Below are 137,792 nucleotides of genomic sequence, written 5' to 3' on the forward strand. Positions count from 1 at the left end.
AAAATAAACATATATTTAGCATAAAACCTCAAAGATTCTGGGGTGGGTGCCTGGGTGGCTCAGTCGATTGAGCATCAGACTTGGGCTCAGGTCATGATCTCATGGTTAGTGAGTTCAAGCCCCATATGGGGGGGGGGGGGGGAGCTCTGTGCTGACAGCTCAGAACCTGGAGCCTGCCTCCCATTCTGTGTGTATGTCTCTCTCTCTCTCTCTGCCTCTACCCCACTCATACTGTGTGTGTGTGTGTGTGTGTGTGTGTGTGTGTGTGTGTGTGTGAAAAATATATTCTATTAACTCATTTACAAAGATTCTATTAACTCATTTAACACTCCAGGCAAAATCCTTACTTTCCTTATATTTCCTCCAAGGAAGGTAACTAAGGAATGCTGAATGTTTATACCAAAGTTTACCCAACAAAGTCCCAGTGCAGGCAACTCAGTGTAAGGACGGCTTTTTCTACCCAGCCACACACAGGTGCTGACTGCCTTCAATCCCTAATAATTTCTGCTGCTCATGACCAAATTCCATGAACTGGTTTGGGTTTTTTGTTCTTGGTTGTTTTTTTTTTTTTTCCACTATTGTGGAGGAATTACTATCCCCCAACGGCATGGTCGAATGATAATAACATAGGATTTGTAGTTTTAGGTTGAGTGCCCTTCTGTGTTTCCACTTTCTCATCAGTAACATGGATCATTTTTAGGGTCAAACAGGATTATGAGCCTAAAACTACTTTTTTAACAACAAAGCTCTGTGCAGAGATCAGATGGCAAGTTGGTGCAAGTGCAAAAGCTCTCCATTGTTTTCTTGCCTAAAACACACAAGAGCCAAGATAGGCTCGCCTTTGCAAGTGATGAGGAGAAGGAGAGAAGGGAAGAATGGGTGAATGGTTCCAACGTTCACTTTCACTCCCTTCCTTGCACTCACCTCACCTCTCCCCTCTCCTGCAGCCCCTGAGTCGCTTTCAATCAAACCTAAGTAGGACCCTCCTCCCTTTCATGCATTTAGGACTCCTTCACTTACTCCATTCGTTTCCTGAGCCTGCCTTAACAAATGATCACAGACTTAGTGACTTAAAACAATAAAAATTTATTTTCTCAGTCTTGGAGGCCAGAAGTCTGAAGCGAAGGTGTCTGAAGGGCCAAGCTCCTTCCACTGGCTCTAAGGGATGATCTTTCCTCATTTCCTCTAGCTTCTGGTGACTCCCAGCGTTTGCTGGTTTGTGGCAGCACGACTACACTCATAGCCTCTGTCTACACACAGCCTTCTTCCTAAATCTCTTCTTGCCTTCTCCTCTGTGATAAAGACACTTGTCATCCTGGATTTAGGACCCCACCCTAATCCAGGGTGATCTCATCTCGAGATACTTCATGTAATTCTACTCAATCGGCAAAGACCTTCTTTCTAAATAAGGTCACATTCACAGGTTAGGACTTGGGTATGTCTTTGGGGAGGCTACACTTCAATTCATGACACTTATCTCTGTAAACTGGGGATAATGACACCCATTTGGAGAGGGTGGTATTGGGATTTGAGATTGTATTTTTAAAATTTAGCTGATAGTAAAATGCTCAATAATGAGGTTTTTCAGGACAATCCTATTTTTCACCTTTTGTCCTGGCACATATTTTAATAATGCTTCCTCTTACTCTCAAAAATATCCTGGCTTGAATGGTAAATCACATGGTTTCCTTTACATAATTTCTAAGAGCCTTCCCAGTTCTAAAATATTAGATTCTTTGACAAAAATCACTGTCGTGTCCATGCTTGACCCCTTGTCAACAATGGAGGCCAAATGAAATTGTGCTGGTGGATGAAGAAAAGGGATTACCATCTCATTCAGATTTTCTCACCTGTTAATGTGGGTAGAAATTCCTGGGGCTCTTGTTAAAATGCAGGTTCTTAGTCAGTAGGGTTGAGATGGGGCCTGAGATGCTACATTTCAGTGTGTTCCTAGGTGATGCTAATGTTGTTGGCCTCGGACCACACTTGAGTGGCAAGCCCTTAGAGTATGGGCAAAGGATGAGTTTCACATTTGACAGATAATAAAAGATTGCAAAGGTTCAGGTAGGTCTTTGGGATCCAACACAAAAAAGAATTGATTCTGGGGGCACCTGTGTGGCTCAGTTAGTTGAGCATCCAACTCTTGACTTCAGCTCTGGTCATGATCCCAGGGTCAGCTCGCTCTCGCTCTCTCTCTCTCTCTCTCTCTCTCTCTCTCAAATAAAATTTAAAAATACATATACATTAAAGAAAAAAAAGAATTGATTCTGAAGAGCTGGCCCTTATCTAAGAACTCCTTTTGTGATTTTGCATCTTCTTTATACCCTTGCTTTGACAGCAAATGGATAATGTGAACAGAGGAGTTTATGCTAAAAAACTTTGACCAATTGTCAATACTCTCATGAATAGATGCCTACAGCAAATAAGATGCCATAGTTGAAGCCAAATGATGAATATTGATTTAATATAAGAGGTAGGGTAGAACAGAGAAATCTGGGGATGAAGCAGATTGCTGAAGCATTTTATTAAACAAACAAGTTTCGTGTTTCTCATCTCCAGTCTTAGTATGAGACTTCTCTTTTCTCAGATTTCACACCTTTCTTGGGCCTTCATCATCTCCTGCCTTGATTCATGTATTTGCTTTATTGTCCCACTGTAAACTGTTTCCTGTCAGGGGTTTTTTCCTTCTTCTGTATTACTCCCTGCCCTCTGTTATCCACTCCTCCACCTGCACAGAATTTGACTTCATGCCACACTGTTAGTCAATGCCAGCAGTGTGACCCTAATGGTCACAAAGTTCAAATATCTTTGGCTAGTTCTTGAAGCACTCTAACTCTAACTCCCATTATGTTCTAACAAAACTTTCTCATCTTCCTCTGGTTTCTGCAGGGTTGCTTCTTCTCTGGGTCTTTGATCACATCACAGTTCCCCCTCCCTGTGCCCCCCACCAATATCCCTGTCCAACTCCCACCCCACACCCCTCTTCTGATCTCTCATCCAAATCCCTCACTTCATAGGTTAGGGATCCAACATGGGGATCCCACCAGTTGCTGAGTATTCTATTGCAATTATGCATTTCAAAACTGGGGAAATAGCCACAGGATGGATTTGAGGACTTATTGGGCTCACTGTTTGATGGACCTGCCCTAAAACTCCATCATTCACCTGACCTCCATAAACTCCTACTTTCACTGATAAACCAAAGTGATGTTCTAGGTCTCCAGGAGTTAGTGTCAATTCAGAAACAGCCTCCAGTATTCCCTGGGAGTCTGATTACTTCCCTTTTTTCAATGGACAATCACCCTGATAAATGGCCATAGGTCTTTTGGGGGAAGACAGATGAACAGTTTAACACTTGTCAGTCTTTAAGGGGACTCAGTCTCCCCTTCTTTGAAGTGATTTAGGGTCTGTAATCTGGCTCAAGTTGAGGAATTCATTGAGGGACTAAGATTATCTCTCTGTGATTCAAAGTAGACTTCTATTGACTAAACCTAGAACATCTTCCACTTCTACAGAATACAAGTGAGAATCCAGTAGAAAGCCCATCTGGTTTTTGGGGGGGGGGTTTGTTTTTTTGTTTTTGTTTTTGTTTTGTTTTGTTTTTGGTCAACTGGTCAACACCAGAGGTTTACTAGATTCAAACTATTCTGATAACTACTCTGATTTTGCTCCCACTATAGTCATCATACTCACCAACTGTGGCAATTAAGTGCAGCCACTTGGCCCCTGTGTTCCTAGTGTCCCATGATCCCCATTACACTTACGGACCCCAGTTCCCACTGTAAATTCTAACCTACAGAGAAAAGCAACCACCAACCTCTTTGAGAATGCTGGGGACCCCTTTCACAAATTTATTTCTCCCAGTTGAAGTGAGGGGTACATCTTTGGATCTTCCTAAGATGAGTGACCTTACATGACAAATCCGCTCTAACATTCCAATCTCCCTAAACCTTTGGATACTTTCCTCATACTACACCAAGGTAGTTCTGCCTTTTCAACTTCTTTCATGGAGACCATCTTTGGATTCATGTTTCAAGCCACCAATCATACTGTTAGAGTCCTTTCTGACCCCTTGAGCTGAAACACCAAATCTGTAATTTCTGCTTAGCGGGCTCATTCCAATAGATTTCACCTGATCCATACTCTTATATTCCTTCCTTATATTCCTTATATAAATATAAATTCCTTATATTTATATTCCTTCCGCCATACTCTTACACCCTTAATAGCCATTCCCACACATCGTCCACAGATTTCTGCCCATCTAAGTTTTAAAACTCATGAAGTTCTTTTGGAGTATAGCACATTTCCTCATGGCGTATACTTTGTACTTTACCTTTCAGGGCTGCTAAGACTTGAGTGTAGTTACAGGTCTAGAAGCCAAGAGTGATGGAAGTCATCATTGTCTTTCAAGGCAAGTACCTCAGGGGAGGCCATTACAGGTCCTTCAGGCAAAGGAGGGCTGAGTTCTTTGGGCAGAGGTAGAAAACTGCTTCCTCTGGCAAAGATGACTCAGCAGAATTTAAGGGCTCAATGTCTCCTAGCTTTGTCAAATATGCCCATATATCCACTTGTCAGTTTTCAGGATCCTCTTTGTTCCCAATCAATGCCATAGCTTTCATGTTGCAATTCAGTCACTCACAGAATGAGGCTCTAGGTTTGCTTTTCAGACATATTGGCCCATGGGTCAGAAGGTTAGGGTTCCTTTCAGGGCACATACAGAAGAAGCTGTCAGGTCATCTATTTGGAGTGCCACCCAAGAATTTGAAACCCTAAGCTCACCCTTTTCTTTCCCTACTACTCAAGTATAGTTAGGAACAAATACCAACTTCATAATATTCCTTAGTTTAACTAAAATGATCGAAAATAGTAAATATAGGGTCACCCAAAATCTTGCCTTCTATTAATATTGATTAGGAATATCCCATGGCCATATTTTGCATGTCTCCTACCATATCTTGGGGTGGACCACCAGTGTCCTCTTTATCCCTGAAAATAGAGGCATTGGTGCATTTAAATCTAATCAGATTAGAAAAACTACTCCAGAAACTCATCCTTAAGATTCTGAATGAGTAAGTCGTGGGAATAAAAGGCATGGCATAGGAATATAGTCAATGATATTGTAATAGCCTTGTGTGGTGACAGATGATAGTTACACTTGTGGTGAGCCACAGCATAATGTATAGACTTGTCAAATCACTATGTTATACACCTGAAATTAATGTAACATTGTGAGTCAACTCTACTCAAATTAAAAAAAAAAAATTTAAATACCATCAATCACACTTATGTGAAAATAAGGGGAAAAAGGAAAACTAATGCCTTACTATTACCATAAAAATAGTTGTGACTTCATGTACCCCTGACAGCCTCTCAAGGACCTCCAGGAGTCCCTGGGCTATGCTTTGCAAACTACTGAAGTATACACAAGTATTTGTCCAACAAAAAAAATAATAGTGCCTGGAGGTACATTATTTATGGCAGAGTTGCCTAATACCTCATGCCTCATTTTTACTTATGTGAATTAAATTATATGACTAAAAAATGAAAAGAGAAAAAAATGAAATAATGGCCATTCCACTCAGGTAGCATTTTGAGATAGGGAGCATAAATCTTTTCCTTCTCAAGGTGTCAGTTCCTGGATGGGGGATGAGGGTCTCTCAAAGTGTGAACATTTCCCTTGCTGGGTATGATTCTAGTGTTAAAAACTAGAATGCACATTTTTCAAACTGCTTAGCCCTAAAAGCCAAGCAATTACTTCATCTGTGCTCAGTCCAAGGAACAATGAATCTATTCCAATATTGGAAGGAAAACTGACATGGTAAGAGGTAGTCTCTCAGTTTCCATGATGGAGAATTTCTAGTGAACTCTTCAAGGATGATTTTGACATACTCAGCTTCTTTTCATTTTCTTTTTTAAATGTTTATTTATTTATTTTGAGAGAGAGGGAGAGCACATATGAGAGAGAGGGGCAGAGGGAGAGAGGGAGAGAGAGAATCCCAAGCAGCATCTGCCCTGTTAGCCCAGAGCCTGACGTGGGGCTTCATCTCATGAACTGTGAGATCATGATCTGAGCCAAAATCAAGAGCTGGACACTTAGCTGACTGAACCACCCAGGTGCCCCTCAACTTTTTCTTTTGTGGGTGGGCTAAGAACTAACTCTTGGATCTAGAATGTGGCCCCACAGATTATAATCTACAATCTGATTGGGAACCACTATCATAGGACCTGATAGCTGAACCTACTATGTTTAGTCTCCAAATGTAGGAGCAACAACTAGTAGTTAAAATTTTTCATGCCATGGAAAACTGTTATGATATAGTGATACACTCAATGAAAGTTTGCTAAATTGAACAGAATGTCCCAAAAGGGCAAGAATGTAGCTTCAAGGAGTATGTACATAGGGAGAAGGGAAGTCTCTGCCTAAAAAGTCCAAGCTCCCCTTTTCCCAAGCCATTTATTCATTGATTTTATGTAAATTAGCCATCAGAAATTACAGCGCCTTTATAAGACCCATTCAATGCTTTTTTAGAAAATTTGAATTGATAATCCATGTATTAAAATATTCACACTAAAATTAAAATTTCTAGACTCCTATAATCAGGCAACACTGAGCATGCTTCCTATAGGGCAGAACCTCTCCATCTTCATCCCTCTCATGGTCTTTTGTCATAGAATGCCATTGATGTGTTTCTTATAGTAGAACAATGACTTGTACTTTGTACCTAGGGACTTAGCAAAATTTTTCTTAACCTCAGCCTATTTCTTCATTTTCATTACCTACCCAGCCTCTTCCAGTAGGTATTTGAATTTGAAAGTAGATAAACCTCAGTTAGCCCAGTTAGTCAGAATTTCTTCCACAGGGAATTTTATTACCCCATTGCTAGCAAAGCTTTAGAGTTTCAGTACTCCTAAGAGCTGGATATCATGAAGAAATAACTTTCTTTTTATTTTCTTTTTCTTTCCTTCTTTTGTTATTTCCTTCCCTCTTTTAAATTTTTGTTGTTATTGTTGTTGTTGTTGTTCAAAGATTAGAGATCTTTGTTCAAGATTAGAGAAGGAGAGGGTCACCTGGGTGGCTCAGCTGGTTAAGTGTTGACTTCGGCTCAGGTCATGATCTTGCTGTTTGTGGGTTCAAGCCCCGCATCGGGCTCAGCACTGACAGTTCAGAGCCTGGAGCCTGCTTTGGATTCTGTGTCTCCCTCTCTCTCTGCCCCTCCCCAACTTGGGCTCTGTGTCTCTCTCTCTCAAAAATAAATAAACATTAAAAATACATCTTTTTAATTAAAAAAGAAAAAGATTAGAGAAGGACTTTGATGGTCAAGTGCCCTGTGTCCCCAAGAGACAGAAGACCCCACTCTAGAATCTGGCCAACATTTTTATTATCTTCCAATTTTATTCTCTTTTGTCATCATCTCTCTTCCTTTCCCCAGAAATTTAGGGAGAGATGATGACAAAGGAGTATAAAATTGGGGGATAGTAAACATTTTGGCAAAAGTTTCCATTAAGGAACTGGTCACTTAGGGAAGATCTTCTTCCTCAGGCAGCTGTAATCACTTTATACCCAGTAATATTCACATTTACATAATTTACCAATATTCCAGGGGCACCTGGGTGCTTCATTCAGCTAAGTATCTGACTCTTGATTTCAGCTCAGGTCATGATCTCACGGTTTCATGAGTTTGAGCTGTGCACTGGGCTCTGCACACTGACCTTGAGGAGCCTGTTTGGGATTCTCTGTCTTTTTCCCTCTCTGCCCCTCTCCTTCTCACACTCTCTCTGTCTCTCTCTCAAAAACATTTTTTTTAACCAATATTCCCAAAATATTTCCCCAATTTTGGAAGAATCATGACATTATTATAATAACCAGTAAAACCTTTAAAAGATTTTGTTTATTTTTCTTTAACAGATTTTAAAAATTGACTTTATATTCAAAATTTCTGGATAATAGCAACAATTTGATGAGATGCTAACACTACATCTAGCCATCTGAACTTACCTGAGAGTAAGTAAAATCCTCATCTCTAGGTCTTGGTGGTTTGGTGAGTATAGGCATGATTTCATGATTTACCATTCTCTGATGACGTAGTCAGGGACTGAAATTCATTCATGACTGGAACACTTGTCATGGAGATTGATTTTCTGTCTTTTGTCCTTAAAATATTCACATTTCAGGGAAAATTAAGAACTTACAGATAAAAATTTTCAAAGACCAAATGCAGTTCTAAATTATATATTTGGACAAGTGGTAATAAATAGAAACTGGTATTTTAAATATTATTTAGATGCATATCTTCCCTTTTCTAGAGCAGAATAAAAATAAGTAGATTAGCAGTTAAGAAGAACAGTCAAATTTATCCCAGGATTAGTCCTAGAGTCTTTCATTCTTCAAGTTCATAAGTTAAAAACGTTTTCAAATCATGAGAGTTGTCTTTAATTAATGGCTTGCTGTGGCCGCCCTATAATATATAGTGCTAAAGTTCACTTCTGCATTTTGAGCAGAAAGCAACTAGCTGACAACAATTAAAAAGAAAATAATTTGCTGACTAATTAGTAGCTTCAAATGCACTCTGACCTCTTAAAAATAAAATCTCTTCAACTATTGTAATGAATGTTATAACACACTCCTGTTATTTATAATGCTTCACCCATTTCTCTTTATTTGTCTCCTCCTGGTGTCTCCTCCTGAAGTTGGAGGAAAACCACTCTTGTCATCAAAACAGAGTTTAGTTGAGCAAAGCTTAAAATGAGGTAATGATGCCAAACACATTCCAGTGTGATTTCTATGCTTCAATTATTTCCACCATTCTTTTTTATTATTTTAACAAATGAAACCTTTTTTTGTTTTACTTACTTTAAAGCTACCAGGTATTACTTTCACTAGAAAATAACTAACAGTGTTTTGGGCAGGACCTCAACATCAATGCAAAGAAAACTGGTTAACCAAACATTGTCCGTGAGTAAGTCAGGTGAAGACAATCATCCCTCCGGTTCCTCTCAAAATGGGGTTCCTGGAACGACAGGGACACAGACATAGTCTGGGGGATCCATAAGTCTTCTGTGAGTAAGTAGTGACCATCTACTCTTTCAATTCAGTATTTCTTAACTTAGAGCATACAAACACATTAGAGATCTGAGAATACTCTGGTTTGCGCATCCCAGGAAGATGGTGATATGGTTCTGAATCTGATGAACTTAAATCTGTAGGAAATGTTCTTTCTTTGGAACCATGAAAATCCCAGCCTATGGCTCTGTTTCTAAAGACCTTAAAAAACAGATGGCTCATCTACACGTTTGTGTTGAATGAAGTAAGGAAAACATCAGCTTCTTCACTGTTGACTAAAGTCTCAGCCTCAAACTCTCCTATTGACCTGCCTTTACAAAAGTATGTTGGGGGCATTTTCTTGGCGACTCCTACCTGGAAAATACCATGACCCAATCTCCCCAGCACTCCTAAAGCCAAATGCAAATGACTCCACAGCAGAGATTTTGCAAGATTGCCTAGGAATGAACTACCCTGAGGAGGCAGGTTCTTCCCGTAAAATTCCTCTGGGATTAGAGAGGGTGAAACAGAATATCAAAAATGGGGACTCACAACTACCTTAGTGTAATCATCTCCACTTGAGATAGCTAAAATAGCCCTTGGGTTTAAGATCTAAAACTTGGTTTAGTCAAGCTTTTGTGGCCGATTCATAATAATCAAATTCAGAGGAGACTGAGTTATGAATCATGGTGCTTAATACCATATATATGGTGCTGTATATATTTTCCTAGTAGCCAGAACATCTTCAAAATATAGTACCTCCTCCTTCACTCTGTCAAAGGGATGAAAGGCAAAATTCACAAGCAAAAGAAATGAGAGCAGGAGAGTTGTAGTTAGTGTCGAGGGTTCTTTCATCCATGCCCCAATTCTACCCGGACTCTCATCTTCTTTAAATGGGTTTCTTGATCGTCAGTGAAGTCATGGTTCCTTTTGGGTTAGTCATATTCTGGTGGTTCTTCTGGGAAATGTACTCTAGTCACTTTCATGGGTGTTTCCCACATCTCTTCCACAACACATTTGCCAGTTTTTTCTGATTTTTTTTTTTTTTGCTACAAATGACTCATTATGCATAGTTGCATTCATCCTCTTAAATAAGTAATCCTTAAGAAATAAAGAAATTAAAAGTGATGAGCAATAAATGTATAAATAATAAATGTATACCTTATTTTAATTCTCAATGGATGTTCTTATTTCCAAATTCTGGTGATCCGGGGATATCTTACTCCATTCTCTATATAATGACTTTTTTTAGTAACTCCTAATGAAAAAGTCCATTCATTCAATAAGTAAATATGGAGGACATACTATTTGTAAGCCAGATATTGTGATAATCTCAGAGGTTTAAAGAAAAATAAAATTGTCCAGTGCATGTGAAGAAATTAACTAAGAGGGTTCATAAATACAGAATAATCTAGAATGAATCCACTTTTACCCCTTCTAATCCATTTTCCACCATGCTATTTGAGCAGTCATTTTGAAAGTAAGCATCAGCGTGTTTTAGCTTATTTGGTCTTACAGCCATGTATAAGATATCAACAATCCAGCATAGATTGGGTTTTCCAAGCCCAGTCCTATTCCTCATTATTCTCTTCTAGTAGAGGTAAGGACCCTGGGTTCTTTGCACTAATGCAAGAGCTCTGGAGCTCTGCAAGCAATTCTTAAATAATCCCACATCTGCCTCCCCAAGGATAAGCCTCCTTTGCTGTATGTAGCAGGAACCGTAGGCATAAATAAAGCCAAGAAACATTTCCCACCACAGAAGCAACTGAGTCCCAGTGTAGTAATAATTCAAGCTGTGAAAATTAACAAAAGGAAACCTCACTAAAATAGAGTCAGGAGGCCAGAAGGGGGAGCTCTTATGCTGTGACACTCAACATCAATTAACTCAAGAATTGCCAATTAATTAGCTATAGACCCCCAACAGAGGAACCGTCAACAGGAGAGAATCATCAGTTATAGGCCCCAACAGGAAAAGATGTACTTTGCATCTCCGACACTGAAATCAACTTACCCCAGCCACTCATCCAGATGAGAAACCATCATCATCCTGAACTCTTGCTTTTCTCCAATGGACTTTCATTCAGAACCACCCCTCCCAACATCCTCCTTCTTCTCCACAAAATAACATTTCTCTCTTTTGTTTGTTGGACTTGCCTATGGTTTTTGCTGTAGCTTGTTTGCCCCAAATTTCAATCCTCTGCTATTCCCAAATAAACCCATTTTTGCTGGTAAAATAAAGGTTCTAACTTTAAGGTCAACAAAGCATGTACAACTATTTACAATCCAAACATGGCATTGATTATGACTTAGTGTCCAAAACATCTCCATTCCTATTTTCCTTTCAGGTTTCTCCTAAAAACAAAGCGTAAGCACTTGCTTTACGTTTGTGTAATTAAAGAGTCTATTTACAAAATAGATTGTAAATAGACTCAAAATAAGATTTTGAGTCAAAATAAGATTTTGACTCAAAATAAGATTGCAAAATGTATTCTAATTTTCTCTCTCAGCTGAGGTCTCTTCCTCAGGTTTCAGTCTTGTCTTCCACACCTGGTGTTCCTTTCCACCCCTTCCTCCCTGGCGGTGTTTAGGTCCTTAAACAGACATTTCCTGATCCCAACACTAGGGGGGGTTAGGTACCTTAATTATCCTTGCTTCTAGCTTTCTATCTTTCCTACAAAGTGTTTATCAGCATTATGTAATTATGTCATCACATAAGAGATTATGTCTTTAATGTTTTTGTCTCACAGTAGATTATAAATTCCATTAAGGCAGGCACTGACTAGCCTGATGTAAAGTACATATTCATGAGTTGTGAATTCATGAATATGAGGAAGGTATAAGGCCAGGATTCCTGTCTTCTAAGAATTTAGAATAATGAGGGGAAAAAAAATCCAAGAAACACCTACTATATCCAGAAGTTAAAAAAATTAAAAAGCAGGGGCTCCTGGGTGGCTCAGTCGGTGAAGCAGCCATCTCTTGATTTTGGCTCAGGTCATGATCTCACCATTTGTGAGTTCAACTCTAAATCTCTATTCATATGAAGCTCACATTCTAACAAAATAATTGATGTTGGTTAGAAAAATTCCATAGGAGTAAAAATAACTTTGTACAATGGTGAAGGATTTAAGGAGAAAGAGGAACTCTAATAGGCGAGATGCAGATTTGTAGAAAAGAAAGAAGGAATGAAAGGGACTGTTATGGTCTGAATGCTTGTGTTCCCCCCCCCCTCCCCCATTCATATTTTAAAATCCTAAGCCCCAGGTGATGGTTGTAAGAGGTGGGGCCTTTGGATGCTAATTAAGTCATGAGAGCAAAGCCCTCAAGATTGGACTTAGCGCCCTTGTAAAAGAGACCCCAGAAAGTCAACTGCCATTGAGGCTACTATGAGAAGCCTTCATCAAACACCAAATATGCCAGCACCATGATCTTGGACTTTCTAGCCTCCAGAACTGTGAACAATAAGTGTTTGCTGTGAATAGACCACTTAGTTCATGATATTTTTGTTGGAGCAGCCCAAAGAGACAAAGACAGGCTATAAGAAAGTAAAATTCAGTAGAGAAAGCATGATTTTAGTGGGGAGTGGGGAAAAGGCTTAGGGCAGTGGAAGATTAGGTGGATCAGACAGTGATTTAGCAGCAAAGCAATCTGCTATTTTAGGAAATGCGTTAATTTGCGTCAGCTGCCTTAACAAAGTACCACAAACTGGGTGACTTAACAGAAAGTCATTGTCTCACAGTTCTGGAGGCTGAAGTCCATGCTCGGGAGGGCAGGAATGGATTTCTGAGGGCTGGGAGGAAGAATCTGCTTCTTTCCTCTCTCCTAGCTTCTTATGGATTGCCTGCAGTCTGGCATTCCTTGGCTTGTAGACACATCACAACATCTCTGCCCTCATGTTCACATGGTGTTCTCCCTGCATGCACGTCTGTCTCTTTACACGGCGGTCTCGTTACAAGAATAGCAGTCATACTGGAGTAGGGGGCCACCCTATGACGTAAGCAATGTCCTTACCTCTAAAAGTTGGTAATAAAAGCATTTACAATCTTCTGTAAAGTAGTGGTTTACAACCCTAACAGCTATCATAACTACATTTTTCAGAAATGACAATAGCTGGGCCCTACCAGCCTTCCTAGCATTTTCAGAGGATTTCCCAAAGTCTAATGGCCTTATATGTGAGGGTACCTCTTCTCTCTCAATCACCTCTTCATTTTTTTTTGTCTAGTAAGACGGGTATAGCACTGGGAATCAGGACCCCAAAGTTCCGGTTCCGACTCGGCTTCAGATTAGTATTTACAGTTCGTTACAGCATTATTAATTAATAGTTAAGATATGGAAATAACCTAATTATCCATCAAAGGGTGATTGGATAAAGAAAATGTGAAATGTATAGGAATATTATTCACCTTTTCAAAAAGGAGGAAATCCTGCCATTTGTGACAACATGAACGAAACTGAAAAACGCCATGGCAAGTGAGATAAGCCAGACATAGAAAGACAAATACTTCATGATCTAAATAATCATAATCATAGAGACACAGAGTACAATGGTGATTGACAGGGGTTAGGGAGTGGAGAAAATGGGGAGATGTTGATCAAAGAGTACAAACTTATAGTTATTCAAGCTGAGTAAGGTCTGTGGATCTAACATACAGCACAGTGACTATAGTTAATAATGCTGTATTGTATACTTCAAAATTTGCTAAGAAGGTAAATCCTAACTATTCTCACCACACACACAAAAAAGGTAACTATGCGGGGTGATGGACATGTTAACCAGCCTGATTGTGGTGATCATTTCACAAAGTGTACAGATATCAAAACATCAAGTTATATACCTTAAATATATACAATATCTTTCTGTCAATTATACTCCAATAAAGCTAAAAAGAGAATGAATCTAAATAAATATTACCCATAAAAAATAGTTTGTAGAAAATAACTATTTATGAATTTGGATGATTTGATTAATTGCTCTGGGCTTTTAGTTTCTGCATCAATAAAATGAGAAGGGACTAAATAATCTCTGAAGTTCCCTTTAATACTTGTATTATTTGATGCCTGCAACCAAGGAGAATGTTTAGTAAATCTGCATAAAATAAATAAGGTGAAGTGCTTTAGAACATGCCAGCCCAAAATATACTGCTTTAACATATTGATTATTTTGAGCTGAAGACATCTGAAAAACAGCAGAGGCAGAAAGAGCTCTCGAACCTACTCTTTCTACCAAAAAATAGGTCATAAAATTTCTCATGAGAGGGGCGCCTGGGTGGCTCGGTTGAGCGTCAAACTTTTTTTTTTTTTTTTACTTTTTTTTATTTGAGCGTTCAACTCTTTTTTTTTTTTTTTAAGTTTTATTTATTTATTAGAGATGGAGAGAGCACAAGTGCAGCAGGGTCAGAGAGAGAGAGAGAGACAGAATCGGAAGCAGGCTCCAAGCTGTCAGCACGGAGCCCAACACAGGGCTCGAACTCACAAACCGTGATCATGACCTGAGCTGAAGTCAGACGCTTAACCTACTAAGCCACTCAGGCACCCCTGAGCGTTCAACTCTTAATTGGAGTATCCAACTCTCACCCTGGGGTTATGATCCCAGGGTAGTGGATTGAGCCCATCCATGTCAGGCTCCACACTGCTTAGGATTTGCTCTCTCTCTTCCTCTCTCCCTCTCCCCATTCATGCTCTTGCTATCTCTCACTCTAAAATTTAAAAAAAAAAAAAAAAAAATTTTTTTTTAATTTCTCATGGGAAAAAGGGCCTCCTTGACCAGGAAGAGAACGAACTTTTTTCATTGATTTTTCTCCATTGTTTTTCTATTTTCTATTTCATTTATTGTTCTAGTTTTTATTATTTCATTCTTTCTACTAGCTTTGGGTTTAATGTGTTCTTCTTTCTCTACTTCTTTAAGTTGTGAATTATGTTGTTGATTTCAGATCCTTCTTGTCTTTTAATGTAAGTATTTATAGCTATAAATTTCCCCCTTAGCACTATTTTCAATGTGACCCATAGTAATGTTATGTCATGTTTTCATTTTCTTTTTTTTAACACTGATTTATTTTTTGAGAGACAGAGACAGAGCACGAGCAGAGGAGAGGCAGAGAGAGAGAGAGACACAGAATCTGAAGCAGGATCCAGACTCTGAGCTGTCAGCACAGAGCCTGATGTGGGGTTCAAACCACGAGATTATGATCTGAGCTGAAGTCAGACTGAACCACCCAGTCGCCCCTCATTTTTTTTTAAATGTTTATTTGGGGGGGGAGGGGCAGAGAGAGAGGGAGAGAGAATCCCAAGCAGGATCCCCACAGCCAGCACACAGCCTGACACAGGGCTTCATCCCACGAACCTGTGAGACCATGACCTGAGCCAAAATCAAGAGTCAGACACTTAACTGACAGAGCCATCCAGGCAGCCCCATGTTTTCATTGTCATCTCTAAGTATTTTCTAATTTCCCTTGTGATATTTTTCTCTGATTCATTGATTATTTAAAAGCATGCTGTTTAATTTCCATAGTTTTGTGAATTTTCGAGTTTCCCTTCTGTTATGGATGTCTTTAACTGCATCCCACTGTGGTTGGAGAAGATACTTTGTCTGGTACTTACCTTTTTAAATCTCTTGATTTTTAAGTGTGGCCTAACACATGGTCTTTCCTGGAAAATGTCCCGTGTGCACTTGAGCAGAATGTGCACACTGTAGTTACTAGGTGAAGCGTTCTGTACATGTCTGTTAGATCTACTTGGTTTATTGTGTGGTTTAAATCCTCTATTACCTCACTTATCTTTCATCTGGCTGTTTCATCCATTATTGTGAGAGGGTGTTGAAGTCTCCAGCTATTATTGTAGAACTGTCGATTTTTCGGCAGTTAATTTCTTGAATTAAAAAATTCAACACTATCCGTTTTTGCTTCTTGTGTTTTGCTGGTCTGTCATTGGGTGTGTAAACATTTATAATTGTTATATCTTCCTGCTGTGTTGAATTTCAATTCATATATGGGATTCTTCCTTGACTGTTGTAAACTTTTTTGATTTAAAGTCTATTTTGTCTGGTATTTATACAGCCACCCCTACTCTCTTTTGGTAACTATTTGCATCGAATATCTTTTTTCCCTCCTAGCTCCTGCAAGCTGTGTGTAAGCTGCTCCAGGAACATATGTCTATCTGGCTACTATGGGGCTGGGAATGGGACAGGGTAGCTGCCACTGTGCTAACAGCCGAAATTGACCGATTACTCCAGGTAGATGCTATCAGAACTGAATTAAATTGTAGGACATCTGGCTGGTATCAGAGAATTGCCTGATATGTGGAAAATCCACACATCCGGTAACAAAAGCATTACATATCAATAGTGAGAGTAAATGAGAAACACACAGGATGCGTGTATTTTACCTATCCATTTGAGTGTTATGGGTTGAATTTTGTCCCCCAAATTCATGTGTTAAAGTCCTAAGCTCCAGTATCTCAAAATGTGACTATATTTTGAAATAGGGAATTTAAAGAGGTAATTAAGGTTAAATGGGGTCATCAGGATAGACCTTAATCTAATATGAAAAGGAAATTTAAATGCAGACACACAGAGAAGAAGGACCAGGTGAAGACACAGGGAGAAGGTGGCCATCTGCAAACCAAGGAGAGAGGCCTCAGATGAAACCAATCTTACCAACACCATGATCTTAGACTTCCAGCCTCCAGAATTGTGAGGAAATATATTTCTGTGTTTAAGCCACCAAGTCTAGTATTTTGTTCTGGCAGGCCCTAACAAACTAGCCCTGCAAGCACAGACCATTTTGAAAATTTGGGAAACAGTCATAGAAAATAGCATAATTATGACAAAATTCTTTGAGTCTATCAATAAAACTCAACAATATATTGTAAGCTAATAACAGTCTATACTTGCGTGTGATTAAAACTTTTTTCTGATATATTGTTTAGATATTTTATAATTCCATTTCCATATTGTACTGTATTCTATGTAGTGACTTTATCTAAAGAAAATTTAGTGTAGGGGGTGCCTGAGTGGCTCAGCCCGTTAAGCGTCTGACTTCAGCTCAGGTCATGATCTCACAGTTCATGGGTTTGAGCCCCGGGTCAAGCTCTGCGCTGACAGCTCGGAGCCTGGAGCCTGCTTCGGGTCTCTCTCTTCTGCCCCTCCCCACCTCTCAAAAATAAATAAACATTAAAAATTTTTAAACAAAGAAAAGAAAATTTAGTGTATATTCAGAATGGAATATTATTCAGCCATAAAAAAGCAAATGAAGTTCCACCATTTGCAGCAATATGGATTAATCTTGAGGGCATTATGCTAAGTGAAATAAGTCAGACAGAGAAAGATAAATGCCATCTGATCTCACTTTTTGGACCACCTAGAAACGTTGAGCTCATAGAAACAGAGAATAGAATGGTGGTTGCTGGGCCTGGGCAGTGGGGGAAATGGGGTGATGCCAGTCAAAGGGTACAAACTTTCACAGTTATAAGATGAATAAGTTCTGGGAATCTCATGTATGACATCATGACTATAGTTAACAATACTGTATTGAATACTTGAGATTTGCTAAGAAAGAAGATCTTAAATGTTCTCACCACACACACATACAAAAAGTCAAATATGTGAGGTTATGGATGTGTTAATTAACTTTATTGTGGTAATCATTTTACAATATACATGTACATGAAATCACATTATATACCTTAAATTTATACAATTATATTTTTGATTATACTTCAGTAAAGCTGGGGACAAAAAGAATGACTTTGTTTTGACCTGTAAATGGTCAACATGAATATTTACATTGGATCACTGATGGGAATTTTAAAATAAAAAAGATTGGGGTGCCTGGGGCACCCCAGTGACTCGACTGGATAAATGACCAACTCTTGATCTCAGCTCAGGTCATGATCTCACAGTTCGTGAGTTTGAGCCCTGCATCAGGCTCTGTGCTGACAGTGCAGAGCCTGCTTGGGATTCTATCTCTCCCTCTGCCCCTCCTCCACTCACGCTGTCTCTCTCTCAAAATAAATAAATTAAAAACTTAAAAAAAAAAGATTGGGGTGCTTGGGTGGCTCGGTTGGTTAAGTGTCCAACTCTTGATTTCGGCTCAGGTCATAATCTCGTGGTTCATGGATTGAGCCCCATGTTGGGCTCTGCATTGATAGCTTGGAGCCTGCTTGGGATTCTCTCTTTCCTCTCTCTTTCTGCCCCCTGTCCCTTGCACACATTTGTGTGTGCGTGCATGCTCTCTTTCTCTCTCTCTCAAAATAAATAAATAAACATTTTTTTTAATAAAATAAAAAACACTGGCACAAATTGAAAATGGGATCTTTATGGCTCAGGAAGACCTTCATGGGTGACATGAGAAGGCAAGCACTCTGTCCATTTGGATCCTGAGAAGCAGACACAAAGACAAGGTTAGATGTTCAAGAGCCATACTGGGGAAAATATCTATGAATGATAGGGGAAAGACAGGTAAGTAAGGAGGGAGAGGCTTCACAATGTCATGCATGTCTGACACTTGGAAAAGGATAAAGGGAAGGAAGGAGAGTTGTAGAGGAGTCTCAGACTACAAGGCAAGCTAAAAAAAATCTCCACCAGGCTGATGGAGACTCTTTGAGCAAGTCCCCTGATAAAGGAATGTGGTTTCTCATAAGGATGGGCCTTCATTAGTACCTCCATCATGTGCACTGACTGTCTGGGAGCAGCCAGGGGCGGGGGGGGGGGGGGGGGAGGTGGCCACAGCTCTCATAGAAGCTGCAGGTGAAGGTTTTCAGCCAACTGTGTCCCCCAGTAGGTTCCCTGGAAGACCTGAGTGGAGCATATCCATGGCCATACACACTCAATTTCCTTTGAAGAAACTATAATTGGTGATAGGCTGTTAAGATAATTTATATTATCTTAGGTACCTGGGTGGCTCAGTCAGTTAAGCATCTGACTCTTGGTTTTAGCTCAGGTCATGATCTTACAGCTCATGAGTTTGAGCCCCACATCGGGCTCCACGTTGACAGAGGGAGCCTGCTTGGGATTCTCTCTCTCTCCTTCTCTCTTGCCCTTCCCCTGATCATTCTCTCTCCCTCTCTCTCTGTCTGTCTGTCTCTCTCTCTCTCAAAATAAACTTTTTTAAAAAAGATAAACTTGTATCTTCCTTTATGATACTCATTTATTTTCAGGCATATTTATTCAAAATTTGGCCCTTGTCATAATTGCAATCATTGCTTTCTATATTCTTGTTATGATCCTTTTTTTTGTTATGATCCTTTTTATGGGAAAAATAGACATATAAAAATGCGAATAAAGAGGTAAAAAAAGAAGCATGGTTTTCCTTGAAATGATTTGAGTTTGCATTAACCAACCACTTTTAAATGCCCCAACTATTGCTTCTCGGCCTTTTGGCTTAGATCAAGTGTAGTATCTGTTCTTACAGGTTTAATAAAATGTTGCAACTATTTTTTCTCTACATTTTGTTTATTGAGACACACTAATTAAAAGGCACAGAGGGCATGTTTACATGGACATTATAACAAAACATACACATTAAAAGTGTAGGAATGTGTTGCCTTCCTGCTAAACAGAATGTTCCTAAGCTTTTATATGTACAGAAGTAGTACAACTTAATGTCCTAAAGTACAAAAGATAATTTATAAAGTTATTTTACACTAAGTACTATTTTATTTTTTACTATGTAGTTCAACCCCCTCAAACTGTTTTGTATAATGACACACAGATACCTGTCCATGATGTAAGAAGTCTGCCTCAGATGTAAGGTGTTTGATGCTTGAACTGACACAGTGGGGTATAAACTGAAGTCATCCAATTTGATAGTCAGTCCTGCCAACATTCTGCAAGATTAATACAACTAAATTTGATTTCCTTTAACTGCAAGATTAAAAAGGGGGGAACCCCAAAAACATATTGTAACTTAAAAAAAAATCACAGCATCTTGGTTTTAGGAATTTTTTTTTCAACCTTTTTTTATTTATTTTTGGGACAGAGAGAGACAGAGCATGAACGGGGGAGGGGCAGAGAGAGAGGGAGACACAGAATCGGAAACCGGCTCCAAGCTCCGAGCCTTCAGCCCAGAGCCTGACGCGGGGCTCGAACTCACGGACCGTGAGATCGTGACCTGGCTGAAGTCGGACGCTTAACCGACTGCGCCACCCAGGCGCCCCAGGAACTTTTTTTTTTTTAACACAATGCTTTAAAAACATTAATGTGTGGCATAATGGTGTAAAGAGTATCTGTTTCCCTAACTTTTGGTTTCTACTTTACATACAGAGATAAAACATCCTGCTAAGAAATAAAAAGCACCTGTCTTAACGTGCAGAATCATTCCTGGGTTCCTACAGGGAGTACAGATAAATGCCTCCCTGAAAACACCACCAAGCTGATACAAGTGTTTTTTCAAAGAAAAAAAAAAGTGATGTCCATGTTTACAAAGTTGAACAAATCTGCACAATACTTGATTAAGAAATGAAAGGAGAAATTAAAAAAAAAAAGATACATTCTGCTTGTTCTGAAGGGGCATACTACCTAGTCCTAGCTGGTGGTTAGAATACAAACTGTATACAATTTAATATAAGACATAAACTGCAGTGAGCAACTAACACATCTTTCCCTATCATAGCATCAACAGGTTCTGATTGGGAAAGAGAGGGGAGGGGCATATCACATCCCGGTGCCTCCAGCATCTTCCAATTTAAAGCAATATATTTTGGCTGTTCTAAAGTACTTCTTGGCCCCTGAACAAGAGTCCCATGGCCTCTGTTTGTTAGGGGTCTGCCTGTTCACACACTTGACTTATCCACTGTCAGTTGAGGCCTTTTCTTACCAAAACAAAATTTGTATATTTTGGTTGTTGTTTTTTTTTTTTAAGTCAACTACAATGCTATGTTCTATCAGGATTAATATACTGAGTGATATTTACATCTCCAAATATCAGGTCACGATCTCTATTATATGTTGAAAGTAGAATCATAAATTATTATACGCTTTGCATATCAGAGCTGGTATCACCTTTCCCATAAAGAATGCTGCCTGAAATTAACATATTCTCAAAGGTAAAATGCATATTCTCCAAAATGCATTTTATTATGACAATGCATGTATTTACTCATAAAAACAATAAACACAGACAATTCTACACTAGCTCTCACAAATTCTAAATTTGTGGATTTAGGACTTCAGGTTAAAATCAGCCATCCAGCCATCCACCTTGTATGGGGAGAATAGTTCTGCTAGTGTTTAGAATAAAATGATTTCTTGGGATTAGAAACAGTAATGCTTTTTTTTTAATTTTGAAATGGGTTTTGCTTTTTTATGATTGGTTTTAATTCTGGCATTTCATCTTGCCAGCTACTATCCTGTTTAAGCAATGCTGTCAGCTAAAAGGAATTTCTGATTAAACTAAAGTGGTCCAGTGATAAATTACATACACACCCTACTTTGAATAATCCCAGCCAAATTGGAGAAAAATGCTGCTACACTATTATTAACTAATGTAATGAAATATCCCCATTTCGTGGTTTACTTTTTTAAAATTTTTTAATGTTTATTTATTTTTGAGAGAGAGAGAGACAGAGCACAAGCAGGGGAGGGGCAGGGAGCGAGAGACACAGAATCCAAAGCAGGCTCCAGGCTCTGAGCTGTCAGCACAGAGCCCAACGCAGAGTTTGAACTCAGGAACCGTGAGATCATGACCTGAGCTGAAGTCAGACGCTTAACCGACTGAGCCACCCAGGTGTCCCCATAGTTTACTCTTTGCTTTAATAAATTAAAAGTAAGTTGCTGGTAAATATTTACTTTAACCCCTTTTTTTAAATTTTATAATGCTGTCTATCAAGGTGGTGATGTGGGTAAGGCTTGGGGTAAGAAAGGCATGCCCTCTACGGGCCTCACTGCTATATTGAGAGGGCCAGCTAACGTCACAGGTGTTGGCAGGTTCACTGGAGACATGATCGTGACAGGGTGGGCTATATTCACTGGAGCAGTGACAGAGGTGAGAAGGTTGACTAGGGTAGTGAATGTTAAAGGAGAGGTCATGGATAATGGGCTGGTTATAGTTACAGGGTGCGATCTGTTCGTTGGGCTGGTTATGGTAACTGCACTTGAAACATTTACTGGATGCTTCATGCTCGTTGCCGCTGCCACTGTGATTGGGTTTGACATCGCCCCAGGTGACACGCAGGACATTACATTGAATGGAGCAGTGAGAGTCACAGGTGTCATAGCAGCCACGGAGGTCAGGCACGGGTTGGCAGCTTCTTGCTTGCTTGCTTTGACAGCTTCTTCCCCCAGTTTCAGTGTCCCCACCTGCTTCCCTGGTCATCTATCACATGTTGTTGTTGCCGCTGCTGCTGCTTCTGGCTGCCGGTCTCCACTCATGCATGCATGTTCTACTGATGCCTTGTTCACATGTATTACAGCTGATACCTTGGCTCTGCCCGTGTGTCTTTAAGTGGCTGGTGATGTATGCTGCACTCAGAAGCTTCCCACAGACGTTACACCGTACCTTGCCTTCGTGGTGCCCCGTGTGTGTCCGCAGTCTGTCTTTGGTGGCCAAGGCAACAGGGCACGTCTCGAGAAGCCTTTCCCACAGACACTGCCAGTATGGGGTTTGGTGCTGCCTCCTTCATGAGACCTCACATGAGAAGTCATCGGCCCTTTCTCTTGAAGCGCTGATTGCAAACAGGACACTCGAAGGGCTTTTGGTCCGAATGGAAGAGCCTGTGCCGGTTGAGGTGGTACACATCCCGGAAGGCCTTCCCACACATCTGGCAGGCATGGTTCTTGGCAGGCTTACTGGGTTTCTTGACGGCCGGGGCCACAGCCATAGCTGTGCTCCTCGCACTGCCGCTGGGGTTGGTGCCCGAGGAAGACGCAGTGACTGTTGATAGAATGCCAGCAATGGTTGAGACCAACGAAGTTCTGCTGCTGTCCCCGGCGATGGTGGAGATGAGGGGAACCACATAGTGGGAGTTTTCTTTGACCGGGACACCAGCTTGATCCCTGTGTGGCAGGACTCGTGGTGCCTCGGATGATAGCTGTCCCTGAAAGCTTTACTGCAGTCAGTGCACACAAATGAAGTTTGGGATGTTTCTTTTTTAATCCTGATGGCATCCTTTCATGTTTCTGGTGCCACTTGAGGTTTCTGAGTTATGGAGATTGGAAGCAATGGTTTCTGATCAGGGGGCTCTGCAGCAGGGCTCTGGAGGGGCAGCAAGCCATTCTGTGCTGCCTGCTTGTGGCGATGGGAGGCTTCATGGGCTGTCATTTTACAATTTCAGATGTCTGTGGCAGCATAAAGTATTTTTACGGAATTGCTGAAGCTCACTCACACACACGGGTCACACCAGGTCTCTGCTTCTTGAGTGAAATGCTGTAGAATGCCTCGACCACCACGGGAATCACTTTCTCAGGATTCTTAGGATCCCCACATTTCTACATGAAGCCTTCTCTTTTTTTATAGAATTTTTTTAAATGTTCATTTTTGAGAGAGAGAGAGAGCAAGAGCAGAAGAGGGACAGAGGATCTGAAGCAGGCTCTGTGCCGAGAGGCACGAGCCGGATGTGGGGCTCAAACTCACGAACCGTGAGATCATGAGCTGAGCCCAAGTAGGACATTCAACCAACTGAGCCACCCAGGCGCCCCATTACATGAAGTCTTCTAACAGGGGAACTGGGTTTCCCCAACTTGTTCTCTGAGGAAGAGACAGAGTAAAATAATAACCATCGCCTGCCTTCAGTTAAGTGATTAAAAAAAAAAAAAAAAAAAAAGAACTTCTGGGTAGACTTTTGACTAGTATCACCAAACCAAAGCTTTAATTTTATCTCCCATCTCTTTCAACTTTTTTTTTTAAGTTTACTTATTCATTTTTTGAGAGGGACAGAGAGAGTGAGCAGGGGAGGGGCAGAGAGAGAGGAAGAGAGACGATCCCAAGCAGGCTCTGCACTGTCAGCGTGGAGCCCAACGTGGGGCTTGAACTCATGAAACATGAGATTGTGACTTGAGCCGAAACGTAGAATCAGATGCTTAACCAACTGAGCCACCCAGGCACCCCCCCCCCATACATCTTTTTCAACTTTAAGGCTTTTTTTTTTTAATTTTTTTAACGTTTATTTATTTTTGAGACAGAGAGAGACGGAGCATGAGCAGGGGAGGGGCAGAGAGAGAGGGAGACACAGAATCCGAAACAGGCTCCAGGCTCCGAGCTGTCAGCACCGAGCCCGAAGCGGGGCTCGAACTCATGGACCATGAGATCGTGACCTGAGCCGAAGTCGGAAGCCTAACGGACCGAGCCACCCAGGTGCCCCTTTAAGGCTTTTTTAATCCTGCGCAAGCTTTCCTTTTTCTGGGGTTGGCGAAAAACAAAACAGAAATGCTATTTCATCACCCAGGGTGGTAGGATGTAGCAACGTGAAATCTCCAGTGCCAGAGGGCACAAAAAATTGTACTGAAACAAATCAGCATCAGTGAGTCACACCTTGAATGTCTTGTTAGGAGAATCCATCAAACATCTTAACAGCTGTAGCTTTTGCTTTCCACCAGGTTATCTGGAAAGCAAGCAGGTATTAAATTGTTTTAAAATATAAATTCAATAGTATGCTCTAGGAAAAAAAAAAACAAGAGAATTTAACACTCCCATTTCTCCAGGAAAATCTACTTAAGACTGAAGCTGAGTGAGTCTATTCATACCTTTCCATAGAAAAGACTGAAATAGTCTCTTTACCCATTCAGCTATCATGGGTTCTAAATTATTTTTCCAACAATTTTCACTGCACACATCGCCAAGCCCAGGATCAAATATTAGCTTTCACACTTCTCCAGCAGGTGGAAAAAAAGATTTTAATTGCTGGAAAAAATTAAATAATAGAAAACCTAATTAATGAGTTGATCAATAAATGCTTGGCACGTGTTTTATCCAGGAAAAGAATTAACACAAGTATTCCAAAAGATTGTTCATCTAGCTTTCCAAAAATAAGTTATAGGTTTTTCTTTTACATAAAGATCTCAAAAATATGGAACGCTTCTCGAATTTGCGTGTTATCCTTGCGCAGAGGGCATGCTAATCTTCTCTGTATCATTCCAATTTTAGTATATGTGCTGCCGGAGTGAGCCCTACAACTATTTAATAGAGATGAATATTATTGGATCCCAATTTCAGTAAGCAAGTACATCCCTCTGAAGCATCAAGTCTCTAACTAACATGATTCTAATAGAGCAGCTGAACTGCTTTTCTTATACTGTTATCTTCTATATTCTGGTATTGAACTACTAGGTCAATATGGTATATTATTCACGAAATTGTTATAGTGCAGAGGGCATAAATCTTTTTCTCTTATTCAAGTAAGATACCTACTAGTTTTCACAGGAATTCCAAACATAGAATGAGACTATACCTCATTACGGGTTTATTTCCCTAGAAGAAAAACTGTAATGTTACTGTTGATTACTTCATAGACCAATGTGTAGATGAATTCCCCCATTTCAAAAATATACATCAATATAATATTATTATTAAAATATACATCGGGGCGCCTGGGTGGCTCAGTTGGATGAGTGTCTGACTTTGGCTCAGGTCATGATCTCGTGGTTGAGAGTTCGAGCCCCACGTCAGGCTCTGTGCTGACAGCTCGGAGCCTGGAGCCTGCTTCAGATTCTGTGTCTCCCTCTCTCTCTGCCCCTCCCCTGCTCATTGCTCTGTCTTGCTCTGTCTCAAAAATAAAGACAAACATTTTTTAATAAAATATACATTAATCCGTTAGTTTTGTCCTTTCTGTACTCTAGTATTTATTTACTTGTTTTCTCATTTCCCTGACATAATTATACATAGAGTTCAATAAAAGAAAAGTTTCAGTGTTTGCATTTCTTTTCTGGACTTTATCATTATTCATTTTATTTTGTTACCATTACTGAAAATAACTTTGTTGTAGAGAAGAAAGAAAGTAAAAAAAAAAACCAATATGCTTGTTCCAGGTGTCAAATACACTAGACTCACCACTGGAAGGCTATACTCTGGGGTAGGTTATTTCCTCAGCCTGGCAATCCCAGACTCAAATATTAGGTCTACCAGCCTCAAAATATTAATTTCAGAAAAATTAATTTACAAATTGGCTTTGCTTAGGTCACGTCACAGAATAATTCAGAGATCTTTCACATAAGTAGCATATTAGGAATTTACTTTTGTTTACAATCAAACAAAGGTAAAAAAAAAACAAGAAGAAAAATGATAGTCTAGGAAAATAGGGGTTCTGTTTTCTTTCACCGAAGTCTCTGATTGACTGGAAGTTACCCTTGAGAGCCCATCATGGAGTCTGCCCTAGAGCATGCTACTGGGTCCCAGGGAAAACAATTTCAGTTGCTTGCAGACTCTTTTGGACAGTGGTTCTCCAAAGTTAGCAGGTTCTAGGAAAGGTTGTTAAAATACTGAGTGCTGTACTGATTCCTTAGGTTTGAGGTGAGGCTGGAGAATTTGCATGTCTAACAGCTTCCCAGATACTCTTCCTCTGGGAACCACACTTTGAGACCATTGCCATGAGAGTCTTAGCTATAGTGTATCACGTCTGCCTTTGCTCTCCTGTTGACAGCTCTATCTAGTTAAACCAAAAGTGCATCATTTTCTTCATCAGAAATTCTAGTTACCCCCTTTTGGTTACTGTCAGCTCTCAAAGGAACAGAGGTGTACATAAGGACTGCTTTTTGACACAGTATTTTCAGTTGGATTTAACCTTGAGATAATGGCTGCATAGCAACACTTAAACACCTATATATCAGACAATGGGGAAAGACAAAAAGATCAATGCAATCATGAATATCATACGAAATATTTAGAACCCACTTTTACATTCAATTCTTTAGTCAGCCTAGAACTATCCAATTTGGGTCATAGTCATGGTTAAATTATGTATCACAGATTTTTGTTCAAGAACTTGCAGTTAGGTGAAACAAAAAATCCTTGTATAAACCAGTGACATGCAGTGTCTCAGACCATTCCTGGTAATTTATTAACCTAATAAAATAAAGAAACTGGTGGGTTTGTTTTTGAGTATTTGGAGTCTAACTGATCACTGATGTGTGTTGGGTTCACTGAAAGCCAACACTGGGATGGAATTTTGCCTATAGGGCATTTATTAGGGATGAACACTTGGGAGGTAGATAGGAGTAGGATTAAGCAGAAGGTGAAAACGAATGGTCATGCAGACCTTGCAAAACCTTGGCCAAACCACAGGGAGCTCTGGGGCATATGGGACTCATCAAACTTAACCTTCTTTGGGCCAAAATGGCCAGGTCTTTATACCCCTGCAAGATCGGTTAGATGTTGACCGTGAGGTGATTTCTGGAGCTAAGGCAAACCTTGGCAGCTGAGAGTAAATCCTGTTCACCAGAATCATGCCCAAATTACACCCTGCATTTTGATGAGGTAAACGCAGGGAGAAATGTCCCAGAGATTCTCATTAAGTAGACAAATGTGCAGTTTAAGGTAACTTGAAGGTATCAGTTGCTGCCTTGATTTAGTTGGTGTGATTGTTGAGGACACGTGCCCTAAATGGAGTTAAACAAATCACATAATGGGTTCTATATGACTTTGTGAGAAAATAATAAGATAATAGCTTCCATTATCAGCCCCACATCTCTTTTATATTCTTGATGTCTTCTGGGTTTCTTCAGGCCCCTGGAAGATAACAGTTATAGCAGTTAATTATTGGAGGCCTAGGGTATAATTAAGGCATGTAGATGTATTGGGACTGATAATATTCTAGAAGGTTCCAGTGTCAATTAATCCAATAGTTGGAAAGTCCAATGGTTAGAAAGTCCAGTGGTTGGAAAGAATTGCAGTCATTCAATTATTTGAGAATGATATTTAGGGATTTTAAAGCTCATTGCCAGATCATGGATCTTGATCCAAGTCCTTATACCAAGGACTATAAAAACTCTCAGCACAAATGATTCCAATCCAAAGTCATACACTAAGAGCCTTGACCAAACTTTAGCATGGTTCTGAGCAGACTAAGGCCATGTCCCTGGGATGACTGCCCCTCCCCCTACCTTGCATTTCTGAGGGGAAGAGCTCAAGACTGCCAAAAGAACTTGCTATTTGTTTCAGTCAATATCTGATGATAGGCCCCTGACCTTCCTTTCTTGGAGCACTTACTAAAAAGGGCTTACAATCATAAATCCTTCCTCTGCCCCTTTGAGATATATTTGTATTTCCTATGACCAAGAGTGTCTTTCCCAAGGACCAAAAAACCATACCTTTGAAATGTAATAATGAGAAAGGATAGGGTCTTTGCCTCCAGTCTTTTGGGGGAGGGTAGAAGCCTAATTTTGATAGATGCTAGTTAGCAGAACCAGATGGTCTAATCACATTTACATCGACCAACTCTGTTGCCCTTTTTATGTAATTTTTCACTTCTCTGACTCTGCTTAAGCCTATACTTGCTCCCCCTTCTCTCATCCCTCATACTCCCTTTAATATGCCCTATCATCTCTGCACAAATTGGAATGGACCTCACTTCTTTCCCCTATGGCAGTAGTTACTAAATAAAAGCTGCTTTTACCACTTTAACAAATGTCCAGCTTTGTTTATCTTTGACAATACCCAATGGTATCTTATTGATATATTGATCATTTGGAGATAGCTTTCTACTTATGGAAGCCTTCTACTTAGGGGAGACCACTTAATGAACCTCAGCATCAGATCTCCAGTGGAACTGGATATCTGGAATCCCAAACACATCACGCTGGTGATGTGGACTGAATTGTGTCCACCCAAAATGCTTATGTTGAAGCCCTTACCAACAGAACCTCAAACTGTGACTATATTTGCAGGTAGGGTCTTTAAAGAGGTAATTAAGTTAAAATGAGGTCATTAGGGTGGGCCCTAACCCAAGCAACTGATGTCTTCATAAGAAGAGGAAATTTTGATATACAAGAAGATATCAGGGATACTTATGCACAGAGGAAAGACCACGTGAAGACACAGTGGACTGAATTGTGTCCACCCAAAATGCTTATGTTGAAGCCCTTACCAACAGAACCTCAAACTGTGACTATATTTGCAGGTAGGGTCTTTAAAGAGGTAATTAAGTTAAAATGAGGTCATTAGGGTGGGCCCTAACCCAAGCAACTGATGTCTTCATAAGAAGAGGAAATTTTGATATACAAGAAGATATCAGGGATACTTATGCACAGAGGAAAGACCACGTGAAGACACAGAGACACAGCGAGAAGGAAGCCATCTGCAAGCCAAGGAGAGAGGTCTCAAAAAAAAAAAAAAAATCTTGCTGGTACCTTGATCTTGAACTTGTAGCTTCAGAACTGTGAGAAATAAATTTCTGTTATTTAAGCCACAAGGTCTGTGGTGTTTTGATATGGTAGTCCTAGAAAACTAATACAGCTGGAAAGCATATTTCCACAAGAGTATGCATTGGAACTTAGGAAACCTATTTAAGGTTGAAATTTCCTTTCTAGTATGTTCTAAGGCTGACTTCTATTGGTGTCTCTTCTTATATCTTATGATGGTACATGAGGGAGGAGTATGTCTAGAAATGCTCCTTTTGGAAATGTATCTCATACATGTTGGACATATACTGTGAAAATGGTATTTTGAAAATACTTGACAATATTAGAAATGTACCAGGAGGAATCTGTCATAGTAGGAGTCAAGCCAAGCTTCATGAGAACTTCCTATAAAATTTTCATATGGTGACAGTTTATGAGGATTTTGAGGTAAAGATTGTATTATTATTATTATGCTGGAGTAAAACTTTAAATGAAGGAAGATTATGATTTTTGAAAAATTCAGACTATTCTCTTATAATAGATCATCTCATTTTATTTTCTTAGAGTTTGGGGAATGATATGCACAATGACATTTCTGAAAGTCTCTTCCTCAGTTCCTTAAGTATTTCACCTGTAGAATAGGGTGTTTAAAAATTATTATTAATAGAATATATTAAAGGAATCCCTTATGTTGGAAAAACAAATGTGTGTGTGTATATATGTGTGTGTGTGTGTGTATATATATATATATGTATATATATATATATATACATATATATATATATATTTCACAAAATGTAGAACATGGCAGAAAAATTTCAATATGACCAGAAAATTTACAAACTATTATTTAAACATACTCAAAGATTTGCAATTTGGGTAACTGGAGGAGATCTATTTATAAATTTTTAAAATAGTTCTTAAAGTGGAGATTCCAGGGGCACCTGGGTGGCTCAGTCGGTTAAGCGTCCGACTTCATCTCAGGTCATGATCTCGCGGTCGGTGAGTTTAAGCCCCGCGTCGGGCTCTGTGCTGACTGCTCAGAGCCTGGAGCCTGTTTCAGATTCTGTGTCTCCCTCTCTCTCTGACCCTCCCCCGTTCATGCTCTGTCTCTCTCTGTCTAAAATAAATAAATGTTAAAAAAAAAATTTAAAAAAAAGTGGAGATTCCAAAGTTGCTCTATTTTTCAGGTTTTCCTGAGTTATCATATGCTAATGATGGAAAAAAGCAAAGCAAAATCAGGTAAAAGTATTTTTCAACAACAGTTCAATATTGTTTGAACCAATTTGTCCCTGTCATTGTGGGCTATTTCTTACAGCATTTAGTTGTCCTGTTTTTTAAGTTTTCTTTAATCTAGAACAGTTTCTCAAACTTTGTGTTCCATGCCTTTGACATTTATGAAGAGTACAGGTCAGTTATTTTATAAAATGTTCTTCAATTTGAGTTTGTCTGAAGTTTCCTCATGGTAAAATTCAGATTATGCACTTTTGGCAAGAATATCACAGACAGGATGTTCTCTTCTTGGAGCATCACGTCATGAGGCATCTGATCTTGATTTGTCTCTTTATTGGTGATGTTAACTTTCATTTTTTGGTTAAGGTGATGTTTGTGAAGGTATATTTCCTCCAGCCATCCATAAAAATCTTTGGGGAAGATACTTGGAGACTACATTAATAGCCTATTACTCAAACATTGCCCAGTGGTGGTATCAGTTGCCAGTAATTGCTTTTTTTTTTTTTTTTTTTGAGAGAGAGAAAGAGCATGTGAGCAGGGGAGGGGCAAAGGGAGAGGGAGAGAGAGAATCTTAAACAGGCTCCACACCCAGAGCAGAACCCAACAGGGGGCCTCATCTCACTACCCTGAGATCATGGCATGAGCAGAAATCAAGAGACCGAGGCTTAAGCAACTGAGCCAGTCAGGCCCCCCTGTTGCCTGTATTGAGGAGGAGGAGGAGGAGAAGGAGGAGGAGAGTTCCCAAAAGAGATTTTCTAATTTCATAATTTCTTCTACATTTATTAGTTGATATTTTACTGAAAGTAAGAGCTTCCTCTTACCCTAATTATTTATTCATTCATTCATTTATATCAGTATGAACTCAAATATTCTTGCTTTATTTAACGGGACATAATCCATTATTATTGCTATTTTAAAACTCAAATTGCCTCAGATTTGGTTAGTATCACCCTTTTCCACCTGACTCTTAGGCCAAGGTGACATGTTTACATCATTCTTTGAGCCCATCTTTACTATCTGGCACCCCCCAAAAAAAATTAGTGAAGAAAGGCAACAATTATCATTTTTTAAAGTCTTTTTAAAAACAATACTATTGTTTGTGTGAATCTAGTGTTTAAACTTTTGGTAAATGATCTCTATTATGGTTCCATGCAGCCAGTGGCATTAGTGATTAGTCATAACTAATAATTGCCTCTAATTCCAAATAATGTTTTTTTATCATAACATAGGGAGGTGTTCCTAAACATGATGCCTTAGAAAGATTAAAGACATGAATGGAAGTTTTAAATACAAAGCTTTCAATTTTCTGTATTAAAATTAAAAATTAAAAACCATCTGAGAAGAAAACACTTTCAATATTTGACAGACAAAACTTAATATCTTTAATGTATAAACACTCTTTAGAAAAATTTTTTTAATGTTTATTCATTTTTGAGAGACAGAGAGAGACAGAGAATGAGCGGGGAAGGAGCAGAGAGAAAGGGAGACACAAAATCTGAAGCAGAATCTCCAGGCTCTGAGCTGTCAGCACAGAGACCGATGCTGGGCTCAAAAACACAAACTGCGAGATCGTGACCTGAGCCAAAGTCGGACGTTCAACCGACTGAGCCACCCAGGAGCCCCTATAAATGCTCTTTTAAATCAATAAGATGTAAGCAACAATAGATAAAGAGCAAATATACATTGATGTAATTCATGAGAGAACAAATAAAAATGGCCAAATAATGTCTCAGCATCATGAGCAAGCAAACTACCTATCATAACAATTGAAACTACCTAAGAGAAAATTTTTGACATATAACCTTGGCAAAGATTCCAGTTAGTGACAATTTATTTTTTCAAGGTAGTCATTTCTCATGGAATTATAAATTACAACAGTTTTACTCTAGGACAATTTGATGGTGTAAAGTAAAAACCTTAGCAGATTTTTGGTTTTACAGTACTAAGTTTAGAGGCCTTTTTTAGGCAACAAACCTGAGCAATGAAAACCTGAGTAAAGTAAAAGTGCCCACAGTGACCCCCAGGCTGAATACAAACAAGCCGTTAGGCAACCCACCTCAAAATGTCCATAAACCCTAGCTGACCAAAAAAGGAAAATTCTATTCGTTCCCATACCTCCCATCCTTCCCCTGTCAACTATAGCCCCGCACCACTGCCTCCTGGCAGACAGTCTCTTTGCTGCCCTGCCCACTGCTTCCTTGCAGTGTGTTCAATAAACTTCTATCTCCTTTGTTCTGCCTTGGGTGAACTCTTTCATCTCCTGGATGACTGCCTCCACCCGACTGGATTGCCCCACACTAAGTAGGAAAAGTGTTCCCCGTAGGAAAAGTGTTCCCCAGTCAGTTCAACAGAGTAAATTTTATTTTATTTTTTTCAATTTTTTTTAACGTTTATTTATTTTTGAGACAGAGAGAGACAGAGCATGAATGGGGGGAGGGTCAGAGAGAGAGGGACCACAGAATCGGAAGCAGGCTCCAAGCTGTCAGCACAGAACCCGAAGCGGGGCTCGAACCCGTGAATCATGAGATCATGACCTGAGCCGAAGTCGGACACTCAACCGACTGAGCCACCCAGGCGCCCCTCAACAGAGTACATTTTAAAGATTTTATTGGCTTTATTCAAAGATGCATAAATCGGGCAGCATTCAATCTAGCAGACAGAAAGGAGCTCCAAGGAGCTGTACAGAATGAAAGACTTTAATAGGCAGAAGGGAGCAGAAACAAGGAAGTTATACTAGACAAAAAAATGTTGATTATTGCCAGATTGCTTTCCTTTAGGGGGATGGCAGAGCTCTATCAGGCAGCTTACCTAACTAGAGCTAATTAGGCATTAATGTAAGATTCCATCTCTGGGAGAGAAGAAACTCTAAGTTAAGTCTCAGTTTGGTGGCATGGGACTTTGCAGAAGTGACTCCACTTTAGGCCTGTTGTCCTGTTTTTACCAGTATCTATCCCTCTAAAGCATTCAGATAAAGGAGGCAAAACCTCTTCACATAAAGCCTGTTTGAACATTACAATTTTCACTCAAACTTTCACCTTAATCTTATCAACTCTTACATTTCTATATTCTCTCAATCTAATTGTAGCCCCTGGTAGGGCTTCACCAACAGTTGTTGATACCACCATGCATGCATCTCCTGTGTCCAGAAATCTTGGAAACTTCTTTTCTTCATCTTCTGACCATTTTACCTACTCCTGAGTGTTAGGCTTTGGGTCCCCAGCCAAGGGACCCTGCCCTTTTGTCAAACTTTATTTTGCTTAATCTGCCTATTGCCCCGGGTGATCATAGGCCAGGTTTCTCATTGTATTCTTTGCCTTCCAACTTTTTAAATTCCTCCAAGTTGGGGTAAATAGAGCAAACTCGTTTGGGGCATTTTAATGTTGGGGAACCAGCAGGGGGTTCATTTGGTCCACCCAAACTTCAATAGTGCTATAGTAAGTACACTTTTCAACCCCATCAATGTCCGTTTTATTTATCTTATTTGTTAATAACCATCTAAAGATTTCCACCTTACTGGGAGAGTTCTTTGACTCTTCTCTGTTCCCTTCCCCATTTCCTTGTCAGCTAATTTAATTTTTTTTTGTTTAATTAGTCTCTGGAAGACCCATGAGAGGAAGCCCAGGAAACAAATTTGGTAAGACTTCTCAGACATTTGCTTGCTTTTGCCCAGGGAAATCCCATTCTTAAGGAGTTTTAGTGGAGGTTTCATTACTTAGGCAAGATTGATCAAATCACTGGCCGTTCACAGTTAATCTCTAGTTAATCTCTAGTTCCTGTCACCTAAGAGGTCTGGAGTGGAGCTAAAAATTCCAATCTAATTAAGGCTTGGTCTTTCTGGCAACTAGTTCCCATCCTTGTGCTATCCAGCTCCCCCAACCCTAGATCACATTAGCAAAAAGATACTTTTATCACTTTGGAGACTCCAAGAGTTATAGGAGCATTGTTCCTGGATGCAGGGACAAAGACCAAACATATTTTTTATTATACCGTTGCCATCCTGATACATGTGAAGTAGTATCTCTTTGTGGTTTTGATTTTCATTTCTCTAACGATTAGTGGTGGTAAGCATCTTTTTGTATGCCTATTGGTCATCTGTATATCTTATTTGGAGAAATGTTTATTCAAGTTCTTTGCTCATTTTTTAATTGGGTTATTTTACTGTTGTTGAGTTCTTCCTTATATATATTCAGGATACTAATCTCTTATTACATATATGGTTTCCAAATATTTCTCCCATTCTGTGGGTTGCCTTTTCACTCTCTTAATAGTGCTTTTTTTTTTTTTTAACATTTATTCAGTTTTGAAAGACAGAGAGCGTGAGCAGGTGAGGGGCAGAGAGAGAGAGGGAGACACAGAATCAGAAGCAGGCTCCAGGCTCTGCACTATATCAGCACAGAGCCTGATGCAGGACTCAAATTCACAAACCATGAGATCATGACCCAAGCCAAAGTAGGATGCTTAAACGACTGAGCTCCCAGGCACCCCTTGATAGCGTTCTTTGATGGACAAATGTTTTTAATTTGTGAAATGCAATTTCTATATTTTTTCCTTTAGTGTCTGTGCCTTTGGTATCATCCACAGCATCATTGCTGAATCTGACATCATGAAGCTTTCCCCCTATGTTTTCTTCTAAGAGTTTCATAGTTTCAGGTGTTACTGTGACATCTTTGATCCGTTTTGAGCTAATTATTGTCTGTGGTATAGGGAAAGGGCCTAACTTAATTCTTTTGCATTTGTTGAAAAGACTGTCCTTTCCCTAATGAACAGTCTTGGCAAACCTACTGAAAATTACTCGACTTTATATTGAGGGTTTATTTCTGATCTCTTGGAATAGTGTTGCATTTTATTTTTTAATCCTTTAGATTACCATTCACAAAACAGAAATTATGTGACAAATCTTTTCGTATTAACTGATTTTGCTAAACTGAAGGCAAGAAACTTAATTTCAGGTAATAAACATATAATTCTACACATCTGTCTTCAACGTGTTACTCAGCCAAACACAGCCGCCACACAACAAAACCCAGAAATATGCAACAGTAACTCAATTCAGTAGTCTGATATTTTGCTGACTTAATAATTTAAGAAACATAGCTTTACATATTGTGTGTGGAATATTGTCAAGCCCTGGTCTTCCCACTCCCCTTACCATTTATATCAAATGACTCAACACAACACGGTTATACATATCATTAAACAATATTTATAATCAGCATATTCTTTAACCTGATTCTTTAGTTTTCTAAAAGATAGCAAATCTTCAAAGAAACCGAAGCCGCCACCCCACCACACAGACACACACACACACACACACACACACACACACACACGCACGCACGCACGATGTAACATCACCGGAGAGTTCTAGAAGAGACTATGAAAAGGGTGCCAGTATGCTAGAGGTCTCAATGGGTAAATGGCAGTATCACGCACTTTGAAATCCATACCCAGGGTATTTCCATTGTGCTATTACAGCGACATAAGCACTGTTTCTATTCTGTCAGCATTGTTCGTTTTTTATAGTTTGCATATACGCCACAGGGCCCTTGGCAGCAGCTGGCCACCCAAACGCACTTCGTGGTGGCCAACAAGCAGCCGCCTTTACTGCGAAGTCGTCAGCGGAAGCCACGATGCGACCGGGACCGCGCCCCAGGTGAAAACCCACAGCGCCCCGGCCCCGCCCTCCACAGCCGCCTGGCCGCGCCCTCCTCCACCGGGAGCTCCCTCGCCTCCCCGGGCCCGCCCCCTCGGCGGAGCGCGCAGGGTCCAGTGCGCCGGCGCAGGCACCACCTCCTCGCTCGGTCCCGCCTCACCGCCGCGACGCTCAAGGAGCCGGGCCCGGGCCGCTTCTCCCGATCCCCCCTGCGCGTTGAGCCTGCGGAAGCATGGAGGGGGAGAGTACGTCGGCGGTGCTCTCCGGCTTTGTGCTCGGCGCGCTCGCTTTCCAGCACCTCAACACCGACTCGGACACGGTGAGCCCGAGGGGCGAGGCGGGCTCCAGCGTCGCCTCGGGAGAGGCCCCGAGCGCGGGCGCCCTTCGCCGCCGTTACCCCGGCCCCCGCCCATGAGCTTCCCGACGGCGCCGCGCTGGTTCTCTGCCCTGGGGCTTTGCCTTGTCCCTCTCCCGGGCGGTCGTAGGTGTGTCTCCCGTCCGGCAAGTCTTCTCCAGGAGTAGCCATTCCTTTTCTAACCAGTGTTTATTTCTTCGCCCGGACCGGAGTGTCCCACACACCCGCGTTTCTTTTCCAGCAGTCCCCCTTTTTTTCTGATTAAACTTAGTTATGAAAGGATGGAGAGTTCACAGAGCGTTCTCCCACTACGGTAGGAAGGTGTTGCGGGTTAACTTTTCCGTTCCTCCTAACTACCGATGGTGGTTTTCAGAGGCCGCTGAATTTTTCCGTGCAGAGCAGCTGCTGTGCGCGTTTGTTGAAATTGTAGGCTAGTGAAGGAATAGAAGATGCATCCAGTGGCTGTTCTGGGGCAAAGCTTAGTGGATGGGAAAGCCTAATTTGGAGTATGTGATACCTGATTTTTGTTTGCATTGGTGTCAAGTTTATGAAATTGTAAGGCCTCAGCTAGTTCCTTTTTGATGCTTTCAGTTACGAAACATTTACATTTATCCTCAAATTTAGATATTATTATTTCATACTTCTGCCAGGTTCAAAAATCTCTGGATGAAGTAGTGAGGTAGTTTTTTAAATACAGTACACGTTTTGAAAAACTTATGAAATCAGAAAAAGACTATAAAACTTTGAGCCCAAGAAATACTGGCTTAGATTTAAGAGCTTAGTATGCTAGTACAGTTTAGAGAATACCATACTGAACACAGCCTACTGATTTCTGCTAAATATTGTGTATTTCATTTCATGTTGTTTCCAAAATTGTTTTTTTGGCACAATCCTAATAAGGTTGGAGTTGATACCTTTCATGTATACAGTTTTAAAGGGGGGGGGGGTGTTCTTTCTTTATTTTGAGAGAGAGAGCACAAGCAGGGTAGGGGGAGAGAGAAAGACCAAATCCCAAGCAGGCTGGGTGCCATCAGCTCTGGAACTCAGGAACAGTGAGATTGAGTTGGACACTTAACTGACTGTGCCACCCAGGCACCCCTACAATTTTAAATAACTTTGTAGATTAATACCTAGCTAAGAGCAAATATATGGCAATTTATAATGTGTGTGGCTGTGGAAATTATTTTGGAAAGTCTTTGTGTGAATATAAACAAAATGGGTCCTTAAGTCTCTGTAGTTTAAAGGATTAGCCCTTGGGAAATAGCATTGTGTTAGAGAGGCCATTACTCTTACATCTTTTTCCTAACATCTTTAAAAGGTGATTTTCTGGATAGCTGTTCTTGCATTGACACTGCTTCCTTTCCCAGGGTTTGTCTAAAAAACTGGACTATAGAGTTCTGGATTGTTCCCCCTAGATTCCAGTAAAGATTCACATTATTGAAACTTTTTTTTTTGTCATTTTTTTTTTTAATGAAATGGGAGGGGGCATTCTTACCTAATTATAAAGAAGGTAAAATCTTTGTCCATCAAGCATATTGGGTCTTTAAATGTGCCAAATGAAAATACTGAATTCTCTGAAATTCAAAGACATCACTGCTGTTGTGGCAAAATGCCTGCATTTTAAAAACAATTAGGGCTCCTAGTTCCCTTTTAGAAATTAGACTTTGATACTGAATTCCAAATCTTTAATATTTTTGTATAACTTTTAGTCTAAAACCACTGATCATTGTGTCATTTCATAGCTCAGAAGCACCCACTGGCTCCCAGAAGCATGTGCCATTAATCCAAAGTCCTTGGCTAGTTATTTGGGATGTTTAATTATTGGCACTATTCCCATCTATCCATAATTTCATTACTCAGAAAGGGGAGCCTTCTGTTCCAAGACAAACTACCCTGCTCTTCCTTCTTCAGACATTATGTACTCATTTCTGGCTTTAAGCCTTTTATGTTCTAGGTGTGCTAAAATCACAGCAGTATTTACAGTCTCTTCTATTCATTTTTATTGAACTGTTCATATTTCCCAGCTAAACTGAAAGTGTACCTGGTCCCTCACCAGGGACCCTCACCTGATCTTGGGATATATTGGTTAAGTGATTGAGTAGTAATTCTATCATGGTATTCCATAGATTGCTTTTTACCTTTATAGGAAGGTTTTCTTCTTGGGGAAGTGAAAGGTGAAGCCAAGAATAGTATTACTGATTCCCAAATGGATGATGTTGAAGTTATTTATACAATTGGTGAGTCACTCAATTTCTTTTTTTTCCTAAAACTTTCTTTATACATTTTAAAAAATTTTTATTTTTACATTTATTTATTTTTGAGAGACAGAGACAGAGCACAAGTGGGGAAGGGGCAGAGAGAGAATAAGACACAGAATCCAAAGCAGTCTCCAGGCTCTGAGCTCTCAGCACAGAGCCCGATGTGTGGCTCAAACTCAACCCCTAAGATCATGACCTGAGCTGAAGTCGGACGCTTAACTGGCTGAGCCACCCAGGCGCCCCTTAACTTTCTTTATATATTTTGAGAGAGAGTGAGAGTGCAGGGGAGGGGCAGAAAGAGAGAATCCCAAGCAGACTCCACGCTGTCAGCATGGAGCCCAATGTGGGGCTCAGTCTCACAAACCGCAAGAGTATGCCCTGAGCAGAAACCAAGAATCAGATGCTCAACCGAGTGAGCCACCTAGGCGCCCCTGTGATCGCTTATTTCTGTGTCTACTATAGTTGATGGTTTATACTAAATGGGATCAGCATAAATTAGTTTGTAAATTGTTTTAAAAAAATAGATAAAACCTTTTAATGCAGATATTAAAAGATGCATTGTATTCATTTCTCAATTAAAATCATGGCTCTGGCCTAAAGCAAGAGTGTGGAACCTAAGATGCGGTAAGATTACTGTGGGGAAACGCGGCTGAACTAGCTCCTGCATGTATTTAAGTGGTAGGAAGGTGGCCTAACAAAAGGAGAAGGAACCAGTAAGCAAGACCAATAAAAAAGGTAAAACAGTTTGGACACAAACATTAAGTGCTACAGAAAAATTGGAAGATGAGAACTGAAAAACTCAGTTTTTTCGACTCCGTTTTAGATCATTGTAAGTAACTTCTGGAGTGTGATGTGGAAAAGGCAAGACTGTGAAGGGTTTGACGAGTGGATGGTGAAACACCTGCAGCAGACGGCAGCTGTTCTTTCAGGGAAGAAAGGGAAAAGGGAGCTTTAAAATATATGGGGGGTGGGAGGGAGGCTCTGATTACCTAACAGAGTTTTATCTAAGCATATTTCTAAAAACAAAATTGGTAGTATGCTGTATAAAAAATGTGGCATCATGACATATTGTGTCATGACCACTTCCGTATGTTAAACAATCCTCTAAATATCATTTTTTATAACTGCAGTGTATTCTGTTAGCTTTCTTACTCTTAATGGCTCTATGTGATTTCAGCAGTCCTTTAAATTATAATCAGTAGTTTCCAGTTTTTCATTATCATAAATTATATTCTGTGACCATCCTTGTACATAAATATTTTCCTACATTTATTATGGATAGATTCTTGGGGGTGGTATTATAGTGTCAAAGGGTATGAACATTTTTAAGGTTCTTGATCTGTATTAGCAAATTGCTTTCCAGAAATACTGTACCAGTTTATATTCCTACTGTATGTCATTTTTTGTTTGCCACTTTAAAAGGTTGAAAATGGAAGTATATATGTAGATTTATATATGTATATAAATGTAGTATATATGTGTAAAGTAAATATATTAAGTAAATTTAAATTCACTCTCAATAGAGTCTTCTCTGGTCACCACTGTTTTATGAGTATTTTTTTGCTCATTAATAATACACATGTATATAAATGTGTATTTTTATTTACACGAAAGGGATTATACTATAAATGGGTAAATATCTTCAAGATAAATATCTCCATTAATACTGTTCTGTTAGTGTAGAATAGTATCAATATGTATAGTTAGCCATTCTTTCTAATGGCTTTATATTCCCACTGTATCTACTTACCAGTTAAGAATTCCCACTGTATCTACTTAAACCAGTTACGAATGACTTTGCTTTTTTTGTTAATAAAAAACAATATAATAACACTTTGTAGTGCATATATCTCTATGACTTCGAGTCTGTTGGAAAGTCAAATTCCTAGAGGTAGACCATTGCCTTGGGAAAAGTCATGTTCTTAAGACTCTTTCATAATATGTAAAAGTGCCTGGGTCCCCATACTGGTGCCACCACTAGGTATTTTCCAATCTTTTCATCTTTGCCAATTCAATAAATCAAAAGAAATTATATTAATTTGTATTTCTTAGCTTTTGTTTGTTGGAAAGGACAGCACTGTTGCATACTTTGACTATATTTCTACTCTACTGTTTTGCTTTTTCTTAATTGATTTGTAATACCAAATTACAACTTAGGGAAATTGGCCGTTGGTTATGTGTTACAGGTGTTGATACAGTTTGTAGCTTTACTTTGTTAATGTGGTTTTTTTCCTTGTCAGAAGCTTTAAAAACAAGCCTTTGGGGCATTTCCCCCTCCCCCACATTGTAACTGGCATACCACCCAAAGTAAGCAAAAGTATTTTGAGGAGTTTAAGCAACCACTTACTGAGCAACTCCATCGTGCTGGAACAATGCTAAGCATTAAGGTATTAGGCAAATGCTATAGGAACACTTAAGTATTTGCTCAAATTATTTTAAAATGTTGGATTATTAGATGATAAGTAAAATCCAGGATCTACAAATTACTACATTGCTTTGGTTAGTGAGATTTTCATCATTTTTGTATTTTCCCATATCTACACCAGAGTATGTTTACCAATTATCAGTTACAAAGACTGTTTCTGTTCAGTTGTTGTTGTTTTTCAAACAGGGATTTGTCTGAGGGTAACATACATTTTCTAGAAGAAAAATGTCTCAAGAGGATGATCACTTTTCCTTTTTTAAATAGACCGAATGACTTTTATTAATATACACATAAAGTTATTGAAATGGTGATTTCATGTAGTTTTCTCTTTAAAGATGGCACTTGCAGGTGCAAAGATGCAGAGATGTCTACAGCCTTCAGATGTTTACTTGAAGAGATTCAACAGCAGTTTGATAGTGGGTTTCCTCACCTTGCTGAAGATTCACAAATTCTCTGTAATCAAACTGATGTCTTTGATTTAAGTAACTAAAAAAAATTCTAGTAATCTGGCTAGGATCTGCCCAACTAAGAGATATACAAAGAGGACATGTCACAGGAACTATCTGAAATAAGTGATTGCTATTACAGTAATCCAGTAAATGCTGTCTGGTAAAATTTGATTTTTGACACAAGTTACAATTAAAAGTGGGAAGGCCAGAAGGACTTGTATTCTCTTTTTCTGTAGTTGTTTTTAAAGTATTCTCTGCATCCAGTGTGGGGCTCGAATTCACAGTCCTGAGATCAAGAGTCGCGTGCTCTACCAGCTGAGCCAGCCAGGTGCCCCTGGACTTGTGTGCACTGGATAAGTTTCTTTGTTATCAGATGTGGATGTTTCACTCATACTGCTCCTTGAATAATTTTGAGAGATCTGGAAGTTTGGAATAATAGAGGGGACACCATATTCATCTGGATATTTCTTACAAGACTTATAATAATGTCTTATGCAATAGAATTTAATCTGTTTTGCACAGCATCTGTAGCTACCAGAATTCAGATGTATTTTGATGTATTTCTACTGGAAAGAGAATAAAAGTTACTTCCTAAAGGATACTAGCTTTTTTTTTTTTTTTTGTAGTTAACATTAACAAATCCTTTATGAAGCAGCTGCTTGGAATAACAAAAGATAATCCCTTTAACAGCTGTTGTTGTCAATTGGGTAGAATTAGAGCATGACCTTTTTAGAACCCAATGAAAATATAGCAACTTTAAATTTATCTCTTGTGTTGCCATTATTAAACCTATTGAGAGGGAGTGTAGTGTTTTAGTTAAGACCGAGGCACGGGCTTTGAATTTTGGCCCCCCACTCTCTCTACCTGTTACCACATCTTTAAAATGGAAGGAACGATTGGTCTCATAGCTTTGTGGTGAGGATTAAATGAGATCATGGTAATCAGTATATGCTGTTCATATATGAAGTGCTTGGTGTATGCTATTCAAATGATAACTTCTATAATCGTAGCAAAAAATTCCTTTTTTCCAGACATCCAGAAATATATTCCATGCTATCAGCTCTTTAGGTAAGTAGCAAGAGGAAGTAAATGATCTATTGTGGAAATTATTCTGTGTGAATGAAGTAAATTTTAAAACTAACAAGATATCTTAATTGTCAGTTATACATGGTGGTACTGATAAAAATGAAAAGACTTTTTAAAGAAAATTCACTTGTTCATTTCAACCCTGTCTAATAGTTCTTTCTCTGTATTTATATGCTTGCTTTCGCTGGTCTCCACTGCCTCTCCCAGGTGCCAGTTTACCCAGAGGGTTTTTCTCACACCCAGTCACCTCATTGCATATTCTAAACTCAGTGACACATTCTCATATATCAACAGCAGCCCTTTTTTCTACTCTTTCATTCCAGTTTATTTGATCATTTGTGTCCTCACTTACCATATTCTAATGTAATCTTTTGCCTGGTTAGGTTCTTTATCCAGCCTGCTTCCTATTGCCTTTCTATGGTGAAAACTTGTGTTTTTAGTCCTACAGATAGTAATAGCACTGTAGCCCTAATAGGCTATGATATTTCTTAAAACTTTTCATTCAGGTATACATACATGTAGAAAAATACACACATAAGTTAGATAAATTTTCATAAAGCAAACAACTACAACATGGTGTAGTTTTATGATTTATATCAATTGTACTTGAAAAATCAACATTACTATCTTACAGTCACACTGTATGTACACATAGCTAAGGCTGTATAAGAACTGCAGTGGAGCGTATGGTAAAGGTGAGAAAGATCTGTGGTAGGGGATGATAGAAATAAAGGCTTTTGTGTGGTCTTAAACTGCTCTGCCAGAAAAAGCTAGAGCTTGTATAGTGTTCTACGTACAACGGACATACAGAAATATTTGTTGAATGAAGGATCCCTGGATTCTCCACTCCTTTGCCTTTTTCATTGCTTATGGATCTCCTATTTCTACCACTTTAAGTCTGTTAATTTGAGAACTTTATTCTTATTTTTAGAACTTCATATGACCAGCAAGTAGGTATATGGATTTTGGGTGGGTAAGGAGTAACTAAAGTTAAAAATGCTAATAAAATCCATATTTTTAGCCTATTTGAAATGCCTTTAATTTTGGCTTTTACAGCTTTTATAATTCTTCTGGTGAACTAAATGAGCAAGCACTGAAGAAAATATTATCAAGTGTCAAAAAGGTATTCCCTGACTTTTTGGGGTTTTTTTGGTATTATATCCTAAAACTGTGTAATACTTTAACGGAAGTTTTTGGCAACATTTGTCTTCACAGTGTTCTATAAAGCAAGTGAAGAAAGAAAGGCTTTTTCCTTCCAGAAGTTCAAAGGGATTGCTCTGAGAGCAAAACCAGTCATTAAAAATATTAATCTTGTTCTCATCTTTGGCTATTCTTTTTTTTTTTAATTAAAAAAATTGTTTTAACTTTTATTTATTTTTGAGAGAAACAGAGCATGAGCGGGGGAGGGTCAGAGAAAGAGGGAGACACAGCATCCAAAGCAGGCTCCAGGCTCTGAGCTGTCAGCGCAGAGCCCCTGCGGGGCTTGAACCCACAGACCATTGAGCTCATGACCCGAGCTGAAGTGGGATGCTTAACCGCCTGAGCCACCCAGGCACCCCACTTTCTTGACTATTCTAATTAGCATTGATCTCTTCCTCTTCCACATTCCTACCATACCCCTTCCCATACCATTTATTCCAGGACTTAACTCATTACTGTTCTTTTACATAGCTGCAGTTAAAGCGCTTTGCTATATAGCACCTAACCTTTACTAGTATACTTGGTGTTTAGGTAAGACTTGTTGAATGATCAAAACAGGTTTTTTCCCCCCCAGATACAAAATTGGGGGGGGGGTACTTCTTAAAACTTTTTGGTCTCTGAGTTGAGAATAAAAGTAGATTCAGTAAGTTTCTTTTAAAAAACTTCCTTTGTTGAAAATGCTTTGGGCTTGCCCCCTGATTATATTTGGGTATTTAAAAATGTACTTATAAAAATTTTTTAGTTTCAAAAAGAAAACTTTTAATTTCCTTAGTTTAAATGTGCAGATACAAAACTTAGTTGCTGACATTGTCATACACAGACCTTTAAGCAAAGTAGTTGCTCTTTGTTATAATTACTAAACTATAATTACTAAATGAGATTTTATTTTTCCAGTTTTTAAAAAAAAAGTTTAGTAATACTAACAAATTTGTTCAGCAAATGTTACAGTTTGTAAAACCATTTCATATGATCTTACTCAATTTTCAAACCCACTTTCTAAAGGTGGTATCATTCCCATATAAATTTCAGTTAAAAGCTATTGGGTTCAATTTATTGAGCAAACCAAATATCCATATAGGAAGTAAATTTGTTTTCACTGACATTTTCTTCATTTAAATTTTGACTAAAGACTAAGATTTTAAAATAGCAAATGATATCAAGAAACTAAAAGAAGTTAGGAATTTTTTTCTCTATATGAGTAAAATAGTAGCTCCATAACTGAATGGAAAATAATTTGACTACACAAGTCAGTTTACATACTTTATAAAAGTAAAGTATATACTTAAGTATGTACTTTGTTTATATATGCCAAAATCTTGCTAAATTTAAGAGTGCCATTTTAAAGGTTGTCAATTTTATTGCTTAATTATGACAGTAAGACACATAATAATTGTAACCACTAAGGTCTACACCTGATATTTTTCTGTATTTTCCCTCAGGCTGTGGTTGGTTGGTACAAATTCCGACGTCATTCAGACCAGATCATGACATTTAGAGAGAGACTGCTTCATAAAAACTTACAGAAGCATCTTTCAAGCCGGGAACTGGTTTTTCTGCTGTTAACACCAAGTATAATAACAGAAAGCTGCTCTACTCATCGGCTGGAGCATGCCTTATATAAACCTCAGAAGGGGTAATGTTGGCCAGTCATTGGCTGTTTTCAGTTAATAGAAAAATATACTCAATGTTTTCATTGTACTTTTTGCAGCCTAACAAATATTTCAAATACTGTTGCATTTGTTACAATAACCCTCTGAAGTTAGTGTACCATATTTTCTTATAGATGGGGAAGATGAAGGTTGCATAAGGAAATTAGAAGCCCAGTATGGAATGATGACTTGTGTTTTTGCCACAGAGGATTTGTTATAAGGTGGAAAAAATATGTGTACTTTGGATATGGTTCCTAAAGGACGTAATATAGAACTAATCCTAGGTACTTGAGCAGCTTTTCTATAACCTCTGCAAAGAAAGAAGCAAGGTTGTTCTTGGTGGTCCACCAAAATGAGTTAACAGAGACTCCCAACAGGTTATGTAAACAACATTCTCATGGGATATGAGGATTAAGTGAAAAGAGTACCAACTAAGATTAATTTTATTATTTTTTTTAAGTGAGCTTGACACCCACCCCCAGTGCATGGATTTGAACTCACCACCCTGAGATCGAGACCTGAGCTGAGATCAAGAGTCAGAGACTTAACCAACTGAGCCACTCAGGTGCCCCTAAGATTAATTTCTTTTAATGTCTACTTATTTTGGGGGGAGAGAGAGAGAGAGAGAGTATAGGAGGGGCAGAGAGAGAGAGGAACAGAGGATCTGAAGCAGGCTTTGCACTGACAGCAGAGAGCCTGATGTAAGGCTCAAACTCACGAACCGTGAGATTATGAGCTGAGCTGAAATTGGATGTTTAACGAACTGAGCCACCCTGGTGCCAAGATTAATTTTATTATTCATGGAAGACAGGATGAATCTCAACAATACTGCCTATTTTTACATGTTAAAATAGACATTACAGTCTTCTTTTAGGGGCGCCTGGGTGGCTCTGTCGACTGAGTGTCTAACTCTTGGTTTTGGCTCAGGTCATGATCCCGGGGTTGTTGGATTGATCCCTATGTCGGGCTACATGCTAAGCATAGAGCCTGCTTGGGATTCTCTCTCTCTCTTTCTCTCTCTCTCTCTCTGTCTCTCTCTCTCTGCTCCTCTCCCCAGTTCATGCTTTCTAAAATAAAAAATTTTTTTAGAAAGGTATTGTTTTCACAAAATTACCTTGCACGATGCACATTTCATCACTTTTAAATACCATTTGCTTCAAGTCAATAAATTTTATCTCAGGTAAGTAGTATGGAATGGGGTTTTTGTTTATTTTTTTATCTTGTAGGGGAAAGGTATTCTATATATAATATGTATAAGTATATACAGGTATATAATAAGGAGAGGTTAATATTTTACTTTATTCTAACTTTATATTTTAAAATTTTATTATTTCAGACTTTTTCACAGGATACCATTAGTGGTGGCCAATCTGGGCATGTCTGAACAACTGGGTTATAAAACTGTATCAGGTTCCTGTGAGTCCACTGGTTTTAGCCGAGCAATAAAAACACACAGGTGAGATTCTTCAGCTGCTTTCCCACTAAATTTCTATTCATTTTTTGAAATTAATTTTTATTACACAACAAAATAAAAAAGGAAAAGTAATAACCACATATTTCAAATAAACTAGACTATTTTTTACTGTTTCCGTATTTCTTTCTAGCACTTGGCCATTTATAATATACAGAAAAGAGAAGGGTTGTTGTATATCCTGTGTATGTCAACATATATATTCTAAGAGTAAGTAGCTGGCCTGAAAATAATTTTCTAAGGCAGCAATTTAGATCATAAAGGCATAAAATTAGATTGGATATTAAGTAACAACAACAATACGAGGCTTTAGCCAAGACTCACTCATACTATAGGCTACAGCTATATAGCTAGAACTGTTGTGTGTTCGTTAAGGGAATAGTTAATGTCAGAAATGACAACACTGGTACTACAGGGTACTTACTGGAGAATAAGAGACTAGATTTTATTTATTTTTGTGTTCCACAAGAATTAACAGTTTTAAAGAAACTGAATATATTAATTCTGAGATGCACAGTTTTACATTTATCTCTAATTGGGATAATTTACAAACTATGCCTTACCGGGTTTTTTGTTTGTTTTTGTCTTTTTGGTATATAAAGTAATGTTGCCTCTTTTAATCAACGATGACTTAAATTCAGTAAAATATTTTAAAAATTGAAAACCTTTCTCCCCCTCTCTCCTCAGTCTTTATTTTTCTTAACATCTTTTGAGTCTTGGCAGTAGTACGTAAGAGGCTTTGAAGTCTGCTAATGTGAAGATACATGAACTAAGTTTTCTGATTGGTTTTGCTGTGAACAAGTAGGTTGACAAAATGTCCCTGCAAAACCAGTAAAAAGAATCTTCTGTTGCTCCTCAACTACAAATAAGTTTTTGTCATAGTATTAAAATGACTTCTATACATTTGCTTGACAAAATGGTAATTTTTACAGCTCTGAATTTTTTAAAGAAGATGGATCTTTAAAGGAGGTACATAAAATAAATGAAATGTATGCTTCTTTACAAGAGGAATTAAAGGTAAGTTCACATATCAAACACTTTTAAAGACTACTTCTAGAGTTCATATCAAATTGATAACAAATCTTTTAGGGATAACTTGACATTTGATTAGATTCGTATTTTTCTAATGGTTTAGTTTCAGTAACAAAGACCTCAATCTCAGTGGCCTACAAAAACAAAGGTTTAGTCTCACTCACATTATATCTTGGCTGCAGCTCTGCTCCTGTTCTAAATGTCATCTTTATTCTAGGATCCACACTGAAGGAGCATTCCTTATATGGGACATGCTCTTCTCATGACAAAGGGAAAAGAGCAAGAGCTGGTGGAAATTCACAACAGCTTTAAAACTTCTGTTCAGGGGCACCTGAGTAGCTCATTCAGTTAAGCGTTCAACTTTGGCTCAGGTCATGATCTCACGACTCCTGAGTTCGAGTCCCGCATCAGGCTGTGTGCTGACAGCTCAGAGCCTGGAGCCTGTTTCGGATTCTGTGTCTCCCTCTCACTCTGCCCCTCCCCCACTCACACTCTGTGTCTCTCTCTGTCTCAAAAATAAATAAACATTAAAAAAAAAAAAAGACTACAGGGCTAGAGAGGTGGCTAAGCAAAGTTGTCCTACAGGAATGGATTTGTACTAATACCCACTGTGTTTAGTCATTGGTTAAGAGTGGCTGAGGGGAAGTGTGGCTTCAGTAGCTGACCTGAAAGTTTGGTAGCTGGGGCTGTCAGTCAACTATGCTTCCTCCAGTGGAGATCTGAGTAGTATATTACGTGGCCACCGTACTTCTCAATATAGCACACTAAGGGAGAGCACCTGGTGGCACAGTTGGTTAAGCATCCAGCTTCAGCTCAGGTCATGATCTCGTGGTTCATGAGTTTGAGTCCCACATCAGGCTCTGTCTGTGCTGATAGTGTGGAGCCTGTTTCAGATCCTCTGTCTCCCTCTTCCTCTGCTACTCCCCCATGTGCTCTCACTCTCTCTCAAAAATAAACACTAAAAAAACATATATACACACACACACACACACACACACACACACACACACCACGCTAAAAGAAATAGGGTTAATACATTTTATAGTACTAATGCACACTGGTTTTTAATGTGAATGATAATACAGGAATTTTAGAAAACAGACATGTCCAGAATCCCAACTTGTAACATAACTATTTTCACTTTACCATATTTTCTGGTTTTTCCCTAATATATATACATGCTTTTATGTAGTTGATGTTGGGGACTGTCATGATTTTTATTTGATGTCACTAAGCATTTTTCTTGTTGCTACATAGTCTAGTTCTTTTTAATGGCAGAATATTTCATATAGCAATATATTAGAACTCTTATGTCAAAAGTACTAACTTGGGCTAAAATAGGGGATGTAGAGGTATGTTAGAGGAGCTGTAGGCAGAAAGCAGCTGAACTTCGGGAAGAAATTGGAACCAGGAGCCAAAATGCTATCAGCTAGGCACCCCTATTGTCAGTTTCTTAATGTTGTGTTTGGAGTAAATATGCATCTCTCAAAATACTGCAGTATTTTTTGTTTCAAAGTAAATGACTTAAATATTTTTGTTTTTTATTTCTGTGTATTACCATGCAGATAACAGGTGTGATAAAGCTGTGTGTGTATAAATGGGAAGTTCATACATCTGGAAAGCATTTTATAACCTATAAAGCACCATACAAGTGCTTGTTGCATTCCTTCAGAAAACAGCAAAATAAAAAAAAATATTTATAAAGGCTAATAATAATATAAAATCCACAAAGGGCTTTCTGTTATTTATGAACCTAGGCTGTAGTACACCACTTAGAATTTTATCTACGCCCTTATTTTATTTTGCAGAGTATATGCAAAAAAGTAGAACACAGTGAGCGAGCAGTAGAGAAACTACTAAAGGATGTACACAGATTGAAATGGGAAATTAAAAAAAGAAAACAGGCACAAATTCAAGTAGCACGTAAGTAAAAAGTTCACACATCACTGCCTTCTGTGCTTTTAAAAAAAAATCCTGACTGAACTATGGATGAGCCCACTAAACTAACTGATGAACTTACGTACCTTAGGATTAAAAATAATTGTTTTATTAATACTCTTAAATCCTACTTAACAAAGAACTCGGTATTATTATAGCTATACTATATTGTTGATATTAAAAAATACAACTTAAATTCTCGTTTAGAATATAGTGGCATGTAAATTAGAATATGGGATTATGCACACTATTTTTCTGAGTTTAGAGGATAGAAATATTCAGTTAAGCTCTTTTTGACTTAACAAATAGATCACTACAAAAGCTTTGTAAAACAAATATCGCATGTTGAACTGTTAATTTTATTTTGTTTAGGGGAGACCGTCGAAAAAGACCCTCAGGAGAACATTTTTCTTTGCGAAGCTTTACGGACCTTTTTTCCAGATTGCGAATTTCTTCATTCATGTGTTATCTCTTTGAAAAATAGGCATATTTCTAAAAGTAGCTGCACTGCCAACCACCATCTTGATGTGATAGACAACCTGACCTTAATGGTAGAATACACCGACATTCCTGAAGCTAGTCCAGCTGGCAGTACACCGCAAATGATTAAACATAAAGCTTTAGATACTGATGATGGATGGCAATTCAAGAAGTCACGGCTGTTAGAGACACAAAACAAACCATCTAAAACAGATACTGATAGTAGTAATCAAGAAAAAGCATATACATTGAGCAGCCCTGAAACAGATGAAGAGATTGAAAGAATGAAGGGTTCTGGTGAATATCCACAGTCTCCTACATTTTGATCTTTTTAGGCCAAAAGGAGAGCTTTGATTGGCTGAAGGGTAAAGCCAGACATTTATATTGTCTTTACTATGTTCAGCAATTTGCAGTAATACATAAGTTCTAGTGCATTTATTTTTTAAGGCACTTTATTTTAAAACCATAACGTTTTTCTGCCCCCCACCTTTTGAAAGATTTTATTTTTAACTAATCTCCTACACCCAGCAAGGAGCTTGAACTCACAACCCCAAGATCAGGAGTCACACACTCCACTGACCAAGCCAGCCAGGTGCCCCTTTTACAAAACTGTTGAGGGAAAGGCTTAATTTAAGTAGATGGTTCTTTTAAACTTATATAGCATACCTTAGAATTGGAAAAGAAAGACTAGCATTAGAACACAATAGAAGAAGATGTCTAAAAATATGAAGAGGTATTTCATTTTAAGTCATTACAGTTTCTACTCCTTAAGTTATAAGTGGCTAGAGTTGCCAGATAAAATGCTGGAAACATGCAATATTAGGGACATTCATTAAAAAATTATTCATTGGTTATCTGAAATTCAAATTTAATTGCATGTCCTATATTTTTATTTGCTAAATCTGGCAGTTCTGATTATGGCACAACTAAAATACAGCACAAATAATCTCTTCCTAGTCTAGAGTCCTCTACACAAAATTGAGTGAATCCAGTACTTGAGTACAGGACAAGTCTGGTAATGGTGTGTCTGAGGTCAGTAGCTGGTCAAGTAGCTAGAAACACCAGTTAAAGTGGGAACCAAAAATGGTGCATATGTGTATATATATTTATATATACATGTCTATCGCAGATTTCATTTTAACATAAAGTGGAGTTGTACATTCATTTTGTCAACCTTTTGTTGTAGGGCTAGGAACTTTTATGTGAGTATACTGGTGTTCCTATATAAGTCACATCCATTACTTTTATAGTTCCCAGTTTTAGTTTATTTATAAAGAATTTAAAGAAGCTTGCAAAGCAACCTAAGTACAAAATGCTACTACTTTTTTTTTCCATTTCACAGCATCCTCCTACTTCCACCCTTCTTTAGTTGTCCTAACCACATCTAACTTGACAACTATTTTTTTTTAATGTTTTAATTTGTTTTTGAGAGAGAAAGAATGCGCGCACACGAGCGGAGGAGGGGCAGAGAGAGGAAACACAGAATCTGAAGCAGGCTCCAGGCTCTCAGCTGTCAGCACAGAGCCTGATGTGGGTCTTGAATTCATGAACTACGAGATCATGACCTGAGCCGAAGTGGGACACTTAACTGACTGCACCACCCAGGCGCCCTGGGTGGTGCAGTCAGTTAGAAAGCATTTACTTAGTTTTCATTGCAGTAACTTTTTAATGCTTCTACTTCAATACAGTGACGAAACTGACACAGACTTGGGAACAAAATAGCTGACTCTTGGTAATGTAGAACTCAACAGGTTTGAAGAATTATGGGCTTCAGTATGATATTTGAGGATGTAAAGCTCCAGTTTAATCCAGTGAGCTGGTTAAATGGAAGTTGCCTAAGAGAGCTTTTACTGTGTGTTTTATTTCTTTTACATAATTGTGAGAATTTTCCACAAGGCCTACACATTATATGAAGCCTTCATGTTTCACTCACTGGATGAAATGCTGAACACAAACTTTGAGCATAGCTTTTCCATCTGCTACTTCCTAGTGGCAGAACAAATTCCTAGCTACTATCAAAATTATCTTTTATCTATGTTAACATGTATTAGTTACCCATGGGGTGCTAATGAAGCCCACATAACAACTGAGATGTTTTGTATAAAGAGTTTCTGTTGGGGCTGTTTAACTGGTTACCTAAGAAGCACTGTGGTGTAACAACACAGGGCAGAGGGAGGGGAAATAGGTTGGCAGTCTGAAACCTGACTTAAAAATAACCACAAATGGGGCAGGTGGGCAGCTGGGTGGCTCAGTTGGTTGAGTTTCTGACTCTTGATTTTGGCTCAGGTCATGATCCTGGGTTTGTGGGACCAAGCCCCGTGTTGGGCTCTGCACTGAGCGTGGAGACTGCTTAAGATTCTCTTTCCCTCTGCCCCTCCCCACCCCACTCACACACACTAAAATTAAAATAACCACAAACATCACTAGAGCATATAGAGCATCACATAGAACATAATGACTAAATGCAGCCAACAAATGATTTGCTGGAGGTCACTGAGCACACATCACCTAGTTTACCTGTATGCTGGACTGAGACAAAGGTTCCTCACCCCCTCCCATCCTTGGAATGTACACTTTGCCTACTGTTACCACATTGGGAGTGTTCCAAGGACATGGACTTGAGAAAGCAAGCTGTTAAGACCATATGGATTGTGTGTGACTAAACCCAGTTAAGGCCTCAATTGAAACTTTTAAGACTTGACAGGCAGGTGCAGAGATCTGTTTTTCTGAGATCTGTCTTGTGGTCACCCAAGACCAGCTTTGTAAGTAAGTTCTCTTGCTTATTTACGCTGCTACTTACAGTCTGGAGTCATCTGCCTCTTTAGTGTTTTCCTGCCCTCCATGTACCAGTCCACTAATCAACAGATAAAACAAGCTAGACTAGGGGCGCCTGGGTGGCTCAGTTGGTTAAGCGTACGACTTCAGCCCGGGTCACCATCTCGAGGTCCGTGAGTTCGAGTCTCGTGTCGGGCTCTGGACTGATGGCTCAGAGCCTGGAGCCTGCTTCCGATTCTGTGTCTCCCTCTCTCTCTCTGCCCCTCCCCCGTTCATGCTCCGTCTCAAAAATAAATAAACGTTAAAAAAAATTTTTTTTTAAATAAAAAAAAAAAAAGCTAGACTAGGACCAGCAGAAGCAATAAGCAACCAACATATGCAAATGTCTTAAGACAGTAACTAAAGATTTTTCAGACTCCTTAAAAGAAACAGGCCTTCATACAAAGTTCAGTTTGCTAAAGCACTATAGAGAGGTAATGTATTTAGTTCATACTTTGGCACAATGATCCATCTTGAAGAAAGAAATGCTAAACTTCCAGTCATAGAGAAGCATGCTAAGGTCAGTACCAGCTGAATTTCCATAATTAAGTTTGATGACCCACCTTTTGGTATTAAATGAAAAGAAGGAAAAGGGTCCTTCTATATCATTTTCCCCCAGTTACTCATCTTTTGGCAATTAGTTACTAGACCATTTGTTTATGGATCATTTTAAATTATGCTACTGGGACACCTGGGTGGCTCAGTTAACGGTTAAGTGTCCGACTTTGGCCCAGGTCATGATCTCACCATCCATGAGTTTGGGTCTCATGTCGGGCTCTGTGCTAACAACCCTGAGCCTGGAGTCTGCTTTGGATTCAGTGTCTTCCTCTCTCTGCCCCTCCCCCATCCATGCTCTGTCTCCATCTCTCAAAAGTAAGTAAATGTTTAAAAAAAAAAAAGTACACTACCAGTTTCAAGATAGACTAGCCCAGGAATAAATGTTAGGGCCTTTGCACCACTATCCATACCAGCGTTAACTAATGTCTCTATAAAGGGAACACCCACTGTCCTGGCCAGGCATACTTAAATATTGGTAGTTAGAAAATCTAAGCAATTTCAAGTCTACACTCTGTCACATGGAATTTGGGCATTAATAAAAGCATTCTACCTTGATGCAACCATATGCCTAAAATCCCATTTACAAGACAAAATCTGGGACTCAAGTAAAATTCCAAGTCCTCTATTCCATACTTAAAATCCCAATATGAGTTGTATATGGTATGAGCTAAGTGGGGACCAGATAAAATGACAATCCTACAGTACCAATTTTTAAAGTTTGTATGTATGTAAAATGTGATGAGTATTAACATTTTAAATAATGTTTCTTTAATGAGCAGTGGAAGCACTTTTTCCTTGTAAGATTTCAATTATTAAGAATTTAAAACTTACAAGCATTTGGCAAGATTTAGCCTATTTTCTACTCAAAGATTATTAAATCTTCTAATTTGAGTCAATATTAAAACCATACAACCATTTATTGTAAAATACATTTACTGATGATAAGACATGTAATTTACTCCCGATACTTGATGTTACAAACTTTAGGGTCTTTGAGATATGCAGGATCCTTGTATGTAACTGGCATAAACCCTGTAAAAAAGAATGAAAGTTCTTCACAAAGGATAACGAGCAAAAACTTTCGATTAGCCCAATTCAGTTTTTCAGATGCTCTTACCCATTATTTGAGCTCTCTTAATTGCTTTTGTGATTTCTTTCTGTTTCTTCCCACAAAGACCTATGAAAGAAATGCTTTCATATTCATAAAAAAATGTCAGCACTCAAAATGCACAACAACTATCTTAAGGAAAGGCTAGAAAACCTGTAAACAGCAAGGTAGTAAATATTTTAGGCTCTGTGGGCCATACAGTGTCCTAATTTAGTCTGATGTAGCTCACAAAGTGGCTATAGACACTACGTAAAGTAAGCTATTTACAAAAACAAGTGGTAGATCCAACTTGGCCTAGAGGCAATTGGCCCCAGGTTTAAATAAATAGGAATGATTATAGTATACTCCAAAACATCAATGCAATTTTCTTAAGTCCTCATTTTTTTTTTTTTTTACATGTCCACCTGTAGTTAGCTCTGAGCATAAGAAGACATGTAAAATAATAGCCCTTTTGGCCTACAAAGAGGCTGTCTCAAAGTACTGTCATATCTGGTCTAATAGTGATTTATAGCACAATCTGAATATCTGCCATTTTTCTTAAATAACAAGTAGATTTATCTAATTTTTATAAGTTGCTATAATAGAAAACAAAATACCTGTTATGTGCCTTCCATAAATGCATCCAGTAAATGGAGATATAAACTGGGACAAAAGCTGTTTTGAGTTTTATTTGGAGAAGAAAAAAAATTTATATCAATACATTTGTTCAACCTTGATTGTGTAAATTAAAAAATGTATATATCACTGTCAAGTTATGTAAAGGCTTAATTTCAGGCAAAATTCATTAAATAAAAATACTATGTCCATTCTATTAATAGATCTTTTTAAATGAAAAAGCTAATTACCAAAGTTAACATCTCTTATCCAGTGTGTCAAAAAAAGTCTATACAACAGCTTAATGAGCACTTGTTTTCAGTGCTAAAGCTGTTTCCTTGACCTCCACAGATACTTTCCTAAAATACTATGCTTAGCATTAAACATTTCATCTATCATGACAGGCTATCACATTATTCTATCAGACTACAGTGAGGTCTTCAAAAGGTACATCAAGCCACTTGCCATAACTTTGTGTTTTATTAATTTAAATTCTTTAGTACTTTTCAGGTAGCAGGCACTGTGCTGGCACTACGCATAATCCTCTTGACGTGCTTTAAATTTAATGGTTTTGCTCCGAAGGCAGCTATCACTTTATGCTACTGTCAGGATACTTAACTCCGGAACCATTCTTGCCCCTGATTTGCCACTTTTAATTTGCTGAGCCCTGGACAACAAATAAAAATACCTTTGAAGCAGTGATACTGGTAGTGTATCAGTACAGAGATCAACTTCAGCAGAGGGGCTTTTTCCAAATTGTTAACTCTACCAACTAAGAATCCCTGCATAGTGAGCTACTGGTAAGACCTTTAAGGCAGAGGGGGAAAAAAAGGAAGAAAACACTGAGCTGAAATAATAGATGAGGGAGAGCCAAAGGGCTCTCATTTTAATAAAAGGGATGCCTTGTACATAGAAAACCAGATTTGAAATTATGAAGTTACTACAACAGGTGCCTCTACACAAAGCCTGTTATAAAACTGACTTGATTCTCTTTAGTTATGACTAACAAGGGAGCAAAAATCCTAAAATCCAGTATCATAGTGAAGTAAAACCATATCTCACCTGTACATTCTTATAATCTACACGTTTTCCACACAAAATACATTTTTTAAGAGGCTCCTTATAAGGATTTTCCATTGGAATGGGCTAAGATAAAGGAAAGAAAAAAATCTAATAGTTTAATGTGTTAATATTAAAATAGAATTAAATCTTAAGGTTACCACATTTGAATCTATCCAAAGGATTAGTTGTACCTTTCTTAATATGAAAAAGAATAAATGACAGCTTGGCTTGTAGAAGAAAAATCAAGGTTTCTAAAGTCACCATTTTAAGGATTTCAGTGTGTTTATAAATGTTTTGTACGCGTACTTTGGTTTGGCTGAGGAGGAATTAAATCATGGAGGAGGATTCTGGGATAGAATACAATCTCTGTTTATGGGAGGATACCTTTCATGGCTCCAAACTGCTTTATATCTCAACCTTTTTGGTTTTTCTGTCCTCACTACTACCTCTAATGCTTCTGTCACAATGCCTCCCATCTATAATCAGTACAGGCATGTCTCCAATCAAGATATTCTTATCTAGAAATGGCTTTGAAGACCTTAACCCCCTGTAGTTGTATGCAAAATTTCAAGTGAATGAAATTGTGAGCTTTTTTCTGAGAGCCCATATTTTATTAGCATCTCAGGGGAATTTATGACCTATAAAACAGCTCTAGTAATGTCCTTTACTCTCGAACTGTGGTGTGCATTAAATGACCAAGAAGGATGCTCAAGGGACTAGAATTCTGTTTTCCAACCCTTCGGACTCTTAATCCAATTTATATGCAGCTCACATGTAAAGATTACATTCCTTCTCTACACTGTGTTAAAATGTTTTGTATGGTTTGATTAGTGTCAAATCATCTTTGCATATAGCAAGAAAAGCTATACTGGCCAAGCCCAAAGCTAGCACTTGAAACCCATAAAAATACATCTACAGGCTAAAAGAAACTGTATTGAACATCCTGGTTGTAAAACTTTAATTTTGATCACTCACTCACTAAAACACCAAACCCACTCCCCCCCAAACTCCCCCAGTAATGAATGGCACAAAGAACTGAATCTGAAATGGGGAAGAGACTTTGTCCAATTCCTCTGTTGGATATTCTGCAATTGTTGCACACACCAAAACTACCTTCTTTAATTTCTAAAGCACATATCTTTAAACTTAAGATCTGGGGGCGCCTGGGTGGCGCAGTCGGTTAAGCGTCCGACTTCAGCCGGGTCACGATCTCGCGGTCCGTGAGTTCGAGCCCCGCGTCGGGCTCTGGGCTGATGGCTCGGAGCCTGGAGCCTGTTTCCGATTCTGTGTCTCCCTCTCTCTGCCCCTCCCCCGTTCATGCTCTGTCTCTCTCTGTCCCAAAAATAAATAAAAACGTTGAAAAAAAAATTAAAAAAATAATAATAATAAATTTAAGATCTAGGAAGAAAAGTATGGTCTTACACAATTGATGCTTCTTGGTAGATCTTTAGAAATTCTCTTACTTCAAAGCTCTCTTAAGTGCTGATTCACCAATGAATTATAATTTTCAAATTTTGATTATTTTCTTAATTGTTTTGTCGTCCAGCTGAACTTTATTCAAATAGCTAAAATGTAAGAATTTGCTCATATTTGCAAATGCCTTAAAGGGAAGAAAAAAAGCCTTACCAGGTCCTCATTGCTGGCTACCTGCGTATATTGTGAACAGCTTCTCCACAGCACTGCAATTAAACAAACAGAAACAGACCAATTCTTTTAGTTACAGTTAGCTCTGTAACTAAAGAAATATTTTTGTTTTTATGGAAGCAAGGTGAACCAAGGGATACAATAGAAAAGAAAGGTTTGGGGGCACCTGGATGGCTCAGTCTGTTAATCCGATTTCAGCTCAGGTCATGATCTCCCAGTTCATGGGTTTGAGCCCCAGGCTGGGCTCTGTGCTGACAGCTCAGAGCCTGGAGCATTTTTCTGATTCTGTGTCTCCCTCTCTCTCTGCCCCTCCCCCACTCACACTCTTTCTCTCTTTCTAAAATAAACATTTAAAATTTTTATTGAACAAAGAGGTTTTGGGGCGCCTGGGTGGCTCAGTTGAGCGTCGGACTTCGGCTCAGGTCAGGATCTCGCAGTCGGACTTGGGCTCAGGTCAGGACCTCGCAGTTCGTGAGGAGCCCCCGTGTGGGGTTCTGTGCTGACAGCTCAGAGCCTGGAGCCTGGTTCAGATTCTGTCTCCCTCTCTCTGCCCTTTCCCCACTCATGCTGTCTCTCAAAAATGAATAAACGTTAAAAAAGATTTTTTTAAAGAGGTTTTATATTTACAAACAACGACAGGATAAAAACCTTTAGAAGTGAGGCAGAGTAAGATTTATGATGAATGTGCTTTCCAAGGCTTTGGGGAAAAGGCATATATTTCCCTACCCCTACAACCTCTCACCTGCTCTCTTCCTGAAGTTTATTTTCCCTTCACTCAACGGTTAGAGGCAGATTTCGATGGAAATGCCGGGAAAGCAACAGAAAGGCATTGTTATACCATAGGGAAAATGTAGTAACAGACCCCCTAAAGAAAGTATTGACAGAAAAGATAACGTGCAGAAACGATAGATTCGAGAGCCCATGTCACAATTTCGCCCTGATCTGGAACGTTAGACATCCCCTATAATCTGCTGCTGGGTGACTCTGGAAATGTACTTTCCTTACCAACTCTACCCAGAGCTCTCAAGCAAGTACTCTGACAATCAGGAGATCACTCTCTTCGTGTGGTTAAAAAAGTGTACTCGACGACAATCACGCACCCTTCTGCCTTAAAACACTAGTCACGGGCCATTACAGATTCCCACGTATCCTGGATAAGCTCTTAATCGCCTAGAAACCGGCGTCGTTTGGCTAACAGTGACCACTCCACCAACCTAATTAGGGCCAATGCAACGGCTGCAATGCCACAAAAGAGCATACATTATGGAAACTTTACCCGCGTGAGTCTTAGGATCTCTGAGGCAGAGAGCTGGCTTTATGAAGTACGCCAACTTTTTCCTCCCTAGATCACTGCAAACAGCAACCAGCGCCGCCATGGATCCTCGCTCCTCCTCTTCCTTATCCTCTTTCCAAATAGTCCTGAGGAGTCGCCTCCGGGATTCCTCCCTTGGTGGCCCGAAAACTCGATTCAAAGGTTCCGCTGACGAACCGAAGTCGGTAAGGTTTTCAATGCGCCTGCGCAGCACCTTTTCGTTCAACCCTTCACAGGCACAAGCCTGGGACACCTATGATTGGGCAAGGAGAAGGCGGGCCCCTCTGCTCGGGCCTCCGCTTCCGGTTTGAGTGCCGCCCCCGCCCCCCCCCCCCCCCCCGCCTCCTCCCGGCAATTGATTTGCGATATTACCCTAAGGTGGATGGACAGGCGAGCGCGGTTTCCCGTCAGTTGCTACCCTAGCCCAGTGCTCCACTCCCTCTTCCAAGGGGGTTTGGCAGCTGGGTCACGCGGGACGAAGTTCGGGCAGGGTCCTCGGCCCCTGCCATGAATGAAGGTGGTTCCCGCATCCGCCGGCGGGTTGCTGTCCGCAAAAGGAACCGGCCTAGCTTAGAGAGCATTTTTGCCTCCCCCACCGCCGCCGATCTCCAGCCAGGCGATGAGGAGGAGGAGGACGAGGAGGAGATGATGGCTGGAAGTCGGCGGAAGAAAACCGCGGACGTGCAGCCGGTCGAGGTACAACCGCCTCAGCTCTCAAATTCCCCAAGGTCCTGGTCTCATTGTCCACTTTTGGAGCGATGATGTAAACCCAGGTCTCCTAGCGTGCATGCCCACTGAAAGAACCCTGGGAGACCAGCTGTAGAAGTGATGGAATTTGAAACTTCAAAATTTCGGCAGTTCCCTTCTTAGATGCAAACAATTGACCAATTATCTACTAGCCTTCATTTGCTTACTTCGTCTTTGTTATCGCTGTTAGTCCTCATTTGTGAGGTATTATTGCTTTGCTATCCTCATTTTTTTTAAATAGGTATGAAAGTCATACTTGCAGCAAATAAGTGGCATGACTGAGATGCAAATCTAGATTTCCAGGTTACTGCTGTTCCTACTATGCTAATAGAATCTGCCATGTATTGCACACTCATTATGTGCGGGGTATTTTGTTAAGCTTAAGCTACTTGCATTATCTTGATTTTACAACATTAATCAGGCCCTGAGAAGTTAAGAAACACTTATTTTTTCTTAATGTTTATTGATTTATTTTTTTGAGAGAACATGAGCAGGGGAGGGGCAGAGAGAGAGTGGGACACAGGATCTGAAGTGAGTTCTTTGCTGACAGCAGGGAGCCTGATGCGGGGGATTGGGGAGTCAAACCCACAAACCCCTGAGCTGAGCGGAAGTCAGACACTCAACTGACTGAGCCAGTCAGGCGCCCAAGAAACTGGGTTTCTGACTTCAGGTCTTGCTTTTTTTTTTTTTTTTGACATTTATTCATTTTTGAAAGACAGAGAGTGAGTGGGGGAGGGGCAGAGAGAGAGAGAGACAGACAGACAGACAGAGAATCTGAAGAAGGCTCCAGCTCTGGGCTGTCAGCACAGAGCTCCACACGGGGCTCGAACTCACTGACGATGAGATCATGACTTGAGCTAAAGTCGGTAGCTTAACCGACTGAGCCACCCAGGTGCCCCTTCCGATCTTGCTTTCTTAATCACTTCACTGTACTGCTACCTCTAAATTTACATCTCCTCTGTTTAGTAGATCATCCCAAGTCCGTATGCAGACCCTCCCTTTCAATTCCAAATTCCTAGGGAACAGAATTTCCTTGGAATGTCCAGTGGAACAAGCATGGTTCTGTTACAAGCTGGTCTTAGATTGGAGTATGGGAGGGGAAAAGATAGTGCAGTTACCAGAAACTTCTAGTGAGATGACATTTCAAGGGATGTCGGTTGGTCTTGCTACCTTTTTAGGATTACCTTTAAGGATTTGGCACTGACTAAATCAGGATCCCTGTATCACCATACACTAGGAGTGCAGTTTAGGCAAATCACTTACACACTCTGGGCTTCCATTTCTTCATCTGTAAAATGGAGACAATAATATTCATTTCATAGGGTGATTTACATTAAGGTCTATGATCCATATAATTATACCTTGGTATAGCCTGAGACTGAAACTTTTATTTATAGTGAAGCTAGAATTGACCATAAATCTTTTCATTTTCTTTCCAGAATAATGACAGTGAAGAGGATATGTTTGGTGACTATGATAGCTTTGCTGAAAACTCTTTTTTAGCTCACGTTGATGACCTGGAACAATATATGCAGCTTCCTGAACATAGGAGACATGCCTCAGACCTTGCCAGTGACGATCTTTGTTCAGAAAGCGACAAACACAACAAACTCAGCGTTACTACCATAGACAACTTTACTGAATTAAAAATGGATGAGCACACAAAGAACCAGAGTAGGCAGGAAGATGTCTGTATTGAACCTGAACCTGATCTTTTGTATGATATACCTTCCTCCCAGGTTTTATACTTTGAAAATTCTTCAAGTGATTTGGGCGATCAGTCTACCAAAGAAAGGGATTGCAATTCCTCCTCCCACAAGACTGTGAATGAGGAATTACCCCAGAATAGCATAGAACAACACCAGCAAACTGATGATCCCTCTTCTAAAGTCAGAACTAGCTCAGAGGAGAATAGAAGAAAAAGTCTTAAAGAACATCTAAAAAGTGCCATGACTGGAAATGCCAAGGCCCAAACACCAATATTTTCTAAGACTAAACAACTCAAAGAGACTCTCCTATCTGAGGAGATTAATGTTGCCAAGAAAACAATTGAGTCATCATCAGATGACCTTGGTCCTTTTTATTCATTACCCAGCAAAGTGAGAGACCTTTATGTTCAGTTCAAGGGAATTGGAAAATTATATGGTAATGCTTTTTGCTGAAATGAAAAAACATTTACCATAATTACCATAATACTTGTGCAAATCAGTAGAAAGCAGATGCTCCCGTGGTCACATATCTCATCTTAAGATGAATCAAAATATCAGTTCTCTCAAGCCTTCCATTCCTATCCTGCTGCTACTGAACCTCTTCCCTTCATGGTCACACTTCTCAAATCTGTTATCTTTGCTGTCTTCCTTTCCTCACCTCACAATTCTCAGCCCACTCCAACTCTGGGTTCTGTGCTCTCACTTGAGATATGACTAGGGTGTCTAAATCCAATACTTTTAGTTCTTTCTAACTTCTTAGTAGCTTACCAGACACCATTAACCAGACCCTTGAAACACGGACTTCTTGACTTCTTGACATTCCACTCCTGTTTTTATCTCTGATCGTCTAGTTGCTTCTCAGTTTTCTTAGCTGGTGTTTCCTTGGCTGGCTCTGTCTTCTCTACCAGAACTTGAAATTCCTTTTACTACTCACGTCTTGAGTGACAGCATCAATATTAGTAATACCACTGATTAAAACTAAACATCTCTGAAGACAGCTGAAGTTAAGAGTTAAGTGCAAAGAGATAGTATTAATAACAATAAATGTTGTAATGTTTTTCAGAAATCCTGGGTCTTTGCATATATTTCAGATATGTGCCACTTTAGACAAAGAAGGGACGGTTGCTGCCATCCTCAAAAGATGAGCCTATCAACCAATCACTTCATAAGTGTTTCTGAAACTCCTGTGTTAGTACCTTACGAACCATATGAAAACACGGTTCTCATCTCAGGGAGAAGACAACCAGGTGGAGAAAGGACACAAAGTCTAATGTAAGACTAAAAGGGTCTAATAAATTCTAAATTGTGAGGTTTGCAGTTAAAGAGCTAAAGGTGTGTATTGCCCTTGAAGCAGGCGTTCACTTTCTTCCCTCTGCTTTTCTCCTACCTCCTTGTTCTTTGTTTAATCCGCATCTTCTGCCAGAGCGAGTTCTCTGAGGACAGGGCTATCCCTGACTCCTCTTTTTCTTAATTAACTACCGCTGTGCCTGGTAGGCTCCGGTTGGTTCTCAACTGCTGGGGCTTGTCAGCCTAGTTGTGAATTCTGATCCTGTCACTTAAACACAAGTTTTGCACTCTGAGCCTTAGTTCCTGGTCTATTAAAAAGTAAGTAACAATCGTGGTTGTTTTGCAAGCTATGTTCTGCATCAAGGACATGCGAAATGAGACTTGGGTAATGACTGTCAATCGTTATGTTGGTAGCTTCTAAGTAAGAACTTGAGTAAATAACAAGTTTTTAAAGCTCTTTTTGCTTATCGATCTGGTTCGATGACATGACCAATTTAAAGCGTAAATATGTGTGTCACTTCTCATTGAGCTAAAGTAGTGGTTTTGAAAGTGTAATTGTTGGACAGCAGCAGCAGCAGCACCTGGAAACTCATTGAAATAAGTATTCTCAAGCTCCACTCTAGACCTACTGAATCAACCTCTGGGGGTGTGGCCTGGCAATTGGCTTTAACAAGCCCTCCAGTGGATCCTGGTGTGCCAAAAGTTAGAACCACTGAGCTTGAGAACCTCAACCTTACACTGTTATTATTTTTTTTGCCTCTTTATCATAGAATTGCATGCTTAATGGGTTTTCCATAAATGTTGAGAACTAAGTTAATCATTTTTTAATGGGTGAAGATAAGTGATATTGCTAAGTATTTGTTATTTTGGTCATTTTATACTTTAAAAAAATCTGAGTTGGATGAAGAGCGGATATGGTCAAGTTGTATTTTTGCACAGATACCTACAGTTTCATATATAATGGGTAATACCAGCCTGAAATATTTTTAATATGTAAGTATTAAATATTAAACATAAGCATTTAAGTATTTTTGAAATATTTTTACTCTTAAATGTTTATTTATTTTGATGGGGAGAAGGGAGGGAGGAAGGGGAGAAGGGAGGGATAGACAGGAAAAGGGAGACAGAATCCCAAGCAGGCTCCATGCTGTTGGCACAGACATGGGGCTTGAACTCATGAACCGTGAGATCATGACCTGACCCAAAATCAAGAGTCAGACACTTAACTGACTGAGCCACCCAGGTCCCCCTTTTGAAATATTTGTAAAGTGAAAAGAAGTCATTTGCAAATATTTGGGAATCACCAAAATGTAAGAAATTAGTCATTTGGCTGTTATTCAGATGTAACTTTTTAAAGCTTTGCAATATATCCTATTAGTAGTCACCTTTTTTTATTTAACTTTTTTTGGAAAATGTAATACATTCAAGTACAACTTTTCTATGTATATATTATTTTCTAATAATCTGTACATAATTGGTTAGTTACAGTCTAACACACATTTATAATCTTTCATTATATATTGAGCATGTATAAATCAGTCTACCACCTGCTTTCAGGCTGTAAAGAATATCATATGATTGCAATAATTTATCCAACCTTTACCCTTTGATGGCTCTTTGTTTTATATAAGTAATGCTATGATGAACATCTTGCACATAATCTTGTTTTTATTTCTATAGGTGTAGAGACCTAGAAGCAATACTACTAGACCAAAGACAGTGTGTAGGGTTGTTGTTGTTGTTGTTTTTTAATTTATTTATTTATTTATTTTGGAGAGGAGAGGGAGAGAGAGTATCCCAAGAAGGCTCTATACTATCAGCACAGACCCTGATGCAGGGCTTGATCCTACGAACCGTGAGATCATGACCTGAGCCAAAATCAAGAGTTGGACACTTGACTGAGCCCCCCAGGCACCCCTAAAAAGATTATAGTATTTTATGCTCTCATCAGGCACACATAAGAATGTCTCCTTGTCCCCAGTCAGCTCCAGAATTTCTATATGTGGGGCTATTTGTTTTTAGTAGTTACTTGTATTTTATTTTGCCAACCGAGTAGGTAACAGTTGAGCATCTTTTCACGTATATATTAGCCATTCATATTTCTTCCTGCTGTGAAATGTCTTTTCATATCCTTTGCCCATTTTCCTAGTGATAAAGTACTGATGCACATTTTGAAGACTTTTGATGGTCCACATTGTCAGATTATCCTTGAGAGTAGTTACTCTAGTTTTCAAAACTCTAGTTTTGTTTTGGATCTGATTTGGTCCTTTTAGTGAATTCCACCTTGCTACATTGTGGAATTCCTAGATGTGCCGGTTAAGAATCCTAGTCCTGTGGTTTCAATATTCTTACAGCTCAAAATGGTATTCAGGCCAGAGTTCAGCTCTCCATAATAGCCGGTTGAATAGTCTTTCTAACCATGTATAAAACCTCATGGGTTTTTTTTCCCCCTCCGTCCCCTGTTTCTCTCTAGGATGTTGTGTGGGTAGATGAGAAAGGGAAGCTTACACAATCTCCTTGCAGAGCATAAGAGCAAAGCATTAGAATTCACACAGATCTTTGTACTGTCCTTTAGCTCCTCTGATGGCTCAGGTGATACCCGAGATCACTACCTGCTCTGTTAGAATCTTACACCTAAGTGTGCAGCTGGCGAATAGGTGGCCTAGTCACCCACTTCTTTGCCCAGGCCTGAATTAGAATTAGACTCTCACTGGCTTGCCCATCGAGGACTAGGGATGTTTGACATTTAACAAGTATGTATAATTATACTTATTATTATGAGGAGATTGATACAAAGAATGGAATTTGGTTTTTCCTTCTTAGAAAACTTTCTTAAGACTGAATTGTAGAAGGGGAAAGGAATGCTTTCTTTTTTTTTTAATTCTGTAGAATGGCAACATACTTGCTTAACACTGAATTCTGTGCAAGAAAGAAAAAACTTAATATATTCCTTGCCAACGAGTGGTGGAAAAACCCTTGTGGCTGAGATTTTAATGCTGCAAGAACTGCTTTGCCGGCGGAGAGATGTTCTAATGATCCTACCATATGTGGCAATTGTCCAAGAAAAGGTGCGATTTTTTTTTTTAACAAGCAGTATTTGTTAACATTTTCATACTAAGATAAAAAAGGTACCATAAATGTAACAACTATTTTTTTAAAGTTTATTTATTTATTTTTGAGAGAGAGAGAGGGAGAGGGAGAGGGAGAACAGACAGGTAAGGGGCAGAGAGAGAGAGAAAGAGGGAGACACAGAATCCTAAGCAGGCTCCAGGCTCCAAGCTGTCAGCACAGAGCCCAATGCAGGGCTTGAACTCACAAACCATGAGATCATGGCCTGAGCTGAAGTTGGACACTTAACCAACTGAGCCACCCAGGCATTCCTGTAACAACTTTTTTTTTTTTTAATTTTTTTTTTTTAACGTTTTACTTATTTTTGAGACAGAGAGAGACAGAGCATGAACGGGGGAGGGGCAGAGAGAGGGGAAGACGCAGAATCGGAAGCAGGCTGCAGGCTCTGAGCCATCAGCCCAGAGCCCGACGCGGGGCTCGAACTCACGCACCGCGAGATCGTGACCTGAGCTGAAGTCGGACGCTCAACCGACTGAGCCACCCAGGCGCCCCATCAACTTTTTATTGACTAAGAAGAGGTATTGCTATTAATGATGGAGAATTAATATTTTGGGGATGTGCAAAGCAGTATGTAGAACCTACCAAAAGTCTTTTCTAATACTAATTGCCTCTTAAAAGAAGAATTTTATTTTTTTTCTAAACTGGTGGATTAAATTCCATTTTAAAAATTCCATTGAGGGGCTCCTGGGTAGCTCAGTTGGTTAAGCGAATGACTTCAGCTCAGGTCACGATCTCACAGTTTGTGGGTTCGAGCCCCACATCGGGCTCTGTACTGACAGCTCAGAACCTGGAGCCTGCTTTGGATTCTGTGTCTCCCTCTCTGCCCCTCCCCATCTTGTGCTCTGTCTCTGTCTCTCAAAAATAAATAAATATTTAAAAAAATGTTTTTTACGTTATGTTGTTTACGTTATGTTTTTTACGCTATTTAGCCTGCCTCTTCAAGCAGAAAGTAATCGATTATTTTATCAAAATAGGTGACTTATGCTGATTTTTTTTACATCAAGAGGAAACATTTGAAATTTATTTTCACATTGATTATGTAATGTAAAAGTTGCATTCATTTTGCAAAGAGCCACACGTGAATTATGACATTTCTTAGATATATGTGTTTTATCTGTGACTTTGTTCTCATTCATTGGTATTATGTACTATTTTAGATTTTAAAAAAATAGACATGAGCTCTTAATAATTGAGTTAATTATCTAATTTTTTGCTTATTTTAACTGATATTCTAGATTTCAGGTTTGTCAAGTTTTGGTATAGAACTGGGTTTCTTTGTTGAAGAATATGCTGGAAGCAAAGGAAAGTTTCCCCCAATTAAAAGAAGGGAAAAAAAATCTCTCTATATTGCCACTATTGAAAAAGGACATAGTCTGGTGAACTCCTTGATTGAAACCGGAAGGATTGGCAGTCTGGGTCTGGTTGTTGTAGATGAGGTTAGTAACTGCTTTTATAGTTTATCATTTTATGAATAATTGTTGAATAATTATATTTTATTACTAATTAATTAATATCAACATGTATTATTATGTGGGTCCACTTAGTACCTCTATGAGGATAAGTAATTTATTTTAATATGTAGACAATACAGATGAATACATTTCATGCTTAGTAATCTTAAATTCGGTTTTATGTTGTGTTTTTTGAAGAGTGAATATATGTGTATGTGTATATTCAATTTTATAATGATGCTTATCAATTTCCAGGTGTGTCAGGATGTTGCCCCCAAGCCTCATTAACATAAAATATCAGTGGTACAATGCATGTGTACTCTAATTGCTATATCCAAAATGCTTAAGAATTCTAAAGCAAAGATTACTTGATTTCATATAAATACATGCGTGTTCTATGTAGGCATATGCAAATTTACTTTTCTCCCATTTTTTTTTTAAATCTCAAAGTTACACATGATTGGTGAAGGAAGCCGTGGGGCTATACTGGAAATGACCCTAGCAAAAGTCCTCTACACTAGCAGTAAGTATTTTTTCAAATAGAATTGATTTATACTCAGGAAGCCTGTGAAAGACTTGTGTCATTAGTTAGATTATGTAACAGAATAAGATACTCAAGCATTCTGCATTAGCTTTTTACTTCTTTCCTTTTTTTTTAAGTTTTTCATTCTGCATTAGTTTTACTTCTTTCTTTTTTCTAAATCTACTTATTTTGAGAGAAAGAGAGAGAGAGAGAGAGAGAGAATGAGAATGAATGGGGGAGGGGCAGAGAGACAGGGAAAGAGAGAATCCCAAACAGGCTTCGCTCTGTCAGCAGGCCCAACGCAGGCCCAAACCCACGAACCGCGATATCATGACCTGAGTCGAAATCAAGAGTCAGATGCTCAACCAACTAAGCCACCCAGGCGCCCCTTAGATTTTTTTACTTCTAAAGTAAACTTAATAAACTTTTGTTGGAGGAAACAGTATATGAGTAGAGCTGTGAATATGAAGGAAATTAACGTTTGAGGACATCTTGTTCCACTTACTAGTTGTGTGTACTTAGTCGTGTGACTCAACCTATTTCTTCATCTGTAAAATGGGGATAATGGTTCCACCCTGATGGGATCGTTGTGAAGATTATATGAGTTAACCAGGTAAAGCATTCAATAATTACCTAGCACATAGCACTTGATAAACGTTTGTTGTTGCCACCACCATCAGTATCCTCATCATCAGACCAGTGAATGTAAGTAGTCACTTTAAGGAGCTATTTGCAACATCAAATAGTCTTTCAATGTATATGAAATATTTATTCTAAATGTCTTCTTTCCTATTCATAGATGTGCTGTTGCAATGACTTATTAAATTATATATTGCAAGAGCTAATATATGGAAAAGTGATTAATTATAAAGGTCAAATATTAAGAATTATTTTACAATTTTTGATAGCAATATTATTTAGGCAGGTTGCACCACTTTATAATCATTCATTAAAAACAATTACTGAGTTCCTACTTTGTGCCAGACACTATTTTAAGTGTTAAGGCTCTAGCAGTGAATAACACAGAGTCCCAGCCTTCACTGAACCTGTTTTAGTGAAAGTGAGCAGACAGTAAACGGATAAAGAAGAAAACATATGGTGTATCAGATGGTGACAAATTCCATGGAAAAATATAAAGCAGAGGAAGAGAGACAAATCGTCACCTGCTTGTCAAATCCAGTGCATACTGACTGTCCTTGTCTTATTTTTCTTCAGCATTTGGTTGTTTATCATTCCTTTTTCTTTTAGGTGCTGAAACATTCTCTCTTGATTTCCCTACTGTCTGTCTGTATAGGGGATCATGGGTTACCACACGGCTGAGGACAGACTCTGGAGCTGGAATAAAATCCTGACTCACTTTTAATGACACATGTGGCCTTGAGCAAGTTATATTAACTGTGCCTCTGTTTCCTTATGCACCAAAAATAGTTGATAATGGGATGGGTGAAATAAGTGAAGGTACAAACTTTACAGTTATAAACAAGTCATGAGGTTGAAAAGTACAGCATAGGGAAGATAGTCCATGATAATGACAGATGGTAGCTACACTTACCGTGGTGAACATTGTATAATGTACTGAATTGTCGATCACTGTGTTATACACCTGATACTAATATAACACTGTATGTCAGCTATATTTCAATGATAAAAAAATTTTTAAAAATGGATGATAGTCATAAAACCTGCCTGACGGAGTTGCTTTCCTATGGCAAGCAGCCATTTTATACTGCCTAGGACATGCAGCCACATGAGTTTCACTCCACCTTTATTTAAAAAAAAAAAAAAAATTGTCAACCTGATAGCAAGATCCCATAAAGAGCTTTATATGACAAGAGTTCAAGACCTACTCAGCCCCACATCCTACGTTATTCATCTGCCTGTAGCCATACCTGTGGACCATGTCATAACTCTTCCTAACAATGGTCCAGATTGTCAGCAACAAGCATATTTATACTCATTATTGTTGTTTAGAAGTTCTTGATAAAGATCTGACTTTTTGACAAGTGTGAGATTCTGTAAAATTCCAAATAGTAGCTGTCAAGATACCTGAAAGTTTTCAGTCTTTGACTGCCAGAATAATACTCTGGTAATATTTTTATATTTTTCTTACTTCCTTCCCTCCCTCCTTTCCCAGATCACTCAGGAAGAATACAGAACTCAAAGAGGTTGCTAAGGGCACGTGGGTGGCTCAGTCAGTTAAGCATCTGACTCTTGACTTTGGCTCAGGTCATGATCTCTTGGTTCATGAGTTCAAGCTTCACATCGGGCTCTGCCGTGACAGTGCAGAACCTTCTTGGGATTCTGTCTCCCTCTCTCTCTGGCCCCTCCCCAGTGCACTCTCTCTCTCTCTCTCTCTCTCAAAGTAAATAAAAATAAACTTTAAAAATAAAATAAAAATTTTAAAAGGTTGCTGAAATTACTATTTTGATACACTAAATAACACATTTTCCTCAATCCTTTGGATTTTTTTTTAGAAGCAACTCAGATTATTGGCATGAGTGCAACACTGAACAATGTTGAAGACCTTCAAGAATTCCTTCAAGCAGAATATTACACCAGTCAGTTTAGACCAGTATGTACCTAAGGTTTGCGCTGTATGGATTTGTTTTATATCATCTTACTCAGAAAGAAAAGTAGCTGGGGCGCCTGGGTGGCTCAGTCGGTTAAGCATATGACTTTGGCTCACATGATCTCACAATTTGTGAGTTCGAGCCCCACTTTGGGTGAGCTGGATCCACACTCTCTCTCCCTCTCTCTCTCTCCCTCTCTCTCTCCATCTCTCCTCTCTTTGCACCTCATGGGATTCTCTCTGTCTCTCTCTCTGCCCCTCCGTCACTCATGCATGTGTGTGTGTGCTCTCTCCTTCTCTCTCACAGAAATAAATAAATAAATAAATAAACAAACAAATCATTTAAAAGAAGAAAAGTAGCTAACATACCATATAAAAAATACCATAGAGTAGGTATACCATAGAAGGGGTATAATTCCAGTCACCATAGCTGCATGCTAATAAGAGTTTGTGTATAAAGAACATAAACTCCATGGGGTCAGGATCTTAGCTTGGGTCACTTGCGTGTCTGTAGTACCTCAACAATACTTGGCTTATGGGCCTTCAATGAATATTTATTGAATGAAATTTTCCAGATACATTCTATTTTTCTACTTCTTCTTAAAAATTCTTTCATTTGCTCAGAATTTAGTCATTCATATTTTGAGTCATTGGCATATAAAAGCATTTAACTTAAAAGTTAAAATATTTTCATATATTTATGCATTGGTAGTTACAATGCTTTTTTAATAAGCTAAGACTTCATGTGGATTTAAATTTAAACTCCCTAATAATGGTATTCCCAAAAGACTTAAAAAAGTAAATATATTTCTTAATTATCTGAAAGTAGCTTATAGTGAACATCTGCTCTGTCTGCAGTACCCATGTGCATATTCAGTGTCTAAATAGCTTTTCAGAAAATAGTTATTGAGAATCGCCAACTTTAATTTTAAAATTTGATGTTTTTACATTTGCATCAAAGAGAATTTTCGAGACACTTGGCTGACCTTAATAGTCAAATTAGACACTCTTCTTTTAAAAATGCAATGAACTGTATTCATAAACATCTTTTGTCTACAAATACTTAAAGAGAATATGGTGGTATGTAGAATTAAAACTGATGACTGATGAGACAGAAAATTTTAGATCTTGAGGAATAACACAAATAACTCCTTAATAAAAGAGTGTGAACATTGGCTTATTTATACTTCTTGTAACAAATAACAGAAGTGTCTGGTTTCCTTTTAGTGGCTATTCAATTCAGAAGTATTTCTTTAAGGGTATTAATCCCTACTTTGATTGAAAGGGAAAAGAGACTCAAAGAAATGGTAAAGAAAAAACTTTTAAATTGAAGCATGTTTTGCATACCTTAGGAAAGCGACAGTTTTTCTATAGCTGTCCTTTTTTACAACATACTTCACAAAATTTTAAACTTGGAAAGAGGAATTTGTATGTGGTATTAATTGCAAATGTCTTTTTAATGCAAGGTTGAATTAAAAGAATATTTGAAAATAAATGATGTGATATATGAGGTTGACAGCAAAGCTGAGAATGGCATGACTTTTTCACGTCTACTGAATTATAAGGTAACATTTTAATATCCCTTGAATACGAGGTTCCCAAGCTTTGTGCCTAGGTGCCCTGGGGCACCACATAAGATTCACATGGGTGCCGTAGGATAGTTTAGATTTTTGAGAGAAACAGTGGATGCTTGACATCTGTTGGACACCATACAAACTACCACTTTGAGGTAGTTTCCAGTTTTAACATTAGATCACACTGTATTCCTTTCTATGATATTATATCTTAGTGAAGTTTTTTTTGTTTGTTTTTTGTAGTTACTGTAAACAAATACTGTGTGACAGTCAACGTGGGACAGGAAAAAGAGTAGCCAGGTCCAATCTGATTCTAAGATTTGGAAGACTATGGGGTGCTCAGTTGTGCGCACATCCTGTTCGTTAGCTATTATGGTTAAAAATGAAATAACAGTATCTTTTTCACTCAACTGATGTGTATTATTTATTCAAATGGCTACGAAATTGTGAGGAAATATGTACTTCAGTTGTTTGCACCTAAATACCTAATAAACAAAACTGTTAGGTATTTCTTTTGGCCCTGTGGCTCCATGAACCAAGAAAATCTGGAGACCTCTCCCTTAAATGTTTATTCATTCAGTAACAAGCACAAAACAAGAAGAAACTTTTGTGGGCTATGTAGTTCAGATATTGTATATAAAATGTTAATGTCTACTATGTTAATGTTTTGTGACTTATGTAAAGTATATTAAAAAGAGAAGAAAGGGATTTTACAATAGTTTAGAATTCCATAAAGGTATATTCTAAATCTGTATCTTAGTTTTTAATAAAGTTGAAGGAAGTGAGATTTTTAAATAATTTTATATTTTTCTCTATGTTGAATTCCTTATGTCTACTTGATGAATACATTTTTTATTTCTGAAAATATATCCTGTAATGTGATTGAATCTGTGTTTTTGAAAACTGTTAGTAAAAGGCATATCTTATCTATATGGTCCTTTGATCATTATTAGGCTCAATCTGTGTTTCTCTCTGTGGACTTTTTGTTTTGCTCCAGTGGAGCTGAACATGCAGTGGGGTTATTAAAACATTTACTATTTTCATTTCTGTAATTTAAAACTAAATATGCCTAACAAAGCCCTAATAACCTAAAAGTGGGACTTAACGTTTTAAAATTTAATCTGGGTCTCTTCTTTTCTTTTAAAGGATCAGATTTATTAAATGAGAACTTCAAAATTAAGGATGGTTTACTTACCTTTCAAAGCACACTGGTAAAATGACAGGTTTTCATGGTTGCTAACTACCTTGTTCCTGCATCTCGTTGTACAGTATTCTGATACTCTGAAAAAGATGGATCCTGATCATTTGGTAGCATTGGTGACAGAAGTTATTCCCAATTATTCCTGCTTAGTTTTTTGTCCCACTAAGAAGAACTGTGAAAACGTAGCAGAAATGATATGCAAATTTTTAAGCAAGTATGTTAATCTTTAAAAAATATTCTGTTTTATTTTATCATGATTTACATGCTATATATTCTGTTTATTCAACAAGCACTGGTTATTTCTTGTAGAACATCATAACTACAGTCGATTTTAAAGGTTCTAACCTTGAAGAAAGTTTAACTGTGAGATTCGTATATGTGAAATAGGCAAAGAATTCTAAGGTTACATGGAAGAGAATGCTGACTGATATAATGGTTTTAGATCAATGATTCTCAACCTTGACTGCAAATGCATCCTCTCAAGGGCTTTTAAAAATCTCAGTGCCCAGGTTACATCCCAGAAAATCAGAATCTCTGCAGGTGGGGCCCAGGTATCAGGATTTTGTAAAACTTTCCAGGCAAGTTCAACCTGCAGCAAGTTCACCCACTGGCTATTGTAGTCAGAGGCCCAGGCACTAATCACTGTGGATATGAATCATATCTTCAACTTAACCTTCTCTTTAATTAAATACTGTTGCCTTAGTTTTCTTAGTAAACTTTACACTAAAGTAAATAAATTTGAATTTGAATTGAATTTCTTAAGTAATTAAGAAATTTGTTAGCTTGTAACTTTATAGTATTTTAATATTGGTTCTTTTATACTCATAGCAATGGGTATAAAGTGACTTTAAGTATGAACAATTCCGTTTTTTTCTGTATCTTTGTCCCATGTGTAGTTTTATCGTATTTTTCAGACTTCTTTTTTGCCCCTTAGCCAGTGCTGTATATAGTTATGGATTCTAATTCAGCCCTCACCTCCCCATCCAGTCCTACTGTCATGGATTGGTCTAATATAGTTAATTTACTGACCAGCACAATGATGTAGATGTTTAGGATAAAGTCAAGGAGTTTCCCATTTTGGTAACTAATAGTCTGCCTTTACAATGATGATGTTGATTATAAAAACCTAAAGAAATTAAATTATCATTGAGGTAGTCTCAGTAAATCATTTGTTTTCATAGAATAAGGGAATATAGCACCAGCTAAGCGATATGGAAATTTATTAGAGACTGACATTTCCTGGGAGACATGAGACTTACTAATTTTACCCTTGATTTATTTTGCTTTTGGTGATAATAGGTTTTTTGGGACATAAATGTTGGTGTTTAACACTGAAGCACTTAAAAATTTGGTTTTCTAGAATCCTTAGTTAATGAATTATAGTAGATACTTGATACCTTCTAAAAGAGATAGGACTTAACATCGTCTGAAAGAAAACTTCCTCTAAAATATATTTTGCATATTACTTGCTGCTTTCATAAGCTGAATGTTCTGAGTATAGTTCAGTACCCCTTTTTGTGGCTCTTGATTAAGAAATGGTGAATCATGTTTTGAGCATACTTTCTTTATTCTGTAATTTATATGTAGATAAAGTAAATCTAGAGCTAAATGGGTTCTAAATGAGTATCTTTAAAACATGATTTCTTGAGGGGTGTCTGGATGGCTCAGTCCATTAAGCGTGTGACTTCAGCTCAGGTTATGATCTTATAGTTCATGAGTTCGAGCCCTGCATCGGGCTCTGTGCTGACTGACCTCTGCCTCTCTCTCTCTCTCTCTCTCTCTCTCTCTCTCTCTCTCTCTCTGCTCCTCCCCAGCTTACAACCTCCCTCTCTCAAACATAAATAAACATTGAAAAAAAAAACTTTTTAAAAAATGTGATTTCTTGAGAGTCCTGTGATATCCACTTGTATCTTAATTATGTTCCTCCTTATCATAAGTGTCATGGGAAACTGGTGTAATGAAATCCCCTGGGCGGTAGAATCTGGCTCTATGTCTGTTTAAAATAATAGGTACTCTTAGATGCAGAGACATTGTGGGATATTATTGAAGCTTCTAAAATGCTAGTGTTTAGACCATTGGTGTTTTACATAAGTACATATGATTTGATAACAAATATGTTTCCATCTTCACAGAAGCAAATGACTTAAAATTTCTTTAAAAAGCCAATAAAAATGTATGTTCTAATGAAAAAACTAATTGTAACATCTACAGCAAGTGTCTTAACCTGCCTTCATAGGCAATACAGGAATGAACTTCAGCAAGTCCATGAACTTATAAGCAAAGTGTTATGTTTGATGTTTATTTTATGTTTCTTTTCCTTAGTCTTAATCATATTTTCATAGGACTCTGTGATATACAAAAAGATTGAGAGTGGCTCATAATTGATGAACTCAGAATCAGAATTCTAAGAACATCTTATGTACTTCTATTAATGAAAGCAATATCTTTTTTAATAAAGAACTTTTACACGCATCTACTAAAGTTAAACCAGTAGGCACTTTGTTCCCGTAAGATCAAGGGTTCATATTTCTAACAGATCGTTTTTCCTAGGGAGTATCTGAAACACAGGGAGGAAGAAAAACATGAGGTGATTAAAAACTTGAAGAATGTCAGCAGTGGCAACTTGTGTCCTGTTTTAAAGCGCACCATCCCTTTTGGGGTTGCTTATCACCACAGTGGTTTAACAAGTGATGAAAGGAAACTCTTGGAAGAGGCCTATTCCACGGGAGTTCTGTGCCTTTTTACCTGCACATCCACCCTCGCAGCAGGCGTTAATCTACCAGCTCGAAGGTAAGACACACAGAAACTATTGGCCGGGCTTGAAACTTTTTAATTCTTAGCTTGCCAGGAGTTCTGTTGTTTTGTTCTTTCTCGGTAGTGGGTGAGAATTTATCAAATTGTTTTCCCTCATTTGCTGAGTTAATTGTGTGGTTTATTTCCTTTATTTTGATGAAAAATAACTTTAGTAGATTTCCTGGTATTAGAATTTCTTTCTTTGGTGCTCTCCCTATCTGGTTTTGACATCAAGGTTTATTTTTTTAGTTGTAAACAATTGGCAAGCTTTCTACCATTTTTATGATCTGAAAGAGTGTATTTAACATAGGGATTTCATTGACAGCTTAGAGAACTCATCCATAAAGACTTCTGAGTCTAGTATCTTTTTAGAGTAAGTCTTTGATTATCTTTTCAGTTACTACCAAAGCTATAGGCCTGTATAATTGACTTATGATCTTTATAATTTGTGACTTTAAACTTTGTGACATTTTTTCAAATACAGGTATTTCCTGTTGGGTATGCAGTTTTGGACATCTCCATGAGACCACAGTTAATCTTGTTACCAGCTCCTCTGTTTTCTATTTGTGATTCTTTGATGGGTGGATTTCAGAGAGCTGTGTTAGTCTCCCACTGTTATTACAGAGTTGCCAATTTCTCCTTTTTGCATTGCTAGAAGTTTTTACTTTGTATTTCAAAACTGTTGAAGTATACAAAGATTTACTTCAAATATCTTATTGTTGAATCATACCTTTTATCAATATAATAGGTCCTTGTTTTTCTCATTGAGTGATTTTACTTTGAACACTCTGACTACATTTTCTTTGCCGAGTTTATCTTTTTCCATTCTTTTATTTTCAACCTCTGTCACTGATTAAATTTTCCTTTTTTCAGATAATTGGAGAATTAAAATGAAATTATATATCCTATTTCTCTTATTTCCAGTTGTTACTCTTAAAATTTTAAGTTATAATCAAACATGCTTTTCTGCCATTTTAGATTTAATCAAGAACTTTGTCCTCTCCTGAAGATAACAAGTCTTAGCATTTGTATATTCTCCTATACTGCCTCATGTATGTTGCAGCTTCCTAAAGTTTTAGTTTCAGATTTTTAATTTTCTTTCATCTTATAGTCCATAATTATTCAAACTATCCTATGAATTATACTTGTTTTTTGTTTACCACTACCTCATATCTCACATATTCCTTCTGTGGTTTACTTTTAATTTTGCCATCCTTGAGTAGTTAATTTTTTTTTAAGTTTATTTATTTTGAGTGAGAGAGAGAGTTCAGGGGAGGGGCAGAGAGAGAGGGAGATAGAGAATCCCAAGCAGGCTCCACGCTGTCAGTGCTGGGCCCAAAGTGGGGCTCAATCTCACTACTATGATTTTATGACCTGAGCTGAAATCAAGAGCCTGATGCTTAACCTGCTGAGCCACCTAGGTGCCCTGAGTAATATTTTTTTTAATGTTTATTTATTTTTGGGAGAGAGAGAGAGCACATCCACATGCACACACGTGAGTTAGGGAGGAGTAGAGAGATAGGGAAACACAGAATCCAAAGCAGGCTCCAAACTCTGAGCTGTCAGCACACTGCCTGACGCAGGGGCTCAAACTCATGAACCACGAGATTGTAACCTGAGCTGAAGTCAGATGCTTAACTGACTGAGTCACCCAGGCACCTCCTGAGTAATTTTTCTTTCTTTCTTTCTTTCTTTCTTTCTTTCTTTCTTTCTTTCTTTCTTTCTTTCTTTCTTTCTTTCTTTCTTGTCTTTTACTTTCATTCTTTTATTTTTCCTTACAGGCAGACTTCTTATCTTCTTCGTTTTTTAATTTTATTTTTTAAATTTACATCCAAATTAGTTAGCATATAGTGCAACCATGATTTCAGGAGTAGATTCCCTAATGCCCCTCACCCATGTAGCCCATCGCCCGTCCCACAACCCCTCCAGTAACCCTCTGTTTGTTCTCCATACTTGATAGTCTCTTATGTTTTGTCCCCCTCTATGTTTTTATATTATTTTTGCTCCCCTTCCCTTATGTTCATCTGCCCTGTGTCTTAAAGTCCTCATATGAGTGAAGTCATATGATATTTGTCTTTCTCTGACTGCTGAGCAATTATTTTTTAAATGCTAGATTGGGGGGTAGAAATTTTTGAGTCTTTTTATAGCTGAAGGTGTTTTTATTTTAGCTTCACACTTGAACATCTTGCTAGGAAAAGAATTCTAGTTTCAATTTTTTCCCTTTGGGGACTTTGTAGTATTGTTCCATGTCTTTTAGGAGCCACTGTTGCCCATTTTTGTTTTTGCATAGGTTTGTTTTTTCCTCTCCAGAAACTTAGATTTTTCTCTGTTACCTTAAAATTTCATCATAGTGTATAATTATAATTGCAGCTATTATACTCCCTTCCCTGTGTCATAACAGCTTTACATGCATTGACTTAATAGAGCTTCATGACAACTCTGTGAAGAAGGTTATATTTTATTGTCCACATTTTATAGAACAGAAAACTGAGACACTGAACAATTAAATAATGTACCCAACTTCATGCCAACAAATGAGTTTCAAAAACCAAGGTTTGAAACCCTGGAAATTTAATTCTTAATCCCAACCATCCCAGTTTAGCTACTTTTTATTCATAGGTCTTAGCACTTGGGAAAATGCTTTCAGTCTAAAGTTTTATGCCTTTTATGCCTCCAGCACCTGGTGGCTCAGTCATTAAGCATCTGACTTTGACTCAGGTCATGATCTCACAGTTGGTGAGTTCGAGTCCCACATCAGGTGAGCTCATGCCCTGCTTTGGGTGAGCATGCGTGCTGCATCAGGTGAGCATGAGCCCCACTTCAAATTAAAAAAAAAAAAAAGAAACAGAAACAGGAGCCCCAGGTGAGCCCCGCTTCTCTCTCTCTCTCTCTCTTTCTCTCTGCCTCTCGTGGGATTCTCTCTCTCTCTGCCCCTGACTCACTTGCACCCTCTCCCCCCTTACCCCCCAAAAAAGTTTTATGCCTTCATCTTACTTTTTGTTTGGCTTTTTCTTTTTTTTCCATTATCTCTGTTCTCTGTTTTTGTAACTTCCCTTGGACAGGGTTGAAGCCTGGTAGATTGGGCTTTCAAATCTCTCAAGTTTTCTTACACAGTTTTCAGTCTGTATGAGCTATGTGATTTCTTCAACTTTACTTCTATGTGACAAGATCAGTTTTTTATTGTATCCCATTAACTGTGTTCATTCATTATTAAGTCCGTCTTTGAATTTTTTAATGAATTTAAAATTGTTTCTTAATTTCCAAGAACTATCTTCTCTTATTGCTCTTCATTTATAATAGTCTGTTCTCATATTGTGAATATAATACCCTCTAGAATTTTCTGCGAATACTGATCAGAATTTTTAAGAATTCTTTCTGTTCCCTGTTTCTGCATATTCTTGTCTTTCTTTTATGTCCTTAGTTTTCTTCAAGTGTTTATAATCTTGGCTGTCCATAGAGATTTATAAATAAAAGAGTAGGTTGGTTAGTAGATAAATGACAGGTTTCCTCTCACTTTTGAGCAGGAAAACTAGCTACAGACTTTTATATACATGAGCAGGATTGAAAGTACCATATTTGTACATCAAAAACGGTTGAAACTTGTAATTTTATATAGTTGACAGTAATATAAATATATACATACATACATAAGCAGGAATATGTTCATAGTGCATGGTCAGATTTTTCATTTATGAAGTATAGAATCAAAAATCTTTGGAGACTGTTGTTCTAGTGACGGTCATAAGCTTTGTAGCTAGGCCAACATGTTCAGACCATAGTTCTGGTAATTACTAGTTTTGTGGGTTGAGGTAATCCACTTAGCTTGTCTGTGCTTCAGTTAGTCCCTTTGTAAAAAAATAAGATAAAATAAAATAATAAAGAATATTATTACCAAGAATTTTGTAAGAATTACTGATAATGTATATAAAGAATCTAGGACATCACAGGTTCTTGGTAAATAGTAGTCACTTATTATTTTGAGTTAACATGTCATTAAATTTAATACCAGATAAATAATACAGAATTTAAAAGATAGATGCTATTATCATAGATGGAGTATCGCTTTTAATTGATATTATCAATTCCATAGAGTTATTTTAAGAGCTCCCTATGTTGCCAAGGAGTTTTTAAAGAGGAACCAATATAAACAGATGATTGGCCGAGCTGGCCGTGCTGGGATAGATTCTATTGGGGAGAGTATCCTTATACTGCAAGAAAAAGACAAGCAACAGGTAATAATCAATCCAGTTGGTGGTTAATCATTTTGTCTCATTTTGGTCTTTGATTGTAGCTCTTTTATGATATATATCATCCTTTAAAAATTTATTACTTTTATTAATATTTATAATATTAAATATTATATAAAATATTAATATATCATAAAATATTAAAATTTATTAATATTTATTTAAATAGTGTTTCTTTCTCCTCTCTGATTAAGAACTAGAACAAGTAGTTTGAATACTTTTGTATTTCAGGCAAGCAATAAAAAGTATTTTCCCTATTTATCTTTCTTCCATTTTCATGAAAACACCCGCTAAATTCTTATTTGTTTGTTTTTATGTCTTTAAATTCCCCCTGCTTTTACAAGATCTATGCAAAATAGAAAATTTTATATAGAACACTTTATTTTTTTATAATAACACAAAACATAATATTGCTTTAACTTTTGTAGGTATTGGAGTTAATAAGCAGACCATTGGAAAACTGTTATAGCCATCTTGTTCAAGAATTCACTAAGGGAATCCAAACTTTGTTTCTCTCTTTAATTGGTTTGAAGGTATTTTTCAATATTTTTAAATCTTATTACTGTTATGTGAGATAATAGAGATTTAAAAGTTATGAGAACTGTAAAGTAGAAAAAAATGCTAACCTCTAATCTAATGTGGAGAAGAACAGCCTGACATGCTAAATCTGAATCTAGATTTATATGTGCATTTTTAATGCTTTGAGTTGTATGAAATATGAAAAATCAACAAATCATAACTGGGCATCATTACAAGCGAGAGACTTTTTGGAGACTCTGGGGATTATAAGAAGCTGTAAAGACATGGGTCCTGATGTGGGGTAATCCATCATCTCTACCTTTGTGAGGAATAAGGTTCACTTGTTGTCCTGTGACCATTCTAGGATATTATAAACATTTGTGAGATCAGTATAGCCTTTATCAGACAATAAATTTAAAAAGAAAAGGCACACTAGGAAAACACTCCTTTTCTTAGAGATTAGCTCTCTTTTAGGGTTACTCTTGAGTTAAAATTCTTTTTTAGGGTTATTCGTAAGTAAATTTTAACTTTGTGTCTAAGGGCACATGGCCATAAAGAGGCAAAGCCAGGGTTTGAATTCAGCTTTGTTTAACTACAAAACCAGTGGTCTTAACCTGTCATGCAGTATATCTTTATTAGCCCAAACAGTTTGGGTGAACACACAAAAGATAATTAATAAAAAAAAAATACCGTAAGTTTTGATTACCTTATAGATGAATAGTGGAATATTATAATATCCCTTAGCAGTTCAGAATAGTGAAAGGTTATAAGGAAGAAAAGAAATCAGTGCTAGGTAGTGAAGGAGATAGAAGTTGTCAGGGCACCTAGGTGGCTCAGTTGGCTAAGCATCCAACTCTTAATTTTAGTTCAGATCATGATCTCACAGTCCTGAGATTGAGCCCCACAAGCCCCACAAACCCCACATCAAGCTCCACATTGACCATGAAGCCTGCTTAAGACTTTCTCCCTTTCTCCTCTCCCTCTCTCTGCTCCTCCCCTGCTCGCATGCTCTCTCTCTCTCTCAAAAAAAAAGAAGAAGTTGTAGAAGTTGTAGATAAGCAGAGGGAAAGAATAAGCCATTCCAGGTACTTAACATAGAATGAATGATGAGAAAGCTAAAGATGATGTGGGGTATCAGTCAACAGACTAGATTCTGTAGCTCTAGAGAAGGCCTACAGATCCTGAAGAGGTGAAGGTTGGGTGGGAAAAGTTGGGCCAGATTGTGTGCTATAAATTGGGGAAGATAGGAGAGCATGCTTAAATAGTAGCCTAAAGAGTTGTGACACTGTCACATATCAGTGGAGCGTTAGTAAAGTGTGGTGGTTGAGAGCAGGAGCTCTGATATCACACATACCTGTGTCCCAGTCCCAAATCTGTCTCTTATTACCCTGGGTAAGGTATTAGCTCTCTCGTAAACCTCGCTCAGTTGCCTTATCTGTAAAATGGGGATAATAGCATGCAGAAGTATTGCAAGACTTGTTTAAAAGTAATTGTAGTAATCCATGTATAATGTAATAAATCCTTACAATAGGGAGGTTGCTAAGGAATTAGTAAAGGAGGAAGAGATCATAAAGATCATCAAGTCTTATTCCATTTATATATTAGATAAGGTAACAGACTCAGAAAACTGGTGAGTAGTCTAAGATCATTCAGTGAATTATGGTTTAGATGGGACTATAATTTAGTTTCCTGCCATGCTGGCCTGTACTTTTTCCAGTGTACCATTGTGTGTGTGTGTGTGTGTGTGTGTGTGTGTGTGTGTGAAATATTTCTCAAGTGCGTGGGAAATATTTCACCAATGTAGACCATATTCTGAGATCATAGACAAGTCTCAATACATTTAAAAGGATTGAAATCCAATATAGTATTGTGTCTAATGAAAGCAATTATAGTATACCAGCAATAATAGAAGGATAACAGGGAATTTCCTAAATATTTGGAGATTAAATAGCACACTTGACCAGTGGTCAAAGTAGAAATTCCAAGGGAAATTAGAAAATATTTACGATGGAATGAAAATGGAAACAGATATACCAAAATTAGTGGCATGAAGCCAAAGAAGTGCTGAAAAGGACATTTATAACTTTAGATGCTTATTAGAATATAAGAAAAATCTAAATTCAGGGTCTACGTTTTACTTTAGGAACGTGGGGGGAAAAAAGCCCAAGTAGAAAGAAGGAAATAATTAGTAAAAGCAAAAATGAAATAAAAAATAGACAAACTGGAGAATAAAAATAATGAAAACACAAGCTAGCTCTCTGAAACGATCAGTAAGATTATTGACTGATTTGATAACAGAGGGAAAAGAGAGAACACATAAATTACCAATATCAGTAATGAAAGGAGGGTCATCACTAAAGATCCTAGAGATATTAAAAGGATAGTAATGAATAATCCTGAAATAATTGTATCCTTGAATGCTGAAAAATGAGTTCAATTATTTAAATGAAATGGGAAAATTCTTGGAAGACACAATTTTTGAAATTGACTGAAGTAGCAGCAGAAAGTCTAAATAGTCCTATATCTATTAAAGAAATTGAATTTACAACTTAAAACTTACCACAAAGAAAATTCCAGGCTCAACTGACTTCACTGGTAAACTCTATCAAACATTTAAGGAAGAAATAATACCAATCATACACATATTCTTCCTTTGTAGAGGAAGAGGGAACACTGCTCATCTCATCTTTTGAGATCAGCATTATCCTGATACTAAAACCAGACAAATATATTACAAGAAGAGAAAACTACATATTTATAGTAAAAATAGATAATAAAAATCCTTATCAAAGTATTAGTAATACAGCAACACAATCAGAGTTTATTCCAGTATTGCAAAGTTGGTTTAACATTCAAAATTCAATGTTATTATTTCTTTGACACAATTCAACACCCACTCATGATAAAAACTCAGCAAATTAGAAGAGAACATCATCAACTCAATAAAAGGTGTTTATTTAAAAACAAAACAACAACAACAACAACAACAAAAAACCACTGCTGGTAACATCACACTTAATGGTGAAAGACTACATGTTTTTCCCTCTAAGATCAGAAAAGAAAAAAAAAGGTCTACTTTCACACTGCTTTTCAGGATATATCAGAAATCATAGCCAGTACAAGACAGAAGAAAAACAAGGGTACATAGATTAGAAAGCAAGAAGTAAAACTGTCTTATTTGCTGATCGTAGGTTCAAGAAAAACCCAAAGGAATGTACAAAAAAAGCTAGAGTGTAATCAGCAGTGTCATAGGATACAAAGTCAGTGTACAAAACTCAATCGTATCTGTATACTCACTACAAATAATTGGAAAAACAACTCCATTTACAATAGCATCCGAAACATGCAACACTTAGGGATAAATTTAACTACTGTGTGTGAGACCTATATACTCAAAACTGTAAAACTGCTGAGAGAAATTAAACAAGACCTAAGTAAATAGAGAGAGGTACCATATTCAAGAATTGGAATTTTCAGTTTTGATCAGATGTTACATCCCAAAGTCTATAAATTTAGTGCAATCCCAGTCAAAATCTCAACAAGCTTGTTTGTGGAAATTGAAGACTGATAGAATTTATTTGGGAATGCAAGGAGTGGAATAGCCAAAATTTAATTTTGTGAAAAAACAAGTGTTCATACTACTTCAAGATTTACTATAAAGCTTCAGTAATCAAGACAGTGTGATATTGGTGCAAGGATCATATAGAACAATAGACTAGGAAGTCCAGAATTAGGCCCACACATATATGATCAATTTTTTTTTTTAAGTAATCTCTATACCCAACTGGGGCTTGAACTCAGGACCTCAAGATCAAGAGTCGATGCTCTACCAACGGAGCCAGCCAGGCATTCCTCATATATGATCAGTTTTTAACAAAAGGTGCCAAGATATTTAAATGGACAAAGGATAGTTTTTTTTTCAACAAATGGTGCTGTACCGACAAGATATCTGCATAGAACAACAACAACAAAATAACCTTTACTCTTACTCTAATTTTGTCCAAAATAATGAACTCAAAGTGGATCATAGACCTAAATAAAAGCTAAAATATAACTCCTAGAAGAACATATAGGAGTAAATTGTTTGTTTGTTACCTTGGGTTAAGATTTCTTATGTGGAAACAAAAAAACATAAACCATGAAGAGAAAAAAATGAGTGAAATAGACTTCATCATAATTTTTTAAATTATCTTCAAAAGACACTGCTAAAAAATGAAAAGCATGGAGGAAATATTCATAATACATACCCTGACAAATATGTATATGAGTTAGGACTCAGCAAAAAGCAGTGAAATTGGGAGGGAGTTGGGACTTCACTTAAGACAAGCACACTCAGGGAGACTGGGAGACCTGACTTGGCCACAAGGGTGTGGTTTTATGGGCCTGGCAAAGCAAGATCTACCGGGAACAACAGTTGCATTTAAATTCTGTTTTAACAGCTGGAGTACAGCAGCAAGAAGTCCAGGCAGCAGTTGGTTCAGGAGACTAGCAGGTAGGAGGCTGTTGTTCCACGCCTGCCCATAAGAGGCAGAACTCAAGAAACTGGACCCAGTCTTGAGAGGGACAGGTCATCAGGGGTCCTCTTACACCTTGGGGAAGGGGTTCACAACAGGGCTCCAGTTGTGAAAGAAGGCAGAGAACAGGAAAACCTTTAGAGTTGGAATTGAAGCAGAAATCAAGTCCTCTGGACAGGAACAACCAGGTAGAAGAGGGGTGAGAGGCAAGAAGGGCAAGGTCTGTGACTTGGGCAGCAGGTACAGGAAGATACAGATGAGCAGCCCTGGAGAGACTAGATCCATGCTTTAGTGGAAGAGAAGGAAACTCCAGGAATTAATGAGACGACATAACAGTGGTTGGGCCATCGCATTCAGGGAGCCTCTAGGTATCATTTATTTATCACAGCCGTATTTCAGACACCCTGTATGTTTTATCTCTGATTCCTGCATACCTTTGAATTAAGTAATAATCTACAAACTGAGTATCAGTTTTGAATATCTTAAAACTGCAATTTTGGCTTAATTGAATACTATATTAAGAATGAGGGGCGCCTGGGTGGCGCAGTCGGTTAAGCGTCCGACTTCAGCCAGGTCACGATCTCGCGGTCCGTGAGTTCGAGCCCCGCATCGGGCTCTGGGCTGATGGCTCGGAGCCTGGAGCCTGTTTCCGATTCTGTGTCTCCCTCTCTCTCTGCCCCTCCCCCGTTCATGCACTGTCTCTCTCTGTCCCAAAAAATAAATTTAAAAAAAAAAAACGTTGAAAAAAAAAAAAGAATGAATTTTATTAAGGGGCGCCTGGGTGCCTCAGTCGGTTGGGCGTCAGACTCTTAATTTTGGCTCAGGTCATGATCTCAGGGTCTGTGGGTTCAAGCCCCCCATTGGGCTCTGCACTGACAGTACAGAGCCTGCTTGGGATTATCTTTCTCCCTCTCTTTCTGCCTCCTCCCAAATAAATAAATAAATGTTTAAAAAAAAAGAATGAGTTTTATTAAAAGGAAGAAAAGCAATAGGAAATGTCTGTGCCTCATATTTTTTTGTTAATCCTCATATTGGTTTAGTATGAAATAACTACTTAAGTTTTCCAATTGAAACTATCACCAGAATTGTGAGAAAAATATGCTTATTGATTGACTATATTTTAGTATAATATGCTGATTTCATTGAAATTGGCTAATATAATATTATTCTAATTTAGCATCAACTCTACATCTGAATACCAAATGGAGGGTTAAGTATTACTTATAATTGCCATTATAGATTTTAAATAGTGACTACGAGGGGGAGGAGAGACAGGCAGCAAAAGAGCAGGGGTAAGAGAGACAAAAAGAGAAAACTGTTTATTTTTAGGTGATATGTTGGAAGTATTGCCTGATCCTGTTTCAGAGGAGACTTTCAGTTGTGTTTTACGTGTGTGTGTGTGTGTGTGTGTGTGTGTGTGTGTGTGTGTGTTTTAATACAATTTTTATTGCTAAAGAATGCTTGCACAGGTGGCTTGAAAGGAAGAGGTGAAGGGATTTCTGAAGGAGGTTGAGTAGGAATTTGGGATAATTGGCTGGAGAGTAAACAGAGAGCACAGCTTTGGAGATTACTGTGGAAAATTATTCAAAAATCTGAGCAGTTTATTACTGAAAACTCTGTAGATGTTCATAAAAAGTATGAATATGATAACTTCTTTAACTTGTTTCTTATTAATTTCAAAATCCCACTATAAAATTATCTTTATATATGCAAGTATGTTGACTTTATATAATTTATTTCAATAATTTTGAGGTATGGAGATTAACATGCATTCAAAATGATGCCTTGAATTAAGGACGGTGTCCTAATGATGTCCTGAATTGTTTCAGATTGCAACAAATCTTGATGACATATATCACTTTATGAATGGTACATTTTTTGGTGTTCAGCAAAAAATTTTGTTGAAAGAAAAAAGCCTGTGGGAAATAACTGTGGAATCACTTAGGTACCTGACAGAAAAAGGACTCCTACAAAAAGACACTACTGATAAGTCTGAAGAAGATTTCCAACATGGTTTTCATATTACAAAACTGGGACGAGCTTCTTTTAAGGGTAAGAGTTTCCCTAACTTTCTGAGGAAATGTGCTGGGAAAAAAAATAGAAATTACATCATTCTGTTTCTTTAAATTGGAATTGTAAGTTCATATTAATAACATTAAGTTTATAAACTGTCAAACTACTTTAGCTTTTAAAAGTTGAAAAATACGGGAGCCTGTCTGGCTCAGTTGGTAGAGCATGCGACTCTTGATCTTGGGGTCATGAGTTCTTGCAGGTAGAGCTGACTTTTAAAAAAAGTTTTCTTAGTAAATAAAAAGTTGAATTACAAGTAACTTAGGGTACTGCAGAAGTATTTGAGGGAAAAGATGGTCATCCCCCTTCATACCCCTCTCCCCTAGCAATCATACAAATCTGAATATCCTACCAAGAATAGCAATTTGGTGTATGTCTTTTCAGACATTTTCTGTACATTTCATTTCAAAACATAATATATACATATATACAAATTTAAGATTTTCTTAAGTTTTTGCTTTTAAATAAACAATCATTTGTATTCCAGAATTTGCTTTTTTTGCTTAATATAATATCTTGGAAATTATTCCATGGTATGACAGTGAATAGTTTTTTCTTAATGGCTACATCATAATTTACTTAATGAAAAATAATACATTTCTATTGTTTAAAAAAATCCTTAGAACTTAGAATTATGTAAAGGAAAATCCCATTCTCCTGACCCATTTCCACTCTCCCAGGGGCAACCACTGTTAATAATTTGATGTGTATCCTTCCATGTATTATCTTATATATAGATTAATATGTGTATGTGTATATATATGTGTGTGTGTGTACATGTGTATAGATTATTTTATGCATCTATTTATGCATATAATTTACATATTATTTTATATTTTATTTTTAAGAATGAAATCATAGCTGGAAGCATTTTTTGGCAATTGCTTTTCTCAGTTAAAATATTAGGAGAATCTTAACATGTCAGTCCCTTTAAATATACCTCATTTTTCTTTTTCTACTGTAATCATCCATACTGTGAATTCTGTAATTTAATTAGCCATTCTCCTGTAGACGGACATTTGCACTGTTTTTTATTTTTTTCAATTATAAACAAAGCTGCAGTGTGCATCTCCATGTATGTATTTTTGGTATGTGTGGAAATGTTTCTCTGGGTTAGATTTCCAAAAACAGAGTAGTTGGTATGTACTTGTTAAATGTTGATATATACAATCAAAATGACCTCCAAATGTGCTGAATTAGTTAAGAAGCGGTTTTGGTGGGGCAGATGGGTGAAATAGGTGAAGGGGATTAAGAGTACACTCATCATGATGAACACCGAGTAATATATAGAATTGTTGAATCACTACATTGTACCCCTGAAACTAATATAACACAGTTACTATACTGGACTCAAAAAACATTTTTTAAAGAGATTTTAAAGACTTTTTGCTATATTTAGGTAACTTCTAAATAAGACCTTTTTAAAATTCACCTTTTTTCCTCTTTGGCAATTATGAGATATAAATGTGTGTATCTTTCTTTTAGGAACTATAGATTTGGCTTATTGTGACGTTCTCTACAGAGACTTGAAGAAAGGTCTCGAAGGACTTGTACTCGAAAGCCTTCTTCACCTAATTTACCTAACAACTCCCTATGATATGGCTTCTCAGTGTGACCCAGACTGGATGATATACTTCAGGCAGGTGAGAATACAAGGTTCTTCAATATAGACTATTTTATTTATTAATGACAATGTAATTTTTGTTAAGTGATTTCACTTTTTTTTCTCTGCTAAAATATATATGAAATTGGACCTTTCATGTTTCAGTTTTTAAAATAGTAATATGGCCATAGCATTTTTGGTTTATTTAACTTAAATAGTACTTTTCTGTTAAATATGAACATGTTCATTATAGAAAAAATAAAGAAAAGTCCAAAAAAGAAAAGAAGATCATCCCTGGTCCCATTCCCCAAAGATAGTTATTGTTATTATTTGGTGACCACTCCATTTTATAATGCCTGGAATGTGGAGAAAATTGTGAACGTTGTTTTTTGAGAGTTTAATTATATGACAGCTCTATCAGAGCCAGGCATGATGGGTCCAGTGATGTTAACACCTGAGAAGGAATGTCAGTTTTATCACCAATAGCAAGGTGGAACTGATCCTGCTTGTCACAAAACCAGGTGGTCGAGTATGGTTTGTTACGATTCTACTATAACAGGGCAGAGACATGAACATGTATGAGGCAGAGGCAGTATGTGGCTTTTAATTGCAGGAAATTAGCTTTCTTTTTAATGTCATATTTTTAAATTGTAACTGAGTTGTGTGGTTTTTGTGGGGTTTTTTTGATGTTTATTTATTTTGAGAGAGCGAGGGCACATGCTCATGAGCAGGGAAGGGGCAGAGAGACAGGAAGAAAGAGACTCACAAGCAGGCCTCTCGCTGTCAGCACAGAGCCGGATGTGGGGCTCAATCTCCCAAACCATGAGATCCTGGCCTGAGCCAAAATCAAGAGTCTGGCACTTAAGCCACTGAACCACCCATGCATCCTGTAACTAAGTTTTTTTAAGTGGTACTATACAATGCATTTACTTTCAAAAGCTTAACTCTCTTCTCTCTCTCCCCCAAACATCTCAGTATTAAACATAACCACATAGTCCATGGAAACCATAGTCCATGGTTATAGTGCTTGTGACTCTGTCTTTAAATGTTCTACTAATATATGTTATATTTTAATAACATTTTTTGAGCTTGAAATATGTGTTAATAGAATTTGTGTCATTTTTTTCCTATCCTTTAAAACCATGAAAATGTAATATCACAGGAAATACTGGATTTGGTTCAAATGGTGGATTTTTAAAAGTTACACTTTGATTTTTCTCTATGTTTACTCTTTTTTAATGTAGTTTAGCCAGCTCAGTCCAGCAGAACAAAATGTAGCTGCTCTTCTTGGAGTCTCTGAAAACTTTATTGGGAAGAAAGCATCAGGTCAAGCTATAAAGAAGGTACCATAGTTTTTTTTTTCTCTTCCTAAATAAGTTGATTTAACAAAATTAATGCTGTTATATCATCTCTTTTGTTGATTTGATCTTTTTGTTTCATTTTTTTTCTTTAAGTTAATATAATTCCCCGTTTATTTTTTAAAACATTCTCAGGACCAGAAATTTGGGCATTTTTTAAAAATAGTATTTATTTTTGGATGATGTGATGTTCTTTTTTTGTGGGTGTACCTTTGTATTTCTGAAACACTGTCATGCACATATAAGCTTCTTGTCATAGGAGAAAGTAAGCCTTATTTTTCTTAAGCTACTGATGCCTTACATTATAAAAATTGTAAAATACTTATAAAATGTTTTTATCATAGTATATAATCCTGAAATAAGTTCAGTTCAAGGGAGAAAAATGTATTTTCTAGAAGCTTTTTTTTTTTTAAATAATCTCTATGCCCAGCATGGGGCTCAAACTCACAACCCCGGGATCAAGAATCAAACACTCTACTGACTGAGCCAGCCACATGCCCCTCTAGAAACTTTTTTTTTTTTTTACACCCCGAGAAACTTTTTATTAGGCCTTCTGCTTGGTGTCAGGGCTTCTAAGACAGGATGGGTTTGAGGTTTTTGTTATTGTTGTTTTTTGTCCTTAAAGAACTCCCAGTCTAGTACTTGAAGTATCTTCTGTAGAAGGTTGAAGTGGATAAGTTAATACTTTTTGTGCAATATCTTATATTTTGGGGTTTTGAAGTTTAGTCAACACATATGAAGCAAGTGTCTAATACACTAACTTTAAGAGGAATGGAAATGATTCTCTGGCAAATATACCTCCAAATTCCTTAAGTTAATATCATTTTCCACCTTATAATATCCTTTTTTTCATTTTTAATTTTTTCTGGTAATCCAATCTTTATTGAAACCTAATTATCTTACCTACCATTTCCCCCTATATCTTTGAATTTACATAAATACTACTAATTATATTTTGCAAAGTGAAAGTGGTGTTCACTCACATTTGAATTAACTGATGCCCTGTCTCAGGTACTGCTATATCATAAAATTATAAATATATGTTTCAGTGTTCATGTCATCCCAGTATTTTGATTGGGTCTTTTACCTCAGAAATAGCTACATTGTTTTAAATGTTTAAAATGTTAAATAAAAATATTTCTTAAAACAAACCTTTTATATCCAACTTTAAAATATAAAATGAAAACAAAATCATATTAATTTAGAACTCATACCAAATAATAAACATTTACAAAATCCTATTAGAATAATACATCTTTTAAAACTTAAATCAGAATTTATTTTTGTTGCATTTTAATGAAACATAGTCAATAAATGTTCAGTTGATTTAAATTCTAGAGAACATATTTACTTAAAATCGACTTTATTTCTCCACATTGAAAATGACAGCTCCACTTTTCTTTACACATTTCTTGTAAAAGATCTTGAAATTGGCATAAAACATCTTATCTTACCATGTAATATAATTATATCACTTTTCTTGGCTTAGAAAATCCATTCTAAGCAAAATCTACTTTGACTCAAATTATAGTTAATAATGAAGGTGCACTAAAATTGGAAATTAAAAAGCAATCTCTCCCTACTGGCAATTCAGCTATCATGATTTTTCAGCTTAATGCTTTTTAAAAGGTGATCCAGTATCAACATGCAGAATCTGTAATTCATGCAGCCTTCGATATGCCACCCTAAGTTCTCATCCCAAACATTCTTTTATTATCATAGAGGATATCATTTTATATTTTATACTGACTTTTTCTCTCTCAAGTTCATCCTTTCTTTACTCTGATTTTAAGCATGAGCTACTCAGTTTCTAAGGTATCTTGATATTGACTATGAAATACTTTACACATGAACTGGTCCCTAGACACCATAGGCAAAAGCAGGTACACAAATTGTCAACTGTAGGAGGCGTTTTTCTCTGTCAGTGTTTTAACTTTGGAAACATTAATTATCATAACCATGTGGAAATCATAGAATCCACCATTTACTATTAGTTTACAATGTGGACAACTTATTAACATACCTTTCTAAATAAATGCATTTGTCTAATCACATTCACACATATATACAACCTACAAATAGCACAGTAAATGTAAAAGCCTTCCCAACTCCTTCCCTTCCTGTACTTTTTTCCTAGGGCTACTGTAACAATTAGCACAAACTCAGTGTGTTAAAACAAGAGAAATTTATTCTCTCACAGTTCAGGAGGCCAGACATCTGAAATCAAGATGGCTCCTTCTGGAGGCACTGAGGAAGAAAACATCTTTCCTGTCTCCTAGCTTTTGGTGGTTGCTGGCAATCTGTGGCATCCCTTGGCTTGTAAATGCATCCCCCAACCCAGTGTCTCCGTTGGACAGTGCCATCTTCACATTGCCTTCTTGTCTGTGTCACTCTGTGTCCACTCCTCTTTATAAAGACACCAGTCGGGGCGCCTGGGTGGCTCAGTCGGTTGGGCGGCCGACTTCGGCTCAGGTCATGATCTCGCGGTCCGTGAGTTCGAGCCCCGCGTCGGGCTCTGTGCTGACAGCTCAGAGCCTGGAGCCTGTTTCGGATTCTGTGTCTCCCTCTCTCTGACCCTCCCCCATTCATGCTCTGTCTCTCTCTATCTCAAAAATAAATAAATGTTATAAAGACACCAGTCATTGAATACAAAGCCCCAAAGGTAGTCTACCGTAAATCCAGGATGATTTCATCTCAAGATCTTTAACTAATTACATCTGCAAACATCCTATTTCCAAATAACATCACATTCACAGGTACCACAGGTTAGGACTTAAACATATCTTTTGGAGGGGGGGGGCAGGGAACAAACACAGTCCAGCCCACTCCACCTTCCCTGTAGAAGGAAGTTTAAATTGGAAATAATTTGGCACATTTCTTTTTTTTATACATGGAAAAATGGTAATTTGAATTACTATAAAGTACATATGTTAGAACTTAGTTTTATTTCTGTGGAATCATTCTATTCTTACTTTCCTGTAGTGTAACTTCATTCCCATTACCTTTGTCCAATTTCAATATTATGTACATTTTTAGCAGGTCCAGTACATAAATTTATTTGATTGTGTCTTTCTAGAAGGTGGACAAGGACATTGTCAACAGACTATACCTGTCTTTTGTTCTTTATGCCCTGCTCAAAGAGACCAACATTTGGAGTGTGTCTGAAAAATTTAACATGCCTCGAGGATATATACAGAGTCTTCTTACTGGAGCTGCCACGTTCTCCTCTTGTGTGCTACATTTCTGTGAGGTAATTCTATTAAACAGATGACACATGCTTTGTGCATCTTTTTGTTTTAACTGCTACCAAACTCATAAACCATTTAGTCATTATTTTCTCATTGTTGACTTATACTTGTTTTTATCTGCTTAAAAAGTACTATATATACTAGCTTATAGTAAAGATACAAAAATGACAAAATCAACTAAAATATATAGTGAACAAGTAGAAAGCACCTAGTTATCCCTACTCTTAGAACCACTGTTAATAGTTACAAGTATTTGGGGGCGCCTGGGTGGCTCATTGGGTTGAGCATCTGACTCTTGGTTTCGGCTCAGGTCATGATCTTACAGTTTGTGGGTTCGAGCCCCATGTAGGGCTCTGCTCTAACAACGCAGAGACTGCCTGGGATTTTCTCTCTCTTCCTCTCTCTCTGCCCCTCCCCCAATCGCTCTCTGTCTCTCTGTCTCTCAAAATAAATAAATAAACTTAAAAAAAGTTAAAGGGGTGCTCGGTGGCTCAGTTGGTTAAGCGTCTGCTTCGGCTCAGGTCATGATCTCACAGTCTGTGAGTTCAAGCCCTGCCTCACACTGTGCTCACAACTTACAGCCTGGAGCCTGCTTTGGATTCTGTGGCTCCCTCTATCTCTGCCCCTCCCCCACTCACACTCACTCTCTGTCTCTCTGTCTCTCTCTCTCTCAAAAAATAAAAATAAACATTAAAATATATTTTTAATAGTTACAAGTATTTGAAATCAACTTTTAAAACAACAATTCTCCATTGATGTAGAATCTGTGGGAGAATCCTTCTCATGAATGATAACCATGTAAAGTATTTCATTAGTGTGTTACCAATATCCGGCAGCTACTTTGTGACTCTGTGGGACCATGCTCTCTTGATTTCCATAGTATTTTGTCATTTTTGATTCCAGCATTTGGCAGCTGCTTTAGGTTTCTATGTCAAGTGTTTAGTTTATAAGATAATTCAAGAAGAAAGCTATTTTGGCCATATGCATTTGGGTGACTTTCCTAAAAGAAGCTTTCAGAGTGTCCTTAAATAACACAACAAAGCTTATCAGATTTTTCTTCTTGGATAATTTTTTTGATGAATTTATAATATAAGCCTTTTTTTGCTCATTTAAATGTCTTCTAATTGAGCAGTGTAATAATCCTTTCCGTATTTGTTCCTATACTCAATTTTTTAATACATTTTCCTCCCATGAATTTTATTTATTTTTTAAAGTATATATGTTATGGTTTTTTAAAAAGTTTATTATTTTGAGAGAGAAAGAGAGAGCATGAGAGTGATTGGGGGAGGGACAGAGAGGGAGGGAGAGAGAGAATCCCAAGCAGGCTCCACACCATGAGCACACAGCCCGATGCAGGGATTGAATACATGAACCATGAGATTGTGACCTGAGCCAAATCGAGTGTCGGACACTTAACCGATTAGGCCAATCAGCTGCCCCATGAATTTTATTTTTAAGTTTAAAATCTTCACTTTCCCCATCTTAAATCCCCATATTCTGTGTATGTATAATGGCAATTAACTCTATAATACGTACTAATGAGTAAATAATCCAAAATACTTGACTTTGGGGTGAATGATAATTATTTTATCAAATTCACATTTCTAAATATCTCCTACTTATGCTGAGTCTTAGATATTAGCTCACATTCTCTAATCACATGCTAGCTAAGCTATAGACAAAAACTATGGTTAATAAGGAGAGGCTAGCCTTTAAAATGTGTTTTCTTGAGTTTTCTATGTTTGTTGTTCTTCGTATATAAAGGTACTTCCCCTAATATTCCATCCTTAGTTTACTTAGGACTATAAGGACTTCAGCTGCATAGAAGTGTTCAAGTAAAAGAATCTATACATTGAACTTGAAAAACAACTATAATTGGATGTTTGATCCTGGAAACAATCTACCTGACAACTTGTGCTCTCATGAGTGTATTTTCAGTATTTTAAAGTGTTTTTTTTTTCTTTTTAAAAAGTTACGTAAGTAGTATAAAATCAATAGTATTAGCTAAGGCACCTTTAACTACAAGTAATGGGAAAGCCCAATAAAGTTTAGTGAGGAAGAAAGATTATCAAATGTAACAGGAAAGCTAGAGCAAAGGCGGTGCCAGGGTTTCTGGATCCTAGTTCTGTCCAAGGTTTTCTTCTCTTCACTGTGTCATCTTTAGTGCACGGACTGCTTTTCTAGGGACCACAAAATAGCCAGCTAATGCTGTTCCATGTATCACATGTGCTCACAATGACACTCCAAGGTTGGAAAGTGACCTTTAAAAAAAAACTATTCTAGAAAATCTCAAACATAAAATTAGACAATGTAATAAATACCCACCCAGCTTTAAGTTATTGACCCAGGGTTTCCATTATTTTTATTGTCTTAAATATTGCTTCTGATATTTTTGCTGCTTTAAATATTGCTGCATCTTGCATCAGAATTCTTCCACATGTAATATTCTGTCTACAGGATAAATTCCCAGAGGTGGGAATTGTTTTCAGTCATTTGGGAAAGAAAAACTATCCATTCACTCGCTGGTGTTTTGATAAAAATGAACAGAACTCTTCTTACTGACCTATTTTTCAGTTTTTAATCTTCTTCCTTATCCCAAAACCACTTCATCAGATTCCTCTGTCTCTGCAGTGTTTCTTTAGAATAATTTTGCCTGGAATTATTGTTCATCTCCGGCTTACCCCGAGTTTCAGAACTTACATAAGGAAACATCCTCTCTGAGCCCATTACCACACCAACCAAACTTTGAAATAACTTGCCAGATTTAAATTAATTCTGTATGTTTCTTTGTGTTCTGCAGGAACTTGAGGAGTTTTGGGTTTATAAAGCCCTTTTGGTAGAACTTACCAAGAAGTTGACTTACTGTGTAAAGGCAGAGCTCATTCCCCTCATGGAAGTGACTGGAGTTTTAGAGGTTAGTAGCTTCCCATCCCAGTTTCCCAACTGGGATGATTTCAACTAACAGGAAAATCAGATTTTACTCTTTTGTGAAGTGTTATCATGAGGTAAGTCATAATAACGGACTTATTCCTCATTTGCCATGAGAGTTGATTCTTTTTCTTTTTAAATAAATTGCTGCCATGGCCTCCCAGAAATCCACTGTTAATCTGGCAGCAGCCCTGATGAAAAATCACATTTGTGAAAATAGAGTAACAGTAGGGCTAAAACTGATACTCCCCAAGTATATGTGTGCTTCCATTCGTCCTTAGCATCTCTCCCTTCCTCCACTCTAATGATGAATTACCTTCTGTCAGGTTAGACTAGATGCTTGTTTCAGGAAGGGGTGATTTGGTGGCAACAAGGCTGGTTTCCGTTTCCTAAGAGGGTGAGAAGAAAGCATCCTCAGCTGGTTTCTCAGCTCTGTGTCTTTAACCAACTCTTGGTTTCAGCTTATTCTGTTATTTAACCGGAAGCATTCTTCTGCTCGGGAACACACACGCACGTGCGCGCACACACACACCCCAGTGGTCCCCTGAGTAGATAGTGAACACATTTTAAGGCTATTGGACTAGAACATGTTGATGGGGAGTCTGAACCAGTGCCCCTCACCTGAGTGCCTTAATGGGTTTCTCATTCCTGATTGCAACACACATCAGTTGACTTAAGCCACACAGAAAGCTATCTTGCAGTTTGGAACCACCCAAATCCATCTTTTAAAATTTCTCAGGGTTCTGTTGTGTTATCTCTTCATATTTACTTTATTACCTTCATCTGTTTCTGTCTCTTGCATGTGAGATTTTTCCCTTCAGCAAGACACTTAATTGTTTTTCCTAATCCCAAATTCTAATCCTACTGATTTTTGTAATACCTTTTAGGGTCGAGCAAAACAGTTGTACAATGCAGGTTATAAAAGTCTAACGCACTTAGCTAATGCAAATCCTGAAGTGCTAATAAGAACAATCGATCATTTATCAAGACGCCAGGCCAAGCAAATTGTTTCATCAGCAAAGGTAAGCAAACAAACCATTTTTTTAACCTTCATGATATTTTGTAGTGTTATTGCCTTATACTTTGGACATAAAAACAAAAACATTTAACTACAAGACACAAAGGCATATACTCACAATATGTGGATAAAAACTGTGCATCTGTTATGATACAAGGCTTCCTAAAAAGAGAAAAAGACCTCCTGAAAATTAGGCAATCTCAAGAGTTCACTGAAGTACAAGGAAGGCTGGATCTCACGGAGTTCTGCCTCCTCATCTTTTTTCACAGAAGTCCTTTCCTCAGCATCCCCAACATCTGGCCTTCCCACTTTGAGCACCTACATTGGCATGGAGCTTACAACCTCAAAAATGAGGCAGTTCTATTTTTGGACACTTGTAGTGTTACAAAAAGCATCTCAAGATAATGAGGCTAAATGTTGCCTGCTTACAATGTCTACCATTACATTGTAAGTACTACCCTCTAGAACTGTTCTGTTATCTTGTTCATATGGTGGTTTTTCACATATTTGAAAACAGCTCTCTTTGCCTCCAAAGGTTTCTCTTTTCTGTTTCTTTCATCCATATTAAATAATCTTGTTTTAGGTGATTTACTATCCTACTTATCCTTTTCTAGATGTAGGCCAATTTGTCTTATTGACCTGTCCCCATCGTTACTGGACTTTCTGATTTTGGGGGGTATATCTGTCAGGCTCTAATTATTAGGAACGGAAACCACACAGTAATTTGAAGAGGAACATTTAAAATAAAGAATTAGTAACTAGTACCAAAGATTACTGGTTGCTTTCTAAGGGGTAAACAGAACTTCAACAAACATGGGAAGGAATCATGAGGAGCATGTTCACCCTCACCTGACACCGCCCCCTGGGGATGGGATTCAGACTTCATTGGAGAGGGTGTGGCTGTGGCTCACTGGACAGCAGATAAGTTCCTTAGTTGTGTTGCAGCCGATGCTGGCAAGCAGGAAACTGCCCACTGGGATGCTGACAAAACTGTCCAGACACTCCCAAGGGTGTGCTGTTGAACTTGCTTGGAAACTAGCTTGAGTAACCATGATCTCAGGGTCATGAGTTCAAGCCCCACATCAGGCTGTGCACTGACAGTGCAGAGTCTGCTTGGGATTCTCTCTCTCCCTCCCTCTCTGCCCCTTCCCCACTGGTTCTCTCTCACTCTCTCTCTCTGTGTCTGTCTCTCTCTCAAAAACTTAGTGGCTTAAAACAGCTATTTTATTTTGCTTATGTTTCCAGAATCCTAATTCTGGAAAGGTTTAGCAGCATGATTCGCACTTGGAGTCTCATGCTATTACAGTCAGATTTTGACTGGGGCTGTAGTCATCTGAAGGCTTGACTGAATTGGAAATCCAAGATGGCGCATTCACTTGGCTGGCAGTTGAAAAGTGGCTGTTATCTGGGGCTTTCAACTGGAACAGCTACATATGGCCTTTCCATGAGGCTTGGTTTTGTTATAGCATGGCAGCTCAGTTTCAAGAGGAAATGTCCAGAGAGTGAACATTTCAAGAGATCGAGGCAGAAAAGGCAGGACGTCTTCTGAACTAACCTCGGAAGTTGTGTAGTGTCACTTTTGCTGTATATTGTTTGTTACTAGAAGGCCATTAAGATCAGTCCAGATTGAAAGGAAGAGGAATTAGACCCCACCTGTACAAGAGGGGAGTGCCAGATAATCTGCAGTCATCTGTAATGTCTGCTCTCTGGTCACAGATAATTTACATTTCTCTCACATGCAAAATATACTCATCCCTACAAGATTTATTCCTTTATGGCATCAGACTCAGGCTCAAGGTCTAATATTCTACATCAAGTCTAGGTGCAGGTGATGTTCCTTGAGCACAATTTCACCAACAGATTCCTGGGGCACCTGGGTGGCTCAGTCAGTTAAGCGTCTGGCTCTTGACTTTGGCCCAGGTCATGATCTCACAGTTCGTGAATTCAAACCCTGAGTCAGGCTCTGCACTGACACTGTGGAGCCTGCTTGAGATTCTCTCTCTCTCCCTCTCTCTCTTTGCCCCTCCCTTGCTCGTTCTCTCTCTCTCTCTCTCTCAAAATAAATAAGCTAAAAAAAAAAATTTTTTTTTAAAAATGGTTCTGCTGGAAATTGGCAGGTATTTTTAACTACAAGTAATTTGAAGCTGATGGTGTTCTCTGTATTCTAGTAATGCTGACACGTGAGTTTTGGGCAGTTTACTTGGTCTTATTGATCTGTATCGTTTTTAGAGGATCTATTGGGAGATTAGTTTTACGTGGTCACCATTACCTCAGCTACTGGAAAGCTTACCTGATTGCATTTTAATCTCTTCTGTATATAATGCTATGTAATGCCACGCTTGGAGTGGGTTTGTCGTATGATTTTTTCCTCCACGTGATTTTGCGGAACTTTTTATTATAAAACTTCTGTAACAGAAGTGATGCAGATACTACACCCCAGTATACACAAAACCCAGCTGCACAAATACCAACACTCGATTTCTGGGCTTTTGTTCTTAAAGTTGTTGTTGTTTGGGTTTTGGTTTTGGGTTTTGTTTTTTTTTTAAATGATGTCTATACCACTTACAACCCCAAGGTCAAGAATTGCACGTTCTACTGGCTGAGCCAGCCAGGCGCCCCTACTTGTGGTTTTTAAAAGAAAGAGGGAAAATCATTACTCAGCAAATATTCACTGACGTTTACTATGCGCCACGTTTAGAACTACTTTCTTGGCTCTTTATGTTTCTTTTGAAATTAGCCATGTTAATTTTAGGAGCTTGAATAAAATTTTTCTTTGAAACACTGATAGGTTTTTAAAAGATAGCATACTAAACTTTGAGGAATAATAAAAAGCATATATAAAGGATAACATTTTCAAGAGCTAATTAAATTTTTGCAAAATTGTCTTACATTTTATAGATTAAAAGTTAATTTTTAAGTGGCTGAGTCTTCAATAAAACAAATCTTTGAGGGTCTTAAACCTCCTTTATTTTTGGTGTACCAAATGCAGTGCTCAGCTAAAATGGCTTTAACTCAATGCCTCAGCTTCATTTACTATAATCACTTGTTCTTAAGTGGCTATTTTTCAGTCTCATTATTAGTTTTAATGTCTACATCGCTGATGTATTAAGATTCAAGTATCTAATAGACGGTGGTAAAATGTTCACAATTCTCTGGCAATGCATATTTTGGTCTCATGCCTTGATTTTTTATTGCAGATGCTGTTGCACGAAAAAGCAGAGGCTTTGCAAGAAGAAGTGGAAGAGTTGCTGAGATTGCCTTCTGATTTCCCCGGAATTACCTCTTCCACCGAGAAGGCATGAAGCCATCTGACAAGCATTTTCTAAGATGACTGACTTAGTAGACATATTTTTCTTAAAGACTCTCTATAATTTAAAAATGAAAAAATACATTTTAATTATACATTAAGAACTGTGGATGATGTTTGAATATACCTCTCACCCTTCCCACTAATAATCCATCTTCTTCGATACCTGCACGTTATTTCTCTGCTCAAAAATCTAGTGTCCTCCACAAAATGAGATCCAATTGCCTCAGCATATCTCCGGCCTGCCTTTGCTGCTAGACCTTTTATTATTCTCTTAATACCTCCTTTCATCAAACTGGACTAAATCCCAAAATTTTCCCACGATTTCCAAACTCTTCCTTTCCTAATTGCTTTAATGCTATACCCAGTGCATCTTTAATATGTACAGTATGCCCAGCTGTCAACTAAAGATGCGCAAACACTGCCTCCTGGCTGAAATTGTCCAAGTACGTCCTGATCCCCACCCCATACATGCTTCTTTCCCTCCTGTAAGTATTCTGAGCCTTTCATTATGCCCATGTCCTTTTTCATACTGGTAGTTTGAAACCTCCTGGAGGACCAAGACCTTTTTTTATCTTCTTTGGATGCCACCCGGCACTTAAGCCCAGTGTCACACACCAAGTAGGAACCTGTGCTAAGAATGAGTACTACCCGAATTAACAATTCAAAGATTCTCTTTAAACACAACTTAAGTCGCTTCTCATCAGGGAAATACAAATCAAAACCACACTCAGATATCACCTCACGCCAGTCAGAGTGGCCAAAATGAACAAATCAGGAGACTATAGATGCTGGAGAGGATGTGGAGAAACGGGAACCCTCTTGCACTGTTGGTGGGAATACAAATTGGTGCAGCCACTCTGGAAAGCAGTGTGGAGATTCCTCAGAAAATTAAAAATAGACCTACCCTATGACCCAGCAATAGCACTGCTAGGAATTTACCCAAGGGATACAGGAGTACTGATGCATAGGGGCACTTGTACCCCAATGTTTATAGCAGCACTCTCAACGATAGCCAAATTATGGAAAGAGCCTAAATGTCCATCAACTGATGAATGGATAAAGAAGTTGTGGTTTATATACACAATGGAGTACTACATGGCAATGAGAAAGAATGAAATATGGCCCTTTGTAGCAACGTGGATGGAACTGGAGAGTGTGATGCTAAGTGAAATAAGCCATACAGAGAAAGACAGATACCATATGGTTTCACTCTTATGTGGATCCTGAGAAACTTAACAGAAACCCATGGGGGAGGGGAAGGAGAAAAAAAAAAAAGAGGTTAGAGTGGGAGAGAGCCAAAACACAAGAGACTCTTAAAAACTGAGAACTGAGGGTTGATGGGGAGTGGGAGGGAATCTTTTGGGATGAGCACTGGGTGTTGTATGGAAACCAATTTGACAATAAACTTCATATATTGAAATAAATAAATAAATAAACACAACTTAAACATCACCTGTCTCCCATCCCTTGTTAGATTTATAGCTCGAATGTACGTAGCTGGTTATCTGTAGGAAAAAAGGTAGTAAGTAGCAATGATTCTTTTTCCTTCTAGCTTTTTTTTTTTTTTTACTGTTTATTTATTTTTGAGAGAAAGACAGAGCATGAGCAGGGGCAGAGAGAGAGGGAAACACAGAATCTGGAGCAGGCTCCAGGCTCCAAGCTGTCAGCACAGAGCCCGATGTGGGGCTCGAACCCATGAACTGTGAGATCATGACCTGAGTTGAGGTTGGAGGCTTAACTGACTGAGCCACCCAGGCGCCCCCAGCAATGATTTGGAGTAACGGACCAGTTTAAAGTTTTATTCACCTGAGCCATCCATTGGAAACTTTGCAAAAAGACCCACATTCTAAGTTCTTCGTGCCTTAACATCTTCGACTATTTTAAGTCATTTACCTAGTAATTTCTATGTGCCAAGTACATTGTAAGTCTTTCATGTGACTAATTTAATCCTAACAACAACACTGTATGGCTCATACTATTATTTCCATGTCCATGAGTAAACGGACACAGAGAAAACAACTTTCCCACGGAAACTGGAAGTTTGAAGCCCTAACTCTGAGGAGTTTCACAAGCCATCTAGTCTATGGCATCTTCCCAAACTTTGTTTTTCTTTTTTTAATGTTTATTATTTATTTCTGAGACAGAGAGAGAGAGAGAGAGAGACGGAGTGTGAGTGGGGGAGAGTTTAACAGGAAGACACAGAATCTGAAGCAGGCTCCATGCTCCTAACTGTCAGCACGGATCCTGACATGGGACTCGAACTCATGACCATGAGATCATGACCTGAGCCGAAGGTGGATGCCCAGCCGACTGAGCCACCCAGGCACCCCTTTTTTTCTCTTGAATGGGCATAAAGTGTGTTATCATAATTAAGAGATCTGTGTACAGCTATGAAAATGTAGGCTAACAACAATGTAAATGTAAAAGCCTAGCTGTTACAATGCTACATGCTAAATGATTGTCTTTTTTTTTTTTTATTTTTTTTTCAACGTTTTTTATTTTTGGGACAGAGAGAGACAGAGCATGAACGGGGGAGGGGCAGAGAGAGAGGGAGACACAGAATCGGAAACAGGCTCCAGGCTCCGAGCCATCAGCCCAGAGCCCGACGCGGGGCTCGAACTCACGGACCGCGAGATCGTGACCTGGCTGAAGTCGGACGCTTAACCGACTGCGCCACCCAGGCACCCCTAAATGATTGTCTTTTTATAGTATTGCCTGATCACACACAAAATTGGAAAAACTCCACAGGCAATAGACTGTCTACTCCATATAGGGTGCAGTAACAGGCATTTGATTCTGTGTAACTTTGTAAGCACTCTGAGCATTATAATAACAGCCCACTGCCCATCCTAGAAGCTATGAAGGAATTCAACCTCATTTTGTTGAGATTTGTCAAAGCTGTTCGAAAGCTCAATGAAAATATCTAAATGCATTTAACTGATGGGTTTCAATATACTTAGCCTGATGCTTGACATGGATGGAAAACAAAAGGTGGAATGTTCTCGGTCCTTGTTTCTTACACAGTTACATGAACCGTGAGCCACTGACGGTAACAGAATGAGACAGTGTACCAAAGATAAATGCTTAAAGGCACTAGAGGCAGAGAAGGGGAGGTGGAGTTTTTGAGAAAGACCTGGTGAAAGAGGCAGACCATGAGCTAGATGCTAAAAGGGCAAGGCAATTGGGAATGTCTAACACAGAGGGACAAGGGCGTTTGGCGGAAGGCAGACATGAAGGTGGTCTTCTAGCTGAGTGAAGGCTGCAAGCCACACCATCTGGATATCTGAGCTCTTAAAGCAGTAATGAGATACCAAAAAACAAACAAAAAAAACAAAGCCAGCAGTAAATGGTTTGTGCCGGGCCATCTCTACTTTCTAATCTGGTGTCTCTCCTGATCCACTGGAGACACTCTTGAAACATCTGATAGGGGGGCGCCTGGGTGGCTCAGTTGGTTGAGCGTCAGTTGGTTGAGCGTCCGACTTCAGCTCAGGTCGTGATCTCGCGGTCCGTGAGTTCAAGCCCCGCTTCGGGCTCTGGGCTGACAGCTCGGAGCCTGGAACCTGCTTCAGATTCTGTGTCTCCCTCTCTCTCTGACCCTCCCCCGTTCATGCTCTGTCTCTCTCTGTCTCAAAAATAAATAAACATTAAAAAAAAATTAAAAAAAAGAAACACCTGATAGAGGTGTGCACCTGCAGCCACGATATGGACAGAGCCATATAGAGATCAAGTTCATAACCTTAGCCTTGTCAGCACTGCGATCTAACAACCCTTGCTCCCTAGGGCAAGAACATGTGGATTTGACTGTAGCAGGATTCTCGCACAGAGAATCATGACACCAAGGCTTTTCTTTTTCTTTTTTTTTTTTTTTTCCCCCAGGAAGCAACTCTTTTCTTGCTGGTAGGGCTCAGTTGGGTCCACTGAAGAACTGAGCCCTGAATGCCACGTGGCATAGTATTCTATACATTTTCTATTTCTTTGTCTCTCATATATGGTAACACACAAACATGCGGCCTGATTAGGTGGTCTCATGTTACAAGGTCGTGAGGGATGTTGTCATACATATATGCATATAGCCAGGTTGCCTTGAAGTTTTTTTTTCTCCCCTCAGGGAGGGGACCCTACCACCTGACCTTTGTCAAAGATAAGCTGGCCGCTTGTTGAAGTGGCAAGGATAGACTTTATTCATTAATAACCACTGCAGTGGGGAAGAGGGCCCGTGTGAACTGAGCTCAACTTCTATCCATGCAGAGGTGACAGACGTATTAAAGCCAGAATGAAGGAGTAGGCAGGGGACCAAGCTGGGGTCCCAGCAGACTGGGATTACTCACTCTTGGGTGCTTATCTGGAGGAGAAGCAAACTCCTAGTATCTTTGTGACAGGAGGTAGTGGTGCAAGTTAGAGCAAGCCGCCCAGTGCCTGGGAGGGAGAGCCTGAGTTGTTTACCTGCCGGTTTGCTTTTCGACAGCTCTGGGTTCTTGAGCCTGCAGCTCTGGGTGGTGGAACTTCTGCATCTCAAAGCTGGAAAGAAAGGATTTACAACTGCAAGCTTTCTAAAGTAGCTGTTTTGGGTGGGGGTGTTCCTGGGGCCTCTTTGTTACCAGGTTTGGGCTGAAACAGGAATTCCTCAGGTAGATACTTTAAAGGGGGTTGGGGTCATCCTAAGCATGCAGCTTCCAGCAATTAGAAACTATGTGTATATTCAAGTCTGTTGGCAGGGGCTTCTGGGGGGCTGGGAAATGGATGGAATCATTTGTGCTGGGAGCCTGCAGGTTCTAGAGGTCAAAGTCCAGGCCTGGTCAAAAAGAGAGCTCAGAGGAGCCTGTCTAAAGCATGGTCAAGGAGAGGATCTTTATCACTCTTTAGTTATGTTCAAATTGCACCACTTAGCCCACCTAAAAAAACTGTCATCACTAAGGTTGGTATTTGGGTTCCTTCTATCTATATTACACAACCTTAGTTCTTCTTTTTCTCAGCGTGACCACAGGGGAGGAGGAAGAGGGTTTTGCATAAGTAATCCCAGCTCTTCGCATAGCTTTTTAGTTATCTTTCAAGACACCTGCAGCAGGAAGAAGCCTTTAGAAATTGGAATGACCTTGAACGGTGTCCTCTCCCCCTCGCTTGGGCCTGAGCAGGTGTGGATCAGACTGACCTCAAAGGGGCTTGAACTTTTATAGGCAACAGGCTGCACTTTAGTTGTTCCAGCCAGTGCAGACATACTAAATCAAAATTAAATGTTAATGATGGTGGTGTCTGTGCCACTCTGCTGGGGAAACTAAAATGCAGAGAAACGAGGCTCTAACAGCTGTCAGTAATTGGGTCACCGCCTTCCCCTGTGCCCTGGTTCCTAGATTTACACCAGCTCCTACTATCATTAATGGCCCTGCTGCAAAAAGACTCATCTTTGCCAAGATGTTGGGATGGAGGAATATGTGTTCCTGCAGGAGAAGCTGAAAGTCCTTGAGAGAAGCATGAAGGACACAAGCCCACATCCACACACAGGAAAGGTAAGGACGGAAGCAGAAGGAGAAGAGCGAGCTGGGCAGTGGCGGCCTCTGCTCTTGCGTTAGTGAGGGCAGGGCATGCTTTGTTATCTCTTCCTGCAGAATGGGCAGGTTCTAGCAGATGCTGCCAAAACTTCTTTCTTGTCAGTTCGGCAGAGAGCCTTTCCCATTATTTATCCCAATGCATAACTGGGATATTTCTGATTCATAATGGCTGGTGGTTTCATTCACAGTGGCTGGTTGGATTCCTATGTCAGATACAAGACACTAAGCAGGCTAAGACTGAAGAATCCCATTCCAGATTTCTGCTCCTCCCTTGTGAACTTCAGTGATCTCTGGGGAAAGAGAAGGTGGAATCCCACCTTGAAACAGGTACCCTGGCTGGTCTCTGCTAGAATTGCAGGGCAATTGTCCCATAGGTACGATGGTTTCATTCCGTATCTCTGGGAACACTTGTCACATCTACACTGTGAATTAAGAAGCTTCCAAGTGTTATTCGGGTGTTTCATGATGACCGCTCAGTTTGGTGTTGCTTATAAACCAACGTAAGTTGGTAGTTTTCATGTATATGACTGTTGGGGACATGGTGGAGGTGTCTCAAATACAAAGCTCTGCTTGCTATTTAGGCAGTACCAGCAAGTTAGCAATTTAAGTAGACCCAGAAATGAACCACTGGACTTGCTGTTTAAGGGGTGGGCATTGTTTCCTTCATAATGGAGGACTCGAAATGGGGCAAACGGTAAGGTAAGATCACAGGTGACCACAGAAAAAGAGATGGGCCAGTCGTTTGTGCGTTTGCTATTAAAACCATTCCCTGCTTCTTGTTTCTCTGAATTTCAGGGCCCAGAGTCTGGATACTTCCTTTTCCCGGGCTCTCTTGCCCACCGGCCCTCAGTTAGGTTAAGCCTGTGGGGACCATAGGGAAATAAAAAGTTTTCCTCAACCCTCCTAGGGTTCCTGGCTGGGGCTGAAAATTAAACCAACAGGGACAGATGAACAGGAGAAAAGCACACACATTTATTTAATATAGGTTTTATGTGATGCCCAAAGAAACAGTTAAGCCTGAGTATTTTTATGCTAGGTTTAACAAAGAGTAGGCAGTCGTGTAGAAATATGGCAGGTAAAAGAGTATGGGGTAAGTACAGCAGGGGAAACTTAGTAAGGCCTATTTGTTCAGATGCTTCTCCATGTCCCTTTGTCTTTGGTGATAAGGATGTCTTCTCCTGGGGTACAGGGAGGGCAACTCTCACATGGGGATTTTATTACCTGTTTTGGGAGAAGGGCAGAAGGAAATTCACAGTGACCTTACTGCTTCTGTTTTCTCAAACCCTTTCAGCTTAAAATATTCAATATGCTACGGTGTCATATTTGACAGGAGCATGTCCTGAACCCCCTCAGGACCTGCTTGGAACCCCAGAGTTGGTATAAACCCCAGAGTTAACTTAACTTGAAGATATTTGATTCAACAGATACAGCATGAAGCTCCCTCAGAACTTCCCTTACCTGACTAAAAGGAGAAACTTCTGAGAAATTTAACTTCCATGAATTCCTGCTAGGGGCAGGTCTGCTCCCAGGAGAGAGACCAAGAGTAAACCTACCATATTTCCCCTCTCTGGGGGAATTCCATGGTGGAAAGACCACCTGCACCTATATAAACAAACATCACGACACATTTTCTTATCTCTTATTTGTTCTCCTAAAAACCCATGTGTCTTTTTTTTTTTTTTTTTTTTTTAAGAAGGCGTCATGCTCTGTGTGGAGCCCAACACGGGGCTTGAACTCATGACCCTGAGATCAAGACCTGAGCTGAGCTCAAGAGTCAGATGCTTAACCGACTGAGCAACCCAGGCGCCTCTCCATTTGTCTTTCTTAAAGAACTCTATTTGGGGCACCTGGGTGGCTCAGTCAGTTAAGTGTCCGACTTCGGCTCAGGACACAATCTCGAGTTCATGAGTTTGAGCCCCACATCAGGCTCTGCACTGACAGCTCGGAGCCGGGAGCCTGCTTCAGATTCTGTGTCTCCCTCTCTCTCTGCCCCTCCCCTGCTCATACTCTGCCTCTCTCTCTCCCAAAAATAAACATTAAAAAAAAAAAAAAGAAACCTATCTGTTCTTCCAATAGAAGCTTTTTTTCCAGCCTCCCTTTCCCCTACTAACTTAGGTAAATAAACTCCCAAATTCTAACCTCCTCTTTGAGTTACTCCTCACAGCATTCTGGCATATAATCAGATTGCACACTCAAACTAACTCTGCCTTTTTTTCTTGTTAATCTGCCTTTCATCAGTTAAATTCTCAGCCCCCCAGTTACTGAACCTGAGAGGGTAGAGGAAAAGATTTTCTTCTCCAATTTCTCCGATGAAAGTCACTGGGAGGCGATTGGGCAGCCTCTCTGGCCATGGCTCCCCCGAGGCTCCAGCTTCTGTCAGGCACCCCCTCTTCAGTCTCAGCTCCTCTGGCAGTGTGGCCAGTGCTGTCAGGAAGCAAGAATTCCTGTCCCCTTCATGGTCCTGCTAGCCAGACAAAGAATCAAACTGACATGAAACAGATTAACAGGAGAAAAATCATGTTTAGTTACAGACCTGGGGAGCATCCACATAGACATGGAAATTCCAAACACAGTCAGGCAGCATGAAGTATATATGTCATTCTGAACCAAGCAGAACGGGGTCTTCAAAGGTCTGGGTCTCCAAAGGGAAGGAATGGGGTCTTTAGGAAGAATGAAAAAAGGTAAATGTGTGGTAAACAAATGTTTGCTGGGCCACCGAGAAACAATGGGCCATGGAGGGCTTCCATCAAACAGGCCTTGCTTGGCTCCTGCCTGTCTACCACGCCTAGTTCACAGTATAATGTAGTTATCTAGGGTCACAGCTCTCCACCTGGAGCAGGTCCTCAGTCCGAATTCCTTTTAGGTCTCTCCTCCTCTCCGCCATCGTGGCGTGTGCTGCTGACTGTTTCTTGCCATGTCTTCTCACAAGACTTTCAGGATCAAGCGATTCCTGGCCAAGAAACAAAAAAGCAGAATTGTCCCATTCCTCAGGGGATTCGGATGAAAACTGGTAATAACACCAGCTACAACTCCAAGAGGCGGCATTGGAGAAGAACGAAGCCAGGTCTGTACGGGATCGTACCTGAGGTGGCACACGTTTATGCCGCCTGAAGGTCACGTGTTCCTACTCCGTCACTCTCCAAACCTCCCTACTACCTGTCTGTTGTATCACGGAAAAGACTTTTCTCTGTTATTATGCTTCTGCACCTGTAGGTTGGTTCAGTAATAAACACGTGAGACCTTTTGACTGAAAATAATTAAATAAATAGAGAAATAAATAAATATAAATAAGTACATTCTTTTTAGGCAGTTGTGGGGGGGGGGGGGTAGGTAAAGAACTTTTCCGAATCTGCTGGGTCTTGATTGTTTTTAACTCAAAATAATCTTTATGCCAAAGTGGCCCATCTTGGGGTGGCCTGCCCTTGGCCCCTACTGTTCCCACCGATGGTGGTGGCTCTGGTTCCTGGCTTCCTGGTACCACCTTCTCCCCTGATCTCTCTAGTCCTACGGGTAGTAGCAGCTCTCTGCTGTTGCAAATATGTGGCTTGCTCCTCCTTCCCTTCTCCCCCATCCTTTCTTTGACTTTCCAAGTCTTTCAACACTTTTTTAAGCAGTTGCCTACATCATACTCCCTCAACTGGATTATCTAGTATGGGCTCTGTTTAGAAGAGAATGTTAATAATCAGGGTACATTTATGAAAATTAATACATTCATACTGGTACAAAATTATTAATGAAACTAAAAACTTTTTTAAAATTTCACCGATGGCCCCAATAATGTATTTCCAATAATATTTTTTTCTGTTCCAGGAACCAAACGAAATTCCATATTGCATTTAGTCATCAGGCCTGCGTAATTAACTTTGGTTTCTGACAATTTATTGGTCTTTTCTTGTTTTTATGACCTTGACCTGAAGACCTCAGTTATTTTGTGAAAGGCGCTCACATGGTAGGTTGTTTCATATTTTCCCATGATTAGACTGGGGTAGTACATTTTTGGAAGAAATATCATGTGCTATAATACCCTCCTCATTGCATCTATCGGGAGGAGGGGACATGATACCATCCTTCATTATTGTTAGAGATGTTTACTTTGACTACTTAGTTCAGGTGATGTCTGCAGATCTTGACATTGTAGTTACTACTGGGACATTTCCATTCTCTACTGACTACAAGTGAGTCACCCTGTCTATTTAGTTCATAACTTAGGGGAGACAGCTGTAGCTCCCGTTGCTTGAAGGCAAAGTATCAAGGTATTTGTGGAAATGTGTTAAAACCACCACAAAAATTAACTGTAAATATTTTGAGGTAAAATCTTTGCAACTAAAAAAAAAAAGAGGATTAAGACCCACCTCACGTCCCCATCCATTTGGGGAGAACGGAAAGCTCGAAGGGTCTGTGAGTGCTGTGTGCAGGTTGGCCACTAGATTCCCAGCCCCAGCTTTGATGACTCACATTAACACACAATTCAGAAGCAATGGTTTCAGACATAGCTAGATCCAGGGCTCCAATTTTGTGTCCAGGATATTTTCGCCTTTTATCTTAATTCTGCTTCCCACTGAATTGCTTCCATTCTCAGTCAGCCTCCCCCATGACGGTGGCCAGGCGGCTGCCTGCAGGATCATACTCTCACAGCCAGGCAAAACCATCCAAAAAAGCATTCCTCTTTCCTCTTTTTCACGATAGCCGGAAAGATAAAGTGCGGTGATTGACAAGGCCTTGGACACAAGACAAGCCCTGGAGCTACAATGATTCAGGTCAACCCTCCTCCCAGCATCACAAGGACTGAGAAAGAATGACCAGAGGTGCTGTGGGGGCGGGGGGGTGGGGGTGGGGGGGGTGGGAAGGAGACTGGTGGCTGGGTGATACAAACAGAGATGTCTTCCACTAAGCGGACTGACCCTCAGTTCCACGGGATATCCGTGCTCAGGCCACAGCTCCAGCATGCCTCAGACAGGTGTGGCTCAGGTAGTGAGGGCAGAAGGCTTGTTGGCATCCCAGCCCAGGCTCACCTACCTCTTTGGTTCATGTGTTTTGATCATTTGTCTACATCGGTGCTTTTCAACCGAGGGCGATTCCCACCCCCACTCCGCTTAGGATATTTTATTATGACCGAAGACGTTTTTAATTGCCATAAGTTGGGGGAGGGGGTTGTCCTACGGGCATCTAGTGGGTGGAGAAGTCAGGATGCTGCTAAACATCCTGCAATGCACAAGCCCGTCCCAAACCACGCAGAATCATCTGCCCCCCAAAATGCTCATAGTGCCGTGGTTAAGAAACCCTGGTCTAGGCAATCGGAAAAAGAGTATGTTTCTGCTGTTTTGCCAAAGAGGAAAAACTGCATACCTGACATTCACTGAATTACTGCCCCCCCCCCCCAATTATCTACCGAGTTAGGTGAATTGAGAAGTTACCCCACCGTATGTGTAAAGGGCTTAAAGATAAGGGGCTTAATTCTACCCTTTGGAAACAAGGAAAGAGACCTTCCTTTCCCTTTTCTTTCACAATTTCTTTCTCTGTTTTTCAAACGTATGTAAATCTTTTTTTCTTCTTTTTTTTAATGGCTGCACCAGCCTCTTGCCAGTCTCACAGCTCAGAAATGTGTCCCCGAGGACCAAGAGCCATCTCTATGAAATGTACTCCTCAAGGAAGATGGTGCCCTGCCTCGCAGTTTCCTAGGAGAAGACAAACTTAACTTCAACTATCATCTGAGTTCACGTTGCAAAACCTGCCGAATGTCACCGGGGCATCCGCTCAGCTGTAAGGGCGCAAGATTTCCCCGCTGTCTGCCATCTCTTTAGCAGATGGCCAGAGATGCATATCACATTCTGGTTTAATGCTTATTCAATAAAAAAATTATTTTCTTTCTCTTCTTTGTAGAGAGGTTTTCTGAGTTGAGAAGACATTTCACTTTTCATTACATTTCCACAACACATGCTAGTTTATTAGGATAGTTAAAAAACAAAGTCTGGGGGCGACTGGGTGGCGCAGTCAGTTAAGCGTCCGACTTCAGCCAGGTCACGATCTCGCGGTCCGTGAGTCGGGCTCTGGGCTGATGGCTCAGAGCCTGGAGCCTGTTTCCGATTCTGTGTCTCCCTCTCTCTTTGCCTCTCGCCTGTTCATGCTCTGTCTCTCTCTGTCCCAAAAATAAATAAACGTTGAAAAAAAAATTAAAGAAAAAAAACAAAACAAACAAACAAAAAACAAAGTTTGTCAGAGATGTGGACACGCATTCCTCCTTTCCCAATAAGGCTATTTGACCCCAATTTATTCTTTTTTTCTTTTCATCTTCATTCAGTTCAAGATTAAGTTCTCTGTTGTATCAGTGTCTTAGAACTTGTCCTTAATCGAATTGTAATCAACATTAGTATTGTTTTCAAACAACTCGTATGTGATCTTAAAATCACCTTTGCTTCAAAAGGACATGTCAGTATTTCATAGTCCTTCCCAAGGAATCATTCTATTCCTTTCTTGTTTAAATTTCTCCTTTCCTTTGTTGATAGGAGCTTTGCTTGATAAAAACAGCTCCCAGAGCTGAGCTGTAGTGAGGAGTAGTGACCAGCTGCCGTATTTCTGGCAGACAAAACAAAATGAGCTCTGGTTTCAGGTTGGGGAGGCGAATGCTGAACCCTTGTGTTAAAAAAACAAAATTCAACTGAGTACATTTTAAAGACCTTGTTGGCTTTATTTGATTGATGAATCAGAATCCCATCTAGCAGATAGAAAGGAGCTCCAAAGAGCTGTGCAAAATGAAAGAAAGACTTTTATAGGCAGAAGGGGGCAGGACAAGGAAGTTACTAGCAAAGAGCAGAATTTTGGTGGCAAGGTCACCCTCCTTTTGGGAACAACAAGGGTCTGTCAGGCAGATTACCTCTCTAGTGCTAATTAGGTAATTCCATGTTGACTGGTCTAAGAGTCCATTCCAGGGAGAGGTTAAGACATTATGTAAGCAGAAAGAGTTAGGGGTCCCCAGATGTTGGGTAACATCATCAAAAACATGTGACCACCAACAGACCCGTGAGCTGAACTGGGGCTCCCGGAGACTCCTCCCCCCTCCCCTGTCCTTGGAATGCGGGTTCCACTTGCCTTTCCAGCTCCCAGAGGCTGCTCCAAGGACACAGTGTTGAGATGGTGATGTGCTGTTGAAAACACCCGCACGGTATACTTGACTGGCCCAGTTAGGGCCTCTTTATAAAACTCTTAAGATTTGGAGGGCGACGGTGTGGGGATCTATTCATCTTGCTGCGGCCCAAGACAAGCCTCCTAGGTAAGTTCCCTTTGCTATTATTTAAATTGCCACCTACCAACCCAGGGCGGCCTGCCTCTTTCTTCGGTCTCTCCCTGCCCTCTGATTGCTGCGGCAGGTTTCAGAGGTTTCAGATTGCACCGGGAAAGCTCCCGAGAGGGCTGTGAACCAGAAAAAGAAAAGATGAGACAAAGCTTTTGTGAAACAAGAGAAGTCATTTTAGGCCCGCAGCTATTCTCCCAGGCCTGTGCCCAGCTTGCCCAAGCACACGGCTGGCAGAACCTCCCAGGCGGTGCTGAATTACAAAGAAATGCAGAAACCTCAGCAGTAAAGGATTTCAAGGGAACAAAGGGAATGCAAAAACTAAGTCTCTGCCAGGCTTGGAAATAGCCACACCTGATCAGAGACAATACACCAGTGGTTAAACTCCAAGTGCAGATTCAAAGGCGAGCAAGGCCCTGCTTGCCTTACCTGAGATCTGGAGCCCAAGACCCCATCTAGTTCATACCTGCTCTTGGAGCAGGCCCGCAGCCACATCCTGTCGTCAGAGTTACCTCCGCCTTATTGTAATGTTAAAATCTCCACCCAAGGAGAGCACAAGCCTCCCTAACACAACCTACAACGTACTTACAGTCGTGTTTCCTTAAGACACATGCGCAACCTCGTGCCTACCTCGACATAAGATGACAAAACTCCCCTTTCCGAATAGTTATCCTGACTCTAAATAAAAGAAACCCACTCGTCCCTGCTCTGGGAGTTAAGGCTTTGGAACTTATTCCCTGTGATCTCATTACTTGCTGCATGCACATAAACTTTCTTCCTTCATGTGACCCCTCTACCTGGAGTCTTCTCTACCTGAAACTCACCAAGGAGCAGACTCACTTTAATCTGGTTACAATTATGGGTACATTAAGTTAGGTATTAGGTCTTGGGTTGGTGATGTGGGCTTAGCACAAGTGACTCTGTGGTAGGGTCCCCTCCCTAAGGAATGTGAAGAAAAAAAATAAAACCTCAAGGCATATGCATACGTGACAACGTCCCTCGCGACCTTGGAACATGAGACCATTTAATCAGACCGCATGTTTGTGTGTTACCATATATGGGAGATGAAGAAATAGAAAATATATTTAAAAAAAAAAAGTAGGCCATGTGGCGTTTGGGTCTCAGTTCTTCAGGTACACACCCAACTGAGCCCAGCCAGCATGAATAAAGTTGCTTCCTGGAAAGAAAAGTCTTGGTGTCACGACTCTGTGAGAGAGAGAGAGACAACTCCATTTGGAGCAAACTCCATTTGCTACAACTCCATTTGGGGCCTGTTGTCTCTTTTTTTAACCTTTGCATCGACTACAAAATCGCAGAGGAAATGACTTTACCTCCTGCTGCCTATGTAACCAGCAAGCAAGGAATGCTAAATATGCAGCATATGTTTAAAAAGCCATGTCAAATCTGGATTGAAGGTCAAAACAAAACAAAACAAACAATGACAAAAACGCAGCAAGAGTGATCTAGGAAATGTTGCCTACTTTGTATTTCTAATTACTTTTGTTTTTTATTTTTTGAGCAGGAGAGGGGCAGAGAGAGAGAGAGGATCCCAAGCAGGCTCCACACTGTCAACGCAGAGCCCGACGTGGGGTTTGATTCCATGAACTGCAAGATCATGACCTGAGCTGAAATGAAGAGTCTGACACTTAACCCACTGAGCCACCCAGGTGCCCCTGTTTTTGTTTTTTTTTTATACTATTTATTAAGAAGGAAAGAGGATTTTCATCATAAAACTAACATTCGCTGCTGAAAATTTAGAAAATAAAGAAAAATTAACAAAAAAAAAAAAGATAGGAAATTTTTAAATGTCCTCATCCAGAAATAACTCATGCTGACACTTTGGTTTGTATTCTTTCCTTCTTCCCTTGCAAACTTTAACTTCCCTTGCAAATTTTAACAATGTAATTAAACGTGCTGCCTATTCCTTCTGTGTAAGGGAGAGAGGGGTCACTATGGACATCTGTGGTTCCGACATGGTTCAGCAGTTGCTAAAAGCTGATGAGTACAATAATGATCACACTGGTTTTGCTTTTTTGTTTTGTTTTGGCAGAATCATCCATCCTTGTTAAGATAATGTTCCAGGATGTTTGTATTTGTACATAGTCGAGCCACACAGCAACAAATGAAAAAAATAGCTCTTTTCCAAAGCCTTTGTAGGAGAGGAAAGACGTTTTCCTCTAGTCTCTTAGGTTTAGTGCCCATGGCTTGTGAATTCAATGGGCAAAAGACACATTAACAGGAGAAAAAGGTTTTTCAGTGTATATGCAGGAGCCAGTCAAGAAGCAGCTGGCTAGTTGAATGGTTCAAGTTAAAGGTTTACATATTTAACAGCTTCTATGGGAAGAACAAATAGATTCCTTTAGCAAAGACAAATGGATTTCTAGGAGAACAAATGGGAGATAAGAAAAACTGTGATAATATGTGTTTATACGGATGCAGTGGTCTTTCTGTCTTCTTTGTGGCCTTGAAACACCCCTGGAGAGGGTAATTATGGTAAGTTTATTACTGGTCCTGCTCCTAGGAGTAGAAGCCACCCCAAAGAGAATTTATGGCAGGCTCCTTTCTTAGAAGTTTCTGCTTTTAGTCATGTAAGGGAAGCTCCAAGAAGGCTTTTTTCTACATCAGTTGAATCTCAACTATCTTCAGCTTAAAATCATCTTCATGCCAACCCTGGACGCACCAAGTGAGTCCCCACATCTTCAAAGAGGGAAACGCAACAAAAGGAGGGGTTGGAAGCTAACGGTCTCTGAACCATAGGGCTGGGCCGGGTGCTTTATCCACAACGGTTCCACAGGTTAGGTTTGATTGATTCCATTTTACAGATAGCAAACTAGAGGCTCAGAAGAGCGAAGCAACAGACCCTATAATCTGAGCCAATTTGTATCAGAGAGCCTAGAATCATTCTACTTTTATTCAACAAGCATCTGGTGAGTGAATTCTATGTGGCAGGGTCTATGTGGTGGGTCTTTGGCTGAGCTCCCAGAAACAGAGCTGAGATGCGAATTCGCGTACAAGTGCTTTATGGGGGAAACAGCGTCTCAGGAGAAGCAGAATGGGGGAAGCAGAGCAGAATAGGGGAATCCGGTGAGGCAAGCATGTGGTCTCCACGGAAGCCTAGCTCAGTCTCATCCCCTGGAGACGCTCTGGAGCACAAATTGCATCATGGAGTTAAGTGCCCTTCATCAGTCTGTCACTTTAGCCAAGGCAGCAACTGTGGATGCTACACAGCAACAGTGGGGGGTGGGCACGCCTGCTGGCAGGGGGGATCTGGGCCCCCCCAACACCAACCACCTACCTCAGGGAGCCTGCTGTGGCCCAGTGCTGCTTTTGCCTGGATGGGCAAATGTGTCTAATCTGGGGGAAATAAAATGGAAGAAACAGACAGGAAGGAGAAGCTCCTTCCTCCTGCAGTGTCCTTCCAGCACCTTCTATTGATAAAATCTAACCAAATGCTTAAACAGAAGCACTTAAACAGTCTAGCCCACTATCACAGAGCAGACGATAAAGGGTAGATTTTGAGGCGAGTAACAATAAATCAATAACTGGCACAGCCACTAAGATCACAATTGGACAACAAACCTTCCTTTGCTTTTCTTCTTTTTCTCCATCCTTGTTGAGTGTTCATTATGCTCAACCAAAAAAATTAGCAAAAGAAGAGTCTGTGCTGCCTGGCTGTTTTGCTGGAGCCTACAATGTGGACCGGATGGGCCAACGTTCAGTCTTCCCACTGCCAGGAAGCTCTGAACCACCCATGGGACCAGTGTGGCATGATAAACAGTAGGAGAAAACCCATCTGGGCACAGCCCCAAAGGCCAACTGCTTTGGGGGTGCTGGGGAAAGGGGGAATCGAAGCCACACAGCCAGGTTCTGCCATACATTGTTCAAGCAGTTATGGCTGCTCAAACTTTACTAAGATGACGGACTTCTGGTTGTTGGATTGGGTCTCAAAGGTCATGCTGTTGGGCACATTCCCGGAGTCTTCCTTAAGGTCATCAAAGTAGCCAGTGTCTCTCTTTCGTCCTTATGAATTTTTGCAATGCAAACAGGGTTGTTATACATTTTCATGAAAATATTTTAAAATTATATTTATATTAAAATATAAATTGAAATTTTATTTAAGAATAATTTCCAAGAAATTAGCAGAAGAAAATACAATGACATTCTAATAATAATATCTTTTCTATTGTCATAAAGACAATGCCTTGTCATTATTATCCCCAGAAGATACAGAGGACAGTGGGTAAAGCACGGGTAAGGGCTTTTCCCTTCTGTTGTCTGTGATAATTGACTTCCAAAGTCAGTTTTGCATATGCGCTCAGCCTTAACTTAGACTTTAGAGCTGAGTGAACCTGTCAGGCAAAGAGCTCATCTATACTCAACCTCACACACACACACATACACACACACACACACACACACACACACACACACACAATCCAAACTGCTTACTGGTATTACACACTTCCTACATTTTTTAAGATTCTATTTTTAAGTAATCTTTATACCCAATGTGGGGTTCAAGCCCACAAACCCAAGATCAAGAGTCGCACACTCCACCAACTGAGCCAACCAGGCACCCCACACACTTCCTATTTCTATATATTAGGGTAATATCTTTATTATTACTTGTGTTGCTGGATTTTTTTTTTTTTAGCTTTTAATTGTGCACTTACAAACATGAGAAAAGCTATTCATTTTTTTCTAGTGATCAACAAAAAATGTACTAAAAATTTTTAAATGCCTTCATCTTTATGGGGTGACTTTAGAAATTATTATTATGTTCTTACATTTTCTGGAATATTGCCATTTAGAGGATTAGTGATAATTAGTGGAAAACATAATACAGTATATCTAATGAAAATGTCATTGATGTTATTCTATTTAGTTATATTTACTTTTGTGAATGAAACAAATGCTTTAAAATATTTGTTGGGGCGCTTGGGTGGCTCAGTCGGTTAAGCGTCTGACCTTGGCCCAGGTCATGATCCCATGCTCCGTGGGTTCGAGCCCTACGTCAGGCTCTGTGCTGACAGCTCGGAGCCTGGAGCCTGCTTCAGATTCTGTGTCTCCCTCTCTCTCTGCCCCTCCCCTGTTTGCACTCTGTCTCTCTGTCTCCCAAAAATAAATACATATTTTTAAAAAATTTTTAGTAAAATAAAATATTTGTCAATTTGATGACACAGGTAAGTCTGGTGAGCAGATTGGAGAGAATAGCGTGGAGTTCTGAGCACTAGCGGCTTCTCTGCAACTGCATCCAATGGCCTGTTCTCAGTCCTCACTCTGTTGACTTCTTTGAAATGCCTAATTCCTATCTTTTTGAACTAGATAATGTCCCATTTCCTCCATCTCTCTGATCTCAGCCTCTCCACTCTTCTTGTTTTCAATCCCCAGGCAAAGGAATTCAAATCTCCCTAGTCCCTGCCAAAGTGACTCATGCACATAATGGAGCTGCTGGCTTCCACCATAATTGATGGTCACCAAATTTATTTTATTTCTGTTTTAAGTTTATTTGTTTTCTTTGAGAGAGAGCGAGGTGAGGAGAAGCAGAGAGAGAGAGAGAGAGAGAGAGAGAGAGAGAATCCCAAGCAGGCTCCACACTGCCAGCACAGAGCCTGATGCGGGGCTCAATGTGGGAGTCAAACTCATAAACCGTGGGATCATGACCTCAGCCAAAATCTAGAGTCAGACGCTTCACTGACTGAGCGCCCCCCAGGCATCCCGATGGCCACCAAATTTAAATGGGGTTCAGTCCTGCCTGGGAATCATATTATATTTCTCTGACCAACTAGTCCCCTCTTTTACTTGCCAGAATGGCTATTTCAAACCTCCACCCCCATCAGATCTCTGAAGGATGTAAAGACCCATCGCCCTCTGGGATAGAGAGAAAAATTTATTTTGTCTGCCTCTGATGCAAATGGCAAATGATTTCACAAGCCTCAACCACTGAGAGTGTAGCAAAATGGTGTCTGGACCCCAGGGGACAATTGGGGAGACCAGAGCAAGGAGGGAAGTAGATTTGCAGTGACCCTCCTCAGCTGTCCCCTCACAGGCTGAGGGGTGCCCCAACTGAAAACATGGAAGAACACTCTCCCTTTTCTGGTACGAGTCTAAACCTATATGTAGGTCTTGGATGCCAAGCAATAGAGTTACATACGAATAACTTTATGACATTATAAAGAAGACATCATCACCTACCAAATGAAAAAAGGAAGGCATGTTCAAAAGGTGATGTTGGAATAATTAGTTAAAATTTTAGAGAAATAAAAACCATCTAGGCTCTCACTTGAATAATCCCAAAACAAGCTCGAGAGACTTTAGTTATATAAATAAATAGAATAAAAAATCAAGAAACTATAATTGAAGAATTGAAGGAAAGATGGGCATGTCTGTCTACATAAAACATTTTAACTCCTGTATGTAAAAATAAAATTAGATTTGGAAAAAATGCATTTGGTATGAAAAATGCTGAGAGTACAATAGTTTAATTGGCAAAGGACACTGGTTTTTTTTTTGTTGTTGTTCTTATTTGTTTGTTTTTTAAAGATTTTATTTTTAAGTAATCTCTACACCCAATGTGGGGCTCGAACTCACAACCCTGAGATCAAGAATCGCATGCTTCTCCAACTGAACCAGCCAGGTGCCCCGGCAAAGAACGTTGTTATGGGCTGCATGTTATGGGCTGTTGTGCCCCCTAAATTCATACACTAAAGCCCTAACTCCCAGTACCTCAGAATATGACTATATTTGGAGAGAGGGAATTTCAAGAGGTAATTAAGTTAAAATGGGGTCATTAGGATGAGCCCTAATCCAATATGGCTGGTTCTAGAAGAGGAGATTAGGACGGAGAAACGCAGAGGGAAGGCTGCCTGAAGACACAACTGTCTATAAGCCACAACTGTCTATGAGCCACAAAGAGAAGCCTCAATAGACACCAACACAGTCAACACCTTGATCTCAGACTCCCAGCTTCTAGAACAGTGAGAAAACAAATTTCTGTTTTTAAGCCATTCTGTCTGTGGTAATACTTTATGGCAGCCCTAGAAAACTCATGCCGACATTATATTTTCATAGAAGATAATATAATTAATGCACAAAAGTACTCAACACTAGAAGGAAATCGTCACAAAAGAGACAACTTTTGAGTTTGGTTCTGAGAAATGAAGGGGAGTCGTTGACATCCAATGAGTTTGTGATCATTTTTCAGAGTTGGCTTGCTTGTTTTTAAAGAAAAACGCTTCGTATTTTGCCAAGAATGAGTAAATTTGAAACGCTAAATTTTGGTTCGTAACTTTGTATGAATGAAATAAACACAGCAAACTACATGAAGCCTTGTTCAAACAGGAGTTGCGTCAGATAACAATCTAGAAGCTGCTGGTATCACTTTGATAGGGTTTTGTGGGGAGCTAATCTTTGGGTAACAGATGACAGATTCAACGCATTGAATCTACTTGTGCTGAATCACTGTTGCTGTGGCATTTTTGCCCTGGGTCTGCAGCTGCCTTGTGGGGATAGATGTGGTGAAGAACCCTGTTGCTGCCTTCCCGACTCCCTTGAAAGCTGCAGGGGTGGGAAAAACAAAAGTCATTCTCTGCTTCCCAGACTTCCTTGCAGCTAGGATCCAGACATGAAATCAATTGCACCAATGGGATGCATGCACACCTCTACTGTTACTTACTACCTGTGTGACCCGAATATGTTTACTCACTCTTTACCTCAGTTTCCTTGTCTGTAAAATGTGGATAATGAAAGCATTTACCTCATAGCATTGTTAAGAGGACTGAGTTAAATCCTACAAATTGCTTAGCCTGGTGCATAGTTATCAGTAAGCGTTAGCTTTATTATAATCGTTATTCTGAAGGTGGAAGTGAGGTACAGGCCATCTTCCTGCTCTCTAGCTTCTTCCTTTGGCAAGTACTGTCCTGGGGTTTTCCGTAGCAGCATTTTTATGTCCATCATTGGCTTCATGGGTGTCCAGAGGCACTTAGTCCTGGACCAAGGCTAGAAAAGTGTGTCCATGACATCAACAAGTCCCGCTTCAGCCTCTGATTCCCCGGTGAGCCACTTCTGCAAGATGTCCTTGAGAATCATCCCAGAGGTCCAGCCAAGAGCCCTCTCTTACGGCCCCAGCAGCAATTCTGTAAGTGCTTACTTGCCGTTTTAAAAATCCCTTTCTGTAAAATATACATGGAGTCATTTGTTTCCTACAGCCGAGCCCTGTGAGCCCCTTTCTCAATTTCCCTTTGCCCCAGTTAGAGTTGTGAAAATAAACAGGGAAACTGGCTTAGGAAAAGGATTCACAGAGCTGTGTTAGTATTGGCAAAGCCCAGCTTTTTAAGCAGGTTTTTAATTCAGTGCTTTTCTGCTAGATCAGACTCCAAGGAAGGTGGCTTGTTTAGACCAGCTAGCTGACATTGGTGACCACACCCCATCTTTCATAGAGCCCCAACAGCAGAGAAAGGGGAGAAAGGGAACTTACAAGCATTGGTGTTCTTTCTTCATGTGTTGGGTGCTCCTCTAGAGGCAAGAACCAGTCTTATTCATCTTGTATCCCCAATATCAGCACAATCTCTTATCTGCTTACTAAGCGTCTGCTAAAAGATCTGAACTTTGCTGTTGAACAGGGTATATTACAGAATTCACAAATCTCCACTGAAAAGGGAAAGCTTCTGAGGAAACCAAGGGAAAATGACAACGTGCTTATATTTATGCAATGTTCACGCTAGTATTTTAGGTTGAACTTACTGTGCAGTTTATTTACTTTAAGATAGGAAGGGAAATCCTAACAACAGTTGAACCTAATAAAACCATTTAGATCATGATCTTTCTTTCATTTCAAATTGCACTGCTCATAAACAGACTCTTAACTATAGAGAACAAACTGATGGTTACCAGAGGGGAGGGTGTGGGGGATGGGTGAAATAGGTGATGGGGATTAAGGAGGGCACTTGTGGTGAGCACTGGGTGTTGTATGGAAGTGTTGAATCACTGTATTGTACACCTGAAACTAATGTAACACTGCATGTTAACTGTACTGGAATTAAAATTAAAAATGTAATAAAAACAAAACAAAGCAAACAAACAAAAAGCCTACAGAACACCAGAAAGAGATTGCATTAGTCTTCTCCTAAATAAGTTAATTTTTTTAAAAAAAGATTCAGATTCTGGAGCACCTGGGTGGCTCCGTGGGTTAAAGCATCCGACTCCTGATTTCAGCTCAGATCATGATCCTAGGGTTGTGGGATAGAGCCCTATGTTGGGCTTGGCGATGAGCGTAGAGCTTGCTTGGGTCTCTCTCTCTCTCTCTCTCTCTCTCTCTCTCTCTCCCTCTCTTTCTGCCCTTCCCCCACTTGCATGCATGCGTGCACTCTCTCTTTCTCTGTCTCAAAATAAATACACTTTAAAAAATGATTCAGATTTTGTACCTACTATGTAGTAAGTGGCCTTTATTTCTGTGTCAAGATTATTTGGGTTATAAGTAAAAGAAACCCAAACAAAGTAACCTAGGATGAACAGGAGAATTTATTATAAAATGCAGGGTCATTTCATAGATTCCAAGGACAAGATGTGCACTCAGGTTCACAAGGGATTGTGAACCATGAAACCATCAGCAATTAGCTGCTCTCTTTCCCTTGCTGCCTTGACCTTATCTACCTTTACTTTGCTCCACACATCTGCTTCTCTCTCTCTCTCTCTCTCCCCACTCTCTGTAAATGGGCTCCTTGGGCTCTATGGATGGGGTACAGGCTGGCTGTCCTCCAGTTGCAGCTTCCAAACTCAGTTCATGGGGTCTTCCATGTGCATACCAGAGAACATTCTCCTGTGTCTCTAAACTTCCCAAGAAGGAATGACCAAGTTGAGATTGCATTCTCATCCTTGGTTAATCAACTGTGGCAAGAAACAGTGGCCATCACGTGGTGCAAATTTTCTGCACAGAATCAACTCTGTGGACAGGTGGGAGGAGTTCTCAGAGGCATGAAGAGTATGTGCACATGACAATATCCCAGAGAACAAAAACTTGGTAAATTTAATGTGAAATTAATATATCTTAACGTGCCTGCATATTGGAATATCATGACCAGCACATTTAAAAAATGATACTTTTTGCATATGAATATGTATGTATTATACATATACATTTACCTCATATAGCAACTTAAACTAACCCACATTGGCTCAGGGGCTTTAGTATTTCCCTTATCCAAGCAACATGATATGGCTACTCTGAGAATAGTTCTCGAAGTAACTAGAAAGTTAACTAATGTGATAAATAAAAATAGAATTCTAGATGTTTCTGGGTGGCTAACTCATGCTCAGGATGCAAATTAGGCAATTCGAAGGGGGCATCTATTTATTCAGGCCACTAGGGCATCATTTAAGGAATCATTATTCTGTTAAATGAGGGTAAATAGGACCCTAGTGACTCAAAAATTTGAGGTTGCTTCAAAAAGCTCTAATTTGCACCCAGGGAGTAAAAAGAAGAATTTGGGTGGAATTAATAGCCAGATAAATAATACAAAAGCAGAGAGTCTGGGCCAAGAAGGAAGCCATATTTGAGAGACCAGGTACTGATGGAAAGATTTAAATATATTTTGTAGGAAGGTGACCATAGCAAATTGACACAGGGCTTTGACATTGGGGTGTGAGTATCTAGGGCATATGCCATATGACTTCATAGACACATGTGTTTGAGCTTGGGACTATGGTTCAAAAATGGCACATATGAGGCCTGGGTAAGAGGAGGAGCAGGCTCCTATTTGCATTTGGTTCCTGGTATCCCTGCTTTACTCAGCCTGTCCTCACCACTTATCTATAGCAAGTTTCCTTCATTGTCACAATGCACACGGTCAGCGCCATTTTTTAAATGTCCTCATGGGTGGTTTTTGTGCACAGAGAGTTATTCTCATTTTAAAAGTTAGTATCCAAATTATTCAAAATCGATTTCTTAAGCTTTTAAGAGGTCACAGTTTTAAAAAATGTATAATTCTCTTGATAAATCTAGAAAATTTTAACCCTCACCTTAAAGAAGGACTTTTAGAGTGAGTAGATCCCCTTAAGTATCTCCAACTATATTTATACATTTGATGTAGTTGATTTTTCTGTCAAGTACTACTTAAACCAACAAACCTTATGTTCTTAGGCAAGTTAAAATCTAATAGATTAACCGTATAACATCTGAAATTAAAATCATGAGTTAAATCAGTTGCTGGATGATACATTTAACTGGGAATTACAAAGCTGAAAGTATTATTCCAGCAGGCCAAAATCGCTTAAACCCTTAAGTAACAAATATGTACAGTTTTCTCACTCCAAAATATTCATGTATAGGTGTGATTTTCCTAAACATTCCTGTACGTGATGCTTTCTGATACTGATGCTTCCCCACCAAGGAAAAGATTCCATTGTCCCACCCTTTAGGCAATTACCTTCTTAGATGCTTGAAAGGTTGCAGAGCAACCAGAAGATTCAGCCTGGACAGTGAGCCTGAACTACAGACCTCCAGGCCAGTATGTGTGTGTGTGTATATATGTATACATATACATACATATATATATATATTTTTTTTTTTTTACAACCCAGACCTAGGGTGAGTTCCCTTTTATAATTACCATAGTTTTCTCTGCCATTATTTAAGAAAGAGGTGGTCAATAACAAGAATGACATTCATTTTTGAGAGTGGCACAGGGTCTAAGGCCTACAATACTTTTGAGTGCCCACAAATATACTTTAATTGGAATTTCTTTTAAAATAAGAAGAAAAATATTTATGTAATAATAGTGAATATGTAATACCAAATCAAGCTTGGATTGTAGTCATCTTTATACCAATACAATAGTAGAATACAATTTCTAATGTTTTTTCTCACAAAGGCAAAAGTGCCCCAGATTCTCTGAAAGTCCTAATGTAACTCCAGTCACAGTCCACATCCTTGGGTGTGAGTTCTATCAGGCCCTGATTCTTAACATTAATTTACAGAACTCTGACATGTCACCTAGGCGGGCCCATCTTGCCAATACATTTTGCATTTCTTTGGCTCTTCAGACATTTAAAAATGTGAATTCATAGCACCATGTATTCTTTTTTTAATTTTTACTATCTGGAAGGGCGTACAACCCAACATATGTTAAAATGCTATGCAATTAACTAAAGTTTGGACAGTCATTTCACAAAGGAAGCTATTCAAATAGCAAACAAGCACATAAAAACATTAGTCATCACAGAAATGAAAATTAAAACCACAATGAGATAGGACTATACTTCTGTCCTGTCCAGGCATATAAAGGCTACAGTGTTTAAAACTGACAATGCTCAGTGTTGGTGGGGACATAGAATGAACCAGAATCCTGATACATTTTTTGTGGGAGTGTGAAATGGTACAATCACTGGGAAGAACTTTTGGCGGTTTCACTCAAGACTCTATGACCCAATTTCACTCCCAACTATTTTCCCTAGAGAAATGAAAATATATGTCCACAACAAGACTGGGATAAGGATGTTCTTAGCAGCTTTATTCATAATAGCCCCAAATGGGCAACAACCTCAAATGCCCATCCATTGGAAAATGGATAAACAATCTGGGATAGATTCATATAATGGAGGTTGCTTAGAAAAAAAAGAGAGAGAGAGAGAGAGACTGAACTCTGATACATGCGACAGCCTAATTTCAAACATAGTATTCTGAGCGAGAGGAGCATTACACAGGACTATGTAACATGTGCTTATAGAGCAGGCCAAACTAATATAAGATGAATAAAAGCAGAAGAGTGATTACCTCTGGGGATGGGAGCAGGGGTTTGTCCAGAAAGGCTTTGAAGAAATTTCTGAAGTGATAGAGGTTTGGGTTCACAGATTTGTCAAAACTCATCCAATGTTACACTTAGGGTTTGCGCATTTGTGGAAAAAATAATTCAGTTGAGTCCATTTTAAAGATCTTAATGGCTGTATTCAATGATTCATGAATTGGGTAACATCCAATCTAGCAGATAGAAAGGATCCCGAAGTGCAGTACAAAATGAAAGACTTTTTTTTTTAACGTTTATTTATTTTTGAGAGACAGAGAGAGACAGAGAACGAGCAGGGGAGGGGCAGAGAGAGAGAGGGAGACACAGAAGCTGAAGCAAGTGCCAGGCTCTGAGCTCAGCACATAGCCGGATGTGGGGCTCGAACCCACAAACCGTGAGATCTTGTCCTGAGCCGAAGCTGGACACTTAACCAACTGAGCCACCCAGGCAACCCTAAACACCTTTTTTTGTTTTTTTAAGTTTATTTATTTATTTTGAGAAAGAGAGAAAGTGCAAGCAGTGGAGGGGCAGAGAGAGGGAGTGAGAGAATCCCAAGCAGACTTCATTGTTCAGCATGAAGCCCAGGCAGGGCTCAAACCCAGAACTGCAAGATCGTGACCTGAGCCAAAATCAAGAGTTGGATGCTTAACCAACTGAACCATCCAGGCGTCCCCAAAATGAAAGACTTTTATAGGCAGAAAGAGTGGGAACAAGGAACTTACACCAGGTTAAAAAAAAAATGCATTAGTTATTGCAAGGTCACTCTTCTTTTTTTTTTTTTTTAACGTTTATTTATTTTTGAGACAGAGAGAGAGCATGAATGGGGGAGGGTAAGACAGAGGGAGATACAGAATCTGAAACAGGCTCCAGGCTCTGAACTGTCAGCACAGAGCCCGACATGGGGCTCAAACTCACAGACTGTGAGATCATGACCTGAGCCGAAGTCAGATAGATGCTTAACCAACTGAGCCACCCAGGTACCCCAAGGTCATTCTTCTTTAGGGGATACTAGGGGTCTCTCAGGCAGATTACCTAACTAGTGCCAATCATGTGATTCCTGATTAATTGGTTTAAGATTCCGTCTCTGGGAAAGCTGAAACTGCAATTAAGTCTGGATTTGGTGATATGGGATTTAGTATAAGTGACTCCATTTGAGGCCTATTGTCTTGTTTTTAACATGCTGTTTGTAAATTCTACCTAAAAAGAAAAAGAACCGTAAACAAATACTGAACTCTAGGTAATGATTATAATGCATGTTGGATTCTGCAATTTACATTGTAATATCAAAAAAAAAAAAAGAACAAGATTATGGGCAAAGAACTTAAATAGATATTTCTCCGAAGAAAATATACAAATGACCAATAAGAACATGAAAAGATGTTCAGCATCATTTGTCATTAGGGAAATACAAATCAAAACCATGAGAAAATATCACTTCACTTCCATAAGACTATAATCAAAAAGACAGAAAATAACAAGTGTTTGAAAGGATGTGGAAACACTGGAACCCTCATTTACTGCTAATGCGAATGTAATATATTATAGTCACTGTGGAAAACCGTTTGGCAATTCTTCAAAATGTTAAACATAGAGTTATTGTACGACTCATCTATTCTACTCCCAAGGTATATACACAGGGGAATTGAAAACATATAAGTACACAAAAATTTGCATAAGTGTTCATAGGAACATCACACATAATGGCCAAAAAGTTGAAACAATGCAAATGTCTGTCAACTGATAAAAGGACAAATACCTGTGGTATATCCATACAATGGAATATTATTCAGTCGTGAAAAGGAGTAAAGTACTGATACATGCTACAACACCGATGAACCTTGAAAACACTGTGCTAACTGAAAAAAGCCAGACACAAAGGGTCACAGATTGTATGATTTCTTTTGTGTGAAATCTCCAAAATAGGTAAATCCAGAGAGACAGAAAGCAGATGGAGATTTAGAGCAACTGCTTAATGGGGTAATGAGAATATTCTGCAATTAGTGGTGATGGCCACACAATTATGTGAATATACGAAAAACCTCTGAATTGTGCATTTTAGAAGGGTGAATTTATGATATGAGAATTGTATCCCAATTGAAAAATAAGATGGACTGTTGGAAGGATGGTTAGGCAGATAGACATGATAGAACAAAAAGCAAAATGTTAATTGCAGAACTGAGGTGGTGGTTACATGTATGTTTACTATATAAGTCTTTCAAATTTTCTATGTATCTGCAAATTTTCAATAAAATGATAGAAAAAAATATGAGTAGTTAACAACTTAAAACATTTTTTTCTTATTATTTTAGAGAGAGAGAGAGAGCACAAGTTGGGGAGAGGGGCAGAGGGAGATAGAGATAGAGAAAGGGAGAGAGGGAGAATCTTAAGCAGCCTTTATGCTCAGCAAGGAGCCCATTTCAGGGCTCAATCCCACAACCCTGGAATCATGACCTGAGCCAAAATCAAGAGTTGGGTGCTCAACCAACTGAGCCCTCTAGGCACTCCTTAAATTTTTATTTTTATTTTTTTAAGCAGTTAACAACTTTTTTTTTTTAAGAGCGAGAGAGCACACATGGGGGAGAAGGGCAGGGGGAAAGAGAGAGAGAATCTTAAGTAGGCTTCATGCTCAGTAAGGAGCCCAATTCAGGGCTCTAATCCACGACCCTGGGATCATAATCTGCGCCAAAATCAAGAGTCAAATGCCCAACTGACTGAGCCACGCAGGTGACCCAGTAGTTAACTTTTAAGATTATTCGACCAACATGTAACAAAGACCTTTAAAAAAAAAAAAAAGCAAAATGTAAAGAGATGATAGGTGACAGATAGATGATAGATAGAGGCCACAAACCTTTGATCCAGCAAATCTGCTTCAGCAACTGAATCTAAGGAAATAATCATAATGTAGCTGAAAAACAAGTGTGTGGAAAGAAGTTTCCCAAAGTGTTGTTTATCATAACAAAATGTTCGGAAACCAGCTAAATAAACACTGTGGCAGAAATGAGTCTCAGAGCACAAACTGAGGTGTGCACTAAATATAAAACTTCAGAACATTTTCTGTAACAACTTTTATTTTGAACCCATTGCATAGGAGGTGGGTAAATGCAATCCTTGTCAATTAAGACTTTTCCCTCTTCTGTAGGGTAATATCTGAGTGCTGGGTGCTTATAGGCAATGCCAAGGTGCGGTGCATGTAGGGAGCAGACAGGGGATGGGCAAGACATGTCCTCCAGGCATCCGCCCACCCTGATGTCAGCTGGAACATCTATTGAGCCATCGCTGCCTGGTCATCCGCAAGCTCTTTCTGCCAATTGCAGCTTCATCATTATTTTGAAATGCTTCCTGTGAAAAATTTCTTTGTATCTAAAAGTCCACCCTCTTTATCGGATTTTGAAATGCTTCCTGTGAAAAAGATCTTTGTATCTAAAAGTCCACTCTCTTTATCGGAAAATTCCAACATTATCTTTGCCATGAAAGAGAAAGAATTGCTGTGAGAGATTCTTTAAATATAATTACAACTGTTTTTAAAATGAAAATTGCGGGGCGCCTGGGTGGCTCAGTCGGTTAAGCGTCCGACTTCGGCTCAGGTCATGATCTCGCAGTTCGTGAGTTCGAGGCCCGCGCCGGGCTCTGTGCTGACAGCTCAGAGCCTGGAGCTTGCTTCAGATTCTGTGTCTCCCTCTCTCTCTGCCCCTTCCGTGCTCATTCTGTCTCTCTCTGTCTCAAAAATAAACATTAAAATTTTTTTTAAAAAAATGAAAATTGCTTCTTATCTACTTATGTGAGCAAAAATTTTTATCAAGAATTTGAGGTAGAGGGATGGGCAAAATAGGTGAAGGGGAGTGGAGGTACGGGCTTCCAATTATGGAATGAATAAGTCACGGGGATAAAAGGTTCAGCCTGGGGAACATAGTCAGTGGTGCTCTAATAGCGTTGTATGGTGACAGGTGGTAGTCACTGTTGCGGTGAGCACAACATAACATATAGACTTGTCGGATCACTGCATTGTGCACCTGAAACTAATGTAACATTGTGTGTCAACTATATTTCAATAAAAATAGAATTTGAATTGGGACGCCTGGGTGGTTCAGTCCGTTAAGCGACCGACTTCAGCTCAGGTCATGATCTCACGCTTCATGAGTACAAGTCCCACATTGGGCTCTGTGCTCACAGCTCAGAGCCTGGAACCTGCTTGGGATTCTGTGTCTCTCTCTTTGCCCCTCCCCAGCTCACACTCTGTCTCTCTCTCTCTCTCAAAAATAAATAAACATTAAAAAAATTTTTTTAAATAATTTGAAGAGATTATCATTTAAAATTTTTGATCAAGATGGGGAGAAGCCATTTGAAACACAACCCTGCATATTCAAAAGTTTTGTCCATGAAATCAAACTCCAGTCTTTTGTTAAAAAAAATGGAAGAGACAGTATTTGCAAGTTGTATATAAATCAGATATTTAGCAAACATATGCTCTGTACTTATTTTTCTTACCGTAATTATATAACATCCAAAACAGAATGCATTTTTCACCAAGTGTATATATAGATTTCCTTCAGGGCATTCACTTTCCCCAGAATGCCCTGCAAATGCTGTAATTGTCTATGTATGTCAAGATGCGTACAAGATCGGAAGACTGCACTATAGTGAAATGTCACCTCTGATGCCCCTCATACAATCTTCTTCATGGGTTTAGGTTTAGGCTTTTGGAAATGAAAGCTTTCTTTCCTTTCTCCTGCCTTTTCACCCCCAACCCCCAGCCCCCACAATGAGCCTGGCTGGCTACTTGTTCAAAAGAGAAGGCTAGAAAGAAAAAAAGGACATGGAAAGGTTGGTAAAAGGATGCAAATTTTCAGCTATAAGATGAATAAGGTCTGAGGATCTGATGTGACACATGGTGACTATAGTCAATAATGCTATATTGTATAATTAAAATTTGCTTAGAAAGTAGACCTTAAATGCCCCCCCCACACACAAAGGTTAATATGTACAGTGATGGATGTGTTAATTAACTAGATGGGATTTTTTCACAATGTGTACATATATCAAAAAACCACATAGTACACCATAAATATCTTACAGTTTTATTTGTCACTATACTTTAATAAAGCTGAAATTAAAAAAAAAAATTAAGGACATAGAGTAGTATCTAAAAAACAATGGTTCTTAAAATGTGATCCACAGTCCATGAAAGGTCCCAGACACTCTTGCAAGGTCAAAACTCTTTCCATAATAATATCAAGATGTTATTTGATCTTTTCATTTTCATTCTCTCATAAGAGTACAGTGCAATTTTCTAGAAGCTGCATATGTAATGTCATAACTGACTACAGATGTTGATATGAGAATCTAGCTGTCTTCTACTAAGCTAGGGAAGAGATTTGTAGAAATGTAAAACAATGCCACCCTTCACACTAATGTTCTTGTTTTAGAGAAAAGGTAGCAATTTATCCTAAAAATGTTAGTTATATTAATATGAAATGTATTTATTATAGTTATTTTTAAATTAATTAATAAGTCTTTTTACTTGACCAGTTTTAATATATAGTACATTAAATATCACAGACATAACCTACAAAAAATTCTTTGGGATCTCAATAATTTTTTTAAATTTTTTTTTAATGTTTTTATTTATTTTTCAGACAGAGAGAGACAGAGCATGAATGGGGGAGGGGCAGAGAGAGAGGGAGACACAGAATCGGAAGCAGGCTCCAGGCTCTGAGCCATCAGCCCAGAGCCCAACACGGGGCTCAAACTCACGGACCTCGAGATCGTGACCTGAGCTGAAGTCGGACGCTTAACAACTGAGCCACCCAGGCGCCCCGGGATCTCAATAATTTTTAATAGCATAAAGGAGTCCTGAGAACAAAAATTTTGGAAACAACTGCCAAAGTTTTATTCTGCCATACATCTAATTTGGTGGAAAACTCTGCAACCATTGAAATAGAGCATGAAAACCTATTTACAGAATGAAAAGGTATCTTCTTTATTGTTAAGTGGGTATGATCCCATATTTAATTAAAATAGTGTTTGTGTGTGTGCATGTATGTGTGTGTGTATCCACAGGAAAAACGTATGGAAGGATACATACCCATTAATGCTAATTATTTCTAGGCTGCAAGATTAGGGAGATACTTGTTTTCTTCTTTATTCCTTTTCTAAAAGTACTAGCTAAATTTTTTTTATTGTGGTAAAAAAAATCACATAAAATTCACCATTTCAACCGTCTTCAAGTGTACAGTCCAGTAGTGATATGGATATCCATGTTGCCGTGAACCAGATTTCCAGAACTTTTTCATCTTGCAAGTCTGAAACTCTGTACCCATTAAACAACTCCCAATTCCCCACTTACCCCAGCCCCTGGCAACCGCCATTTTACTTCCTGTCTCTATGAATTCGACTAACGTAGGAACCTCATATAAGTGGAATCATACAACTTATTTCACTTATCTTGCAAGGCTCATCTATGTTGTAACACATGACAGGATTTCCTTCCTTTTTAAGACTCAGTAATGTTCCATTGTAAGTATATACGACATTTGTTTATATCATATTCACCCATCGGTGGACATTTGAGTTGCTTCTAGGTATACTAATTTTTAAGAAAGAACACAGATTCACTTCATAAACAGAAACAAAACAAAGCCATTTCCATTTTGGGAAAAGACAACACACACTTCCTCCTAACGCACAGGTAACCGAGATGCCACAAGCATTACATACCTATTGCCCTGCTGCAATAATTGTTTGCCCACAGTCAGTCTTCTTTCACCCAAACCCGTACCCACTTCCCTTCTCCTGCTGAGCTAATGTTGAAGCAAATCCCAAACACCACATCAGTGTACCCACAAACACTTCAGCCTAGATCTCTAAAAGATAAGGAATCTTGAAAAATAGCCACAATGCCATTATCCCACCTTAAGAAAATTAACAATAACTTGTTTGATGTCATTAACTATCCAGTCCATGTTTCCCCAATTGCCTCATAAATTTTTAAATAAAGTTTATTTGTCTAAGTTGAAATTATAATAAGGTTATTTCTAGCATTAAAAACATTTTTTAGATGTTTATTCATTTTTGAAAGAAAGAGAGAGACAGTGTGAGCAGGGAAGGAGCAGAGAGAAAGGGACACACAGAATCCAAAGCAGGCTCCGGGCTCTGAGCTGTCAGCACAGAGCCCGATGTGGGGCTTGAACTCACAAACCATGAGATCATGACCTGAGCCAAAGTCAGAGGCTTAACCAACTGAGCCACCCAGGTGCCCCTCTAGCATTTTTGAGTAAGTACTTTAATATGAGTTTTTCCTTCAGAAGTAAATGCACATTTGGTCAGCTTACATCTGAAGAACATCAGATCAAGGATAGAGATGTGTCTCCATCAGCACACCTAATGATTTCCCACCTGTTTCAAAGAAGCAAGTGAATGAGACCATGTTTCTCATGCATAGTATTTTCCATTTTCTTTTCATTTTATTAACTAAGGACAAAGCCTTATGCAATATTCAAGTAATTGCAGAATCATGCCTGAACCAACTGTTCAATAAAAGTTGTAGAAGCAATTGTCTGCCCAACTCATTGACCAATCAACCTGCACTTCTGCTGGATGTAAACAGTAGCTCTTATAAGGCTTCAGTCACTCCCGCTAAATTGCTTCCACTGCAAGGACTATTTCCTATACGCCTCATCTTCCTGATTAACTGGAGCCAACAAAGCAGGAAATACTTTCAGCTCTCTTCATAGCACTCCTTTCTTTTTGTTTTTTAAGTTTTTAACATTTTAATTCTAGTATAGTTAACATACAGTATTATATTAGTTTCAGGTGTACAATATAGTGATTCAGCAATTCTGTACATCATTACTCAGGGCTCATCATGATAAGTGTACTCTTAATCCCCATCATCTATTTCACCCATCTGCCCACCCACCTTCCCCTCCGGTAACCATCAGTTTATTCTCAATAGTTAAGAGTCTGTTTCTTGGTTTGTGTCTCTCTCACTCTTTTTCGTTGTTGTTGCTGTTGTTTGTTTGTTTTGTTTCTTAAACTTCACATAAGAATCTGTTTCTTAAATTTCACATATGAGTGAAATCGTATGGTATTTGTCTTTCTGTGACTGACTTATTTTGCTTAGCATTATACTAACTCCATTCGTGTTGTTGCAAATGACAAGATTTCATTCTTTTTTATGGCTGACTAATATTCCATTGTATATATGTACCACATCTTCTTTATCCATTCAGTTATCAATGGACACTTGGGCTACTTTTATCATTTGGCTATTTTAAATGATGTTGCAATAAACATAAGGGTGCATATATCCTTTTGCACTAGTGTTTGTGTAGTCTTTGGGTAAATACCCAGTAGCATAGCAGTTATTTCTTGAGGGAGCCCAAAACTACCTAGCTGCCTGGTCAAAAGTGAAGAACAGAATAGAGAGTCTTGCCTACATATATTAAGATAGGACATCTCCTCCCTATGTCCCCACCCCAACCACTTCCCTATTTCCAATGCATTTCCTGGAACTCTCCCTTCTCTGCCCCATGTTTATATTGTTTACACCATTTACCAAGCCTGGGAGTAACAACAAATAACATCCCGCTTAAATCACATTATTGTGCCTTTTTGGCATGAGTCTGATTAATAAGGTCTCCAGGGCCTTCATCATCCCAGAGACAGGTGACCAGAATTGGGCAGTCAGCTCTTCTCTGGGGACTTTTGAATAATCTTTCAGCCTACACCATAATAACCCACCTGGCTATTGTGTGTGTGTGACCCCTGGAACTTAGGAGTCCTTATTCTAGGGGCATTCCTGCTTTCTCTGGCACACTCCGGCTTACTTACTGGCTCCAAGTAGCCACTTTCCTACAGAGAAATATATATCTATAGGGTATACATATGGATATTAACTTAATAGAAGAGAATGTAAGCTTACTGCTACTGAGCTGAGTGCTTGGCACATGGTAGGCATCCAACAGATATTTGATTAGATGAATAGACAAATACATGAAAGCACCTTGAAGAACAAACAGCGTGCACCGAATACGTGTTAATGTCCTTCTTTCCAGCTCCTACCACACATTTGCTTGGAGTTTCTCCTTGTTTCAGAGTATAGTTCAATAACCAGAAAATTTAAACAAAAACTTAAATTTAGTAAGTCTAACCCAATAACTCAAAACGATATAGCTTATGTGAACAATTTACACAGCCTAGAGAGAACAAAATATGCTTCAGAAATTGCCCCTACTCAGGGATTTCTACGCTAGAAAAATCTTAGTTTTCTAGATAGACAAGTGAAGAGATTATTCTTTTCTGAAGATGCCCTGAAATCAGCCTATTGCCTTATGAGTGTTTATAGTTATTGACCACGTAAACCTTGTGTGAGTCCCTAAAAACCCAATGCCACTAGAGAAAGTCAGTCCAAAGACCACATGGAAATGATACCACTTTATAATTATTAAATAATCCATACGAACTGTCCTAGTTCATTTGAAGATTTTTATTTCTTTTTTTAAATATTTATTTATTTTTGAGAGAGAGATAGAGCATGAGCAGATGAGGGGCAGACAAAGAGGGAGACATGGAATCCGAAGCAGGCTCTAGGCTCTGAGCTGTCAGCACAGAGCCCGACACAGGGCTTGAACCCACGACCCATGAGATCATGACCTGAGCTGAAGTTGGACACTTGACTGACTTCAAGTGTCCTTGAAGACACTTGAGCCACCCAGCCGGCCCTGAGATTTTTATTTCTAAATCATTATCATCACATAATTTGTGAGTCACCAAATCTGTGCGACATAGTGGAAAAACTCTGGACTTGGAATCAGAAACCTGGGTCTAAATCTACTTCACAAGTTTATTGTCAAGATCAAATGAAGTGGGGCACCTGGGTGGCTCAGCCAGTTAAGCATCCGACTTCAGCTCCGGTCATGATTTCGTGGTTCGTGAGTTTGAGCCCCACGTGCTGACAGCTCAGAGCCTGGATCCTCCTTCAGATTCTGTCTCCCTCTCTCTGCCCCTCCCCTGCTTGTGCTCTCTCTCTCTCAAAAATAAATCAACATTAAAAAAAAAGATTACATGGAGTAATAATAAAGACATATCTGTCCAACACCTACTTCATATTGTATACAGAGCTAGAAGTGTTACATATATTAAGTAAATTCTCAAAAAAAAGCATTGTGAAATATGCATTATTATTCCCACTTTACCGATGAGGAAATTGAGGCTCTGGGAGTTTGAAAAAGTGACCCAGCCTTTCAAGCTGCAGGTCTAGGATGCATGTAGAAGGGCTCTAGCTAGGATGTATATAAGCTGGAAGTTGCCATAAAAATGTAAGGTATCCAACGGGCGCCTGGGTGGCGCAGTCAGTTAAGCGTCCGACTTCAGCCAGGTCACGATCTCGCGGTCCGTGAGTTTGAGCCCCGTGTCAGGCTCTGGGCTGATGGCTCAGAGCCTGGAGCCTGCTTCCGATTCTGTGTCTCCCTCTCTCTCTGCCCCTCCCCCATTCATGCTCTGTCTCTCTCTGTCCCAAAAAAAATAAATAAAACGTTGAAAAAAAAAAAAAGTAAGGTATCCAATGACAAAATGTCTCTGAAATGATAATTTCTATTAATTTCGCTGCATATTCCCTCCCTGCTATGCGCCTATGTAGTCCTTTCCTCTGGCATAATGGATCAAACTAACTTAGATCCAGGAGCCAGAAACTCATGTCATCTACAACACAGACCATCACGCGTGCAAGTTGCTCTCCTTTGCTTCCTCATTTATGTTTTCTC

At 39.0% G+C, this 137,792-nt stretch overlaps 3 protein-coding genes, 1 long non-coding RNA gene, 2 other non-coding genes and 2 pseudogenes across 23 annotated transcripts; 4 read left to right on the plus strand and 4 right to left on the minus strand.

Annotated features, from left to right (window-relative positions):
- The first annotated feature begins 19,395 nt into the window (after positions 1-19,395).
- Positions 19,396-19,584, plus strand: LOC113600981 (U2 spliceosomal RNA). The gene has a single exon (XR_003422110.1). It is a non-coding gene; the product is annotated as a U2 spliceosomal RNA (small nuclear RNA).
- Positions 19,585-21,758: 2,174 nt separating this feature from the next.
- LOC106987080 (vascular endothelial zinc finger 1-like) lies at positions 21,759-23,304 on the minus strand (annotated as a pseudogene).
- Positions 23,305-25,030: 1,726 nt separating this feature from the next.
- Positions 25,031-25,137, minus strand: LOC113601033 (U6 spliceosomal RNA). Its single transcript, XR_003422164.1, has one exon. It is a non-coding gene; the product is annotated as a U6 spliceosomal RNA (small nuclear RNA).
- An 11,177-nt stretch (positions 25,138-36,314) lies between these two features.
- ABRAXAS1 (abraxas 1, BRCA1 A complex subunit) lies at positions 36,315-57,823 on the plus strand. 5 transcript variants are annotated; one of them, XM_027059862.2, is made up of 9 exons: positions 36,315-36,505; positions 38,688-38,778; positions 42,705-42,741; positions 43,816-43,882; positions 45,399-45,592; positions 46,945-47,064; positions 48,012-48,096; positions 49,920-50,034; positions 50,422-57,823. In XM_027059862.2, the coding sequence occupies exons 1-9, from the start codon at positions 36,419-36,421 to the stop codon at positions 50,853-50,855; spliced, it is 1,230 nt and encodes a 409-aa protein (XP_026915663.1). In that variant the 5' UTR covers positions 36,315-36,418; the 3' UTR covers positions 50,856-57,823. The 5 variants fall into 5 exon arrangements, with proteins under 5 accessions (XP_026915663.1, XP_053073144.1, XP_026915680.1 ...); XM_053217169.1 differs by having other exon boundaries at positions 36,362-36,671; XM_027059879.2 differs by lacking the exon at positions 38,688-38,778 and having other exon boundaries at positions 36,398-36,505.
- On the minus strand, positions 51,961-60,171 carry MRPS18C (mitochondrial ribosomal protein S18C). Of its 4 annotated transcripts, XR_008296256.1 has the most exons (7): positions 59,586-59,873; positions 58,292-58,344; positions 56,666-56,749; positions 55,606-55,663; positions 55,019-55,078; positions 53,232-54,933; positions 51,961-53,108 (listed from the first exon to the last, which is right to left on the minus strand). XR_008296256.1 is itself a non-coding variant. In XM_053217172.1 (6 exons), the coding sequence occupies exons 2-6, from the start codon at positions 59,683-59,685 to the stop codon at positions 54,857-54,859; spliced, it is 348 nt and encodes a 115-aa protein (XP_053073147.1). In that variant the 5' UTR covers positions 59,686-59,874; positions 59,994-60,171; the 3' UTR covers positions 51,961-54,856. The 4 variants fall into 4 exon arrangements, 3 of the variants coding, with proteins under 3 accessions (XP_053073147.1, XP_014940808.1, XP_026915701.1); XM_053217172.1 differs by lacking the exon at positions 56,666-56,749 and adding an exon at positions 59,994-60,171 and having other exon boundaries at positions 51,961-54,933; positions 59,586-59,874; XM_015085322.3 differs by having other exon boundaries at positions 51,961-54,933.
- On the minus strand, positions 58,388-59,579 carry LOC128314517 (uncharacterized). The gene is made up of 2 exons (XR_008296257.1): positions 58,771-59,579; positions 58,388-58,739 (listed from the first exon to the last, which is right to left on the minus strand). It is a non-coding gene; the product is annotated as an uncharacterized LOC128314517 (long non-coding RNA).
- Positions 59,948-102,717, plus strand: HELQ (helicase, POLQ like). 11 transcript variants are annotated; one of them, XM_015085319.3, is made up of 18 exons: positions 59,949-60,317; positions 61,808-62,513; positions 66,254-66,432; positions 67,729-67,929; positions 68,395-68,467; positions 70,942-71,039; positions 72,503-72,601; positions 73,880-74,025; positions 76,362-76,601; positions 80,695-80,836; positions 81,280-81,384; positions 87,714-87,936; positions 89,440-89,597; positions 90,802-90,900; positions 93,992-94,165; positions 96,964-97,077; positions 97,979-98,113; positions 101,307-102,712. In XM_015085319.3, exons 1-18 carry the CDS (start codon positions 60,129-60,131, stop codon positions 101,409-101,411), a joined length of 3,186 nt encoding a protein of 1,061 aa, XP_014940805.2. In that variant the 5' UTR covers positions 59,949-60,128; the 3' UTR covers positions 101,412-102,712. The 11 variants fall into 11 exon arrangements, 9 of the variants coding, with proteins under 9 accessions (XP_053073140.1, XP_014940805.2, XP_026915624.1 ...); XM_027059814.2 differs by lacking the exon at positions 59,949-60,317 and adding an exon at positions 60,327-60,572 and having other exon boundaries at positions 101,307-102,714; XM_053217167.1 differs by lacking the exon at positions 59,949-60,317 and adding an exon at positions 63,141-63,349 and having other exon boundaries at positions 62,390-62,513; positions 101,307-102,716.
- Positions 102,718-109,516: 6,799 nt separating this feature from the next.
- Positions 109,517-110,172, plus strand: LOC113598226 (60S ribosomal protein L39-like; annotated as a pseudogene).
- The last annotated feature ends 27,620 nt before the right edge of the window (positions 110,173-137,792 follow it).

Source organism: Acinonyx jubatus, chromosome B1, assembly GCF_027475565.1.
Source record: "Acinonyx jubatus isolate Ajub_Pintada_27869175 chromosome B1, VMU_Ajub_asm_v1.0, whole genome shotgun sequence".
NCBI classification, from domain to species: Eukaryota; Metazoa; Chordata; class Mammalia; order Carnivora; family Felidae; genus Acinonyx; species Acinonyx jubatus.

Excerpts from the sequence above, each read along its gene's own strand:
- MRPS18C (XM_015085322.3), bottom strand. The coding sequence starts at position 59,685 with ATGGCGGCGCTGGTTGCTGTTTGCAGTGATCTAGGGAGGAAAAAGTTG. Across the intron at positions 55,664-56,665 it reads TAGATTATAAGAATGTACAG|CTTTTGTCCCAGTTTATATC; the intron begins GTGAGATATGGT and ends AACTCAAAACAG. Across the intron at positions 55,079-55,605 it reads TTATGGAAGGCACATAACAG|GTCTTTGTGGGAAGAAACAG; the intron begins GTATTTTGTTTT and ends TTTCTTTCATAG.
- HELQ (XM_015085319.3), top strand. The coding sequence starts at position 60,129 with ATGAATGAAGGTGGTTCCCGCATCCGCCGGCGGGTTGCTGTCCGCAAA. Across the intron at positions 71,040-72,502 it reads ACACCAGTCAGTTTAGACCA|GTTGAATTAAAAGAATATTT; the intron begins GTATGTACCTAA and ends TTTTAATGCAAG. Across the intron at positions 72,602-73,879 it reads CACGTCTACTGAATTATAAG|TATTCTGATACTCTGAAAAA; the intron begins GTAACATTTTAA and ends CTCGTTGTACAG.
- ABRAXAS1 (XM_027059862.2), top strand. The coding sequence starts at position 36,419 with ATGGAGGGGGAGAGTACGTCGGCGGTGCTCTCCGGCTTTGTGCTCGGC. Across the intron at positions 42,742-43,815 it reads CCATGCTATCAGCTCTTTAG|CTTTTATAATTCTTCTGGTG; the intron begins GTAAGTAGCAAG and ends TGGCTTTTACAG. Across the intron at positions 50,035-50,421 it reads GGCACAAATTCAAGTAGCAC|GGGAGACCGTCGAAAAAGAC; the intron begins GTAAGTAAAAAG and ends TATTTTGTTTAG.